Source organism: Lytechinus pictus, chromosome 2 (assembly GCF_037042905.1).
Source record: "Lytechinus pictus isolate F3 Inbred chromosome 2, Lp3.0, whole genome shotgun sequence".
Taxonomy (NCBI): domain Eukaryota; kingdom Metazoa; phylum Echinodermata; class Echinoidea; order Temnopleuroida; family Toxopneustidae; genus Lytechinus; species Lytechinus pictus.
This window is the reverse complement of record NC_087246.1, coordinates 14380753-14524931: the sequence shown is the minus strand read 5'-3', so window position 1 is coordinate 14524931 and position 144179 is coordinate 14380753. Positions and strand designations below refer to the sequence as shown.

At 35.0% G+C, this 144179-nt stretch overlaps 3 protein-coding genes and 1 long non-coding RNA gene across 5 annotated transcripts; 2 read left to right on the top strand and 2 right to left on the bottom strand.

The window, feature by feature from the left end:
- Positions 1-21132: 21132 nt before the first annotated feature.
- On the bottom strand, positions 21133-38274 carry LOC129284270 (neuronal acetylcholine receptor subunit alpha-10-like). The gene is made up of 7 exons (XM_064106319.1): positions 38268-38274; positions 34675-34808; positions 28603-28647; positions 25566-25675; positions 24866-25079; positions 24184-24502; positions 21133-23419 (listed from the first exon to the last, which is right to left on the bottom strand). The coding sequence occupies exons 1-7, from the start codon at positions 38272-38274 to the stop codon at positions 22887-22889; spliced, it is 1362 nt and encodes a 453-aa protein (XP_063962389.1). The 3' UTR covers positions 21133-22886.
- A 29008-nt stretch (positions 38275-67282) lies between these two features.
- Positions 67283-69777, top strand: LOC129284271 (uncharacterized). The gene is made up of 3 exons (XR_010292734.1): positions 67283-67562; positions 69279-69427; positions 69732-69777. It is a non-coding gene; the product is annotated as an uncharacterized LOC129284271 (long non-coding RNA).
- Positions 69778-80822: 11045 nt separating this feature from the next.
- Positions 80823-90551, top strand: LOC129284272 (neuronal acetylcholine receptor subunit alpha-6-like). The gene is made up of 4 exons (XM_064110362.1): positions 80823-80927; positions 81626-81848; positions 84666-84984; positions 86886-90551. The coding sequence occupies exons 2-4, from the start codon at positions 81648-81650 to the stop codon at positions 87383-87385; spliced, it is 1020 nt and encodes a 339-aa protein (XP_063966432.1). The 5' UTR covers positions 80823-80927; positions 81626-81647; the 3' UTR covers positions 87386-90551.
- Positions 90552-119007: 28456 nt separating this feature from the next.
- LOC129284276 (neuronal acetylcholine receptor subunit alpha-9-like) lies at positions 119008-142079 on the bottom strand. 2 transcript variants are annotated; one of them, XM_064110352.1, is made up of 8 exons: positions 141803-142079; positions 135703-135854; positions 127363-127407; positions 126633-126742; positions 125822-126041; positions 124809-125127; positions 124400-124572; positions 119008-123775 (listed from the first exon to the last, which is right to left on the bottom strand). In XM_064110352.1, the coding sequence occupies exons 1-8, from the start codon at positions 141873-141875 to the stop codon at positions 123440-123442; spliced, it is 1428 nt and encodes a 475-aa protein (XP_063966422.1). In that variant the 5' UTR covers positions 141876-142079; the 3' UTR covers positions 119008-123439. The 2 variants fall into 2 exon arrangements, with proteins under 2 accessions (XP_063966422.1, XP_063966426.1); XM_064110356.1 differs by having other exon boundaries at positions 120736-123754.
- Between the last annotated feature and the right edge of the window lie 2100 nt (positions 142080-144179).

Genomic DNA, 144179 nt, shown 5'->3' with positions numbered 1-144179 from the left:
AACGGGAGACACGGCCTGGGCGGGAGATAATTGCCACTTTTCGCAAACCCCGGGAACGCGGCATTAGGGTCCCGTGACACAAAAGCTAACGATAAATTTTTTTACGATTGATTTTACATTATATTCAATGGAATCAATCGTAGAAACTGTTCTCCAATCATTGCTAAGCTTTGTGTTACGGGCTCTAGATCTGCGTTATGGCAATTTAAGGTTTCGCTTATTTTTCACAAAACAGTGATTTATGCACAACTCAGTGACATGCAAATGAGTCAGTCGATGATGTCCATCACTCAATATTTCTTTTGTTTTTATTGTTTGAATTATACAATATTACATTTTTTACAGATTTGACAATATGGACCAACTTGACTGAACCATATAGTATCAAACACTGCTAAATCCACATGTTCAGGGGGTAACTAATTATTATTTCACTTGACAATGAGGAGAAAATAAGAATATTTCATATAAGGAAATACAAAAGAAATAGTGAGTGGATGATGTCATCAGTCTTCTCATTTGCATACCAATCAGGATGTGCAGATAACTGTTTTGTGAAATTAAGCGAAGCTTTAGAATGTCATAACTTTTTTATTTTACATCCGAATTTGATGAAAATTTCAGTGTTTTGCTTGTTGGATTTTTCTCTTTTCATTCAAATCAACTTTTTGTTGGGGTGGACTTGTCCTTTAACGAGTGGATACCACTTTAGGTTTCGAAAAGCACTCAATTACGTTGCATAGGTAACGTGCCCACTCTTAAAAAAAAGGAAGTCCCTTTTTACGCGTGGTCGCGCCTAGTATCCACTCGTCAATGGGAGTGGCACCCCCGGGCGGCTTCCTTGGGCTCTGGGAGGAACCAAAGTAGCTCTGAAAACTCGTCCTAAATCGGATATATCGCTGTTACCATAGTATTTTGCACACAAACCGCTGATGATGCGAAAGGTAAACAAATTCTCATGTCTCACAACTTGCATTTGCATTGCAGGACAGTCTTTTACAGTCAGTCTGCAAGCCCCTGTGTTAATGAGAAAATGAGCAAGATTTATCCAAGTCCTCTCGTGGCTGAATTCATATCCCTGCAAAATCTCGTGAATTGTGAGACTTTTTTCTCAAAGAGTTTATCCATTTTTTCTTTGAGTAGAATTGATTATTCTTGTACCATGGGAAAGAGTAAACGTTACTCGTTTGTATAGCTTATATCTTTTGAATAGAATATTATGATAAATAAGTGAATTTTGGCCTGAAAAGATGCCTCTGTTTTCTCTTGCAAATTGTGCAAAATTTTGTTTTTAAGGCACAAACATTATTTATATCATCAGAAAGCTCAAACTCTACTTTCCTACTATGTGACTCTTGATATGCGACACCTTTTAGATGGGTCAGCAGCCAGCATTTTACATCAAGATGCAAGACGAGATTTCTGAGCAGCATAAAATCTAGAGTTCTGATTGGCTGAATAAGGTCTTCAAAACAACAGGTGCAGGTGAAGTGTGACCTTGCTGTGGCCCAGTGTGGGGAAAATTGGAATTTGCGTGGGTGTGTGGTCTCTATGGCCAATCAGATCGCAGTTTTTTTTTTTTTTGAGCTGCTAAATGTACTTATGGCCTATGCAAAGCTGGCTGCTGACCCACCTAAAATATCTCTTGTTATAAAAATTATATCATATTAAAGCTTAGATCTTCAGCTTTATCATGATATAAAAATAATTTGTGCTTAAACAGAAATTAAGTACAAAAACAACAAGTTTTGTTGCATGAAAATATTGATTTTGTTTCATGTTTTAGATCAAAAGTTTTCCCTATATTACAACATTTAAAAAAAAAATCAAAACACATGACCTTAGAGTGATTTTTCTTTTTTATAAAGATACCAAAAACATGAAATTTGGTCAGTATTTATAGCAGCAATGGCAGAATAAAAAGAGGTGTTTTGGTCCGCACCAAGCTCATTAACAATGTAAAAACACTCTTTGTCATGAATATCACTTGGATAAAAGAAGCTACTTTTTCAGGGCATGCCGACTGACTGTTTACGACGGGCCCAAAAGTTTCTTCCAAAATCAACCACCGTCGTAAATATGCTATCGCGTTCTCCAGCGAAAAGTCCGGATTAAATCTCAAGCGGGAAAACGGGAGATTTTGCGAAAATGGGCTTTCGCCGGGAGAGAGTTGGAGTCTCTGTGTGCATGAGATTGGGAATTATGAAAACATACTTACTGGCACCTTTTGTAAACTGAAATTCATCATCAATACACGAAGCATAGTGGATGTCGATGACTACTATCACGAGAAGGGTGAGGAATAGTGTGCTCTTCATATTGTTTGAAATGATATGACACGACTTCAACAACTAAACGAAGACTGAGGGTTGAATGATGCTGATACTCGTCTATTGAAAAAAACTGACTTCACAGAATGGTGTGTGATTGAAATACATGACTGATATGTCTCTCTATTTATTAGGTTTTGTCCCGAGAGTCTGATTGAATTTTGCTCATGGATGGCAACTGAGATACCAGTACATTTTCCCCTTCAATTATGAAATATAATTTTTTCCATATAAAAGATATTGAAAACAATTCGTTGAAAGTGTGATGAAATATGCCATATGTGATCTAACCTTCAGTGAGATCGGGGTTAGGTGATACAATTGGTAAACAACTTTTCAATTTCCGGAGCTAAGAAAAATGCTGGATCAATGGCAATCAGAAATATTAAGTGAATTGAATATAGTAGAATACTCAGATTGGGTAGAATGGGAAAAAAATAATTTTGATCATTTTGAAAAATCGTTACGAACTTAAACAAAAAGACTTCACATTTTTATAGGCCTACTTAGGCCCTATAGCTAGGCCTACCCAAATATTGAGTATATCCACATCAATGTTATCATCTTCACCAGCACCACCATCACCACAACCACTACCACCGTCATCATCATCATCAACGTCATCACAATCATCATATTTATCATCATCATCATCATCGAGAAAGAGAGAAAGTAAGTAAGGGAGAAAATAAAGAAAGAAAGATTGAAAGAAGGAAAGAAAGAAAGAAAGAAAGAACGAAAGAAAGATAAAAAGAAAGAAAAAAAGAAAGAAATAAATAAAGAAAGGAAAGAAAGGAAGGAAGAATACAAGAAAGGGAAAGAAAAAAAGGAGAAAAATAACTGAAAGAGAAGAAAGGAGAGCGGAAGGAAAGAGGGGAAGGGAAGAAAAGAAGAACATAGCCACCACCCGTGTAAACCCCTGTCATCATCGTCATCATCACCAACATTATATTCATAACATCACCTTGATCACTATCGCTCACATTATATTAATATCATCACCATGATCACTATCGCTAACATTATATTCATATCATCACCACGATCACTATCGCTAACATTATATTCATATCATCACCACGATCACTATCGCTAACATTATATTCATATCATCACCGCGATCACTATCGTTAACATTATATTCATATAATCACCACGATCACTATCGTTAACATTATATTCATATAATCACCACGATCACTATCGCTCACATTATATTAATATCATCACCATGATCACTATCGCTAACATTATATTCATATCATCACCACGATCACTATCGCTAACATTATATTCATATCATCACCATGATCACTATCGCTAACATTATATTCATATCATCACCACGATCACTATCGCTAACATTATATTCATATCATCACCGCGATCTCTATCGCTAACATTATATTCATAACATCACCACGATCACTATCGCTAACATATTAGTGCAGGTGCCGTGACCGAGTGGTCTAAGGCACCTGGCTACACGTGGAAAGTTCGGGATTCGATCCCCGGCCGCGGCACCTGTGCCCTTAAGCAAGGCATTTACTCTACAATGCTCTTTTATCCTGCTTTGAAATAAATGGAAATGCTATATGCATTATTGGTAACTAGGTGTACACTTGTTAAAAAAAAAAATTATAAAATAAAATAAATAAATATCATCACCTCGATCACTATCGCTAACATTATGATCATCACAGAATCAAATTCACCCTAACGGTAATCGTCCCCATTTCCACTTGCATCCATCTTGTTATGGTGCTTTTTCAAATCTAAAACATATCTACCCTCTACCTATCTATTTATTTATGGTCATTGCTATTTGTTTAATGGAAACAAGAATAACATATCTAAAACGATGTCACAATTATAATTGTTTACCATGAAAGCAACATTTTTATCAAAAGAGAAGACATATATTCTACGATGATTTACAATTGATATTTCATTGATTATTCCTGAGTTGTTCTCAGCAATCTATCATTCATGTATGTCCATATAAAGTAAAAAACAATATATTTCATGTAGACCCAGTCTTCCACTTCACGTCATGATCTGAACAAGCTTTATTAATATCAGAATACCTAAAAGAAAATGCAATTAGTAGTCAGTGACATGTCTCGTTATCAACACTCTAAATTACAGGGATTTAAAATAAGTCCAGATGGACTGTAGCTAGGGACCAATCGATTTCTGAATTTAGTTTTAATCCTAACGACTTAAATTTAAATCTCAAATGATTTAAATTTAAATCTTTCGAGATTTAAAAATGAATCTTAAGGATTCAAACTAAATCCGGAATTCGATTGGTCCCTAACTACAGTCCATGTGGACTTGTTTTAAATCCCTGTAATTTAGAGTGAAGAATGAAATTGCAAACTTCAGAAAGTGCCCAAAGTGAAGGTGATGTACTTTTGGTTCATATATCTGTTGACCATTACAAACCTGTAAGCTCACTCTTAGTTTTATGAACTTTATTGGTAGGTCTAACTCTAAATATACTGGAACTGTGATGCGATGAGTTAGAAAAAAGCAAGGTTACTAGTTATTATATAAGCATAATTATATTACTTACCATCAGTGCTCAAAGTGCATGTAGTTACCACCTGAATTTTGAGGGATTTGAGGTGATTCTGAAAATGTAATAAGATTTATCAGCACAAGCTGAAATGGTCAATTTTACAAAGAGGCTATGCCTCTTTTCTCCAAATACCAGTGAAACTATCGAAAAATCATTTGAATGGAAGGCCAGTGTAGGTGCATGTGAATGAACTCTTAAGAGTGGCCATACTTTTGACGTTTTTAAACCATTTTAACTCCCAGAGGAACAAATCCTGATTTCAAGATATTTAAATATCTGTTTGATTCCTTTTCCCTTTTGTTTTAGATGCTCCTCTGCAGATTAAACGAGAGGTTGTTCTGTTGACGGATGACCGGAATCTGAGGGTGAAGGCAATCCAGCAGAACGTCCCAGTCAGAGACATCATCATGTTCATCAGATGGGCCAAGGTATGAAAGAAGTCATCCTGGAGGATGTCTTGCAGAATGTAACAGTTGAGTTGTTCAGCAGTGTTCATCTAAATCTTGATGATAGACAGGTTGTTTAAACTGGCACCAAAGATGAATGATTGCAAGTAGTTTAGAGTGATGCCACTGTACAAGCTGAAGCATGACTTCAGGCCCTTTCATTTATTGTCAGGCAATGCAAAAGTGGGCTTTAAAGATTCATTCTAAAATGTGCCATTTGCATGACTACTTAATAGGCTCATGCAATTTAGAATACATCCAGCGTGATACGCAAACTCTTTGGGTATTTTCATTTTGATCAAGTAGGAAGAAAGTTTTAAGCAAGGATAAAATCATATATTTGTGAGAACAAATTTACAAGGAAACACTGGGCATACATGCATACCATGTGTGCATGTACAAAAAAGACCAATGTGATGAAATTTCTTTCCTTGAGCGACTCCTATGCTTGCATTTGAAAGCCAAAGTCTTATTTCCCCTGTGCATCTACCTGGTTCATCAGCAGGCAGAGAGATTCAGCGCCCATATTAAAATGAATTGTTATTACAGGCAATTTGGAAAATACATTGCTGTAAGCATGTAATCTTGCCTCTTTATTTTCTTAAAATTGTTCTTAAAGTGATCATTTCACTTTGTTCTGATTTAAAAAATTCTCCTTTTGGTTCCTGAAAATGGGCTAAATATTAGGCTTATAGTGTAAAAATACCATCCCAAAAGTTTCAAAGTATTATATTAACAGGATCAATTTTAAAACATTGGAGATGTAAACCAAAGTTTGAAAATAATTGGGAGTTGGTTTCAGTGACTACATGTATGTGTATACAGGGAAGCTGTGCACCACAACACATTAATTCTAGATGAACACAGCATGACCTACATACAGCGTGTACAAGGTATACACTGAATGTACAGTGCAGCTAATAGTGTGTATAGGAGATACGCACAACAGAAGGCAGTCAAAATAGCCAACGGACTTTTTAAATTGGAGAAAACTGGTCATAAGCTGAACCCGTCTACTAGACGGTTCTAAAAATCAGGCTAATAAATTGCTACTTGTATCTAAATTAGAGTTTTTCATCCTATATTGTGGTCTGTTTCAGGGTTTTTAAGGACAAATACAGGCACTCATACGCACGTTTCAACTCAGTTTGAGAATTTCTTAAATCATCTGCTCACAAAGTTAAACGATCCCTTTAATCCTTATCGAAGAGAGTTTTCAGTTCATTATACTCAAAAGAATTTTTACACATTTTGTTGACCTAAATTAACCCTCTGGATAGCCTTCTATTTGGGGCTGAGTGTCATTTTGACTGAAATTTATTATGCTGTTCCATTATCATTGATTTGATTCCAAGCGTTTTAAATCAGCACCACTTCCAGATCTTTCACTCTTTTATAACAGTGAATGAGAATGCCCAACCAATCAGCTTCTGTTTCCCCCTTTCCATCCCTTGATAGAAGAAATCTTACATAACACTGAGTCAATTCAATAACAATAAAGTCAATTATAAATATACCTTGTTTGAATGTATGTTGTAAAAGTAAGAAAAGCAAACAGTGCATAAGCATTAGCCAGTTATCAGCTGGTTGAAGGGTCTTTTCCAACTTTCACATCATAAACCTACTGTGTTCATAATATTCCTAGTATTTTGCGTTCGCTTTTATCAAGGAATAAAAAGTTGCTGCCACCCATATACTACTGCTGGGGTGATGAAACCTCATATACCATTAAAGGTCTTAGTTAAAATACACAGCTGAGTTAACATGGTATCTGACTGGAAAGTTATTTGTTTTTGTTTTTTTGGCATCCTGTTTTTTCTTTTTCAATTTTCCAAAATTGGAGACAGAAGTCTTGTCACCCTTGTGCCAATGTTTATTTAATGGAGTGTTTAAGTAAGTAAGGTTTTTGTGCCAAAGATCTTTCATTCTTATGAATAATATGTATCCACATCGTGAAGGTCTGTCATAATTAAGTTGGTATTGATTCTCATGATGTTGTAGTGTGTCACAATGAATGTAAACAAGCATTGTGAATCAGATTTTATTGGGCATAGACATTGGGGGAAATCCAGTTTATCTCCATGGAAGAGTTGTGACATATTTAAATCAAACTCAAACTGAGATCGATCTCAAAATTACTAACTAGATTTTCAATTCAATTTGTGTTTGATGTGAATAAATTGCAACTCTTTCCAAGACAGAGCAGGTCTCTTTTTCATGTAAAAATGTATTCTTTGTACACAGTAAAAAAAAATTATACAACGCTGTTTACTATATGAACCTTACAGTAATTGTTTAAACAGTGTAATTAACTGTGTAAATCTTAAGCAACAAAGTTTAATTTTCAATATCTAATTTTCAATAAAGTGAACAAGATTGTTTAAATGGTTAAACAAATACTGTAAGGTTCATATAGTAAACAGCGTTGTATAAAATCTTAAACAGCGTTTCTACTGTATGAATCTTTGCATTATTGGTTGTTTGAAATGATTCTTAGGTGGTAAAAATACATTTTTGCCTTTGTCTGACACCGTCACTATTAGAGTGCCAATAGTCATAATATTCTTTGGATTTATTTATGAATTGAATTTTAGTCAGACAAAAATAAATGAATTTATCATGTTTTCAGGGACAATTGACAGGCCTTAGGTTAGATAATATGCTCTGATTTGTAGGGAAATAGTTCATTTGCTTTCTTAGTGGAACAAAAGTCATAATGTTCATGTCAAGTACTGATAATCCACTCAAAACCTTGTTGAATATCTTGAAACACTTTTATAAAAAGAAAAGAGTTAATCCTTATTTACCATGGACAATCATTTATTATGTACATGTTCTTGTTGCAACATTTTCACAAGAAAATAAATGTGAATGTTTTTCAAACTATGAGAGGCTAAAAACTCTTCTTTCTGTGCTACTGTAACTTTGATGTAAGTTCTAAGAAACAGAGGGCAAACTACATCCTGATATTGATTTTGTCGTATAGAAGTAGAAAATGAGAGGAGCGTAAGGGAAAATGCAATTCCCATAAAAATAGGAAATTCAGAACTATTACTGAACTGTGCATTTTTGTCATTAAAAAAAAAACAAGCTGTTGGATATTGATATTTATGAAGAATCTTGGGTACATTACCGTTCAATATTTCAGTTTATGATAAAGTCTTTAGATACCTACAGATTTAATGCCCCAGTGGAAATATGGTGGGGTCTTTGAGGAGAATAGGGCAGAAAATATAGACAGGGCAAAAGAGAGAATCAAGAACAGAGAAAATCTATTGTCAAATGCCTGTTATGACAGAGAACAACAAGGTAGTCTCTGTCGAAAAATTGGTGAATCAAAACAGCCATTTGTTCCTAGATTCTGGACAAAGAACATAATTGCATTTTTTTGTCAGCTCTGAAACTGTGTACGAACTGCTGTTCAGGTTCACCAAGTTTTAACAGAGACCTCTCAGATGCTCTCTCATTTGACAGGCATTTTCAATACGTTTACTATGTTCCTGAATCCTCTGTACGTCGCTGAGCGAAAACTCTCTATTAATGGTGCTAAAACACTGAAAAATGGGTATGCTTTTACTTGTTATTCCTTTTCTAGGACTGTTTGGGAAAGTCTTTTAGAAATACAAGTAAAGTTTCTTCCTCTAAGACTGACCAAGAAATGTGAATAAAAACACAGACAAAATCAAATTGTCATTCCATTTTTATTGTTTTAATCATGAATGCATAAAACACAGTTAAATGCATTTCATCTAAGGCCATTTTGTAATACAGTATGCTAACTATTTTCGACATCAAGATGCTTGCTATATATCTGTTGACATATTCATATTTCTGTGTGTGTGTGTTTTATTATTAAAGAGACGTCTTATCTGGTGCTAGTATGTGTGTGAGAGGGAGGGAGAGGGTGGGGTGGTTATAGGCCTATGTGGGGGTGGGGATAGGCGGACTTGTGCTGGAGATAGTTGTATCATCCTATCTACATTTATACATTGTTAAAATAATGCATTTGTAGACCTAACGTGAAGCAATATTATGCATGCTGTTGATTATTCTAGCTTTTAAAAAATAGCGATAGGCCTATGGATCCTAATACAATCGACTTGAGTCTTATCACGTGCACTGACCAGTCATTTTTTTAGCTAGAAGGTAAATTTTCTAATGATTGGTACGAATCGAGATGGAGATTCTTTTTCAAATAACAAAGATCCACAATCAATATCATTTTAAACACATTATAAACATAATTTTACTTGGGTATTAGAATAATTACACACACTTGTTGCTTTTTGGTACAGCCTAACCAGGGAATGTTCGTAACAATTCCCAACACTTTCCGCTATATACAGTGCGTCCCACAAAAAAGGAAACCGGTTTTACTATGAATTTGTTGCTTATGGTAAGAGTGGAATCTCATTTTAATTTGAGACCAACAGCTTAGTTAATCATTCATGCATGGCTGATTACAAACAATAAATATTGGGGCCTATCATAAATGATTTGCGCAGAAACTCACATGTTAATCTAACATCTCATTTTGTGGATCGCAGAGAAAAACTTAACTAAGAATGCAAAAGAAATGCTAATGAGTCAATCGTCGAATAAGCACGTCGGTTGTCGTATCATGAACCGATTTTGCTCCATTTTTCTGCGCAACCTGATTTTGACACAAAAATTTCAAACTCGTCTTGCTCATTAATGCGTGAAGTGTTTGTCACATATTAGGTATCAAAATGTATATGAATGAGATAATTGTATGGTGATGTGAATGAAATATCACAATTAATTTGCCTTTGAATAAAAAAAAAAACATGTGGGAATCCCGGTTTCTTTTTTTTTCTGGGACGCACTGTATATTAGGATTATTCCAAATGTGTCTCTCGTGTGCAAATCTTACTAATGCATTTGATGAAATGTATTATTTGTATATCATCATACTCTTTTTTCTAGGGCCCAGTAACACAAAGATTAGCGATTGATTGCTAATTTGAAAGAAAAGTTCTGATTGGTTTTTAGTCCAGTCTACTGAGCATAATAATGCGCATGCAACGATGATCTTGATAGGCCATTTCATTTAGCGAATAATCGCAAACGGTTGTGTTACCGGCCCCACATCTCCAAATAGTAATGAAATAGCTTGTCATGGTTGTAGATAATATGAGATTTCACAAAGAGAATTGAAGGTACATTGATACGATAAATCAAATTGTTGTGTTCCTGGCGGTATGGTTACGATTTAGGAATGTCCTGATCGAGTATTAAGGTTGGCGGAGTAGGGAATTGCTGCATTATGAAGAAACCACGATACAGCGAAAGATGACGTCAAAATGGCCAAAGAATCCAGATGATCCTATGACAGAAAATAAAGACGGTAATAAGAATAACATACTTATTGAAATGAATGATAATGATTATAGCTATTGATAATGGCGATAGGGGCCTTATGAAGAGTCTTTATTGTTGATATGAGGAAATTTAGTGACTCTGTGAAGTACAAAAAGTTACATTCTAAGCCTTCCCAGGAAGTACTGGTAAATAAAATTAGCAAATTATTATCGTTGATGAAGGTGATGGGCAAATTATAACTTGTGAGGCGAGCTGCATGTCGCTATCTCTTCTCATATTTGCTTCGGATAGGTAGTGTACATCCAGCTCACAGGGGGATATGATAGTTTTTTCTATTTATAGATGATGAACGAAGAAAATAGCATTTATATTTACGACTCCCTGATAGAAAGAATTTGGTGTTCGATTGAAAAAGTAATAATGCACTTGAGTCATAATCCAAACTGCCTTGTAAAACTACCACCTTGGAAAATTACTACCTTGTACATTATATTTTCATCACAATGTAATTGCAATTTTTATTACTATGATAATCATTATGATTCCCCTTTCTTACTCCTTTTATATGTTAAGCTTTTATGTATCTTTTATTTCTTATGTTCTCCACCATGTAGTCAGCAATGATAAACCTTGAATAATGTTTGGTGCAAATGATTGTCGTATTATCATTTGTAATGTATTTTCTTATTTACATGTATGTAACTTTAACATCTCGAAAGCATATCCATTAATTACTCTTATTTTACTTTGACTTCTTATGCTAGTTCCAGACATTCACTCACCTAGCGCGGGCGGGCGATCCTACAGTGAGGAAACCGAATCTACAAACGACAATAAGCAAACAAAAGGGAGGTCAACATTCCACCCCAACACCCTATTTAAGATGGTTGAATTTAGGGTATGTACATTATTTTTGAAAATGATAGCGAACAAAATAAATGGTAATATTCATGTATTTCAATGGACTTGACAGAAAAAGGAAGACAAAATGGGTCACAGATATAATTTGTTATATTTTCGTCCCCCAGCAATTACATTTATGTTTATATTGTTTGTCTTTTTATCGCTCTAACTTTGTATGAATTATATTTTTTTTGCAAACATGAATGGAATAATGGGGGTAATGATAACAAACAAAATCGACCTGTCATAGACTCGGCATGCACAAAATAAAATCAGTTAAATATTAATGGAAATTTTATGCATTTATTATATGAAAATACTATTATTAGGAAAACAAGAATTGTTGGGCTATTAAAGAACACAAAAAAATTTAACCATTGTGCTAGTAGACTTAAGGATAGAAATACAATTCAAACTTACTTTGGCATCTTAACTGTTATTATGTTAGAACACAATTTGAATCATTTTAAGTTTAATTTACTACAGTCAGAAGTCTTACAGAACTTTTAGGTCTACCTGTGTAGGATCACGGTCTTGAAAGGGGATATGCCTTTCACTTCCGGTGTAAAAGCGAGGAATTCTATTTACTTTTAGACTTCAGGGGTTGCTTTTTTAATTTGGTTAAGAAAACAAAAACAAACAAAAAATGAAATAACATGCCTTCTTCCTGGACTCTGCGCACCTCGTCAAATACTGTAAAAGCAGGAAATGTATATATAATTTCTTGTTATTGAAGATTGAAAAAGGGTTAAGACATTGAAATAGAAACCCCTCTCCCACACTAAATCAACAATTGTGATAGATATAAATGACCAGTTTCTAAGTATTCCTACTACATCTTTTTATATTCATACTCAAGATTGGTTTACCATTAAACCTTAATTTATAATAATAATAATACGAGAGCAAAGCGTGAGCTGAAAATGTTTGTTATACTGACTTAGATGGACACATTTTAAGGACTGTTTGGAGGAATTAATGAACATGATACGTATAGGCCTATATGAAATAATGTACATACTTTGATCATGGAATGCCGGACTGCCCCTTGGAGTCGAAGTTGTATTGCGGAAATATTCATATTTATATATATATATATATATATATATATATATATATATATATATATATATATATATATATATGAAGAAGAGTGAATCAATTTATGTATAATATCAATGCTAGAATGGGACTGGTACATTGCTCCTAATAACCAATCTAGTCTCGTATTTCTTCCATAACAGGGACATTGGAGATTGATAATTCAACAGAATCCAGTGGCCTATATCTGGATGGATCGGGGGGGGGGGGGGGGAGCGGATGTGAAAATGGAGGTATTGATTTTGTTCCCAGCCTGTAAGGTGGAGTACATACAATTTATCAATAAAAGTGAAGAAGAATATTAAAAAAATGAGATGAAATCCCACATTTCAAACTTTGATCTGCTCCTTTGAAACATCACTTTCACATAAGATACAAAAAATGAATCTCTTTTAAACTAAAACAAAGAAAATATAATGATATACCTTCTTCCTGGACTTCCGCTGTGCGCCGTAATTCGTCTACTTCTGTAAAGGGCGAAAAATGTAATTTTTTGATCAAAAGTAGGATCATGATCAGATCAAAGAGGATTGAAGAAATTATGATCCTCAAGGGTTTAACTAAATTATGCCGGTATGATCCGGAAGGTCTGTTACCGCACATTTTGGTAATTTACCAAAAGGTAACTTCTGGAATCTCTTGTTCAGTTGTCTGTACTCATTCATTGCTTAACAAAAAAATATAATATACCACAAGGAGGTCAAATGAGTTGGTCTCTATTTTCTAAACCCACATCGGCTAAATCCATTTGATTTACCGTTAATTTGGTCTAATTGTCAGTAATTCTAAGATATTCATGGTCTAATACCCACTTGGTCGGTTTATGTCCACTACGTCCAATGACCATGTCGTCCAATGCCGTTTGGTCCAATATCATTTCATTCAATAGCCATATCTTTCAATAGCCATTTAAAATATGAGCCACCTTGTCTAAATGCCACTAAGTCCAATGAACACTTTGTCAATAGACATTTTGTCCAATAGCCAGCTGGGCCCAAAAGACACTTCCTCTGATATCAATTTGGTCTAATATTGTTTGTTCCAATATCCATTTGGTCCAATTGGTCCTATACCCACTTGGTCCAATACCACCTTGGTACAACTGACAGTTGGTCCAATATACACTTGGTCTAATTCCCAGTTTGTCCAATGCTCATTTGGTCTTACGTGTATAAATCTCATACAATCGGGTGGTAATAACAGGTGTGCACGCCCTCCAGCTCTTGCCTCTCATGCCACCCCCTACACACACACACACCCTCACACACTTTTTTGTTTTGAATAAACACACTTTTTTTTTTTTAATACTGTTTTTATTCTGATTTCATGAACAAATAGTTACATAACATTTCAATTTAACATTTCAAATCGCATATAATACTCATTTCATATTTTCACTTTTTTCACTAACTTAATATAATCATGAATCATATATATCTTAAAAGAAAACAATGAAATCAGTTATTATAAAAATGCTTAAATTAAACACCAATCTTCCCCCTCCCCCCGCCCCGCCCCAACACACACACACAACACACCTCTGTCCAGAAGATCTGCTCACACTCATAAATAAATCATGTTTATAAGTACAAAACAATTCGATGAACAATTTTGAATATAACAAGCTCACGGGAGAAGCATTACATATATTGAAAGTAAATAAACCCTTTTACTGTTTCTCATTTTTGAAAGTGCCACCCTAATTTCTCCATTTCAATAGCTATTTTCTTTTCTTGATCCTTATATTCTAAAATACGTTTATGTATATCGTCAATGGTTGGTAACACACACCCACCCTTACGCGCACACACACGTACACACACACCACCACCACCACCACTCACAAACTCACCCCTTTTGTGAACACTTTTTGACTCTCCCAATATAAGATATGCAAAGTACAATAATTTTCTCTTCAGATCTCAAATTTGAAAATGAAACTGTTTTCACAAAATTATTTATTTCTTTCCATTTTATTCAAATGCCCACCCCCCAAAAACACACACACACGTGTTCCTTGCAAAATATATACTCTTTTTCAGTATTTTATTGTTTTTTTACACCGTACGTAACGTGCCAAATATCCACTCGTCAATGGAAGTGGCCCCCGGGGCTATGAACATTGTCATAATTTAATGAACAATCATTTTTATCTAATTTTGATTATTTTCTCGTTCAGTTTACAAACTAGAACTGTATTGTCGACAATAAGAATTGAAATAAATACAATATCTACAGCCTAGCATCTCGAAACGCCCAATTATAAAAGACTATAAAAATAGAATTAATGTCATCATTTGATAAACAATAATCATTTTATCTAATTTTGATAAATAAGTTAAATTTCTAAGCCATGTAATCTTACTTGCGCACAGAGACTCCAATCCCAAGCACCTTCTGATCTGGAGATTCTCCCGCCTGGATCCCCAAGCAAACTGGAGACTCCAACTTGATGCGCAAAGCGCACATCATGAGCGCGAAGTCCCTTGCGGCCGGGGTCCAGGGTCCGCTAAAAGGGCCCAGAAAGCTCTAGGGTTCTAGATGCTCTCTCCTGCTCTCTCAAACAACTTTTTCAATTTCCCCAGTGGCGTAATGAGCCAAAAAATTTGAAGGGGGCTAGAAATGGTGTAGATTTTATCGCGTAAAATCAAGTAAAAATGAATTGCGAGCGAGCAAAAATTCAACATTTTTATTTTTTTTATTTCAGAAATCAAATTTTCTGATAGAATTTGACATAATATTAAAAATCATTTTATATTTCACCCTTCTCTCTTTCCTTTTCTCTTTTTTTTTCTTGGTCGTGATTTTTTTTGGCCTGATGATGGCACTCTCTGCGTTTTATTACCAAAGTAGCATGCGGCGCGCTGCCCGATATGCAACGTAGGCCTATAGGAGCATGGTCCTACTAGTAGGTCCATGATAGGAGTGATGATGCTAGCTAGCAGTAGTGTAGACACTCTAGGCTACTTAACTTGAATGTCGGCTTAATATGAAAATTTGAATCCAGTTTTTGAAAAGGTGTTTTGGCGGGAGGAAGACAATTTTAAGCGGGAGAAAATACATCTTAAACGGGAGACACGGCCTGGGCGAGAGATAATTGCCACTTTTCGCAAACCCCGGGAACGCGGCATTAGGGTCCCGTGACACAAAAGCTAACGATTGATTGTACATTATATTCAATGGAATCAATCGTAGAAACTGTTCTCCAATCATTGCTAAGCTTTGTGTTACGGGCTCTAGATCTGCGTTATGGCATTTTAAAGTTTCGCTTATTTTTCACAAAACAGTGATTTATGCACAACTCAGTGACATGCAAATGAGTCAGTCGATGATGTCCATCACTCACTATTTCTTTTGTTTTTATTGTTTGAATTATACAATATTATTTTTTTTACAGATTTGACAATATGGACCAACTTGACTGAACCATATAGTATCAAACACTGCTAAATCCACATGTTCAGGGGGGAATGAGGAGAAAATAAGAATATTTCATATAAGGAAATACAAAAGAAATAGTGAGTGGATGATGTCATCAGTCTTCTCATTTGCATACCAACCAGGATGTGCAGATAACTGTTTTGTGAAATTAAGCGAAGCTTTAGAATGTCATAACTTTCTTATTTTACATCCGAATTTGATGAAATTTTCAGTGTTTTGCTTGTTGGATTTTTCTCTTTTTATTCAAATCAACTTTTTGTTGGGGTGGACTTGTCCTTTAACGAGTGGATACCACTTTAGGTTTCGAAAAGCACTCAATTACGTTGCATAGGTAACGTGCCCACTCTTTAAAAAAAGGAAATCCCTTTTTACGCGTGGTCGCGCCTGGTATCCACTCGTCAAGTGGCACCCCCGGGCGGCTTCCTCGGGCTCTGGGAGGAACCAAAGTAGCTCTGAAAACTCGTCCTAAATCGGATATGTCGCTGTTACCATCGTATTTTGCACACAAACCGCTGTGGATGCGAAAGGTAAACAAATTCTCATGTCTCACAACTTGCAATTGCATAGCAGGACAGTCTTTTACAGTCAGTCTGCAAGCCCCTGTGTTAATGAGCAAATGAGCAAGATTTATCCAAGTCCTCTCGTGGCTGAATTCATATCCCTGCAAAATCTCGTGAATTATGAGACTTTTTTATCAAAGAATTTAACCATTTTTTCTTTGAGTAGAATTGATTATTCTTGTACCATGGGAAAGAGTAAACGTTACTCGTTTGTATAGCTTATATCTTTTGAATAAAATATTATGATAAATAAGTGAATTTTAGGCCTGAAAAGATGTCTCTGTTTTCTCTTGCAAATTGTGCAAAATTTTGTTTTTAAGGCACAAACATTATTTATATCATCAGAAAGCTCAAACTCTACTTTCCTATACTATGTGACTCTTGATATGCGACCTTTTAGATGGGTCAGTAGCCAGCATTTTCCATCAAGATGCAAGACGATATTTCTGAGTAGCATAAAATCTAGAGTTCTGATTGGCTGAATAAGGTCTTCAAAACAATAGGCGCAGGTGAAGTGTGACCTTGCTGAGGCCCAGTGTGGGGAACATTGGAATTTGCGTGAGTGTGTGGTCTCTATGGCCAATCAGAGCGCAGTATTTTTGTTTTTGAGCTGCTAAATGTACTTATGGCCTATGCAAAGCTGGCCGCTGACCTACCTAAAATATCTCTTGTTATACAAATTATATCATATTAAAGCTTAGATCTTCAGCTTTATCATGATATAAAAATCATTTGTGCTTACACAGAAATTAAGTATAAAAACAACAACTTTTGTTGCATAAAAATATTGATTTTGTTTCATGTTTTAGATCAAAAGTTTTCCCTATATTACAACATTAAAACAAATCCAAGCACATGACCTTAGAGTGATTTTTCTACTTTATAAAGATACCAAAAACATGAAATTTGGTCAGTATTTATAGCAGCAATGGCAGAATAAAAAGAGGTGTGTTGGTCCGCACCAAGCTCATTAACAATGTAAAAACACTCTTTGTCATTAATATCACTTGGATAAAAGAAGCTACTTTTTTAGGGCATGCCGACTGACTGTTTACGACGGGCCCAAAAGTTTCTTCCAAAATCAACCACCGTCGTAAATATGCTATCGCGTTCTCCAGCGAAAAGTCCGGATTAAATCTCAAGCGGGAGAACGGGAGATTTTGCGAAAATGGGCTTTCGCCGGGAGAGAGTTGGAGTCTCTGTGTGCATGAGATTGGGAATTATGAAAACATACTTACTGGCACCTTTTGTAAACTGAAATTCATCATCAATACACGAAGCATAGTGGATGTCGATGACTACTATCACGAGAAGGGTGAGGAATAGTGTGCTCTTCATATTGTTTGAAATGATATGACACGACTTCAACAACTAAACGAAGACTGAGGGTTGAATGATGCTGATACTCGTCTATTGAAAAAAACTGACTTCACAGAATGGTGTGTGATTGAAATACATGACTGATATGTCTCTCTATTTATTAGGTTTTGTCCCGAGAGTCTGATTGAATTTTGATCATGAATGGCAACTGAAATACCAGTACATTTTCCCCTTCAATTACGAATATAAGTTTTTTCCATATAAAAGATATTGAAAACAATTCGTTGAAAGTGTGATGAAATATGCCATATGTGATCTAACCTTCAGTGAGATCGTGGTTAGGTGATACAATTGGTAAACAACTTTTCAATTTCCGGAGCTAAGAAAAATGCTGGATCAATGGCAATCAGAAATATTAAGTGAATTGAATATAGTAGAATACTAAGATTGGGTAGAATGGGACAAAATAATTTTGATCATTTTGAAAAATCGTTACGAACTTAAACAAAAAGACTTCACATTTTGATAGGCCTACTTAGGCCCTATAGCTAGGCCTAACCAAATATTGAGTATATCCACATCAACGTTCTCATCTTCACCAGCACCACCATCACCACAACCACTACCATCATCATCATCACCGTCATCATCATCATCATCAACGTCATCACAATCATCATAATCATCATCATCATCATCGAGAAAGAGAGAAAGTAAGTAAGGGAGAAAATAAAGAAAGAAAGATTGAAAGAAGGAAAGAAAGAAAGAAAGAACGAAAGAAAGATAGAAAGAAAGAAAAAAAGAAAGAAATAAATAAAGAAAGGAAAGAAAGGAAGGAAGAATACAAGAAAGGGAAAGAAAAAAAGAAAAAAAGGAGAAAAATAACTGAAAGAGAAGAAAGGAGAGCGGAAGGAAAGAGGGGAAGGGAAGAAAAGAAAAACCTAGCCACCACCCGTGTAAACCCCTGTCATCATCGTCATCATCACCAACATTATATTCATAACATCACCATGATCACTATCGTTAACATTATATTAATATCATCACCATGATCACTATCGCTAACATTATATTCATATCATCACCACGATCATTATCGCTCACATTATATTCATATCATCACCGCGATCTCTATCGCTAACATAATATTCATAACATCACCACGATCACTATCGCTAACATATTAGTGCAGGTGCCGCGGCCGAGTGGTCTAAGGCACCTGCATGGCTACACGTGGAAAGTTTGGGATTTGATCCCCGGCCGCGGCACCTATGCCCTTAAGCAAGGCATTTACTCTACAATGCTCTTTTATCCTGCTTTGAAATGAATGGAAATGCTATATGCATTATTGGTAACTAGGTGTACACTTGTAAAAAAAAAAGAAATTATAAAATAAAATAAATAAATATCATCACCACGGTCACTATCGCTAACATTATGATCATCACAGAATCAAATTCACCCTAACGGTAATCGTCCCCATTTCCACTTGCATCCATCTTGTTATGGTGCTTTTTTAAATCTAAAACATATCTACCCTCTACCTTTCTATGTCTTTATGGTCATTGCTATTTGTTTAACGGAAACAAGAATAACATATCTAAAACGATGTCACAATTATAATTGTTTACCATGAAAGCAACATTTTTATCAAAAGAGAAGACATATATTCTACGATGATTTACAATTGATATTTCATTGATTATTCCTGAGTTGTTCTCAGCAATCTATCATTCATGTATGTACATATAAAGTCAAACAATATATTTCATGTAGACCCAGTCTTCCACTTCACGTCATGATCTGAACAAGCTTTATTAATATCAGAATACCTGAAAGAAAATGCAATTAGTAGTCAGTGACATGTCTCGTTATCAAGAATGAAATTGCAAACTTCAGAAAGTATATAAGAATAAAACCGAGAACTGAATTTATAATAAATTATCTATAAATTTGTGAAAGTAAGGCAGTTTAATAAAGACAGTGATCAATATTCTAATTTATACAACATTACTGATTACGCGTTGATACGATATATAGACCGACAACATCCAGCATTAGTCATACTCTTAAATGATATTTAGAATGCAATTGATACAATGCTACTTACATATGCTACTTACATACCATATTTAGAGGATATATGAAATCATTGGTTCTGGAATAAGGATTGAATAATGATTAAAAACAAGGAAATTAATTACCACCCTCGCTGTTCAAGAGAGAAAATAACATGGTTAACTATATAATACATACAAAAATGATTTATATACAAGGTCACAGCTTTCGGAAATGTGCAGAAGCACTGTAGGCCTGTCTAAAATACTCTGGTGTTGGCTGCAGAGGGCAGTCTTGATTAATCTGAAAAATATAGTAAACATGCGTTTTCAATATTTAATGTTGTGCCACTATATGATGAATAATTGCTAGCTGATAAAGGCTACACTCAAATAAAAAAAGGGGTTTACTAGGCCTTGGGATCAACACAAACAATATTGTTGCTCCTGATGTTTTATTTCCCGATGTTATATACAAATACACAAGCTACATGAAGTACAGTGATTCATAAAGCTTAAAAGGATAACCCATAAAAGCTATTGAAACAAAGATACAAAAATTACAATCCTTGATAGGACTAATAATTAGTGTTCAATCTATAAACATGATGAAGAAGAAACTTGAAAATTGAATAGAAAATACTATAATTAATTGTTACCATTTTTTCACACACACTCGACCTACCATTGAAGCAGCAGTTACGTAATTTCAAATCTAAAGATTAGCTTGTCTTTTATAATCATTTATCTTAAAAGCATGTTAGACATCATCTGAGAATATTCTATGGAGAAATTTTGTTTTCATACTCCCCAGGGAGTAGAGAATATTCACACATTGTGTGCGGGAATGAATCCAATGACCGGGGTAATATCTATAAAGAGCTTAGACACGTCGTTCCGATGTATTATGCGCCATATAAAAGCGGATTATTATTTTTACTATTATTATTATTATTATCATTATTATTATTCATCTGAGGATATTTTTCCAAAAATATTCCCAGGAACACATATTTTATCTTTCGTTGGGTATACATTTCTGTTTTTGTGTTAGATAGCCCTGTATAAATTTCCAACTAATTTCGTTTGTATTTCATGTATTTTTCGAGTATTTTGATTTGATTTAGGAAAAATAAATTAAAGTTCCGTTTTGTCAGTCTCTTAAAATTTTAGAAACTTGTGATGTACCCCCATACTTTTATTCATCATATTCACAATTTGAACACCACGGATTATACCTATATGTTATTTTGCCTAAAAGAAGCAAAGACAGCCAGAAGTTTCCTCAGTATTTATCCACTCTTTAGGAAATCTTTGGGCAAGCTTTTATATTCAATTCAGTGAAAAAATCGATGGCAATGGAAAGCACGAAATGAGATACTTGTCATGAATATCAAATCATTTCGATATTATTATTTTGTTAATGACTCTGCTTTATGTGTTTGTACTTTTGATAAACTGTACTTACAGAACAGGAATTCTGAAGCCAACCTCATCGACTTAAAATCGACAAAGCGCATATTTTGTTTTAATGGACCACCTTCTCCATCTCTATTGATCAATTGTCGTGTTGGGATCGATAATTATAAGAAGGGAAGCGTAATGATGATACTTTGGAGAAAGTTATACAGTTCAAAATCACAAAGTATTTAATCATCAATATTCAGCTACAGTTCGAAGTACATGAAGATTCAGATATAATAGGAGACGATGAATATAAAATAATTTAGAAGTATAAGATTGAGATTCGGAGTGAAGTTAAATTAATATTCGATGGACGTCTAAGTCTTGAAGTCAGTCAGTCTCTGTGAATGAGTGTTGGTCTAGTATTCTATCGTTGTATTCCATCTATCTCCAATAATCAAGAAGTCTTATTTATATCATTAGTTTTGGGGGTGTAACAATTTAAGGTGGGAGTGATCTCTAAACTTGATCTGATTGGTCTACAGGTAACTGTCTATCAAACTTTCTCTGGTATAAGGGGTGTGGTGATTCTCTATGCAAGTGAATGGGGCTGGAAGAGTGAGTCATACTTCTTCCTTGAAGTTAGCTGACGTCACTGAGGGTTGGTCTTTTTATGGTCAAGGTTTAGGAGTTAAATGGTATTGGGGGTTTGAGAATTCTTAGATGACATTGGGGGAGTTTGTAAACAAGTGAAGGTGAATGACTGAAAGGATAACAGGAAGTTAAATACATACTACATAACACAATACTTGAAAGTGTTGTATTTAACCTCCTCCATCCTCATTGACTTTCATTTAGCCATGCTTTCCAACGAGATTTTTTTTATCAATCCCCGTAGTTTGCCATTAATGCTATACATTGTTCATGAAACTGATTTCTTTTTAGATTTACACATGATAAAGACACGATGCATTCTGTTCTGAGCAGAAGCGACAGTACTAGCGATTATTCGCACCGTGACGCAGGTCGCTTTAAAGATCAACATAGAAAATGAATCTCAAAGGCCTTCATGACAATGAGCTACCAAGAAAGCTTTATAAAAAAAATCTGGTAAATAAACACAACAGTTTTGTCCTTGACTCTAGGCCGACAACATATTTGCAAGTTATCTTCAGCTACGAAACTTAGAATGAAAATGCTGTTCCGGTTTATTGTCGACAAAGACCTCCCAGCTCTTCATTGTCATTTGATGGGCATTTTCAATACATTTACTTTGTCCTAGAATTCGTTCTGCGCGGCGGAGCATCAACTCGCTAATATCTCTGCAAGTAAAAAGCCATATGCGTCTTAAGACCGCCGATAATGTTCGTGCATATGTTAAAGAATCACATGAATGATTATCCTCTGAATAGAAAGAGGAGGAAAATAAGAATAATGACCAGTAGAGTTGAGCCAGCCACGAGAGCTCCTAGAGATTTATCAAGTTTCCTAGCCACTGTCATCCATTCTTGCCGAATTATTTCCCGTTTTAGCATCGCAGACTCGCTTTCGTAATCGTCGTTAAATCCTTGACAGTGTATGCTAAGTTTGGCCGTCGAGTTTACATCGTTCTTTGGATGCAGCGGGAAAGATGCCTCGTCTGGGTCTTTAGAGTTGACATCGTTGACGTTTTCCTTGATCACGGTCATACTAAGATTGCTGCCCCTCCTGTAGCCGTCGTCCCCATTGGAACTATGGCGGTTGCTTCTTGTCTTCTTGACGGCGACACTGGCCCGCTTAAAGGACAGCGAAACGGAATCGCGACGGAGGAACATGCGTTTGAGCCATCTCGGGACAGGTTTTTCTCCAAGGCGATGAAACATGCGCAGTATGAGGACGCTAGCTCCCAGTGCCACACAGCTCATCCCGACCATGTACAGAAAGAACATCCCTGAAAGATAGAGGATCATAGGAATAAATAGTGATATTCAAAAGATGGTTGTTCTTCACTTGCGTCATGTTCATTGCCTTCCATCATAGTCTTGCCAGCCTAGTTTGGGTAAATTGGTTGCAGCATAATAGTTGGACTGAATAGAAATATAAAATCTAAATATTTGGTGTTGTGTGGTGTACATGTAGCGCCAACCCATATAAAAGCTGTCAACAATTTTACTTGACCATAATAAATATATCAAAGGGGTTGGATATGATTGTTGTCCCCTCCCCTGGAAATATTCATCAGTACCGTTAATTCACATTGTTTCTATTCATATCTAAATGACTTTATCTAGGTATTAAGCAATAGTGGAAACAAGATAATTCTAAAATTCAAGAGAGGAATGTAAAGGTCGCATTTTACATTATGGTAAAGTTTCCATTTATATAATTAATGTTTACCTTTCAGGGTAATAATTTTTCGTTGAGACTTGTTTCCATCTTGTAATTTTGGCTTCCTCAGCCTCAGCTCTCTTGAAAACTGACTGAAATATTGCCACCGTTACTAAAATTCGTACTTCTCGTTTCATGTGTCTTTGCCCGCTGTTAACATATAAATAATTAACCTCTAAATAAAGTAAAATTCAACCTATTAAAACGATTAAAGTTAACCTATAAATAAAATAAAATAAAGTAAAGTTATAAATAAATTCAAATCAACCAATAAATAAATTCAAATTAAGTTATAAATGAATTCAAATTAAATCAAACCTTACTCACCAAGAAGTGGAATTTCATCACCTAGTGGTGGCATGAGTTCTCCAATCAGCTGCTGGAACAGGATTGAGGCCAGGAGATTTGCTACCGAAAAGGAAATCTTCTCCCCTGACTCTGGGGGAACTAAAAACACCAAGGCGTTGATGGCGGAGAGCATGACGCAGGGTACCACCATGTTGAAGACATAGAACTCGTACCGTCTCTCCAGGAACAAATCTACCTGGACAAAGCTAAACGGAAACGGGCAGCAGGCATATTTGACAACGTTTCGCTCCAAGTTGATCTTACGCAGGTCCCATACGCCGTTGTTTAGAAAAACATTCTGAATAAAGGATGAGAAAATCACGAAAACTAATATGACGATGATTATTATGATTGCAAAAGGTTGTTGATTAGACAACAGTTTAATGCAGACTTTTCATGGTTCATTTTTTTCCGGTCAAAATCTTACACGTCAAATAGGACACATGTTGCTGACACACTAACATTTTAGTTCACAGAAAATGACGAATCTTGAACAACCATAGCTTCTTTGATCTTTATTTGTATACAATGGCACAAGATACCTATCATCATGATCACGAATCACAGACGGAGTCCTGCGTCCATATGCAAATGGTCTAGCTTGAAAATTACCACAACATAGGGGCAACAGTTGAACTTAAAGAGATAAAATCAGAAATACCTGTGTTGCATCGTCAGAATAGTTAATGTTGAGCGAGTCGATGGTATAAGCCCAGGAGCCGAAGGTCAAGGTGCAAGTCTGGACATCGAAAGGGAAATAACGGACATTGATCTTGCAAGAACTGCTGATGACCATCGGGGTATACCACGTGACCATACCGTCAGAGCTCACAAGGGCATTGACCTTATCTTCACTCTGGAAGTCCTTATCAATGCTGTATGTAATTTAGGATAGAAGAAAATCACAAGTCTGTTTACTGTATTGCTAGAAAAATTATATATATGCATTATATATTTAAACCACCACTACTAATTTTCTTTCAGCTCATTGCCTGCAAGCCGACGAACGTGACGTTGTCAGATGAGCTATGATCAAGGATAAAATGTGAGGGTCCTTTTCATTGGCCCTCCCCCACCTTACAAAGGTACCTGAGTTTGTACCACCTAGCCCACATAAGACGCAATTGCTACTACCATAACTACTACTTCCACATACTCCTGCCCACGGTTGATATTGGGTAAAGTGCCTCGTTGAAAATATATTGTTAATACTCTTTTTAATCGTAGAATTTGAAAATGAACGTCTGATAATTTTTGTTATGAGTAGTGTACAAACTGTGGCATTTTATGGTTGATAAAAATCAATCACATTATGCAGTAAATTTTGATCGTTTTTACATTATAGTCACGTTGGGTCTTACTTTTCGTAAAGCTTGATATCAGGTAGCCATATCTTGTCAGGGGTTACTTCCAGCTGATTAATGCCTCCATACATATCCTTATCCCATGCAAGGAATTGATCCAACCATTGCTAAAGAAAGAAAAAAAAAGCAAAAAGGAAGATAAAATATTCTTCAAGTTTATGCAAAATTGGATTAATGTGACTGCAGTATGTAAATTATTGACGATGGGGATGATGATGGTGATGATGATGATGATGGTGATGATGATGATGATAATGACAGTAATAATAATCAATGATAATGATGATGATAGTAATAATAATGATATAAAATAATGATAAGAAATAATAAAAACAACAACAACAACAACAATAAAAATAGCGATTTTGGTTGTGACTGCTTTCACTGTGGAGAATGTCATTCTGAAAGGATATACTAAAGCAAATTACATGAATGTAATTTCTTGAAAAAGAGGAAAATGTGTTGAACAACTACATAATTTTAACGTAATAACATGGTATCGTGCCTAAGGTATCTTCTCAACAGTATGGACATATGGTTCGACGTGTGATACAGAATGTAATAAGGCAATATCAATAAATCCAATATGACAGTTGTATTCTTTTGCCGACGTTGGTCAATATTGATGCGCAATCTTTGGTAAAGCAACGATCACACATTACCGGTTTAGATGGCGGTTCGTAGTGGTTTGCCCCGAAGTTTTTTTGCAATCAGGCCAATAGAGTTTGATCAATTTACTTTCAGATGGTTACTGCGTTTCGCCATTTCTTTTGAATTGTGCTCGCCAAACAGCGCAATAACCTTCATAGCTGCAATTTAATGAAGACGAATCGACCAAACTCTGTATGAAAAATAAGCAAGTTCGGGGGAAAATCGACATCAACGGCTACCTAAACCGACGATATGTGACTGACCTTGCTATACAGATTTTAACCCGACTTCAAACCGACCGATGGCATGTAATTTCACTAATTAATTTTGAAAAATAATATGATGTCTTCTTGGGTTAGTTTGCTGGTGTAACTGTCATGTGAGCCTAGATCACATTAAGATCCAATAGTCTTACAAATATTCATGTATACACAGGGGCGGCGGGGTGCAAGTGCCCCCCCCCCGAAATTCCCCGTAAGAAAAAAATGCCCCTTTTCAAAATGCCCTTTTTTCTTAATGAAATCTTCTTTTTGAAGTAAACATAAGACATTATTTTTTAGGTTAGAAAATCACTCCAATTATAAGGTAGTCATTCTGTTCCTGGTTAAATAAAATGCCTAGAATGCCCAGTTTTCTGGTTAAAATATCAAAAATTTTGGCTCGGGCTTCGCGCTCACATTATTCGATTGGTCACTAAGTAGCCCGTATCCTATTCATGAGTCACTAAATGTAGTCTTCAAAAGGTTCCTTTTCTGGTCAGTATATTAACAATTTCAGTTTGCGCTTCGCGCTCGCGTTAATTCTTTAGTTAGATTTACATTTTTTTTCATGATTACAAAACATGCTCGGAATGTTTACTTTTCAAGTCTTATTGCATGAAATTTCCAAAAGTTCGAGCTCGTGAATCGCGCTAGCGATATCTCGCTAACGATGCTCTTTTAACAGTAATTAGGTCCATATTTTACCAAAAAAGCGAGCTATACAACTTCGGATCTGATTTTTTTTCTAAACCGCTTGCTCGCGAAGAAATGAAGCCTAAATATATATCTTATCAATTAGAAAACCTTTCCTCAACTTAATTACTACAAAACACACAGATGATAATCTCATGGGGACAATATCCGTTTGTACCAAAATGCCTTTTTGGCATTATACGTAAGTGCCCTTTTTTGGCTTTGACCCCCCAAACGAAAATACGTTCCGCCATCCCTGTGTATACATGGTATATTAAAAAAGAAAATAGTCAAAAGTCATAAAAGTTGACCTTCGCGACGAAGCCCTACCTCTTCCTCGTAAACCCTGTCCATTTAACAACCATGCAAATTGAAAAAAGGTATAATGCATGCGATTGTCGAAACGGATTGAAGATTTTCAGTCAGATGAAACTTTTAGTAGGCCTGTGTCATACTTAGAAATAACGAAATTCTACTTATCTGCAGAGTGTCTATGGATGTACCTCTCACGACTACTATCAATGCATGTCACAAAAACCTTAATTTCCATTTTTCTTAGCAGCAGGTGTCTTGGACCTATTATGTTCTTTTAACTTATACATAGATTCCTATATTCTGGCAGCTTCTGTTTTTTCAATAATGAATGAGAATATTGAGCTTTGGTACACTCCATTTTGTAATAAGGATCATGAAAGGCATAACCCTCTCACCATAAAATACTAACTATACTTTATATAAACTTTATATAAATATATACTTGTAAAAGAAACGTTTTTATATTTTGCTATATAGCATTAAATAAATTTGTATACCGTTTTAACTTTGATGTAGAACATTAAACCCATGCAATACACGTACTTTCCTTACATGGCTGCATAATCTGCATCGATACTATTATCATGATTTCAGGGGAATGGAAGGTTTTTCAGTTTGTTCTCAGATCTGGAGAGTTACAAAGGGCCCCCATTCCGAATCCCGAAATAATGCAAGCGAATATTGTAATAATTAACGATTTTTAGAATTACCTACATGGCCTTTAAATAAATATAACAACAATATTTGACTTAAGTTTTTTTTCTCCAAAATCCCGTTAGGAATATTTATTCATGTTTATCAATCAATGGCAACACTCGTAATGCAATAAATGGCTGCAGTGTAAAACAAAGAACCAAACAAATTAAAGTGAACTCTGAAAAAATTCAAACCCGCGCCCTAAAGATTAATACGGTCTTAGGCCACTTTACAATAGGATTACCCCCCCCCCACACACACACACACACACATATATATATATATATATATATATATATATATATATATATATATATATATATATATATTTATATATATTTGGAGTGGGAAGTGGCCTGACCGGATAAATAATAAATTAATCATTTGCCTTCAATTTTTTTTTCATATTTGCAACTTACCAACTTTCTCCATCCGTTGATAGTTATTCGTTGTTCTTTCTCGTTCTGAAAATGAATGTTAAAACAAATAATAAAAAAGCTGAATAACATTAGAAAATAAATTATAAGTAGCTGTGGCGCAGATATGCAGCAGTTCATGAATCATCATTATGGCTTGAATGATGTACACCGAATCACATTTTCTGCGTCAGAAATAAATCAGAAGTTATATTGACTCTCCATTAAATGTGTTGACTCATGTTGGCAATATTTACAGTTGGTCATAATTGAGATTGACTTGATAGCAATTATCTGTCCCGTGATTAGTATAGAAAGCATGGTTCCTCATCATACTCGGACAATAATTAGTCCTGCTCCTCATCACAGGCAGGGGGTGGAGTCAGTTCTGACATATCCCGGTAATAACGGTAATGTGTGGGGTCAGAGGTATCGCGTTATGATAAAGTTATACTCAGTTATACTCATCGATGGATATGTGATCTGTATTATGATGATTATCCTTCATCCAGACATTTCTAAGTTGAAATAAGAAATTATGGAATTACATATATATATGGCTACGTACGCCAGTGACTAAACATTTTTGCCAAAATGATATAACTTGATTCTATACCATAAAGCATTATTCCCGGGTATAGGAGGTCTATACATCCAGATAGGTAACATCCATATGGTTAGGGTTAGATCTGAATGTATAGGCCTATAAAGAAGGATAAAATACTTTTACATACATCCAGATAATTTTGTTATTCCAACTCTATCTCTTTCTCTCTTTCTTCCTTATTTTATGTTTCTTTCATGTATTGCATGCATTAACTTGTAAATATGCTCGCATTATCTTAAACTTTTACCTGTTTTTGTTATACTACGGATACCTGAATAAATGTGAGTTTTACCGTGATTAAATGAATAAATAAATACAATACGATTTTTGTAATCCATATACATTTAGTTTTGTAAAATTATTACGCGGTTCAGTAGTCCTAGTATTTATGAATAGTCTCTCCAGCAACATGTGTCTCCTCTCTTAAATCCTCTATCATTGTCATCACTTGGAGAGTAAAACTATTCTTTATAAAGCGCTTGGTTATGTTCATATGGAAAAAATATATAAAAATGATAAAATATATGTATGTATTCTCCAGTATATAGGCAATGTTGTAAATGCTCGACAGTGTCTGTACAAATTAGGGTAAGACAAATGAAACAGCATCTCGAATCTTGTCCATAAGTAGTCTGTACGGTCCCATTTACACGACTGGTTGATTTTAGGTATGGCCATTATTTGTTGCTGCGGCGTTCTATTCTGAATCATGATAAAGTTCGTATTAAAAAAATATTTTTAATATGCTAATGAAATGTACCTAATGAAAATATTTCAAATCATATACCATGAATTCTATATAAAAAACTCACTTATTGAAAGGTTTCTATTAATGTGCACTTCATGGTGTAAATGGGACAAAATAAATTGCAGGCTAGGATATATTACTCTTTTTAAAACCATGAAACCCTTTACCTGTATTTTGTGAATTGCCTTGGGCATGCGTCCATTAGTAAGACTGGTTTAATTAGTAGATTGGTCAGAAGAAGGAGATAATCTCGTCGTAAATGACGTCAGAATAAATTTCAGTTAAGGTCGTGTCCGTAAATTTTATTTGCAGTATCTCTCTTTCTCTTTCCCTCTCTCTCTTGTGAAAGTTCTATTTCATGCTTATTTCCACTACTACGTACCGTCTTTCTATAATACTGACCGATTTGCATGAATTTCCTAATTGAAAAAAAAAACTCAGGTAATCAGACTACAAAGAGGCAAACAAATTAATGAATTAAATATAGGCAGTTACATTTGAATATGCAATTAATAAGCACGACTAACGTATCACAGACAGAATTGTGTCCAAGAGAGAGAAACTATGTGCGTGTGTGTTTGGGTGTCGGTGGGGCATGTCGCTGGTAGAAACTATATTTTACAAGTAACCAAACTTTACTTGTGCTGTCAGTTTTGAAGTGACGGTAACTGTCTTAGTATTCTTATCTAACTTATCTTTTATATCTCACTATTGACAGTTTTTTTTATGAACAAAAGCATTTTCATAGCGAAACATCAATGGCTCGATTGGTCAACTAGGCAAGGAAATAAATTATGTTAACAGTTATATTTCACTAAATCTGTTTTCAATCAAGTTTAATGTTGATATCATTCTTATCAGCTTTCACCTGTCTTGCAAATATTAAAATGTGTTGTAGTTTAGTTAACTCTTCAAAAACTTCATTAGATATTAAACTATCATATCAATATTTAGCAACCGAGTATTTCAACCGTGTTTTTCTGCAAATTCATCTTTTCAAACAGAACAAAATACTGTCACGAATCAGTTTGATCACGAATTCGATAATACATTTTCATTATTGACTTATTTTTTTATCACTTTGATTAAGAAGGGCATTTACATGCTCATTATTATTTCTTTATCATTGCTATTATTATTATTATTGTTAGCATTAGCATTAGCATTATGATCAATACTTGATTGATTATTACAATGAAGGATAAAGTAATCCAAGTAATAGGATGGCATTTCATTCTTTCAGAATTATTGTGAGCCTACGATGAACAATCACGGGCCTGTCTGTCCGTGAAATAAGATGGAAATGACGCCCTTTCATCATTAGAAGAGATGCATTGACGGCTCTGTATATTAAGCATTAGGTTATTAGCTAAGTCTACTGAAATATTGATGAGAACGGCGCGAGAATTTGACGAGGTGCCAGACTGTTTATATAGTATCATGGTTAACTGTACGCATCACTGCTACTTGATGGCGTCGCTTTCAGCAAAATCTTTTAAAAAAAAAATCCCTTCTGTACAGCTCGCGAACTTAATGAACAAGAAGTTATATGATTCCAACATTGCAAAAGCAAAACTTTGACTGAAGAATTATCCACGAATGATTGAACCTCTAAATGTTTTTTGCTGAAATTGTTCGTGGTTTTATTCATCCAGATATTTATCTGAAAAATGAAAAAAGTGGAATAAAAGAAATGACTGCAAAGGATTCCAGATCACATGAAAAGTAATTTGAAATACTGCTTGAAAAAATGAAAGATAAACATACATATATATATATTATGTATATATATATATGTGTGTGTGTGTGTATGTGTGTGTGTGTGTGTGTGTGTGTGTGAGTGAGGGTGAGGGTATGGGTGTGTGAGAGGATGTGTATGTACATATAGAGAGAGAGTGACAGGGAGGGGAGGGAGGGAAAGAGATTTCTCATTAATTTGCGCTGAATTTTAGTGGCTAATTATCTCGTTAAGCTGTGAATTATTATCCCAAAATCATTCTTTTCTGTTCATCGACCTTGTATTAATGCAAGGAACCAGAGCATGAACTGCTCGCATAATAGTTCATAACGTATGAATATAACCATGATACCATGATAACAGATACCGCCAATAATTTTGTGAAAAGCGTGCAGGATTAACATTCCAAATGAAAGCATGTAATTAGTGAGGCATTCACGACATACATAGTGGATGTAGCACGATACAATTGTAACTAAACCGTCAACATCGGAGAGGGGTAACAGTAATTATGCACGTGCTACAAGTACATAACGAATGTTAATTTACTACAGAGAACATTGGTGGGTTTGGGTTTTGTTTATTATAGTTGGTCCTAACGTGTGATTCAAGATTGCCCGACATAGCAAGGCAACTGGCCCATTGCATAATCCATTGAAAGTGTTTTTATTCTTCGATGGACCACCCCCCGTCACACCATAAGAAAATCACAATTGTTTTTATTACATATACAGGCGTGTATTAATAGTGATGAAACAATAACTTTCGCCCTAGACAGAGGTCATATAATAAACACATTTCGAATAATTTTTAACAGGACGTGGTACGTTCCCCTTTGCTTTGATTGTCGGCGGCTTTCAAAATTCATATGAAACTTTTATTTTAGGCCTACTCTATACTGCCATTTCACTTGAGTTTCACAAAACCCCTTTTCTCAACTTCTGATTTTATTATAACAATTATTGATCAATCAGCCCTTTAAAACCTTTATGTCATTAATGTGCTCATAATGTTAAATAGGTATGCCTCTCCTCTAATTTCCGGCTGATTGCGTCCACCTCCACCCGCAGTCGAATTAAATAATGAATAGAATGAGGTCATAATCGGAAACACGGTCGTGTTAATCTCAATTTTACGAGACGATGATCTAGATCCCCACTCTATATTAAAGAATTTCCCAATACCTTGGACCTGAGATAATTTATTACTGCGAGATGCCCGAGGGACAGAGCACGTCATATCGTAGAATATAAATCCATCATTGTTAGAAAGATTCATTAAAAAGTAATGGTTATCTTAATTACAACTTTCCAAGATTGTGGTATATTTCTTGAGATTTCATTGCTTTTGTATACCTAATAATTATTTCCGAGGAGAGTGCTGAATACCCAAGTGCAAAACTAGCAAGATACACGCCGATTGAAAGCCGTCAGAAACAACAATAAGCGATGATGCATCTTGGTTTCCTCCTGCCGAAAACGATATTTCACTTCAAGTAAGGACCGAATTAGTCGCGACATAACTTCTCGCTATATTATATCTTCATGTTTCATGTAATGCATATGATTGTCAATGACTATTTGCCGCCTCCTACTTATATCCGTCCTATATGTTTCCTCTCTTCTCCTTTCTCGTCTTGCCCTTTCTTTCATTTTTAATTCGTTTCCAACTCTTTCACATCTATTGGTCCTCTACCGTCTCGTTGCCTCTTTCTCATCCCTCTTTCAGACTTCTTTCAAACATATTGTCTACCGATTCTGTCATATCTTACCTCTTTCTATATCTTTTACACAGATATCTCGTTCCCCACAATTTCAAAGTATCCCTGTCCATTAGTGCTACCCTCTCTCATTCTATTTCAAGTGCCATCTTACAGTCAGACCGCAGGTCCCTATGCTAATGAGCAAAAAGGCCAGATTCATCCAAATCATCTCGTGGCTGAATCCTCCTCTTTGCAAAATCTCGTGATTCGTGAGATTTTCTTTCTCTAAGAATTTACCTGTTTTAACCTCAACTTAAATGAAATATTATTGCATCATCAGATAGAGTAAAAGTTACTCTTTCATATTGGTCATTTATTTTGTATACAATATTTTGTTAAATAAGTAAATTTCTGGCCTGAATATGTGCCTCAAAACTGAATTTTCTTCCTCTGTTTTCTTTTGCAAATTGTGCAAAACTTTTTATTTTGAGCCTCAATGATATCTATATCACCATAAAGCTGAACTTCTGTACTTTCTCACAATGCCACTCTTGATATGCGGCACCTTTTAATCGGGTCAAGATCACACTTTTCCCACCAAGGTACAAGACGAGATTTCTGAAATTTTGTACTTGCATGAAATCCAGAGTTCTGATTGGCTGGATAAGGTTCACAGAACAACAGGCGCGGGGTATTTGAGGAGATTACCACATGGGAAGTGTGATCTTCCCACGAACCCAGGCACTGGAACCGTTGGAATTTGCCATTGTGTGGTCTTTTTGACCAATCAGAGTGCAGTATTCTTGTTTTCAAGCTGCTTTATGTACTTGGCGAATGAAAAGTGTGATCTTGACCCGATTAAACCAATTCTTATTTTAAAACCTATATCATTTTAAAGCATACATATTCAGCTTTATCATGATATAAAAATCATTTGGGCTCAAACAAAAACAAAGTGTGAAAATAGCAGCTTTTGTCAGGTGAAAATATTTGTTTTGTAGCATATTTTAGATCAAAATTTTAGCCTAGATTACAAAATCTTTGAATAAATCCAAACACATGACCTAAAAGAATGATTCTTCTTCTTTACAATGGTACCAAATTCATGAAATTCGATGCACAATTAGAGCAGCAATGACCGAATGAAAAGAGGTGTTTTGGTCCGCATCAAGCTCATTAAATATGCAAAACATCTCAAGTCATGAATATCACTTGGATGAAAGAAGCCACTTTCTTGGGACCTGCAGTCTGACTGCTTACTCCATCGTGAGTATACTTACAAAGCTAATGACTTGGGCGATGAGAATCCTGAAGTAGACCTGAATGGACTGAGAAGCATTGGTAACTGGTCTGAGAGCTACCGAGCCGTACTTGTCGAGCAGGTCTTTTGATAGTTCCTTCTGGCCTCTACGAACTAAAGAGTAAGAATAAGAAGTTTACACCAAAGATTGTTGATTAAATGATTCTATATACTCTGTAATAGTGGAAGGCCGATTACACCAAGATCTATTTCCCTGTAGTTAAAGTTTGTTCTTGTTTGAATGAAGGACGAAACTTCTTAAGAAATCTTAATCAGTTTTGACAGCCATCCCCTCGTGTTTTCATTATTGTGTGGTATCGCGATGATATAGTACAGTATAAACGCAATATCTTTTCACATATTGTAAGAAATTTATTACATGTTACAAATCAATGTATAATCACTAACTTAATATCTAAATGAGATGTAAATTCAATTAAATCACAATAAGATCTGTGTGCGTGAACATAGTAATGGATTGTTCCTGCCAATGAACTCTATCGTTAAGAAACGATGTAGCATCGTGGTGACAATAACAAACGTGCATAGGTGACCGATATTTGCCTGCCTTGAGGTCGAATATGAAATTTCAAGAAAACGTGATAAATTGATATTTGGCATATCATAATTTTAGCTCAACATTGTTGGTGTACTCTCTCAAAAAGGTTTGGTCAAAGTAACCATTCTACATGTTGATGAATATGTGTCCGAAGGATAAAAATGGTCCAAATCAACCAAAATTCTTGTTCATTTTAAATGATAAATTGGGTGATTTTGACTATTTTCGCTAGTCGGGCACATATTCACCTACGCATTTGTTATTTTGCCAAATCTGTTTGAAGAATGTAGGAAAACCCAAGGAGATCACATCACCCTGCAGAACATGAATAGTGTTCATCCAGTTACGATGAATCCCATCTATCCACGAGCCTGTACTATGCGTATCACTTCAAATGCATGGGTCATTACTATTTGATAAGTGGAAAATAGTATATATGAAAGCGTCTACTATGAATTTATGTCGCTGAAAAGCTCTTCTGCTGATTAACCTCCTCAAATTTGCACAAAATAATTCATTTGAAAGCGTTGCTATTACCTGTAAGTTGGGGCACTACATTAACCTGTGTGACTATGCGATTGGTATACCAGAAAAAGAATAGCACTATAGTGATGGTGAGTTTGGCCTAAATTTTATGGCTGATTTCTGTACTTAAACATTATTATTTTCATTTTACTCATTCATTCCTTATATGAATGTGCATAATGACGACAGTGCCATCCAACTATCATGACTATAACATAGATTTCTCCATCATGAATCTTAAAAGATTCTAAACCGTACCTTAACAGACGGCTCTGTGTAAAAATGGCAGAAGTAAAAAATGGCAGAGGTAAAAATGGCAAAGGTAAAAATTTGTCAGGGTGAATTCCTCCTTCAAAACAGGTCGATATAATGGTACCTAAGAAACACCTATGAATTTAAATCCCTGATTCGCTACACATTTCAATATTCATGCGGTAACCATTGCCATAGAAACTAGATTAGGAATATGACATCCCCTTGGACTAGCTGCAATTAGGTATTGCTCTGAAAAACTGAACACTAGTTGCTATTATCATATAATTTACATTAAACTATATACGTATCATATCAATATTTATTCGGATTCATTATGAAGTTGAAATATGAAAAATTATTTTTATTACAGAACGTTTTGTTATTTTTATGTTATCCAAGTTATGCAAGTAGTTCAAAGAAATCCCGAACTTGTCTACTTCAGTGTGTTAATGTTAGCGCACATTGGTGTTTACATTAAATTCGTTTGGTATGTATGTAATGAAATGATGTTCTACTATACTAACTGGCCAAGATAAATCCTTTCATCACTCACTAATGGAAATCATTTTATCATGAACATGTTTGAGTTTAATCATATCAACGACAAAGTATATACCTAAAATGATGAAATAAGAATCTAAATAATATCTTATCAGATCATAATACTCATTTCATCGATAGGAGTCCATTCAAGGTCAATAATTATGACTGATATTTGTGATATAGCATGTAATGATATTTACCTCTGTCATTTTTGCCTCTGCCATTTTTACCTTTGCTATTTTACCCGGCACCTAACAGGCTACCTCTTATACTGCGAATTAAACCTCGTGGTTTTCTTTTTTTATGAACTAATTGCGCCCTGCGAGAATGGCTGAATATGGAGCTTGTGCCTTTAAATAAACTGCCAAAAGTAGGGGAAAGTTATGTACCAGCATAAACTATTTGTTGTAATATAGTAAGATATTAACCACTTGAACTGGACTGTTTTACGTTAAGTAATAGGCTCTTCTACATTGGGGTGACAAATCATGTTTCCATTACCGAAAACATTCCCTTTTATAGCACAGTGGGAGAAAATGAGGAATCAATCCGACACTCTTTCACGTTGCCATTGTTTCCATGAATAATTTATTTTGCAACCTTATGATATGATGAACACCTAGAACCATGACCACTCTGAGATTCAATCAAACCAAGATTATGTTTTTTCTTCTAAATTTAGTATAGTAGTATGATATTTATTCAATCGGGGAAAACTGGCAAAACAGTCCAAAGACTGAAAAACCCAGTGCACATTATAAACAAGGGCAAAGTACAATATTTATAATAATAAATTATAAGCAAAAAATAAAAAACCAATCGATTTTTATATTACACAATTATAAAAGATATACCAGGAAAAAAAACAATTAAAAAAGACTTTAAAAAGCAAAATGTTGATCGATGAAGCATGTACAAACGTTAAAAAGTGTAAAGGTGGAATTCGAACAGAACGCAACTAGGGCATTTAGTGCTCATAACATGTATAACCATGGAATACGGAGACAGAAAGAAAGAAAGAAAGAAAAGGACAGAGAGAGAGAGAGATAGAGAGAAAGAGGAAACCAAGATTATGGGAAACAGTAAGCAAATGAGAAAAGGAAGAGAGAGAAAGACAGAGAGAATGAGATAGGATGAATGAGGAAAAGAGTGGAAAAAGCAAGAAAGTGGGAGGAAAGGGAAAGAGACAGAAAGGAAAGAAAATATAAAGGAGGGGAAGATGATGAAGGGAAAATAATTATCGAAAAGAAGACCAACAGAAAGCAGAGAATAAGAAGAAAAAAAAAAGGAAAAAAGTGGGCGTTACGTGTAACAATTTTAGAAAGCAAAACAAAACGAATGAACTGCCAAATCAATCATGTTTTTATTGTACAATATGTACCCGTAAATATAACCATTTGTTGTAACACAATAAGTCGATAATCACTTTATTTGTGATTATTCACGGATAGGCTTTTTGATTGGGCTTATTTATTTCATGGACAAGTGGATTGTGAAAAAAAATAAGGGAATATAGAACAAACACTAAGGAAGCAAGTAAAATCACATGTATTTATCATATCTCCATAATCAAAGTAATGCCAGATTAGAATATTTCGTGCGAATGAAATGGAATGATGGCAAGGAAAAAGTACAGTAACCTCATCAGGAGAAAAATCTATCCCTGATCGCTTGCTGATAATTAGAGGTACCTGCCATCGATAATTGATGCGTGATCGTATAGGCCCTAATATCATAATTATCGAACAGGTAATTTGTCGATGACCACTGAGGCATCAAACCGATTCCCATTATTGAACATTTTCAATAAATTTACCTTCGACATATTGAAACAACTTAAATTTGACAAAATATGGTTTCTGAAAAAAAAAAAATCCGCTGTCTCTATTAATTGCTTTGGCAATTTCGGTAGAAAATTAGGGGCGATGTAAAATCACGAAATAACAGAATAGGCCCTTTTAAAAACAATTGTAATTTCAAGTCCCATTTTCCTCCCATTAGTTTAGAGCAATTATGAAAGAGTGTATCATTTCATTATCATATACGCTGCTATTGGATTTCACAGAAAATTATAACCAATTGCAAAATTGATTTTATCGCGTATGTTACGGTCTCAGGTATAGAATTTACATCAGAGGACTGATTTTTGTTGCTTGACTTCTATATGCTACGACTGACTGCTTTGAGTCATTTCCCAGAGGCCCGATAGTTGGAATTGACATATTATGTTAATATATGACATCGACTCGTTCGAATATGTCACCTAAACAAAAGTATAGGCCTATATACAACTATTGCGCCTTCACAAACTATCCTCCATAATTATGTGCATGGGATGTCATTACCACGGCGACTTGGCTGAACTATTATTTTCCTCAAATCCCTTTATAAGAGAATCCAACATGTCCAAAGGTTTATCAATAGTTATTAAGAATAACATTTAGTGATGTTTCATATCTTTATTCAAACATGTTACAACTATTAAAAAAAAATCATTTTACACGCCATCTGGGAAGTGCGTCACGAATAATATAAATTAGCCAATGATTTTCATAGCCAATGATTTTCATCGAGTATTTTAGGTGCACCTATTTCAAAAGCTTATAAAAGTTGTCCGTGATAATCACGATTTGTTTCTTGAAATACTCCTCCGCTTATACCACCATCGGGTTAAAGAGTGGAAATCTAAGGCGAATACAATCAGAAATAATCTGAACAATAATCATTCATTTACAAATCTAGGTTTATAGAGGATTGCAATCTTCAAGTCCAGCTTTTCAGCATTCACCCTTTCCCAACCTTTTATGTGTGTTTATTATGTTGGACATAATTTATCTAACTAGTGTTTTCATTGCACTATCGTGTACCTTGGATGACATTTATGTTGGATATGTTGGAAAAAATAAAATGAAATATAATATACAACGCGCCCTAGCAAGATATGAACGAGATAATACGAATTACCATATCCATGATCAATAATCCCTATTTACTTGAAAGGATGAAATATTAATAAAATGCAGATGTTGATAAAGTATGATATAGTGCATGTGTTTTGAAGTCTGTATATTCCGATGATAAAAAAGACACTGCCCCGCGGAAAAATAACATACATTATGAAGTACAATGAGGGGCATCATGTGCACCTGATGGTGCATTGCTTACCGCTTAAGAAACATTGTTTATGAACTATCATTGTTTCAATTAAATCTATTATTTCTTCTTACTCCATGTAATCTTCACCCTTTGGGTGCGATAGCATACAATATATTCCCATTCCTGATACAAATATACAGATCTATTCGATCATTACTCCAATCACGACGGATGCATCGACAAGATGCATGAATTATTGATATGATTTATGTACGTTATGCTTGATCTATTTGAAATTGCATTGACCTATAAACTTGAGCATCAACTCTAATAGAATCTGAAATCATCAAATGTATCATATTAATCCGTAAAAAGTAATTCAGGGAACTGCCGAGGATTTACAGGAGCAGATATATATTTTTCTTTTTGTTTTATACTTAAATTGAGCCTGATGGAAACAATCTAATTGAATTTTCCACTTATCTTAGATGCATCAATCATAGCCGGGACACAGAATATAATCCGATTGATACTGACTATGTTCTCTGAGCTATCTTTAAGATCACAATTCAATAGTAACAAAAAATCAACTACATATTCTACTGAATATGCTGAAGAGACATCGAGAATGTCTAAAGTTGATATGATATGTATTTTTTTTTCAGTTTATCTGTTTTGAAAACAGTATGATTTGGTCGGGGGGGGGGCACTTCCATTTACGTGTGGATACCAGGCGCGACCAAAGAAACGCATAAAAATTGTCTATGTATCAAGATTGGGTACGTTACGTACGTAACGTAATAAGGGTGTCAAAACAGTAAAATACTGAAAAAGGGTACGCTAGGAAAGCTACGTGTTTACGGTCAAATTTGCGAGGGTATAAAAATGACTAAAATGCTTTATAAAGATTGTACTTTTTGCCCCCAACACTACCGTGTTTAGAGTCCGATTTGAGCGAGGTGGGAGGTGGGACGGTACTAAACCCAATGTAATTAAAGGTAAAGTCAATGTCCGTGATCACGTCCGTGACATAACAATTAAAATATCCCTGTACTTGTTTAGGGGAGTCAATTCAGGGATTTTGTCAAGGGTCGGGTTTCACAAGCCAATACTTGTTAAGGGGTGCATTTTCAAAATATGGAAAATACTTGTTTAGGGTGCTTTTCGAAACCCCATGGTCGCGCTTGGTATCCACTCGTCAATGGAAGTGCCCCCCGGGATTGATTTGGTAATGTCATAGTTTTCTGAAAACAGTAATTAAAAAAAAAGAGAGAGCTTTAGAGCATTTTACGTCATGAATTCTTCACACAAGCAATGACAAGCAGATTGTTCTTCATGCGACACCTATCAGATAAATCTGAAATACAGTATTGATTCACTAATACCGATGTGTCTTAAAAAGTAACCAAAATATCTTTTAGAAAGAAAAGTACATTGACAAGAGTGTCTTAGAAGCAGTGGCGTACCTAGGATTTTTCACAGGGGGGGGGGGGCAAAACCGTCCGCCAAAAACTTTGACAAGCAAAAAAAAAAAAAAAAAAGGTCTTCAATCACAAATGAAGGATTTCGTACCAGAAAAAAATTTGACAAGCAAAAAACAAAGAAAAAAAAAAGAGCTTCAAGCTCGTCAGGGGGGCAGGGATACGTCCTTTGCATGGGTTGTGGCTCGTCAGGGGGGGGGGGCAGACTGCCCCCTCTGCCCCCCCCCCCGTAGGTACGCTAGTGCTTAGAAGGGGATGTCATATTGTGGGTCGAACATGATTGGTGTATGACATTTTCATTACAAAATATTATTGTAAAATAATTTATTTCCACAAAGTAATAATTCATTCAATTCATTTATGATTTTTTCGTGTAATATTTTATTCAATACTTTTCTCACTTTCTGGTTCATCCGATTGTCGTCTGATTATTGTGTGTTTGGTGCATATTTTAGGCATACCATACAGTGTCCGTTTGCCGATAACTTCAAAAAAATAATGGGCTAAACCTTGTTGAGTCATTACTTCATATTTTGTTCTCGGTTTGATGAAACGTACGAAGAAAGACACTCCCCAACCATACGAACGCAAAGTTACAAAAACTAATGTTTCGATCTGTTGCTTTGTCGGCATCCGTCGTCGTAGAGCCTTCGTGTGTTAAAAATGGAATCTCGGAGCACTCCTAAGACGTTCAGGTTTGAAAAATTAATTTCACCTTTCAGTCAGGGTATATTTTCACAATCCTAGCTAAAAGATAATAGCAATGACCGTAGGTCACAAATGGCGCCCAATGACAGTTTTTTACAATTCAACGTAAATGCTATTCTCCTTCAAGCGAAAAGACAAATCAATATCTGCGTTTTTACGAGAAAAATATAAGATAAACCAGGACACGAGGTAACTTGGCCAAGCTAAAAGCAAAGCAACCTGCAGTCTCCCACTTCAATTCTAAAATTACAAGTAGGCAACGAAATAGCCACGGCAAGCTTTTAACAAGGCAAATCCCACTGCTCATTTACATCTGACCAAATCAATATCAAGCCCTCTCTCTCTACTAAGGCTAGCTTGTCCATTTTGCAATAAAGAATTCGGTCTGTATTCAGTTCGAGTAGAACCATAATTTGGCCATAATGACACTTTGCTCTGATAGAAAAAAATTACATTTAGTGAAAATTTGAACATAATTGTACTTAATTGGATAAGAAAACTGTGAAAAAATGAACCATATGCTTTTCGTCCTTATGAACCATGCAAACGTATATATTATACATGCACTTTACCAACCTGGATATGGCTTTACCCTATTGAATTTTGACAATCTCTTGGTTAGTTAGTAATGACGGTTAATTATACTTCAACTAACCTGTCAACTACCCTTGAGGTTTCCACCTGACTAGAAAAAAGTACTTCATCTATTTTCGTCCAAACAATGACCTCTGAGATGAAAATGCATAAATCTCTTGGCAAAGTTAAATGCAGCAGAGAGACTTGTAATTTGCCATGGAAAGCTCTGCACAGACTGTACTTAACATCCATGACATCCCAATGCTCTACTTTAAACAATATTTCAAAATCAAGTCGCCGTCATATTTTGAACAAGTGGTTCGCCCCGTGACGGGATGAAGATATAAATTATCCCGAATATTTTGAGTAACTATGGAAGAATACACTTGACATATAGATGTGAACTTCCTATTGCTTGTCGATGTGATATCTGAAGCATTTGTCGACCCGTGCCGCTCTACTTGTCAAATAACATTGAAATTATCAGCTAGCTTGGGAGAAATTCTTCCTTTAACAATTGAAATGAAGAGTATGTACATATAACTTAATATACCTTCTTTACAAGATATTTATAATTAAGTCATTGTGAACAAACTCAACAAATAAACACTAAAGTATCGAAACAGAGGAAAATAGAGAGAGAGAAAAAAAAGCATGATTGATTTTTTTTCTGATTGTTTTTTGGCTGTATAATGATATATGAGAGTAAAATTGACCGACTCCATGGACTTGAAGGCCGATAAAATAATTTGATTTATTTGAGCTTTTGCATAATTCTTATTCCCAGAGCTGACTCGTCAATATACACAATCCAACATGTTATTATATTGTTTTAAAAGCTCTTCTTTCCGTGTTATCCTTCTGATTCTAAAATTATTACGGCGCATTTCTTCCTCCATCCAAGTCAATACCCCCCATTTTTTGAATAGTTGCAACAAACAGCTTTAATAATGATCAAGTTAAACAGAACCAACAATGATGACCTCTGGCTCAATTAAAGTCTTGAAGCTATATATTCGTATTACTTTCGACAGCACAAAACTATTTGAATGATATATTTCCCATATAGCAAATTTCATCATTTAAATTGTTCTCAGTGTCATTATAACATAAACTATTATCATTAATGCTTATCATTTCCATTATGACCATGATGTATTATTATGATTATTCCTATTATGATCCTCTTGGGTATTGGCACACAACAATGTTGTGCAAAATGTCGATATAATAATGATGATATTGACGTGAAAATGAAAAAGATATATATATAACCTTCTATTTCCTTTCCATTTTCCTTATGGCAATTATTTACTGATTTCGGTGAGAGCTAAAATGTGAGTCATTTGGTTAAAATTTTCTTTGAGCACCAAACTTTGCTTTGATGCCGACTTTTTTTTGGTATACAAATTCTTATTCACATACGGAAATGTAAAAGTTATACAAGGGTAAAGTGAAAAAAAATAATTGAAATAATTAAACAACATATTAAACGCTTCTTAATTCATAATCTATATTCTGTCTCTACTCAGAGGATTTTTGGGTTGGAACCCCAGTCATTGCAATAACTTTCTATTTCAAGAAATCCATGGAGGCTCAACTCAAGGTACACTCTAAAAACAGTTTACCTAATATCGAGTAAAATGGGAACATGACATGCTTGATGGTAAAATGATAACAAATACTTTGTAAATTTTACGCAATGTTGCGTTGAAATTTACCCTTTAAACTTGCATTTTGCCCAATATGGGGGAAAATATTACACATCAAACATGCTTGTTCCTTTTTCTACCCAATATTGGGAAAAATTTTACTCAATCTTTTTTTAGAGTGTAGGAACATATTTTAGTATTTTGGCTAAATAAAGCTGTTATCATAAACTTGGAATTCACGCACTGGATAATAATGTTATACAGCTTAAGTATCTTCAGATAAATACTTCTGTTATAATAATGTAAACATCTACACATCAGGATTCATAAACACCTTTCCACCTGTCACAACTGACAAGGCGAACACTTAAGTTCATAATTCTGATTAGGAGACATATCCAAGTGATAATGAATTCATGTCGCACTCAAGATCAAAGCGTATCCTAATGCTCTGGGGTAATGAAAAGTGAGTACAGAATTTCTCTCGAGAACAGACCTTCAATAAGAATGACATTTGCAATGGCAATGTGACAAGTATTGCGTTCTAAGGTTTATATTATTTTGACCTTTTGTTTTAGCCAAGGCCTGAAGACAAGAAATTTGCTAATAAAATTCTGGCCCCTCTATTGTCAAAACGACAATTTCTTTATACTACTTGTACATGAATTAATAATATTTTGAATAAAATAGAAACTCATCCACATTTTTCAATCTCTTTCTCTCTAAAAAAAAATCCCGGGCAATCATAATCTTAAATGTCTTAAGAGTACGTGTTTCCAAAAAAAAAATTCGATATTCCAACTCAAAACTTGGATATTTGGCAGACATATCGCTCGCGCGTGAAGAGGAAGACTCTCTTTGTGGTTTGTAAAGAAATGGCGGTCAAAAGAGAGACGCTAACTGACGAGGGGGTAGTCTCAACCAGCATCGGATATGGGGGAATGGGGCTATGTCAGTGAGATTATGTTTCACATCAAGGAAGTCCAGAACAAGTTCTGGCCAGAAGAAAACATCGAATTTAAACGTAATCAATATTGTAACCACACCCAGACTAAGTGCTTTCGGAATACTAGTATATCTGCGGCATAAGATCGAATTGGTCTTGTTTGCTAGTAGGCAGGTGTATCAGCCACGTTTTAGAGAATCTTGGTTAAACACCAATTGTTTCTTTTTATCTCATAAGTTTTTTTTTTTAAACAAAATATGTATTCGCATCCCAGAGATTTTAATGATAACCTTGCGATCCACGCCTATACTGGTTGCCTGACGCACAGATACACTCTAAAAACAGAAAGTAAAACATTACCCAATATTTGGTAGAAATGAAACATGCATGTATCATGGGTAATATTTCCCCCCAAAATTGGGCAAAAGGATTGTTTGAAGAGGAAATTTCAACACAACATTGCGTAAAATTTACAACATATTTGGTATCTTTTAATACCCAACAAACATGAATGTTACCCTTTTACCCAATATTGGGTAAACTTTTTTTTAGCGTGTACGTCAACGGGACTACTGGACATGTTGCGTCAATTTGATTGATCTTATAGCACAGGCTAGTCGTGAACAATTAAGTTAATAACTAAACTGGCACTTCTAATACTACTACCCTAGTCATAACTGGTCCGTGGTCTGACCAATGTATTAACGTAAACAATATGTGGCCATAATCGGGGACCCTGGGAGGTTTGACGAAAATAAACTACCGATGCACGGTGTGAGTTATCACGTGTCAAATACACAGGCTTATATATCCCAGAGGTGTTTCATCTTGTACATTAGCACTTAAGCTATATCTACCTGTTAGAAATTGGTAGGGGGTGATAATTGATCAAAGTCAAATGAAAGGAGGCAGGTCTGTGTTCGAACACCATTGTCTAGACACACTAACAAACCCATGCCGAACCAACGGATGATTTGTCATTGAAAATAACGTATTACCTTAGATCGGTCTGGAGTCAATCCGTATATAGGTGTGACTATAGGACATGCATGATGCAATGCTAATTCCTAGTTGATAATGTCAACACTTAAGTGCAACAAGGTACAATGCCGCTAATGGGTAACAAGTTTGTCCTGAGGGGGAGGAGATGATGCACTCCAAGGGGGTGTTTCTCTTACCATTTCACTCACTCATTCTCCCATGTTTATAATTTGGCATACCGATAACGACTATGTTTGCAACTCTTAATGTTTATTTTAGAAGTCCAACCACTTCAAGTAATGTGAATAACCATTGCGAAAAAAGCATTTCCTATAAAAAAAAATATGAGGCAGCATGTACACGTGGACATTTTGATAATATTCCTGAAGGATCGAACTTGACGTTAGCTTAGAAGAAACATAGCTTATAATGATTTTTCCCCAAAAAACATAGTTTATAATGATTTTTCCCCCAAAAAAAGAACAGATGTCGGGATATTTTCACCATCTTAACTCCCATTTGACAAAAGACACCGGATCGACCACATGCCCACACCTCTGTGTTCAAGTAATCAGCCAGTGACCGAAAGTTTCCTGCAGCAATTCAGCCATATTTGGGCTGATGAGGTACTTCAACTTTAATCGCAGGAAATTATGGACCGGATATGTAAAATAACTCCAATATTCGGCAGGTGCTCTCGAAAATAACAAATCAGTTCTTGATGTATTTGAAACAAACTCGATACAATGATTCGTGCGATCATGTATAAATGCTAAATACTACCAGAGGCTACGCTTCAGATAAAATTCTCCATTTATTCACCCCTCCTTCTGTCATATTTTCTGTCGGCAAAATTTGTCGGAAGGATGAAAAATTAGTAAAGTGATTATTCTTGGCATGCTGTCGATCTGTTGATCTGTTGCTTACTTTGGCGTGAAACCGATAATAATATAAAAGAACAATATTGTTCGCCAACTTCATGACACCTAACACTTCCCTCTTTGTCTTCTCTGCCAAGGGAATTTTCCCGAATGACCAGACTCCACAGTCTATATTTTTAAAGTCTACTTCATGATGAGTAAAAATCTCTTCGTTAATACAACAAAGACAATAACAAATATGTCTAACATGAATGCACTCGATCATACAATCTCTTTATAGCCTCGTTCAGACGCGGGATCCTAGTCGGGGTAAATCTATTATGCATATAGATTAAAATCATAAAGATATTTATCTTATCATGACCCAGACGTATATGCTGTTTTGGTCGGAGGAAGGGTCGGTGGAAGCCCAGTCGGAGGAAAGGTCGGAGTAGTGCCTCAGATCAAGAAACTGCAACTGGTTTCCAGGAGGCTTACATCAGCCATTCGCAATAGGTAGTACCTCGTTCAGTACCTTTAAATAACTCCATTTTTTTAATTAACAAATGCGCAATAGAAAAGAGGGTCCTGAATGCCCTGGAGGCAAAGGAGTATGCGCTTAAGAATAGTGGACAGCCATAATTGCTCAATGTCAAGCCGCGTGTTCAAAATGTCGCAACAAACATAACCAAAGTAATCTTTGAATTGATATTTGGCATTGAAAGGGTAACTCCAGGCAAAGATATTTGAATGAATAGAGTAATTATAAATGAGTAAAACGCTGAATATCTCACTAAAAAATCTGATATCGGAGTTATTTAATTTTTAAGGTTTAGCAAATTTTTTGTTAAGCAGATGTATGCATGCCACCATGAGAATGTGAAAACTGTGCTGGCGGTTTCATGTTCCCACTTCCCCATTTTCATTTTCCTTCATGGTCTAGGTGGACCAGACTAAAACAACAAGAGTTTACTGGAATTGCAAAATAATTAATGAAGAGATATTGCAATCTTCCTAGATCTTTATAGAAGATAGATAGGTAGCACGGTATTGGAGGAGATGTGCACAAATTACGTGATTATATTTCCCAGATTTTTCCAGGTGAGATGTTTTTGGAATAATGCGTCATAAAGAAAAGATAATCGATCGTTAAGCGAGATGTAGATAAAAAAATTGCTATCGCGAACATTCCGATAAGAAAAAAGCAATTCATTCGCTCTGACGGTTTCCCGCCAAACTTCGCCTTACATTTTGATCACATCACATTCGATTATCGGATTTTTTGTAATGGATTTTAACTTGCGGGATGTTATGATTACGCGTAAAGAGATGTTACAAACTGCGAATACAACATGTCTGGTTCTAAAGTGGGATGTTTCAGACAGATATTGGGGGATTGGTAATTGACTTTAGTCAGAGATGACCTTCAAGAGCTTGCCTGCAAGGAAAACAGCATTCTTTCCAAATTGACATAAGAAATTGAAATTATGGTTCAACTCTTGCCGAACAACATATTAGGATTCATAAGATGTATACAAATTGATTAACACCACTTTGCTTCATACGATTAATAATAAATCTAACACTAAACAGAATATGTTCATTTCATTTGGAAAACCATAAGGATCATTAATCCATCACTGGTACGATAAAGGTGTACTTGGTCATTTAAAGGACAAGTCTACCCCAACAAAAAGTTTATTTGAATAAAAAAAAGAAAAATCCAACAAGCATAATGCTGAAAATTTCATCAAAATCGGATGTAAGATAAGAAAGTTATGACATTTTAAAGTTTCTCTTAATTTCACAAAACAGTTATATGCACATTCTGGTCGGTATGCAAATGAGGAGACTGATGACGTCATCCACTCTCTATTTATTTTGTATTTTATTATATTGAAATTTTCAGTGTTATGCTAGTTTGATTTTTCTCTATTTATTCAAATCAACATTTTTTTGGGGTGGACTTGACCTTTAAATATAACTTATTTCCCTTTCTTCTATTTTAAAATGTAATTCAACTTCAATTCCGAGGTTCATGTGGCACTGAGTAACGATACTACATGATCTGTTTAAATATATAAGAATTATGAAAAAATAAAAACAGGAAATTGTACACATGGGCCGATGGTCGTTTTATTTCCCAATGTTTCATAATGGTATTTCATAACCCCTGTCATCTATCGTGTATAAATGCTCTTGGGATACAACCGAGTACCTCCCTGGCAGAGCTTTCGTCGAATCCAATTGAAACCTGATAATGATTTTGTAGGATTGCTTTCGGATAGAGAAAAGACAAGTTATGCCCTGAAGTTGGCGCCGCCTTTATGACAAATGCCATCTTGTCTTGATACAAATGATTACCATTGCGTTGGAGAAAGCACATCAATTTCAAGCTCTACTAAATTTGCTACTTCGTCCACTGACCAATGCGGTGAGGCATCTTACAAAGCTTTTCCATTCTTCTTCAAATCTACTCAAACTCTATACTCAGATTAACATCAGTCTACTTTATGGCGTCATTACCTATAATCATGATAATGCATCTGACTTTCGTGATAATAACCGTGATGAGGAATAAAAGGGCACGTTACCAGAGAGAACTAATTGTTCAATTTAATGCTAAACTGGCGTTCGTCAGTATTAAAGCATGGTATACGTGCAATGATTGTGTTTCCATGCAGCAGAGAGTTCGTGTTAAGTCAATGTAATATACAATAATTGTTAAAATGAACTGCACGTTTAAGAAGCCTTTTATTCCGTCCGAATTATGAATTTGCAGTTTGCTTCCTTGAATGGATTGATAATGACTCATTTGTGTCAAATATTATGTTCTCACTGGAGTCATTATGACACACGTTAGTTTGAGTTTCCATCTGGTTTCCCCTTTATCGTGTTTATATAGTCTATATATACACGTATCGTGTATATATAGTTTGAAATATCTATCGCTTTTATTATTTCTTTTGTTGCATAGAAGGTTTGCAAATGACATACTTATCTGGAAATTTCCAACACTCCTCATTGCAAATAATCACTCATAATCACTGATTCGGTACAGGTAATGTATCCTTTTGACAAGGTTGCGAAATAAAAGCAGCAGTAGCTGCAGAACAAGATGGAAAGGAAGAAAATGAAGAAGAAAAAAAAAGAGGAGGAGAAGGAAAGGAGATGAAGAGGAAGGAGTAGGAGGTGGAGGAGAAGCAAGAAAAGAATAATGATGACGATGATGATGATAACAATATTATTAATAATAATAATAATGATAACAATAATAATAATAGAAGAAGAAGAAGAAGAAGAAAGAGGAGAAGAAGAAGAAAAAGGAGAAGAGGAAAGAGAAAAAGAAGAAGAATAAGAAGAAGAAGAGGGAGAAGAAGGAGGAGGAGGAGAAGGAGGAGGATAAGAAGATAAGAACAGAAGAAAAGAAGATGAAGAAGAAGAAGAAGGACGACGAGGAGGAGAATAATAGCAGAAATGAAGAAGAAGCAGAAGGAGAAGAAAAAGAAGAAGAAGAAGAAGAGGGAGATAAAGGAGGAGGATAAGAAGAGAAGAACAGAAGAAAAGAAGATGAAGAAGAAGGAGGATGAGGAGAATAATAGACGAAAAGAAGAAGGAAGAGAAGAAGAAGAAGAAGAAGAAGGAGAAGAAGAAGAAGGAGAAGGAGCAAGGGGTGATGTGGCTTTGAAAGGTAAATGACTCGAAGTGTAATATTGAGATTTTCTGCTCGTCTGAAAGAAATTGAGCGTCTAGACCATGATGAGATATTAATGAGATATGAAAACATGATTGCATCTGCTCAGCTTTGCAGCCACATTATCACTGCGGTATTTGCCAAACACCAGCAGATCAGCGCGCCTTGAAGATAGTCGTTCATCTTGAAGCAATTAAACATGAAAAACGGTGACAAAACCTTGAACGCATACTAAATAAGGGGCTGTATTTGCCAAAAGGGGGCAAACACAAATTTTATTTTGATAAATTTGATTTTAATTGGTAGAACCCACACATTATATGCACTCGATGATAATAAAAATGAAAACAAAGTCTGTGCATCCCGTGAAGAATAAAGGGTTATTCATGTCCCCTTTAGCTTGTTCAAAACATTTAGGTCTGCATCTTGAAAATTGCGACGCAGATTTCTGTGACGCACTTACTGGCAGAACTATCGTTATACGCTTTCGCATAGATAACTCTGTTTTGGCCATGACCAAAATCAACAATTCCTGGCAAACAAGCGAGTAACAGTAGGTGATTGCAAATCTTTTATTGGATGAAAACGCCAAATGAGGTGCATATGATATAAATTTAGTTATTAAGCACGTATTCATAACATCAGCAGTCTCCAGAGCCTGCATGTAATTCAAATTTCAATACCTTTAAAGTTACATTATATCAGCTAGATTACCACCCCCAAAAGAATAAATATATATATGGAGGGGGAGGGGTCATGGAACGGTTTCATCACGAAGTCGGCTACTGACCATGTTTTTTTTTTAGCCAAATATTGTTAAAAATTAAAACGTAATCGAAACAAAACAAAAATCACCTATATCCATTGTATTATATACATTCATGCATTTAAGAAAGAAAGGTAAATCGAAAAGTTGATATTCTCTTTATGGTTCAGAAAAGAAACTTATGGTGTAAACAATCTCCAAATCACATTTTCTGATACCGAAACATTGGCTAGCTAATCTTCTTAAGAGAATGATCATGGCTTAGGGCCAATGTCTTGTTATTGCTTATATTTACTTTTTAGATCTGTTTTCATGTTAGACATGCTAAAAAAAAACCCAGAATAATTTGATGAAATACGCCACAGGAGGCATATTTTCATTGTCTAACATGCAAGGCTTTGCGTCTTACATCTTTTGCAATGAGCTGAGGCAAATTGAAAAGGACGACAAGAAACGAAATAACTCCGGAGTTATCCATCGACCGAATGGTTATCTCTTCTGTTTTAATTTACAAATATTACATTTCCTTTGGGTATAAAGGCCGACAGATGAGAGAGGAAGATGAAATGATAGATGTATGCAATCACGTCTAGTGATATACCCCCTTTGTTGAGTACTCTGTAAATACAGGTCATGCTTCAATCTCAGAGAGTGTAATACCCAGACGCCATTGGAATTATGGACTCTGACATAGTTCCATAAATCATTAATCATCATGACATCTTATTATAATAAAGTAAATCATTTCAATAAAATGGTTATCACACATTTATCATGACAATGTCATATAAAAATACAAAAACACATTTTTCAGTGCTTGAGATCTATCCTAAAACTTGGTATACTAAAGATGCTAATTCTGCCAGATAAAATATTAGTGAAAATTCGTTGGAAATTATGATCCTGCAAAAAAAAACTAACTCAATACGCTGATTAAAGTGCAATAGATTTCTAAAATTAAAATGTCTTCAGCAAGAACCATTTTACCACGGACCATAACCACTATCACCACCACCACCACCACTACCACCATCACCACCACATCTACTACCACAATCACCACCACCACCACTACCACCATCACCACCACCAGCACCACCACCATCACCATCACCACCACCACCATCACCACTATCACCAGTATCACCACCACCACTATCACCACCACCACCATCACCACCACCACCACCACCACTATCACCGCTATCACCACTATCACCACCACCACCACTACCACCATCACCACCACCAGCACCACCACCATCACCATCACCACCACCACCATCACCACTATCACCAGTATCACCACCACCACTATCACCACCACCACCATCACCACCACCACCACCACCACTATCACCGCTATCACCGCTATCACCACTATCACCACCACCACCACTACCACCACCACCACCACTATCACCACTATCACCACCACCACCACCACCACCACTATCACCACTATCACCACCACCACCACCACCACCACCATCACCACCACCACCATCACCACCACTATCACCACCACCACCACCACCACCACCACCACTACCACCACCATTATCACCACTACCACCACTATCACCACCACCACCATCAGTCCCATCATTTGCATACAGACCAGGATGTGAATGTAACTGTCCTTTGAAATGTTCATAGCTTTCTTAGTTCAAATCCGATTTAAAAAAACATTTCCAGAGTTATTCTTGTTTGATTTTTCTCTTTTTATTGGAGTGGACTTGTTATTCATTCAACGCAAATCTCCGATAGATATGAACGTATTACCACTAGCCTACCTCATCCCCTTTCCCATTTCTCCTACTTGTTGTATTATTACCATTATGACAATCAATGTTGTTGATACATAATAATTAACAATAACAACACTACAAGCAATTTAAAATTAAATATAGCAGTTAAAATTTGTAGTAAATATTATGATGATTATTATGTAAATAAGATTAATAATAAAATCATAGCATCAATTGTTAAATGAAATAATATCAATACTTATGACAATGATGATAATAATATTATCAATTAAAAAGTAATAATATTTCATTTATTGAATATTTCTGCTATAGTATAGAGTTACAGGACCAAGATCACTCTTCTTGATACCTTTGTTTCTTTCTTCACTTCTTTTGCCTTCCCCCTCTTTGTTTCACTACTTGAGACATTATGCAGGAGAATGGGCGCCCCCAGGACTCCCTAAATGAACGTTCATCATTACCTGATTGATAAACATTATTTTTTGTATAGTAATTGTATTTCATAATTACTAAACACGAAAACATTTATAACCTGCAATTCACAGGAACTCGTTAAAGTTGGATTACTGTACGCATGGTTTGGTTTCCATAAATATTTACCTGTAGTTAATATCATTTCAATAGACATAAAGTTTGCATAGTCATGCGGGTACTAACTATTTCAAAGTCATCTAAAAACAATGGAACAGGTAAGGTGTGGATATTTCCATAATTATCCATGAAGAGGGATTTGTCAAAATATCAGAACCATGAAAGAAGCTTGTCAGTGACTGTTTAATTGACCGATTGATCACAATTGCAATCCATTGAATTCATACACCTGTACACGTATTTGAACTACTTTAAGATATCAAAGATAATACTACTACCAGTGGTAATACTGTGACATAAACACCACGACTTCTACTACTACTACTACTACTACTACTACTACTACTACTACTACTACTACTACTACTACTACTACTACTACCACAACTACTAATGATACTTAAACTACATTTCACTGTACTATTACTGCTATTACTTACAATTTTATTTCTTATTTTCCTATCATACTTACACTATCAACATTTATTACGACAAGTACTACGACTACTACTTCAAAGTTAAACCTAAATGCTTTCATCCTATTTTAATATTTTTGAATGATTTTATTCTTTCGAATTCCCCTCAAGATATTTCATTTAAATTGTATTTGATATATATTCGGCCTTTAAAAGCATTAATATGTTTTATTTTTCGCAGGCTTTTAGCATCAAACGGGCTTATTCTTTATCGCATAGCAAGGTCACTTGACGAAGAAGATGGTAGTATAGATTTCAAGTCAGGTTAATAATCTGGTAATTGATAATTAATGTACATTTATAGCTGCATAGCGCTCATAAACTTAGTGTACCAATAGTAGGCTCCTATCGATATCCGATTTTGTCATAGCTTCAGATTATATTCAAATATTTCAATTACATTTTTTTCGGATTGAGATTTCTGGAACACAATCTTGATTACAATGCTTATTTTAGGATTAAAACCACATCTAATGAACAAACTAAGCGAAATAAGTACCTTAAGAGACATAAATCCGTAATTATTACGTTATTATGCCATTCACGCTGAAACAGGTGTGTGTAATTGCGAGTTAGGAAGGACATGTGTCAATGAAAAAAAAAGTGGTATATGATATGCCAAATGCAAATATGAATATAAAATGGCACATCAAAAAGGTCTAATTAGCCTGCGATGATTCAGTCTGTATGTTGATAGATCACCCAACCCTCACTATATGTTTCGTTAATATTCATCCATCATTCGTCCATTCATTAAGACTATATCGCTTTCATATGAATAGGAGGCAAATTGGTCAATTTAGGTAAATGTTGCTGCATGAGCAGCGATGATTACCGGTATATAGCTATTCCTAGATAATACCCAAATCATGCGCTTACCCACTTAACATATGGGGATTCTGCCGTGTCGTTCAAGGGTGTTGAGAAATCGGCTAATATCGGCTCTGAAATTGAAGATCATAGTACGGTTTCGATATGTGGATGTGACTTGGTAAAAATGCCTTATTGTTAGCCACTGATGAAAAGGATGAATCTATCGCGACGGTCGAAAGATAAATAAAAAATAAATATAAGCATTATTATATACAGAAGCAATTTAAAAGAAGACCAAATTGCGGACCGTGATTTATCAGTTGGTGCATGAGAGTAGGCATGGAAACGTTCTTGCTTGGTCTAAAATGTACTTCGTATTTTTGCCAGATGTGGCATATTCATTCATGCACGACCCTTTGAAAGATTTTTTCTCTAGCTGGATATTGGTATGGTGACTTAAACATGATAAAATGTCATTATAATTAGGACACAAATTTCAAATCAGGAGATAGGACTGCCTCTTACATTACCTGTTTTTTTTACTGAGTGATAGGATATCATACTTTAATCCAGTTTATCAGTAAATTGAAATTCGTAATGTATTCAAATATACATTTATTCTTTGATTACCAATTGTATAAACATGTGTCGACGGGAATGACATGAATGATACAATTTAAATATTTTCGCTTTAACATGGAAACAATAATCTAATGAAACGTAGATTCGTGGTAATAAATCTATATTATGCTTTGTAATACATGACACACTTGTAAACGCTTTATCTGGATATCGATGTACTTTTTCACCGTGGTTATAGTACAGCCAACGTGTCATAAAATCTTTGTAGATAAATTAATTATGTAGGGCCTATATAACTGGATGCGGATGTACAACGCAGTAAAATTTTATGAGCATATACATTACATTCATGTCGATGCAAAAACACTGACCGTTAAGATAGTAAGAAGATCATTATACAGATGGTATTTCTTTAAATTTAATATGAAGGTTTATCAAGATAGATGTATAGTCGCAGCTTTTTAGACATATCGATGTGAGGGGCGACTCCGACTAATGCTTTAATGAATAAATAAGTATTATAAATATTAAATATTTCATCAAGTAGGGACGATAAATGACAATCCAGACAATCATAATTAAAACATTGAATATTTAGTCCAGAGACCACAGGCGTCAAACGTGGATGGGTTGCGATTTTAAAGCTACACTTAAAATGATAGATTTTTTATATTTTTTTCTCTACGGTGTAGCGAATAATATTGATGGATTAATTTCTTACAACCACTGTAAAGAATGTCCACGGAGCCTCAAAATTCAAACACAAAGATTAAAGAAACAATAAAATGGAAAATAATGAGGCAAATTTGGTCTAAGGAATAGAAAATAGGCCATCAATTGACTAACAATCATTTCATAAGAACTCGATGATGATTGCTGATGCGTTTTGCAGGATTTACAATTAGTGGCACTTTTCATGTTGACATGAGCTGATCGGATACTGAAAGAATTACCTTATGTTTTTCAAATTGAATCATCCCTGACATTGCTTCACAAACCATTGCCATGATGAAAAATCTGAATATTAAAATAAATCTAAATCACCAAAATAAATCTACAAACCCAGTCATAACTCTACCCCAACCCTACATCATCAGGGATGAGCTTTTATACTGATTCCGATAAAGTATTACAATATACTGAGGGACAATACGACCCTCATGCACCCATAGGCTACTGTACAAAATGTAAAAATTAAGGTGCGAACTAATACCCTTTTTATTTCCATTGAGTGCAAAATAAGCCAACTTTAAGTCGGCCATCTCGCCCCTTATACAAACGCCTTGGTCCTTGTTAGTGAACATTTCTTTATGATGAAGGCCTATTTGAGAAACAATTTCTATTCAGAAGCTTGTGATTGGTATCTCATTCTACGTCTGAGACTGTCATGGCTCCGCCTTTAGATTAAAATCACCATTGATTCCTTCATTTGGCGTTCTCCATGACCATTTGCCTAAAGTGACAGAGGCGACAGGTGATTTGGAAGAACTCAATCTTGACTGAGTTTCCTATTATAAAAGCTAATAAGTGCGGAAATTAGTCATACGATAGAAGATAAACAAAGCTGGTTGCTTTCGTTTGCATATGTTACGTATCACCGTGATATATGTTTGCAAAGGGCTGAAGAGCTGTCAGTCGAATTCGTTGCCTACAGGGTTACCTCAAACATATTTAGCAAGACAACATTCGATCCCCTTAGATTTGAATTTAAAATATGAACTCACTCACACAAGGAGAGTGAAAATAATCCACGTATAAAATTATCCTTTTCCCCATTTTCCATAATCCATTAGCTTCTCTGGACATTCTATAGGAGTCACAGAGTTGAAAATATTATAAAAATCACTATAGGCTATGATTTATTAATGTGTTTTGCAAGTTTATAAGTGCCGACCCATTGGACTCACTGGCCAAATATAATTTACAATAATAGTGGAAGGAGAGAAAGAAAATTAATGTCTAAGGGAACATCAAATTTAATGCTCTTCCATAAAAAAAACTAAACATTAATGTAATTTCGTAAAACCATCGGCGAGCTAATAAAAAGAAATGCATCTTAAAGAGATAAAAGGATAGGGAAGAACCTTCGGTCTGTAACTCTGCCCGCTTGAAGCATGATAAAATGGAAAGTTTACATATACACTTGTCGCACAACGTGTTCTGGGATAGTGTGTTGGTCATAAAACTGTCATTTCAAATCGATTCAATGAGGAAATGACATTTCGAGCTCAAATTTCGTCTTATTGCTTGTCTCATGAGTTATTTGCGAATACATTGAATGTAATGACATGTAAACCATTGTGATTTTGAACTACAGTCACTGAGCTATTACGGAATCGTACCGGGCGCTCTTGTTACAACCGAAGATAGCGAGTTTTAGCAAACCTCTGGGACGCGACATTAGGGTCCGGTAACACAAAAGTTAACGATTAATCATAGACTCGATTTTTAAGATTGATTGTACATTATAGTCAGTAGAATCGAACGTAGAAAACTGTTCTACAATCATTGCTAAGCTTTGTGTTACAGACCCTATATAGATCTGCTTTTCGTGTGCAAAATTATTTCATGCGACATCAGCATGCCATTCCAAATTGTTAAAATCCCGCTTTCATGCATGTACGAGAACGCAATGATAAGACAGGCTCATATAAATTGCGATGATGAAGAACCTCTGGACTGGGTTAGCGATGAGGATGCTTCTGGAGCTTGGAATAAAAAAAATATATGTGAGATGTTGATTAGATAATTGATGTCCATGGGTCACATTCCAATAAAGAAAGTGTAGAAAATCTTGCACCGACAGAGAAATATGAGTGAAGGATGAGAAGGATATTTGTTATGGAAAGTCTTAAGCAACACGTGAAACAAAGAGGGTGGGCATATTGGGAGCAATGCTCATAGAGAATGCTGCTAGTCTTGGTTTGTTTAACAGCGTGAGCGACAAAATATAGCACTTACATCGAAATTGCAAAAAGAGCAGCTTCCAAATTGAAGTGTATTGGTTAGCTTGTAGGCAATTCATGTAGATTAGAAAACTGTTTACTTCAATTCCCCATCTGTCAAATTTGCATATCATGGAAGGCTTGAAACGATCAATATTCTGTGGAACAAATTGGTGAATTACGGTCACGCCCTTAAATATACATGCAGTTTCACAAGGTTCCATGACATTTGCTCCGGCGACAATTGCTCCGCTGCAAATTCTACACATATGAATGGAATGACCAACTTCAACCCTGCATTTGACACTATACCATACCCTAAACCTAACACAAAATTCTACTGCATACCTAACCCTACATCTTAGACTAAATAAAGCCCGGAGCAATTGTCGCCGCCGGAGCAAATGCCGTGTCACCTTTCAGAAAGATGTTCGTAAAGCTACGAACAACCGAAAAAAATATATAGGCCTACAGAATGTTGGAAACCAAACTGATGCATTGCTGACTGATTTTCGACTTTAAAAAAAAATGCGACAGTCAGACCAACGAAACCGACTCCAAACCGATAGATGGTATGCAATTGGATATAACGTAATGGCTTTGATCGACCTAGGGTCGGTTTATTCGATGTGATTGTTGATGAAGCTAAACTATGTAGATGTTGATCAACATTCTTGGCATACTCAATGTTTCAGAACTTTTCAGAACAAACTTCATGTTTTCAACAATTTTGAATTCAATCGTTTGAAATACTGCCATACTTTCTATAAATGTCTGAAAAAATTTAGAACTCACATTTTTGCACTTCATATTCCATTTGTGCACAAACACATACCCAAATTAAAGGACGTCCTCATGAAACACCCGACTTGGGTATAATTCAATTACATTCGCCTACTCAAGTGCTAAATAGATTCTTTACATTTGGTGTCAATGTTAATTGCTTATATGTCCATAAATCAAATATATTGTCATGTAGTGATTGTATGAACCAGTACATATTCTAGAAATCATGAAGTACATATCCCCCAATAAGAGAACCATCACTTTGATGTCCATATCGCCCTTCTAAGAACCCTTAATATACTGTACATTGATTGAATTTTTTTTTTCTGATAGTTTCATGGAGATTAAAGAGCATAAGTCTGCACAAGTTAATGTAAATAGTATCCTTACTGTTTGATTAGTTAATTAATCTGTATGTGTATTTTTTTGTTTCCCAATAATAAAACACCCCTTTTGTCCTATACCCACCACCCTTGGACTAGAATTTATGTTGAATATAATTATACTTTGAGCTTGATTACATAATGAGTGCGAACAAAAGAGCAGGTGGGTGTTTCATAAAGCTGTTCGTAAGTTAAGAGCGACTTTAAGAACGACTGGTGAACCTTTCTTACGCTCTTAACCATCGCCAAATAATATACCAATTATCACAAGAAAGGATCACCAGTCGTTCTTAAAGTCGCTCTTAACTTACGAACAGCTTTATGAATCACCTACCTGGGGGTTAGAAAAATCCAGGAGAATGTTTCATCAACATTTTAGTCCGACAAGTTGTCAGATCTGATAACTTTCCTTGATTCTGATTGGCTGAGAGGCACTATTACTATGGTAACTGTCGGATAAAATGGGACTTGTCGGATAAAACGTCCGACGAGTCCTTTCATGAAACGCTCCCCTGATCATCATAGAGCAGAGATCTACACCTACTCTCCTAATACTTCGCCTAATACTTTACAACTAGATGCTATACTGCTGAAGATTGACATTTAATAAATTATCTTGATTGAATTCTATATGGAACTCTCTCCTGCCTCATCATTGATACTCCCAATCTAAAATAAATGATTCCAACAAAATTACACTATGAAAATGAGATACTAAATTTGTATTTCATAATCACTTGGTAGACATAATAAACAACAACAATATAATACATTAAGACATGACACTGACAACATTTTTCAGTCGTAATTGATTACATTTATGGAATTCTCCATGTATTTTTAGTGGTAAGAAAATTGATTTTGTGATTATATTACATAAAGATCTAGTAATATGGGTAAACTGAGGAGATAATTAAATGAATACTATATTCATGACATTAAGCGAACGTCAACAATGTCACAACTTTCTTATTTACACCCGATTTTGATGAAATTTTTAGTATTATGCTTGTTGGATTTTTCTCTGTTTTATTCAAATCATCTTTTTCTTGGGTTTGACTTGTAACTCCTTATGCCATTGAAACACTCTTTTGTTTTGATTTATCTTCTTTTAAAAATGGTCAAATCTTTCGCGCTTAAAGAGACAGAATTTGGCTTCGTCTCGCATCGTTTGTAATCGTATGTTCAACAGAGAATAATATACTAGTATGACAATAATTATACCTACAAATAACATACATGACATAATCATATGCTAATCACCATGTGTAAAATTCAGATACATACCTTGACTCGTCCCATTAACTGAACCGGAGGCTCCGACTGTCGCCCGGCAAGCACCAAAGACAAGAGCTCCCAAAATTGCAAATTTAAACATTGCTATGGCCAATTCTTGCTGTAGATAACGAAGAATGCAATGAAAACGACGCTAATTGTCTGGACTACACTGGTTTGTTGGATGATGGCTTTTCACACAAAACTGATGTGATAATCCTTATAAATCATGCACAGGAGAATTTTTTTTTTTTCAAATAGACGCGCGTCGACGAGATTGAGAGCGCCGGAGATCATCAGTTTCTGTCGTGGTAAAGAGAGACGCATAGGCACGTTTGAAACACGTTCACTGCTTGGGATGCGATGTTAATAATGACGAGTTTCATGGAGGAGTATAAGAGGTGACCTTCTCGGGTTTGATTTTATTTCATAAAGATAATACCGTCAAGGGGAAAGGGGGGTGTGTCCCTTAATCCTTGAATTATGGCTTAAAGATTGTGCTCGCGTTGACAGAAAATCAATACAAACCTTTTTTTAGCATTACCCGTTTATTTTTTAAAATACTAGTCATTTTTGTCTGGAGACTTATGGAGCAGAAACTTTAAGAGAGCACTTTTTACGATGATGACGACGACGATGATTATGATGATTGAGATGATGAATCTATTGATTTATCAAATTCCTGTCTATATTCCTCATTTCATTCATCTTTATCCACTTCGCCTGTTTATTCATGAAATGAATTGCTTGATGATTTTTCCATTAAATATCTTCTTGCATATATTTCTATTATTACATGTATTAGTGATTTTTGTAACATCCACTCATTTTATCTTTTTGCATTGGTTCATAATTTCTCTGAATTTCTCTTTTCTCATTTTTTATGTGAAATAATTGTAGATTGCTCTTATAAACTAATAAAGGAAAATGTATTTCTAATACTCTGTAGTCATAAATGCATGAAAGATACCAAAATGAGAAACTGATCTGATTTGGAGAAGTATTTGTTTCATTTAAATTTTGTCATCCCCCCCTTCATTCCAGTAGCTGCATTTGAAATTTCCGGATATCGGTCATCATTTACGAATATTTCAGAACAATATATATATTGAAAAACCATAAAATGGGTCACAACTAAATACAACAAAAAATCATTGTACACTAACAACATACTTAGGTTTTTACTAATATTGTAAAGCCCGATTTTACGAAAAGCTTTATGCAGCACCTCTTACCATGCATATTTCAATACTAATTATCTTGAAAAAAGTTTTCAAATCTTATTTTGATTTTTTTAAGTGGGCTTTTAGCCGGTATTAATTTTTAACTACATATCAATAAACTGTATACCCATAACAACCTTAAATACGATCCACAAATGGTGGATATTACTTCCACCAATTCCTCAGATTGCTAAGAATCGATTTTTCTCAATCAAAAATTTTAGCACGGAGATACCTCCCATCTCATATTTAACTTAAAAGGATATGACATGCAAACAATCCTTGCTAAAAGGCTCTTTTCATGGTTGCGTGCTTTGAGTCTGTATGGGAAGGCATCGTGCTTTAATTGACAGTAAGTTTGTTTTCTTAATGATTCAGCAATCATCTTTGTTTTCGATGATTGTTAATATAGTTTCGTTGTCAGTTCTTGTCATCGTCAACTACTTTGTGCAACATAAGTTACCATATTTTCGGCTTTGCCATTAGCGTCAAATACTGTTTATTTTCTCACAGGGCAGCCCCTTCCTGTAATTACGCCACTGCCAAGGTGTAGACAAAGTCGAGTACAAATCGTGGTAATGAAAACAAAAGAAATTAACTACCCAAATAGAAAACACGAGCACTTTTATTACGTAATATTTTTAAACGGATTTTAACGAGAAAACTGTATTATAATTGTCAGCTTGACACAATTCATTTAATTTTAATTTCACTTTTCGAAATTTCCAAAGTTAGGAGCCTTGTTTAACATATATAGATAAATTGTATATCTAGAACAGCGCGTTAATATATGATAATAAATTGGCTTTAGGTGAAGTAAATGACACTCACCGTTTTCCTTGTGAGAAGATTGCCGTTAGTTTGCTGGCGGAATTTGGTAATATCTACTCATTTGCATCTTATGAGAACATTATCTCTTGCAGTAGATGCTGAACCGATTTCACAAATTACAAATGATTCTCCAGGTGCCTATTTATATAAAGACTTGCAACCACAACACTCAAACATGTCAAAGGGGGTCCTCCAGGATGAAATCAGATTAAACAAATCAGACAAACATAAAGCTGAAAATTTGATCAAACTCGGACAAGAATAAGAAATTTTATAGATTGCATTATTACGATGCATTATTTCGATAAAACATTTCCATGCATTTCTTAATGAATATTGAATGATCAATTAGATGATGTCACACCAAATTATTCTTTTATATTTTCGTTTTATGAAATTAATTTTATTCAAATTTTGTATCCCAAGAAAAAAAAATCGATTGAAAACTGATCAAATACATTAGATGTTAATTGCTACAAATTATTTATTTATATTAGGGAGACATACCATACACATATGAACAAAATATTTGTAATAATATAAGAAACAGGAAAGTTAGGGCATGGCATTATCAGCTAACCTAATGAATATTCATGACGATGTGTATATACATTATGTAACTGTTTACGAAAAATATTGCTTAAGTTGAAATTCAATAACTTCGTTATTTGTTATAAGATTTCGATGACATTTTTAGCATTTTTCTCTGTGGATTTTTACATCAATTATTTAGATTTAACCATTTTCAGCTTGGAGTGCCCCTTTAAATATACATGCAATATAATTGCAATCAATCTGAAACATGTATATGGAACTTGCGGTGCGGTTGGTATTAGTAGCTATTAAAGTCTAAACAACACTTTTAGGGACGGACCGTATTATAGGGTTGACCTTAATGGCTATATCACACTGGCACCATTCATTAATTAAGAGTGCGTTACCTGATAGCACACATTGGCCTACTGTTCTTTCTCTCTTACTCTATTCTCATTATTTTTTCTTACTTCCATTTATTATCTGTATTAGTTAATTCTGTCTTGCCTCTTTCACTTCTCTTTCGCCATTTAACTTTCATCACTTTGCTTTCTTATTCCATTAAGCATGTTAAGACATTTTGTCTCTTTTATTTAATGAAGAAGAGACGAGAAAATTTTCTCTTGAATGTTGACGAAAATCTCATTATCAATGTATATAAATCAATATAAAAAAAACTGACCACTAAAAATCAGGGGCGGATCCAGAATTTTCTAAAAAATGGGGGGGGGGGGGGGCGCAATTTCCCAAGGAAAAATTTGACAAGCAAAAACAAAACAAAAAAAGGTTTTCAACCAAAAATTAGGACATTTCGTCGACGAAAAAAAATAGACAAGCAAAAAAATAAAATAAAAATAAAAATAAAAAATAAAAGGTCTTCACTTAAAAAAAAAGGGGGGGCACACTTCTGTTTTAACGACATTTTTTCAAATTTTAATTGTGCATCTCAGAGGGGAGGGGGGCACGGACCGGCTTTGCCACCCCCTAGATCAGCCAGTGACTCAACATCAAATTTGATTCACCATGTCAGTAGTTTTGTTTTTATAATAGAACGTACACTCGGATGCTTAACCTTACGTATCAGCATCCAAGTAATAGGCAATTTTGAAAATAAATTGGATTTGAACAAATCACACAAGGGAGGTTGGTTTAGTTCGAGTTCGTGGGTTCTTCGAGGTACATGGCCCTACAACAATGAACGATATGGATCGCTTTACACCAGCTAATATATGCCTACATTTTGAGCACAACAAACTAGGTGCACCTCGGAAAACATTCTTTTTCTGACACAGAGTCAGTGCAATCATCCACTGGACCACTGATTGCGCCTTCTCTAAAAAGTCCAGATTATTGTTTTGAAATTTTTTTTTCTTGGGGCACGACGCATAAAAATGTACGAAGAAACTCGAAAGCGAGAGAGTGAAACGACAAAAATTGTCATGGGGTTTTTTGAAATTTCGGGGGGGGGGGTCGCAAAACAGGAGGCATGGTTTGGTTATTTTACAATCAAAATTTGAAATATTTCCTAATGCATCATAGGAGATGTAAATCGCGAGTGGTTTCAAATTTATGAAATATTTTTTAAAGTTGCCAGTCCAATGATATCAAAACATATCAAGATCGATAAAAAATAAGAAAATGTTGCCTGATAACATGGACCTATGCCATGCTGATAATAATCGAGGTCCTGCAATAGCTAATGGGAGAGTCTCATAAAAAATTTTTCTCAGTAATTCATTATCGTTCGTTAATGGGAACGGTTTATAAATCTCTAAAGATTAGATATTTTTAGATCATAATTGAAATCAAAACGAGGTAACGAGGTAAGGAAATTATTTACTTTACATTTTATACGTCATATCAGATTTAGATGCACATAAATATTCATGACGGATTTGTTTTCCATGAATAAGGGATACATATTGCTCTCACTTTGTGGCAATACGTCAGCCATGTCGATTAACTTTAACAAGAAGGAAATAAGTTTGGTCTCATTTTCTGGCGATATGTCAGCCATGCCGATTTACTTGAACAACAAGGAAATGCATTTGCTCTCACTTTCTGGCAGTAGTTCAGCCATGTCGATTTGGCAATAAGGAAATACCTATCTATTACGGATCTCGAAATATGTCTTTTAGATTCAGTCGATCAATCGTTTCCACAATGCGCTCCAGAAATGAAATATGGAAAGTATAACGGGGACAAGTAGAAAATCGTTTGATTATAATTACATGTATTAAAGTAATGAGAATTTATGATTAATGATTTATGGTTAGCTAGGTCATTAAAGGTCACAGTAATCTCCTTGTCCCATTTTTTTGTTCACGGGTGAATGATTGTAGTCTCACACTCTTAAAGGTCAAGTCCAACCCATAAAATGTTGATTTGAATAAATAGATAAAAATCAAACTAGCATAATGCTGAAAATTTGATCAAAATCGGATGTAAAATAAGAAAGTTATGACATCCTAAAGTTTTGCTTACTTTTCACAAAACAGTTAAATGCACAACTCAGTGACATGCAAATGAGTTAGTCGATGATGTCCATCACTCACTATTTCTTTTGTATTTTATTGTTTGAATTATACAATATTTCATTTTTTACAGATTTGACAATTAGGTTCAACTTGACTGAACCAAATAGTATTACACAACCCTAATTCCACATGTTCAGGGAGGAATAAATCGCTGTTTCACTTGACAATGTGGAGAAAATTAGAATATTTCATATTTCATATAATAAAATTCGAAAGAAATAGTGAGTGGATGACGTCATCAGTCTCCTCATTTGCATACCGACCAGGATGTGCATACCTGTTTTGTGAAATTAAGTGAAACTTTAAAATGTCGTAACTTTCTTTATTTTACATCCGATTTTGATGAAATTTTCGGTGTTATGCTTGTTCAATTTTTGTCTTTTTATTCAAATCAACTTTTTGATGGGGTGGACTTGTCCTTTAAATTAGTTGGGCCAAAAATGCCCAGCCTTTAACAAACACTGGGCAACATACTGCCCACACAACGATTGGTTAAAATCTGCCCAAATTGGGTAATAAAACTAATAAATGGATAATAAATTTGCCCAATTGGATAATAATTGCCCAGAATATATATATATATATATATATATATATATTTACCAACATACATTACCAAACACAGTGGACAGTATCTACAGTAGCTACAACTCTTTGACAGTATGTTGCCCAACATTTTAAGTGTGCAAAGAATGGATTGATTCATTTACTTACCATGCTTGGGTTATAGATTAATATAAATTATAATTTCTTTTTTAAAATATAATTTGAGAACAAGATAACGAATTGAATGTTCATAATAACTATAGTTTCTTCCGATCTCTTTGATTTTGTATGACTTTTTTGGTTGATTGTTTGATAGCTCAGCAGCAACAGTAGTGAAAGAAATTAAAATGAAATGAATTGCGTCAAGCTGACAAGTCAGGCAAATCTGAGATAGATAAACTGGTAAGTCACTGCTGTACCCTTGACACTGTTGGTTCATGTTCTTGATTAATAGAAGAATCCTTTCCAAGGCTATTCTCTGGCGGACAGGTAACATCTGTAGATCACTTCATCGATCACTGATCAACTCAACATCTTACCGGTACTTTATACCAATAGCGCCCCCTAATCCCACTCTGATCCATCACCCTCTTCTCATCAGATACTCTTTCAATTGTGCATACTTATTACAGGTCATTGTTGTGAATAATAAATGTAACCACACAGAGGCTCTTCGAATTGTGCTCAGTATCTGAAAAAAAAACAACAACATACTTTCCATTAAGTCATGATATTTAACGACTCGAGTATTATTTCAACACATTGACACATTGCTGAACAGAAGAATTTAATTTGCAATCGGGTATGTGTTTTTATCCTGGCTTGTGACGGAAAGCATCTGAACGGAATGGAACGATTCCCATGTCGACTCCCTATTATAGCTATCGCCTGTGTCTTGTGGACGTTTCTTAACCTAACTCCATTATGCAGAGGTAAGACATATTTCTCGCATTCAATAAAATTTTATCAAGCCTACTATGAATTGCTTTCTGCCGTTTTTTGATGGATCATTAACAATGAAATTTATTAGGCTCAAATCAATAATTAAATGTATTCGAAGTAATTTGATTCTGATCTATTCAGAACAGTGTTGATTAATAATTGAACTGCATTCCATACATAACAGGAGAATACCGTTCATTCTTTGAGTAGGGTTCATGACACATAAATCTAATATACAGGTGGTCGATGGCAGGGGGCGGGGAGGCGTAACGACCATGTTGTTCAGTTCATATATGTGTCAAGTAAAGAGTCAATGTATAATTTTTAATCGAATATTGTTTTTTATACAGTGTCACGAGTAATGTACCCATCCTGATTCAAGTATTGTGTAGTATTTCAACAATAATGAAAATAATAGATGCCTTTCGAGTGCATTCCAAATATATCACACCTGCGTTTTACATTATCATTGCCCACATTCAAAACACTACATATGAATGTTTAACCACGTAGTAGTCCTATATAAAGGTGACCCGAAGTCAGATGGTGGTTAAATGACCACTGTGTTATTTGATACCATTACCTGAACTGGGTCGAATGTTGCAAAACTATATTGATAAATGTTGTTTTAAGTAAAATATGAGTCATGGTTAGTAATTATGATTGTTAATACTATCTTATTGATTTTTGATTTGGCAATTCAACACGTAACAGAGTTCACCAAAATAAATTCTCTCATGTTACAGCCATTACAGGAATGTAACGCATGATAAAGAATGAAAACGAGCCTGACATATTTGAATATAGGTTGCCTGAGTATTATCTTATTTGCTGGTAGCACTTAATCACCGCTGTGAATATGATCTGATTGGCTCAATTTCTCATTGAATTTCTTGCCCTATATTTGAGGCCCAGGTGTTTTTGACACACTAAATTCAATATTAAAAAAAAACATAAAAAATAATGATACAGTTACTTCAACCAAGGGCTGACATGAGTTTACAAATTGCATGGGTATACAGAAAAAAGACAAATAGAAGAAGTTACAAAACATGACAGCATGAGAAGAAGACTGGCCGGCAAGGTAGTAAAATACTAAAGAGAATATGAATTACAGAATTTATTGACGCCAACGATGCTTTGTTAAATACAAAACAATTAATTCCTTGAGCTGATAAGGTTGTTTAAGTAAATCGGAAATATGAATTATTTGAAATTGAATGGACTGAAGGTAATTCAATGATGATGCAATAATTCAATTTGAAACACCTAGTGAAAATGGATTTTATAAAGGTAACTAAGCATTTGTCCCCCCCCAAAAAAAAAAAATAGAAAAAATCAATGAAATATGGATAGATAGATACAAATCTGTAAGAATTAATGAAAATTAAAATCCTTTCTCCTAAAATGAAAATACGTATGTTTAGCCAGAAAATCATTAACAAGAATTGGAAAAATGAGCGATTTGAAATTTAAATGGATTAAAGATAACTATTCAATTCATTATGAAACGATTCAGTTGTAATGAATATTCGTAATCAAATTTTGAATAAATCAATTAGTATTTGCGACAAATTTTGTATTAGATATATATATTAATTCAGTTTAATCCATACAAACATATACGCGCGCAAATCCTCCTCCCTACAGAAACTAAAATACAATTGATATAAATTCGGATCTTCTTTTCCCCACCCACCCACCAGCCTTTGAAGACGTAATGAGAAATCCGTCGAAGAATCTTTACCAGGAGCTTTTGGATACATACGGTTCGCCTGCCCTTCGACCTGTCGTTAACCTTTCACAACCGATCGTCGTCTATCACAGACTACTTGTCTCACAAATAATAGATTTTGTAAGTAACATTCATTTTCTACTTCCCCCATTCCTACACATTTTCATTTTCATTTGTTTTATCTGTTTTCATTTTTTCTCTTTCATTTTCTCTTCAATTTGCTACTTGACTTTCTTTTTAAATTTTGTTCCTTCCCCTTCTCCTTCTTTTCCACCTCCTCTTCCTTCTTCTTACGAGTTTTTTCATCTTTTTTTTCTCATTTAAATTCTGCTCTATTATAGCATATCCAAATCTCTCATGTGTTCTCCGTTTACCAATTTTTCCATTCATCATCTTCATAATTTTCTTTCTTACCATTGCCTAGGATGAACCACAGCAAACATTGACTTTGAGTTCTTGGCAACGTATGGTAAGTTATGACCATCTTTTATCGATCATGTCGATGAAATGTGAATTTTAGTAACACAATGCCTCAAGATTCGATATTGAGATATATTTTCTTTTTGAGATGCAACTGATTTATTCATTCTAGTAGAATTTATATATGAAGAACGCTTTACATAAATATCCTTCTATTTGAATATTGGAAAAACCTTAAGATACACGTCTCTCATACTCTCTCATATTGTTTCATTGAAAATCAAAGAAAAGATGATTCTTGTTCGTAGTTATAAAATTTGGATACGGAATCTTTTCCTTGTTTTCTATGCCATCAACATAAATTCATTAAAATAATCATTTATAAGAATGCATTTACCCTTAATCTTTCTTGACAGAAAAATACATTTCGGTTAGTTAATTGGGGTGTGGTATCATTGTAGGGAAATGGGGGGGGGGGTCAATTGAATCTCATACATATTGCTGAGATACCATTCCCCTTTTTATAGTTATATCAGAACACATGCACACGCACACACGCACACCCCCTCACACACATACCCCCTCACACACACACACACACCCCAACACATTGCCCCCGCCCTTTATTGATTTTCGCAAACTTTCACTGCTATACGTTATTTTATCTTTTCTGTTTTCATTAATTTGTTTGGATTTCTGCAAATAATCATGACGTTGATGGATTTCTTTACGAAACTTTCTATTTGCTCCTTGATGCCATTCCTATCCTCAGTATTTTAAATATTTGATGGGAAGATCTCGAGAAAGCTACGAACCTAAGGACAAGAGGAATTTATTTCCCAGGTCGATACGAACTGAGGAAACCTTGGTTATTGCTCGTATAAGCGAATCAGAGCAGAAAATTCGAATGCTTCTCCGAAGGGGCTGTCTCTGAACATGAAACATAAATCATTCTGTCAGATTTAAACATGGAGTGGGAACGTCCTGTCAACTTCAGGGCCCCGTCTTATGAAGAGTTGCGATTGATCCGATCAATCGCAACTATGGAAAGCCAGCAACGTCAACATTTAAAATGCATGTTTGTCCAAAATATTTTCTAGAAATGACTTATATGCATACATTCACTGTTTTCTTGACCATTCAGTTGGGCAAATTTTCTAGAGAAAGGAATATGACATTGATGGATTTCCATATACTTGAGGTTGATCAAATCAATCGTAACTCTTTGTAAGACAGGGCCCAGGTCTACCCCGCCACCACCGGCAAATGGTTAAATATTTACTGCGCTCCTCAACCCATCCAACTTTAATAAGTTATCGATTGTGAAATTTAAATCCCTTTCAGCTTAATGAAATTTTCGCAAGGGCATGCTGGCAGGAACAGACGAACAATTTTTACATGGATCTATTTCATAATCAAAATACTAATTTAATGAAAATAATGTAACCAAAGAATGGATTGACTGTTTAAGAAACTGCACAGACATCGATTCAGTAACAAGCCTTATCATTTATAACAAAACGTAAATAGACATGTAGATATAAATAGATATACATTTCTACCTGACTCATTTATCGACATGGGCAATCAATTTCTGACGGCCATGAAACATGTTGTGTACATTTACAAAGTCTGATATTCATTTGAGGATACCATATCAATGTATCATAGAAACAATTAAGAGAGGTGGGAGTCAGTGTTTCGGGGTTCCAGATTATTTTTCTTCTCAACTTATAAAAGAAAAAGATGTCAGGTCTCGTGCTTTTTAAGAGCCTGCTTTCACATTTCATTTTTTTCGACTTGAATCGTCACCGAAAAACGGTGAATGCCGATTGCATGTACTTACTCTAAATTCCGCCTGTCGATCTAATTCAATCGAATATACGCAGGACTGGTCATGCATTACTTTCGTAGGAAAATTAATTATCCCTCAATGCCATGTGAACTCATCTAAATCAAACAAGGTACTCTTTTATACTTATTGGATACAGTAGTGTGTAAAGACAATACAATGGATTTATAAAGCGTAATTTGATACATTTATCCATATTGTATACAAAAATATAGAAATGGCGTGCAGTATTTGGAATATACAGGGAAAGTGACATCTCTAATCGTTAATATTCAATTTTAAGAAAATGTGCAAAGTTTATCAAGCAAATAATGAGCACAGCTAATAAATGTTGATGACGATGCTATGCATGATGTTAGTGATTAACGCACGCCCTCGTTATATGTATTAAAACTCGGGTGACTAACATTTAGATAGGTATCTTTGGTAGATATGAACATGTTTGACCCTGTTACAAATAAATGAAGAATTCAAGATTTAGTGAGCGGTCTTTATACCTTTACCTTGTCATCGAGTGATCAAAATTCACATTGATTAAAATCTAACTAGGAGCTGACGATTCTAGAAACCTACTTCTCATTTGATAATGAATTTAGGATTCCACAAGTTTATTTGAAAGCCTTGCATACGAATTTTCGAAAGGATACTTCCTTACTTTTATATTTCGTGCAAATTTTGCTTTATTCTGTTGTTCCAAACTGCTATCATTTTTTGTGTGTTCAGTTCATGCTTAAAGAAGTCAAGGCCTGCGGGGGAGGGGGGGGGGGGTGGGTTGAGTTTGTTATGTTCGTTTATCGAGAAACGCTAAGCGAATGTATTCATGGCATGGTAGAATTAAGTATTTCCTTTATTTTTATGTTACACATATACATGTATGTGCTGTTTTGCTTTTCCATAAAAATTATTTCTTGTGGGAGAGCAAAATTACGGTTTAACATCAAGCAGTAGAGGTCTATTCTAGTCGAACGAAGAAATTCTTTACATTATATGGTATATTCAATAAAACAACTAGTTCAACAAAAATATTCATTGATTCATATGCTGAATGACCGTTTGTCTGTTGCTACCCAAAACTACATCAAACGTCTTCTTTATGTTACCAAGTGTTTGTCTCCGCTCAAATTTAAAGTGTTTCTCAAACACGAGTTTGATTCGAGGTAGTCATGTTTGTAAATGAACTTAACAATATTCTATTGGCGAGTGTACTATAAATAGAGATCTATTCAAGATAATGCTTTCTTGATAAAAAGGTGTTGAATGTTGTTTGGTTCGTTTGGTGAAACATTTCGCAGCCTATTTAGATCTAAATTGTATAGACTGAAGGGTCACTATCATCTCTACCCTCCATCCTGCAACAACAAAAAGAACATGTGGTGTTTAATAAGACTACTCGGAAGTTATGAGCGACTTTATCAACGACTGGTGACCTTTTCGATTGTGAGTTAAATCAACACCAATGAAAATGTGGTATTAGTCGCGCGTAACTTACGAAAAGCTTTATGAAACACCTACCAGTTCCTATAACTTACACCCGCCCTCGAATGTTTGGACGTTTTTTCGTTGTTTTAAAGGATGTTTTCTATCTTACTGATTCATACAATGTTTATATACAGGCTAAAAAAAGCAAGACTCTTTGTATACCTATCTACCTATTCGTTCAAGCTGATGACCTATGACGTACGATATTCCCGATTGTTTAGGCCTATATTTTGAAAACGCTTGAGAACCTTAAGAATTTGGCTTACATTATAATATTAAAGAGTGTGCCTCTTTTCGCAATTGCTTCCTCGCAAACCATTCGCGTGAACTGTATATCCCCATACGTTAAGGATGATATACTTCATCAATAATTAACACTGAAGGGAGCCTGACGAAAATAACCTCCCTTCCATTCGGGAAGAAGTAGATACCTTGCAGGCGTGGTACCTTTCCATATTGCTCTTGAGGAAAAGGTAATGAAGTGCCCTGTCGCTGATTTTTTAATTGACAGTTGTTATAAGCTTCTGAAATCCTTGTATCTGAATGGCTTGGAGCACGACAAAAGGAAACATGACACACTATCATGAAAAAGTGAGATTTCGGTTTGACAACTAATGGGTAAAAACTTATTTTTGGTGTACAACCCAAGCCAAAATCTTGTACCAATAATTATGATAATTGTCAGTTGGAATCATACAACAATGCAACTCCAGATGTGAGGATTTAACTGATATTTGTATGGAGAGAAGGGTTTATGCTTTCCTATGTTTGTTAAGATTTAACACTTCTTGAAATTATAAAGGTAGTCATATTGAATTATGAGGGGCCAAACATGGCGAATGATGCAAAATTTATAAAAAGCTGCGAGAAAGCCAACATTTTACCTTTTTATTACAAAAATCTAATTTTGTGTTAGATTTTGACATGGCATTTTCGAAAATTGGGAAAGCCAGTCTTCTAATCCCAACGTCCGATTTCTTGATAAAAGTCGTTCGTAATTATATAGGTCAGATCGACAAGGGTCAGCTAACTTGTTACTAGATTCACATTTTTTTTTATTACCTCATCCCATCAATGTCATCTCTACTGATATTCGTTAATAATTCCTTAATAACTGTTGTGTTGAGTCCTGAGGCTGACATGCGTTACAACCAAGGTAATAAGCTAATTCCCAAACGGTCAGTCGGGGCAAATTTAGGTGATTATTGCCCAAAATTTGATCTGAATGATTGGTAGATTACGCCACATAAAGGCATATAGGCAACAATTTGTGCTGCTAGAAAGCAACTGGGCGTACCTCCTAAAATAATGTCCCATTTGTATTAAGAAATAATAAATGGGCAATGGATTAAATTGGACGTGCACGATAGAAGAAGAGAGAGAGAGAGAGAGAGGGAGAGAGACAGAGAGGGGGGGGGGGAGTTTTGTCTCATATTGGCTCATCTGATCCAACATATTTCCTTGAGGAACAAAACTTTATTCATCTAAAATCATCAGTTGAGTAAGCCATTGCCCGGTTCAAAACCGAAATACTTGCTATGAAACAAGGGAGATAGACACTCAAACAAAGGAATTTCGGACTAATAAACGCATTACTTTATTCTGATTATAATGTAAAAAAAGAATCAATTCATAATCTATTAAACAATACAGTTTGCTTCATTATAGAAAATTGTTAGTTTCGACAACAGTTTATTATTCAAGCAATTTAATCAGATTAGAAAAAAAATCCTGGTTGAGTTTAAAAAAACTCAATATTTCGTGCAAATGAAACAAGGAAATAAGATAGGTAGTGTATTTTTGTAATATGGAGGAGAAGACCTAAATATCGCCAGTTTCATTGTAAGACCAAACGTTTTCTAAACAGTCCATTACCTTTATAAATTTACTAAACGTTAACTTGAAATAAGCTTGTATTGTTCCTTAGTCGGGATCTGAATGGTTGCTGGGCGTTGGGGAGACCCAAGGTCACCGGTCCCATGTGTATGTCAGGGGCCGCAGAACGGTTTTCAAAGTGGGGGGGGGGGCTGACCATGCAAAAAATCACAATCCTATGGTCAATTTTACGTTTTTGTACACGGTTTTGGGAAAAAGTGTGGGGGGGGGGGTGGGGCTGAAGCCCCCCTAGCCCCCCGCTTCCGCGGCCCCTGTATGTTCACGGGAGCCTAGCCCTCCTACTTTTTGCTCTTGTGACAGAGAGCGAGGGGTGGGAGGATTGGGCGGGTTTGGTGCACTCACCGTATATGTGACGGGTGGCTGTGGCGTTCCGCCGAAGTACGGCTACCGGCGTTCAGATATTGACTAGTTATTTAGTTACCCGGTTGATATATATACAAACCTCTGCTGCGCAAGTTGAGTTATGCTAATACATCGCGCCTGATACCAATTTGTTTATTATTAATATAATTAGCTCATAAGCTTGTGGTGAAAATTTTACAATTTTACAATTTTCAGAACTTTTTAAACTCAAACATAATTGAATGGGTTTACAGGTGTTTTTGTAATGCTTTTAATGCATGTATTTCACATTGTAACAAGAAAAAGGAAACTATGTTTTTATTTTTATACCAATATTTCACTCATTTTTATCAAAATTTATGTATGTGGTGGAAGACATTTATATCATTTTACAAACAACGTCAACCTTTATATTTTAAGTAAATGTTTTTAGGTTTGAGCAGGACGGATTCTTGGGACGAGCGATAACTCACCCCCGCATACTTTTTAAAAAATCCGTATGCTTAATGAGTGCAAGGTGCGAGGGGTGACTGCTGGGTGGGTTAAGTTGTTTGACTTAGTGTCTTTATGGTTGTTGGGTGAATGAGGAGCGTGGTATGAATGTGAGTGTGTTTTGTTTTGAAAGTGACTGTTTGTCGGCCCTATTAACGCATAGCTCCGGTGAAGTTAGCTGACCCTACAAAGTCCCGCCTGAGCGATGGATTTGAATAAGCAATTCCATTGCTCAGGTTGAATGGTGTTAGCAATCCCTGGCTGGAGCTGTGCATTGAACTTGACTGCTCGCTCGTCCACAGACACCCTCCTGTCTTTCGTTTTTGTTCCTGCTTAAAATTAAGTTTTTATTGTTTGAATTAAGATGTTTATCAATAAGCATCCTTCCACCAACACCACCTTTCAGTGTTTGTATTTTTTTTACTTCATCTTTTCCTTTTAGTATACATAATATATTAAGTTGCATTATATTTTCGTCATCATTTCAAGTTTGATGTTTTTAAATCTGTACACTATGTATATATACCTGTAAATTGTACGCAATTTAGCCTTTTGGCTGCAAAGTGCAATAATTTTAATAAAACCTTTTCAATTTCAATTTCAATTTCAATAAACGATATAACTAATAAAAATATCGACGAAATGTACATGAGCTTCAACGTGGATGGATGGGGGGGGGGGGCGCTGGGTTTAAGTAAGAGAGAGAGAGAGAGAGAGAGAGTGTTTGGGGGGCAGTTTTGTTTTTTTAAACCAACAAAACCAAAACGGGTAGAACATTACTAATATATTTAAGGATGTACCATAGGTCTGTTTTGTTGGTGATTGTAATAGAGAGATGGCATAGATGTATAGGGCAAGGGTGTGCTACTTTCAGCCCTCTTCTTTTGGCACAGAAAATCCAAAGATAATCTAATTTCATACTTTACATCTTGGCAACTAACATGTCTCTGTTTAAAGGCATATTCATTCAACTCCAACAACCAGTTGATTTGAACAAGAAGAGAAAATCAGACAAGCCTTTCACTAAAAAGTTTCATCATTAGTGATAATAATTTACTACTATTTTTGCAATACTATATGCATATTGTTATGATGGCAAAGAGTGCCTTAAAAAGTGCAACTTTCAGGTAAAAAAAATCAGCTCTCGCTTTGCGCTCGAATGAACAGTTTATACGCAACTTGTTCATGATTACCAAAACTGCTCAGAATATTCAATTTCAAGTCTAAATATATAGAAATATTCCAAAATTTGAGTTCGCGTTTCGCACTAGCATGATATCTTTAAACCCTATCTTTGTTTGTAAGAATGTAGCTTAAATGTACTTAAAGGTCAAGTCCACCCCAGCAAAATGTTGATTTAAATAAATAGAGAAAAATCAAACCAGCATAACACCGAAAATTTCATCAAAATCGGATGTAAAATAAGAAAGTTATGGCATTTTAAAGTATCGCTTATTTTTCACAAAACAGTGATATGCACAACTCACTGACATGCAAATGAGTCAGTCGATGATGTCCATCACTCACTATTTCTTTTGTTTTTTATTATTTGAATTATACAATATATCATTTTTTACAGATTTGACAATAGGGACCGACTTGACTGAACCATATAGTATTAAACAATGCTGATTCAATATATATAGGGAGGAATTAATCACTGTTTCACTTGACAATGAGGAGAAAATTAGAATATTTCATATTTCATATAATAAAATACAAACGAAATAGTGAGTGGATGACGTCATCAGTCTCCTCATTTGCATACCGACCAGGATGTGCATATCACTGTTATGTGAAAATTAAGTGAAACTTTAAAATGTCATAACTTTTTTATTTTACATCCGATTTTGATGAAATTTTCAGTGATATGCTTGTTGGATTTTTCTCTTTTTATTCAAATAATGTTTTTGTTGGGGTGGACTTGTCCTTTAAAACTTCATCCTTTAGTTAGAACTGACCCCTAAAGTGAGAGAGAGAGAAAGAAAGAAAGAGAAAAAGGAACAACGAAATCATATTTTGGCTGCTAATTGGGGAAAATGTGAATTACAATATCTTATCCACCCCTCCTATTGATGAAAGCTGGATGATGAAAGACAACGTGGCAGAGGAGAATGAGGAACACTACCATGACTCATGATTGTCGGATGTTGGGCCTCCCAAGCCCCCCCCCCCCCTTGGAAAAAGCCCAGCGATGGCCCTAATGATAAGGTTTTCTATCAATGATGAATGCACTGCCAATTTGGTCTTCACGACCTACCGATTACGTGCATATTGCATTGAATATTTGTGCATTATTAATGCATATTTCATCACATTCGTATTCTTGTGTAGCAAGTACTGTGGTACGAACAAACGGTAAAAAGATCACTTTTGATATGATCAATGAGATTTCGGTACGTTCTACATGTTATGTATCAAAATTAGCAGCCAGTATAGTAGGCCAACGAAGGTACGTCCTCTACCTAATTGATCTATCGGTTAACGATTTACCGAATGACAGTAGCAGACACAATTTTTTTTTTAATGAACTAAATTATATATATATATATATATATACAAATAAAATGAATAGACACAAAATAAATTACAAAAAAATACAATACAATAAAATAATAATGAAAACAAATAAAAAAGAATGACAGACTTAAAAGATAGCTGAAAATACCACCGAGGTTATAATTATTTTACCCGACTTTTTCTAACATCACTAGAATTTCTTAGTGCCTTGAAATGAAATTCTGCGGGTGAAGAGCTATTGTCTGGCACTAATGACATAATCAGGAATAGCAAACACCATGCCATTCGAGCAATCAGATTTCTGATGAAAGATGGGGTGGGAATAGATCATAGACATGGCTCTTGATCGAATACTAATATCACAAGTGCTCATGTCTAATGGAAGGCGAACGCTGATTACTTAAAATTGATGTGCAACATGATTGAGGCTAAAAACTATCTTGTGCCATTTCCCCTTTTGTCTCGCCGTTTAAAGGGTCTCTCCCGAAATAGGTATGACAAAGCAAACATGCATGGGAGAAAGGTGTTGATCGTTGAAGAATTCTAACTAAAAGCATCAAATGTCTTGATTTTGGTCTAGATATACAAATAATAATTGCTATCAGACTGACAAAAATCATAAAAAGCACATCCTACAGACATTGTATGGACTATAGGCTAGCACAATTTTCCCAGATTTGTGGAATAGCGAAGAGGATTTTAGGGCAAACACATGTCTTTACCTCTACCAAATAGAACTTGCTACTTGTTCAATATATCAGTAGTTTAAATGATTATCAGATAATATAACGATAAGAGGCTGCACCTATATTTTTAAACTTTTTCGTTTTATTCTGTTTGATGACGATAAAACCACTAGGTATAGACATTTTTGCACGTTAGCCTAGCATTTATAAAGTTCAACTATATAGTTCACCTGATCAGAAGTAGCATAAGTTTGACTGGAAACTCAGTAATAATAATTAAAACAAGTAAATATATAAACAATTAAAAATAATGATAATAAGTAGTATATAACAAGTAATAATAATTAATAAAATTAATAAATGAAATATGGGTAGTTGTGTGTGATTTTCGTTTTCTTTAGATTAATTTGGGAGCTCTTGTTAATTGTCACTTTCAAGGTCCTGGTTGCCTTACCTCCTCTGTCCCTTTTCTCTTTGGGTCTCATTTTCATTCTTGTATTTTTTGGGCTTATGATACACTTTCTAAGTGTCTGTATAAATTCATATTGTATTTGAATATTTATTTATAATGTTTACTTTACATTTTTGTTATGATTCTATTTGTACATGTAAACAGTTGCATATTTAAGTCTTTGGACTGCTTAAGATTGTATTTTGACAATTTTATTACAATAAAATCCAATATATATCAATTAAAATTGAAAATAAAATGCCGATTAGGAGTTAGAATACATGTAATGATGAAAAATCACCATAGTCCAATGGTGGTAATATTGTTCATATAGTAACACAACTACTGCAAAACCTTAGTTATACAATTTAACGAAATTCCAGGATCCTATGAAAAAAAATACCCAACATGTTAGTCATTAATCATGAATTTGTACTGGCACGGATGGAATCTAATTTCGGATTGCTTTGTAATTGATACCACAGACATGGCAGACGGAGGTAAATTGAGTGCTTTACAGTGAGAAAATAAAAGGTTATACTCTTCACACTTCCATTCCGTATCTATTTTAGATGCCCCGTGTATTTGTAGGTGGCATCGTCATCGATGGTGGCTATAATGTCAGCTACATTCTGCAGAACAGACAAATATCGAATCGGTGAAAATAGTATAAGGCCAAAATTTGAATATCGAAGGTAAAACTATACACCTAGAGATTATGTAATAGTATACAAATAGCGAATAGGCATGAGTGCGATGGTGCGAGATTTCGCATGAGGTGAAAGAAAGATGCTCTATTCAACGAGGCGTGAGCCGAGTTGAATAGAGCGTTTCTTTCTTTCACCGAATGCGAAATCTCGCACCATTGCACGAATAAGAATATTCGCTATTTGTGTTGTACAACGCCTCGGAATTTTGCGAAAATATGAAAAAACAAAGAGTTTATCCCTATAGTAATCTATGAAAAGGAAGCAAATATACAGAAAGCAGAAAGCAAAATCCCACAAGCGCACATGACCTTGGGCAGCCTTGCGCATTTAGCCAGCTGGTTTATACGCGTATTGTTCATTTTTACCGAGCGCAATGAATTGTGACGTCACCTCCTAAAGCCGTGCAACGGTACATTTTGGACGGTACATTTTGGATGGTACGTCTTTTGTGCAACGGTACGAATGTTTGACATTCAGCCTCCCATTTGCTCGCGTACAACAAGCTAAGTAGGCGTTGTACAATATGTTTTCATTTATGCTGTTGATTTCAAGTTCATTCTCAACGATTTAATGCAAAAATGTATGTATTATTCTATAAACTGTAATCATACAAATCTAAATTCAAAGTATTAAAATCATAATATATTATTTCCACTATACAGGATTGGAAAGATGAGTTTTTGGCATGGGACCCAAGCAATTATTCTGGTGTGGAGTCTCTGGAAATAGATCCAGGTCTTGTTTGGAAACCTGATATCCAACTTTATGAAAAGTAAGTATTCCTCTTCACAAGCTTATTTTGTTTCTCGAAACATCTTTCTTTGCACCAATGACCTAAATTAAGGTCAATACGCCAATTTCAAAGACTTTATAAGTTTGTCACAAATAACTAAATAGAAAGCAATTAAGCCTTTGTAAAGAAGTCTTGATATAGAAAACGTCACAAGTGGCATTCCCAGCGACTGATTCTATACCCTCGGACAACTGCTCATAGACAAACGGGTATCCACGTAAAGGGCGTAGGCTGGGACTGCACTGGGTCTGGGTGCATGTGAACCCTCCCGCTGAGGCACAGGAGATCCGACATTTGCGAGCAAAACGAAATGTGTACCCCTTCTTCTGCTTTCAACAACTGATTTTCCAAACTTTTGTTCCATCTCCCCAAGATATGCACCTCTATACCACTTAAATCCCACCACCCCATGCTCAACCCAGCCTACGCCCTTGCACGTCTACGGTCAACCTTTCATCATAATATTGATATTTTGTAGCACTGCATGGTGACATGCGTGAAGGATGTTTGTGAAGTGAAGAGAGCTACCATTCGTCCAATGTAATGTAAAAATGGTAAACAATAATTGTACTTAAATAATCCCATTTAAGGGTATAGATTCAAAACGATAAATCGCAATCTGATAAGAGGGTAGAAAATTTTGACTTCTTTAATCTCTTCTTCCAACATGTATACAGCGTCGACAAAGATTTTCTTCGTATGTCGGAAACGAAACTACTGGTGAATTACACGGGGCACGTGACATGGTACACACCGGTGATTTCAACCAGTTCATGTCATATTGAAGTTAAGTTATTTCCTTTCGATACCCAGAGATGCAACCTTTCCTTTAGTTCATGGATATATACTATGAACCAACTGCAGCTTCACATGTCGAATAAATCAGAAGCTACTAATCAGGTGAGTTTTCTGGAGCCATCGGGTTGACAATGGAGGGAATCGATTAGGTGTGTGCGAGCGTGCGTGTGCACCCCTCTCTATACAGCCCACTCAGGTATCACAGGCCTAAAACAATTCCCATAGACTCGTGTGTAAAGTGGCACTTTAAAAAATCATTAAAAAAGGATGAAATTCGAGGGTTGAATGTTTACTACCAGTGAATAGGATGTCTGACATTCCATATCTGACCAGAAAAGGGTATACCTCGACCGGCTTATTTTAAAAATGATTCGGCATCTATAAAGACTACATCTGACAGGATCAAATAACACAATCCAAATATTCACTACTGAATGACACGCGCCGTATAAGCTAAAAGAACAACAACAACAAATTCATCAATTGAGACAGTAAAAATGGCCCTACTTCTTCCGCCAGTAAAAAAATAGTCCCAAAGTGGTGATATATCTTCCCAATTTGGGAAAAGGAAGTTCAGTTGGTACCCTCCCTAGAATCAGTGTTAGATTGTCAATCATATTCATTTACATGTATTTTTGTAGTGCTGGATTGTGTAAGCGCATTAATGTGGCGCAGTGAAATTTAGATGAATTAAGTAGCAGTAGTAGTAGTAATATTTATTTTTCCGATCCAGAATACATAAAAAAAAGACAAATACATACATATATAAGAGTGAGAGAAACAACAAAATGGAATCGGCTGGATAACCCATATTCAGCGGTGCCAGGCACGACACTGCTGGTCTTCCATGGGGTCCAGAAAAGAAGCTAATTAGAACTGTTATATTTACAAGCAAAAAAAAAGGATATGAGAGTACACGAGTAATCTATATAATCTAAGCGATAAACGACATGATCATAACTATGCTAGCAATATAATAAAAAGGTGATTGTTTACTATATATGATTACACATAATTAATATAAATAAACAAAAATCAGATGAGAGAGAAAGAAAGAAAAAAAAGGGGGACAACCCCGACACCCCCCGGGACAGAATGGGCCTATAGTTTTATAAATCCCAAAGTTGAAAATTATGTAAGGTGAGACGTTGCGTCTAATGTCATAAGGTGATTTTTGAAAGCATGTGAATTTGTTGCAGATCGGGCACAAGCAGGAAGATTATTATATAAGCTGGCGCCTCTATATTCAAAAGTTCTTTTCAAGAATTCAGTATTAGGTTTAAGAGTACATAACTTGTCTCCAAAGCGTAAGTTATACTCGTGATTAGATGTTTTAAAACAGTCTGAAATGTAAATCGGGGTCATTTCATTTAGTGATTTAAACATATGAATTAGCAAGTGTTTGTTTCTTCTGGTATTAATGGTGTTCCAATCAAGGGCATTGTGGATTTTAGAATTGGATGTGCGAGATGAACGATTTATATATAAAATTAAACGACCAGCACGGTTTTGGAGTTTTTGGAGTCTTCCCGTTAGGTATTTACTGGCCGATCCATAAATAATATCTCCATAATCAAAGTGGGGAAGAATAATAGTTTTATAAATGAGTTTGAGAATAGTTTCGTTTAGAAAGCTTCTTAACCTACCAAGAAATCCAACCATTTGACCTATCTTTTTGATCATTTTATCAATGTGAGTATTCCATTTGATTTGGTCGTCACAAATTACACCTAAGTATTTAACATCATTAACCTGTTTGATTTTGTTCGTGCCTAGATTAATATTCAGGCATTTGTCTTTTGACAACATATGACGACTGCCAATTAACATGCAGGCTGTTTTTTCGTAGTTAACACTTAATCTATTTTCAGTCATCCATTGATTTAAAATAAGTAGATCGCTGTTTAAAGTAGATTCAATATCACGGACTGAGGCATTACAATAATATAGTACTGTATCGTCAGCGTACAATTTTAGTTTACTTGACTTTATTTTGATACTAAGATCGTTAACATATATGATAAATAAAAGCGGCCCTAATAATGATCCTTGTGGGACCCCACATGAAGTGACTTTGGTAGATGAAAGAGAGAGATTAACGAGTGTTTGACATGTTCTGCCGGTTAAATAGCTATAGAACCATTAAGAATGTATCAATCTCACGTATTCTTATTATCATATTGATATGCAAAGTCATAATATTTTACGTAAAATACAGGGATAAATTTGTCATATTTATAAGCATGGTATTTGATGGAAAAACTTTTCAAGCAAAAAAAAAATGAAAAAGAGGAAATGACAATAAATCAACTCTACAATCTATTAACAAAGTGCTTTCAGAGGATTTCGGTGGTCTCAAAATGAGCTTGGCTAAATCCGGGTGAAATTAGCAGACTGGTTTATTTATGACAGAGTTTAATCCTGATTTACTGAAGATTTACAAAAAATAAGACAATAATTTAGTGACAATTTTATTTTCAAAATGTGGTACATTATCATTCCATTTTTTATATATTTTTTGTTTCTATTATTTGAATCTGGTATGTCATAATCTATTAGTTTACCTCTATTTTGCTATTACTCCGTGAGTGTATCGTATTGGTTTATGGTTTCGTTGGCATGAACACCAATGAGCATTTGATGGTGAATATCATATCACAGAAGGGTTCACCAGTCGTTCTTAAAGTCGATATTAACATTACGAACAGCTTTATTAAACGGCCCCTGGTATTATGGAGAATGTTGCAGCCTGTTTATGATATGGTTTAACTTAATTCATTCATGAGATGTTTTATACATTCCTCTGTTACTCCAACAGTGTAATGAATTAGTCTGATCACCGTTTGATTTGTTTCAATGGTCCTCATTCGATCCGCAATTCTATTTGAAATAATATATTCTCATTTTCCTCCCTCACAGAATATCTTCATGGGTAATGGTGTTTGGAACCTTGCGAACATAATCCGGTCGGAGGAACTTTACAAATACGACTGCTGTCCAGGTGAATACAGGAAAGTCATTTACACCATTTCGCTCAGTCGAACATACGCCTTCTACCTCACCAACATGATCATCCCAAGTATTACCCTCTGTTTAACCAATACCTTGGTCTACCTTATTCCTCCGGAGTCGGGAGAGAAAGTCCAGTTTGCCGTCAGCAACCTACTGGCATCTATCTTGTTCCAACAGCTTATAGCCACCACCATGCCACCTCTTGGAGACGAACTCCCGTTACTTGGTAAGGCTTCCCGTTGTCGTGTGAATCTTGCACTAGGCCACGTCCAAGTGGGACGTCACTTCACTTGAAAATATAATAAACCAGTAGCATATTTTTGAATGATTCCTTGAAAATTAGAATGAAACTGTCAACCATTCTGATCATTAAAAGTAATGTTCGAGCAAATTTGTAAAGGATCCCGATCCATTTTGATCGCTTTGGAATAACAAAAAAAAAATCCCTGGACCTGTCTGATTATTTTCCCTCGGAAAATTATTATTTTCCCTCGGCTTAAGGTCCCTCGGAGAGGACCTTAAGCCGTCGCACAGTGGGCCAGAAGTGATTGGAAGTGCGCCAAAATTATATTCCGAATTATATTTTTACTTTAACATGTTGATTAAGGGTAATTTTAGGCGTATAATCGACTGAACATAATTTAAAGCCGATGTGACGTCACCTTGATACCAAATTTTGATTGACTACTTAAAACCTATCTGTGAAAAGACAAATTACGCTAAACAACATGTAGTATACAAACTTTGTGTTATGTGCTACTTTCAGATTGACCAGAGTGAATGTTGGTTCATGCTTCTCACATGCCTAAAAAGTGTGTATGAGATGCCGAAAATAATTTTATGGCATCAAAATGATCATTAATTATATTTATTAAAAAAAACTTTAAAATCTGAAAAATATTAACCGTGCTTTATCTAGCTGTGTTGACTTGTGTAAAACGCAGGGTATATAACACCACGAATGTATCACTATGAGGAGGGTTTTTGGCTGAAATTATTCTACAAGTAAGTTTTCTATCTGGAAGAGTTGTGGGTATAGCCCTTATTTGCGTTAGCAACCTTTATTTTGTTTACATTATGCCCGGAATTCATGTCATTTTCATGGAATGGGAGGGGAATCGTCCTCGCTGTGCAAAACCGAACGGCAATGTACACCAATACGGTGCGCTATGACGACTGCGCGGTATAAAAATGACCGTTCTTAAACAGGTTTTTGGGGTGTTGTGTCAAGTAAAATCGGCTCTAATATGAAAACGGGCAAAAACGGGCAGCTAAATTTGGTATCGACTTAAAGCTTAGACATCGGGAAAAATTATGCCAATAGAATTTAGACGGAAATCCACGGAAATCTAAACTTTTTTAATGTAAATGCAAAAAACATGGATTTTCAGCCTATTTCGAGGAATAATCATCCTATAAACCTCCTGAAAGGTGTCTATTATCTACTTTGAACACTTTCATACGAAAAAACAATATATCAGGATTATGTTGGAGCCATTCCAGATTCCTACATGAAAAACCTCCTGTGAAATGGCCTGTTTTTCAACTAGGTTGTCATCCACGCGACATTTCGCAAAATGTCACATTTTACGATTTGAGGTAGGAAATTAACAACCTTTATGCAAATTTCTGAATGAAATATTTTACTGAAATATTCTTCAAAGTGTTGTCTTTCAGCTGGGCATGACAAAAATTAAAAATCTGAAATTGCCCAAAATGACTTTTGGCGCACTTTTGTTTCGCCCCGGCCCACTGTGCGTCGGTCCTCTGGTTGCTTGCTTACAAGCAATCATGCAATCAGGTAAAAAAAAAAATCACCGCCAATTTTCTTTGGAGAGGGTGGTAAGTTTTTCCTTTTCTGGGATGAGTTTCACCAGTATGTGTCATCTTAATTGAACATTCCAATGAGTAATAATTGTACTTTTTGTCTAATGATCTAGGTTATGTCGGTCCATGGAGGTCTTATGAATGATGTAAAGTATAAAAGAGTGGATAATGCAGATTATCTAACCCCTCTCTCATCCCTCTCTACCTGTCTGTCTCTCCCTTTGATTTCCCATTTCTCTCCATGTTTGCTTTCTCCCACTTACCTACCATCTAATTCACTTTTCCTTTATTTATAAACAGGAATCTTCTTTCTCTTCATGGTCATGTGCAGTTGTTTTTCAATCGCTTGCAGCATACTTAGCTTACGGCTCTACAATACGAAGGGCGATGAACCAGTACCAAACCACCTCCGAAAGCTCATACTCCTCACGCATCCAGTCGCTCATCGCCGGCTCTTACACCGCGTCACAACCTTACGGGTCAAGTCCTCCTCTCAGAACGGCCACTCAGAACACAAGAGCGATATGACGTCATTGGAACCGAAAGAAGCCAGGGATGAGATCCAACTACAGCAGCTCACCGACGAAGAAAATCATCATGGAACGATAAGCCCAGAGAAGACAGAAGACAAAAGTCCGGTCCATAGTGATGCGAGAAGACGGGAGAGTGCCAGTTTGAAACGAGACGTAATCATAGAGGAATGGAGGTTGTTGGCGAGGGTGCTTGACAAACTTTTATTTGCACTGGTCCTTGTACTAACCTGTTTTGTTTTGTTTGGCCTTCTCATCGAATTTGTTTAGTCGGGCTAAAAGTAATTCTGAAATCACGTAATGAGACAATTTGGTTCAGGTGCGACCGTTCAGCTGATCATGGTCATGCTTATGATGCTGCAAGCCATTTTATTCTGACGCCAGCGACATACTGTTCACCAAACAGAGTATATACATCTTCTACATATATGTTGCAGATGGATTTCTGTCTTAGGCCTATATTGACATCATGCGTTTCAAATGTAAACGTATACGAGGACATGTGGTCATTTTGACTAGATATAGAGACCTCGAAGCATATACAGCCTACGCCCTCGTGGTTCATCACCTTAGATATACAACATGTACCAAAAAATTAACGGCAGTTACAATATGCGACCGTTAACGATATAAACGCTACGTCCCAGACTAAAACGAAACCGAGCACTGACGACGTTTTATCATACAGTAATCACGATTAATTTAATAGAAGGCATTTGTTTGAAAAGCTTAGATATCCCTCTTTTTTCTGATGCAACCAATAATACAAATACTATTCATGTGACTGAAAATACAATTTAAAGAGAGGACACTAGAATGTCACTCGCAGACGATATCTGACTTTCAAATATGAATTTACAATCTGAATTTCAGGAATGAAAAAATAGATCCAGATCGGCTGTAAATAGTGACCAGCTGAAAATTGCATTTGAATTCAAACATTGCGGATATGAATTTCAAGCTCAACGATAATTTAATCCTTCGAATTAATAAAAAAAATATCCAATGGGCGGCTGGTCATATCGGTTCTGGTTTTATTTCAAATCTTCGAAATTTAGATTGTACAAAAAAGTTCATTCGTCGTAATTAATGCGCATGGAATTATATTGTTCTGATTGTTCATAGTAATGACTGTATTGCCACCTCTACTTCATAGAACGAATAAAATTTCACAAGATACCTGCTCTAACATCAAACAAGGTTGACAAAATGCCATTATTCACGGCCAATTGTCAACCAAGCGGTGTTGGGAGTGGTCATTGAAATGCAGAGAAACCTCTTTTCTTTGAGAGGTAAAAATGCAAGCATTACTTTGAGCAAAGGGTGATTTATAATTCTACACCATACGTTATCGAAGTGTCATCAAATTTTATAAGCTTAAAGACGAGCTTTATGGAAATTTGCTAATCTCTTTGAAATTCAGATACCGCCCTATGAACAATTTTGATTTACAGATGGGGCCCGTTGCAGAAAGAGTTGCGTTTAAACGCAAGTCAAAAAATCAATCGCAAGTCGAAAATGCGCGCTGTTGATTGGTTGAAAATCAAGTTGCGCGTGATTTTTAGAGTTGCGTTTGATTGCAACTCTTTCTGCAACAGGCCTCAGTAGTATCAAGTCGCTGTTAATCGTGTATGCGTGAAGTATGTGTATCAAAAGTTCCATTAATAGGTCCATGGTAAAACCGAGGGAATTGCGCAAACCAATAACTTCAAAGCTAGATGGCAGCTCCATGGATGGGATGACATTAATACGTGAACGGGATTTGCTTCCGGTTTCTTTCATTTCGGTTCACCGAGGATGTTCCATTTACATGTCTTTTCTTTAATTCCATTTACACGTTTTGGGGAACACATCATAGTTAAAACTCTGATAACTGTATCCTAATTTGAACTACCGTTTGTGAATGGCTGCTAAGTTCTGTTACCACGGTTGTTCCAATAATGATAAAGATACCAGAGTTGTAAGTCTGAATGAAACAGACCCCTGGTGGGTGTTTCAAAAAGCTGTTCGTAAGTTTAGAGCGAGTTTAAGATCGACTGGTGATCCTTTCTTGTGATAAATGGTATATTCATTGGCGATGGTTCAACTGGTAAGAAAGGTTCAACAGCCAATCTTAAAGTTGTTCTTAGCTTACGAACAGCTTTATGAACCGCCCCTGGACCTCCTCAGACACCATATACCCCTTAAGATAATTAGTTCATGAGTACATCGGTGAATCTAGGTAGTAGACTTGTATGCAACATACCCATATACCATTTTTTCTCGCTAGTAGTGTCAAAATATATCGAGAAGTGTTATGGATGTAAAACATACATGTAAACGTGGTTAAGTCATTCTGTATACATTTTCGTATGTCTGGATTCCGTATTTTCCACAGAATCCTAACCCTAACCCTATGATTATTATCATTGTACATCACAAGTTAATTATAATAAATTCTAATACGATAATTTTTGCTCTTAATCAAATTTACTTCTGAATAGCTTTTCACTAAGTATAAAGCATAAGAACAAATAAAACGCACAAATAGTCATGCACGATTTCTAACATCAACTAGCACATTTTTTGAAAACCATTATATTAATAAAATCGAATAATATTTTGTGTTTTTGCATAAATGTCATTAAAGTTTCTAAGCAATCTTTGTAATAAGAGTAATACTTGCACAAGTTTTATGCACATCAAAATACTATTTTTTTTAAATATCTCGACTCGTCCCGAATTCCGAATTCAAAACTTCTAATAATTATGTCTAATACCTTCTTCGCGGCAGGTAAAGCCTAGGTTACACCGGAACCGAATCAGGTAAAAACCCATCCGAATGTCGAATTCGAGAGTATTCTGTTCTCCCTCCGCGAATGCGAGAAAATTCGGGAGGAATTCGGCTCGTTTTGAAATGTAAAAAACCAGCCGAATACCTTTCGCTTGGATTAGAGGGGAATTCTGTGTATTATTGGCAGATTTGGACGTATTCTATTCGGGGAGGAACGGTCTGACCTCGGTGCAGTCGGGCATATTCGTTCCGATTCGGGTCAACATTCGGGCCTTCTTTCGGTTTTAATCGAAGTAATCGGACCAAATTCGTTCCTATTTTGGCCACTTTTGGCTCGACTCTTTCCACTACTCGGGTGGCATTCGGCTTTGTTTGGCTTTGTTCTGCAATGAATCGGGACTCGTTCGTCTCTTTTCATGGAGCTCTCCGAATCAGAGACGAATAGGTTCCGAATCGACTACCGAATGCATCCGAATCAGACCGTATTCGGGCAGCATTGGTCCGAATTTATTCGAGAGAAATCGGATCTGGTGTAACCCTGGCTTTAGATATAGTAGAATTTCTGTTGTTTGAAAAAATGTTCTTCTAACCTAGATAAGTTCATCAATGTTTCAGTTTTCAGCTAATTTTCTCTTACATGAAATTAAAGGGAAAAAAGACAAAGGAACCTTCTCCAAACCTCGTAATAATGATAGCAGGAATGATTGTAGGCCTATACATGAGAGAAGCATTGATAAGGAACGCCGCTAAAAAAAAAATTCTTGTTGTTCAGCTTTGTGTTCCAAATGGAAAGAATTTTTTTTTTTTTCATAACTTGAGTCAACCTCCATTTACACAGGCAGTTGTCGCTGCATGGTTTCAAACGGCAGTTTATAATCACTCGCGTCGCGTTCTGGTTCGTAATCACTCGCGTTTTGAATTTTTGGCGATTTTTTTTATTTCGGTGCGATTTGTTTTTAACGGTGTCTTCAATGGGACAGACATGCAGGGAAATTTGAGTTTCGTTTTAAGCCGGCAAAATTAAAGAATAGAAAACAAGCTTGATCCGCCCCAGACAGCTGGCAGCAGTCTGTTTCGAGGAGTTTTTTTCAAACATTTTTAATTTTTTTTTAAATTTCTCTGTATTTGGTGAGTGGAGCCAACGGAGTTCAGCGGAACAACCAACATAATAATTAATAGACACAAAGACCGAAGCTTTTGGTCAAGATCCGCCCCTGTGGCTGTGCGCGCTCTCACGGTAAAAATTCGCGCGACGATCAAAGCCAAGGTACCGTACCGTCCCGGTGCCTTCCTGAAAACAGAAGTTGTCGGCTACGTCATTTATCCAGGCCCCTTAAACAACTCCAAGCACGAGGTAACTCAGATTGAGTCAGAAATAATGGATTGGAAAACAGAAGACATGGCTTCAGGGAGTCACAGTAGGCTGGATACATAAACATAAATAAAACATTGTGATCAACAACAAATATACACTTGTAAATACATTACAATACAAATTACAATACAGTGTAGATTTCTTGTCCTTGATAACCCCCAAATTTTTTCATATTTTTCACGCTGCAACGTCCTGCAAGATTAATGAAAATCCATTTTACCATTTTTAAATTTTGTTCAGTGCACCATCATTATATAAAAAAAACTTATATCACACACACACACAATTATTTGTATAAAGGAACAATTTTGTTGGTCCCTCGGACTTCTTTATAACCAGAGTGCACTTTACTCCCCCTCCTACTTCTATTTCTTCTCAGTCTTCTTTTTATTCCCATTATTATGTCATCTTATTCTTCTCCCTGTTCTTCTACTTCTCAATTTCTTCCCTTTCTCCTTAGTGTTCATCTCCCTTCTCACTTCTTCCTTTTCTCTTCTCAGTCTTCCCCTTATTTTATCTTCTCTTTCTCTTCTTCTACATCCTCCCCTCAATTTTCTCTTTTTAGTTTAATTTTTACCCCCTTATGTCCTCCATCTTCTTTTTTCTTCTTCTACTTCTCCTCCTCCTTCCTTCTTGCTTTTCTTCTTCAGCACTTTTTTCCTCCCTGATTTTTACGTTAGTGTAAAATAATTCACAAAGAAAGGGAGAAGCAAATAAAAAGTGATATTATGAAATTGTAGCACCTCGCTATGCTTTATAAAGAATACCACAGACTTCAGGAAAATCCTCCAAAGGCAAAGCTAAATCGAGAGTAGCCTTTCCTCCTTTTTCTTCTTTATTCCTTTTCTCCTTTCTTTCTCCTTTTTTCCTTGCTTCTTTCTTTCTGTCTGTCTTTTTTTTTTCTTTCTCTTTTCTCCCTCTTTCCCTTCCTTTCTCCCCCCTCTCTCTTTTTTTTAGGGGGAGCCCCCCCCCCGCTTCCGCCGCCTATGGCTCTAAGATTTAAGATGTGGAATGTGATTATGTTAAAACAGTAGTCAAAATTTGCTTGTTATCTTAAAACAGTGGTCGAGAACGTTTTATTTAAGGCACTTACCAGCTTAAAATAAAACGAAACTCGAATTTCAATTTCATTTTATTTTTCCAGTACGTTTGTCCCATTGAAGACACCGTTAGAAAAAAAAATCGCACCGAAAAAAAAAAATTCGCCAAAAATAAAAAACGCGTGTGATTACCAACCCGACGCGAGTGATTACGAACGCGAGTGAATATAATAAGCCTTTCAAACAAATTTAGAATTTGACTGACATCTTTTTCTCGTTATACCAAAACATGTACCCGCATTTAAAGTTGATCGCCATTGTAAAGTTATTTGTTAACGGATACAGTTACATAGCTTTATCCGATAAAATCATATGTCAGCTGCAATTTAGAACAAACATGTCTAATACAATGTTATGACAAGATAGCTCAAGAAAACATCATGATACGCATGAAGTAGTTAACTGTTTCATTCTTCACTTTTTTTGCAGCGTCCTAAATATATTTTAGTGCTGAGATAATACTTTGCAGTTGGTATAGCCCATTTCCTAATTCCCAAATGGTTCAGGTAACTACATGTATAAACCGTCACATCCCAAATCGACCTTGTTCTTTTTATTTCGTTTATCAAGCTGTGTCAATTAAGGCATCCATCTTAATCTAACATAGCTGTAAAGAAAAGCCGGAAGATTAATCTATCTCCCCCTGCACCACCAAAATTATAGTCAAACTTTCCTAAAATTAATATTCCTTAATAATCCAGTGCATATGTAGAAAGTTATTCTAACAAAACTAATTTGTCAGCACATATTTTTCTAAATTGCCTCTTTAAGAATAATCATGACAAAGCTAGTTGTCGCTTCTAAAATATTTCCTGGATGGTTACTCATCACTTAAACCTTATTACGGCTTATAGTTTACCTCAATTCAATTCTTTATTTCATTTCCATTCAAAAAACATAATACAAAGTAATATAAAGTAATACAAATCAAGTACAATTTTACAGAAGGGCATTCTTACTTCGTAAAAAAAACAAAAAAAAAAAACAGTATAATATAGAGCATAAATGGAAATGAGGGGGATCCACTAAAAAGCAAAGCTTGTAAAGTGTGGATCCCCCTTGGAAATGAAAAAAAGTATAGTAGACTTATTCTGATATGCGTACATAATTATATGTATTACAGGAAAGAAAAAGAGAACAAAAGAAATCATACGGATGCAAATATAATAATAATATAATTTCTAAATTGCCTCTTTAAGAATAATCATGACAAAGCTAGTTGTCGCTTCTAAAATATTTCCTGGATGGTTACTCATCACTTAAACCTTACAAGACCAATTACGGCTTATAGTTTACCTCAATTCAATTCTTTATTTCATTTCCATTCAAAAAACATAATACAAAGTAATATAAAGTAATACAAATCAAGTACAATTTTACAGAAGGGCATTCTTACTTCGTAAAAAAAACAAAACAAAAAAACAGTATAATATAGAGCATAAATGGAAATGAGGGGGATCCACTAAAAAGCAAAGCTTGTAAAGTGTGGATCCCCCTTGGAAATGAAAAAAAGTATAGTAGACTTATTCTGATATGCGTACATAATTATATGTATTACAGGAAAGAAAAAGAGAACAAAAGAAATCATACGGATGCAAATATAATTACTGAACTGATGCAAAGCTTTTCACACAACCTCATATCCATCCTCAAAATGGTGACATGACATTTGCTCCTGCGACCTTTGGTCCGGTCTCAATATCTCAGGGGGCGTAGGAATAGACGGGGAGTAGGATTGTATTCGAGTCCAGAATAATGTAAAGATAATGATTAGTGTTTATTACTTTTGGATATTGGGATTTATGTTTGGCTTTAAAACGTGCAGATTTCCCATCGGAGCAACTGTCGCCAGAGCAATTGTCATGGAACCTGAAGTGGCGCAAGAATATATAACTAGGGAATGTGACCTCATGTTTTCTTCACTTAATAATAGGGATGCAGCCCAGAACTTTTTAATGCTCTTCTTGTTTTTTCCTCTTTTTTCTTTTATATTATTCTTCTTCCCCTTTTCACTTTTTTTTTTAAATAGTCGAAAGACTATACTTGGAATATAGGTAAATTCTTCATTGGTCAATATCCGGTTATTATGATGGAATAAGATTGCTTGAGGAATCGTATTCATTACCGCTTTTAAAGTACCACTTAAAACGGGAAGGGCGGTTTTAAACACGGAAATTGATCATGCTGCCCTCAGGCAACCAAGGTAGGTTTAAGATGAGGAGAAAATTCATCCGCCCTCTCCCTCTCTCTTTTTCTCTCTCTCTTCCTCCTTTTCTCTTTCTTTCTTACCCCAACCCCACTCTCTCTCTCTCTCTCTAACTTTTAGCATTTTTTCCATTATTTTCCCTTTCCCTTTTTCTTGAGCTTCCATCACACACCCTTCTATTCTGATGACCTCCTTCATTTACATGTAAATTCATATCCCTCGGCCTGAACCCACAGAATTGCATGGCGCGAGGGAGGGGCAGTTCAGGTGGGTGTTTCATAAAGCTGTTCGTAAGTTAAGAGCGTCTTTAAGAACGGCTGGTGATCATTTCTTATGGTAAATGGTACATACCAAAATGTTCATTAGGGATGGTTTAGCGCGTAAGAAAGGATCAACAGTCGTTCTTAAAGTCGCTCTTAACTTACGAACAGCTTTATAAAACGGCCCCCAGGCATTGCAGCGACAATTTTTTTTTATCCATTTTGCATGTTATTACAAGAAATTGCAAATATTCCAATTTCCTGGTCCATTTAGAACTTTATTTGGCTCTAGCGGAATGTGTTGAATCATCCATATATGCCTGTGTCACCGTAGAACTATACATTTTCTTTTTACACGGGTGGCAGATCCTTCTATTCACATACATTATGACAATAATATGTCATGTTAATGAAAACAGAAGATAAGTTCCTAAAATTACCAACTCACCAATTTCCATTTATGTATTGAAATATAGTCCAATCTTGAAAATTCCAAAAGATTTGAATTATTAATTCAATTTGATAAATGAGAGTGCGGTTTCTGGCATTCAAGGATTTCGACAAATAATGTCGTGTCTACGTAATACAGAATGCCAATAGAATCGCAGAAAAATTACTCTTTCCATCAACTGTCTTTCTAAAAAGCACAAAGGAAGGAACATCAAAAGACGAAGGTATTACCTCTCTCATAAAATGTTGGCAAGTTTTTTTAATACATGGTAACAATGATTATTATAAGACGATTGTTATTTTGGCATTTATTGATGTTGCTTTTAATGTTGTTGATGTTCTTCTTGTTCTACTTGCTTCTAATTCTTTTTTCTTCTTTTTCTTGTTCTTCTTTTTTTCTCCTTCTTCTTTTTCTTCTTCTTCTTTTTCTCCTTCTTCTCCCCCTCCCTCTTTTTCTACTTCTTCTTCTTCTTCTTTTTTAAATTCTCCTTCTTTTTTTCTTCTTCTCTTCCTCATTCCTTTTCTTCTTTTTCTTCTTCTTCTTCTCCTCCTTCTTTTGCCTTTTCTTTTTTTCTTATCCTTCTTCCTCTTCTTCTTGTTCTTCTTCTTCCTCCCCCCACTTCTCCTTTTTTAGTAATGATAATTGATATGCAGAGGCGTCGATCGTGGGGGGGGGGGGGGGCAGGGGGGGGGGGCGATCGCCCCACTAATGAAAATATTGGGGGGGGGGCAAACATATCGTTTTGCCCCCCAATAATTCCGGATGTGCAAAAATAAATTAAGATTGTAATCTTCAGCAAGCGAGATGAGATACACAAATCGTTCTTTATTTCAAATCGTGCTAAAAATGTCCGCTTTTCATATTGGAATGTAAAACTTTTCAGCTCGCGCTTCACGCTCGCATCATTTCTCTAGCAAAAACCCATACTTTTCATGATTAAATAGGTGAATAGAATATCCCGTTTTCAGTTCTAAACCTCAAAAGAACTCCCGCTTCGATTTGCAATAATCTTTTGTTGGATATATATATATATATTTTTTTTTATCAAAAACGTCCATTAAACTGTCATTTTTTTCAGATCGAAATATAAAAAATTTCAGCTCGCACTTCGCTCTCGCATCTATTGTTCTTTTAGATACCAATCTTAATCATTGGTACCAAAAATGCTTAGAATATCAAGCTTTCAGGTCAGAATATAAAGACATTTCAGCTCTCGGCACTTGCATTATCTGTTTTATTTAGTGAGATATGTATCTTCCTCATGAGTTACTACAAACAGTCCTAAACAGGTACGCTTTTCCTGTTTTAAGGTCAGTATACTAAAAAAATTCAGCTCGCGCTTCGCGCTCGCATTAATTTGTTGGTGAGATACGTGTCTGTATCTCATGAGTCATATATATATATATATATATATATATATATGCCTATGTGTGTGTGTGTGGGTGGGTGTTTTGTACGATCGAGCACCTTTGGAACGTTGATTCATGTTTTTGCCCCCCCCCCAACCTAAAAAATGGATCGACGCCCCTGTCGATATGATATCTAAAAAAAAAACTAAAAAAAAAACACGGCCAATGTCAGTTTGCAAGGTTAAACCACTATAATGCATGTTTAACTATCATCATACTCATTAGAGGGTAATGGAAATCTGCATGTCCCGAAACTCAATAAACTTCCCCATACACTAACGCAAGGCAGATATCGTAACATAATCAAACAATTCGAACTTCATTTCTCTACCATATCTGAAGTTGAGTTTATTACTCTCTAAATAATTTATAGTTAATCAATTAGCTTGCCAGCCGACAGAATGGGTGATACATTTTCGTGGCCTTTAATGGCCAATATTCATAATGAATGATATTTTATTTTTTTTCTCGAAGACCCTTGAAAATAATAATGTAGACACTGAAACTGATGTGAGTATTATATTTCACGTAACCATTCTGTTATCCAACATTATCGCAAATAGAGGTAACCTTCATCGGCTGCTGCCTTTAATATTAGTTAATTTTATAAATTACTTCGATCAATTCGGACATGCTTTGTGCTCCTGATAATCAACAATGAATTTGTACAGAATGTTGCTCGCGAATATCGTACATTGTATTCATTCACAAGAGGTTACAGATTCGTGGCAGTTTTGACAGGCGACATAAATTTACGTTGAACGTTAATTTAGTGTGGGGGTGTCAAACATGTTACATTTCGGCCCCTAAATAATGAATCAAAATCACAAAATTTTACCATTTACGTAAAACGCGATAAAATAAATTTTCTCCGAGATTATTCTGAAATTATCTTAACAATTCATACTATTTGTATCAAACTGCACATTGTAACAATTACCCTTTTTTAAGCTCCATGCAATTACCATCCTCTTTTGCCACTTACACTCTTAAACAAACGGTCTGTTTTTACTTTGGTTCTTTTTTTGGAGTTCATTACTGATTTTGTTAAACTAATTCAAACTGATTCATCCTTTCATACTTAGCTTTCACCTCCTCCTTCTTCCCCCCCCCCCTCTGCCACACACACACACAAACACACACACACACACACTCTCTCTCCAAGTTGGATATTACTTTTGATTATATCATGTTCGTCTTGTTATCGTTTTCGTGCAAATTATTCTGTTGATTTGATTTTATGACAATGCCAATTTATACAATGCTTCTTTTATACCCCTTCACATGTAATTTTAATGTCAAAGATTTTGATTTTTAACACTCTTAACACCATTACACATTCACACACCCACACATTTTTAAATAAACAGGCACTTTCACACCATTTCCTATAATATATATTTGTGAAAAGAACATATATTTTTTAAAACAAAACAAGGATAGGGAAAAGTTGGTATTGTGGTATTTTCGGTTTATTTTTTCCACGTACTTCTTTGAAAAAAAAAAAACTTCCTTAAAAATCTATAACAGGAAAATTATGATATATCGCTATTGCTACAATACTGATATATTTTTGTATGTGTATTCATAATAATAATAATAATGATAATAATAATAATAGTAATAATGATAATAATAACAAATTCACAAAATGATCTAATTACAAACGTGACATTTACATAGTAACATCAATGGATAAGACATAATTTATAGTAGACAAGTATGATACGCATAAAAAACACACATATTCAAATATAAGTAATTTTGAATTACATTTCTCGAAAAATTTATGTTGAGTCATTTACATTTGCATGAAGGGAATTGTATGGCCATTAAATGAAATGAACTGCCAATAAAATGCAGCAGTCGCGCTAACATACATACATCAGTTCGGAGTATTGAAAATTTATTCCAGTGTTCGTTAATTTTTTTCTCTTGATGGCATCAATGTATCGGCTATCACCTGCTTCTGGAATACATAATACTGGGATACATAATACATAATCTACAGCTGTATCTTTATCTTATCAACATCGTGATTTCAATTAAAAATGGGGCGAGTTTATGTCCCCAAAAGTTACAGGACCAGGAAAATTAAACAATTAGTAAAAAAGTGGATAACACTAGAAAAAAAATATATCATGGTTCCCTAAACGTTTGTAATCAATAACGCTAAGAAATATTTTGACTCATATTTTTTTTAGAGAAAGAAGAGGATCGAGGGTATTTGAATTCCAGTTCATCGTGGCTTAGCCGTGAACCAGAATAGCCTGGTGGCTGAGTCGCTGCCCGGAAAGCAGTAGATGGCAGGTTCGAATCCCACTGGTTCCAATTTTTTCTGACTTATGATCTTATGATTTTCATTACAGATCGAGCATACTGATCTTATGATTTTCATTACAGATCGATCATACTGATCTTAAACAAATAGGAGTAATGCCGAAAATTTGTTAACAAACACAATTATGATAAACTAAATAAAAGACGATGTCTTTCTTGAACCCTTAATCCTTAGAAAAGTGGCGCTTCCAACCCTTGCTGGTGACTGTTTACTTGTATGAAAGAGGTGACGCCATGCATTTTTTTCTCGATAGGGGACAATAAGAGCTACGACGTGAAGGCAATATCGTGTTTTGAATAAAAATTGCACTACTCAATCTGCCCATATACTTCACTTATAAAACATTGTTACTTAAAAATCCTTGTCCCTCTTGGCGCCGCTTATATAGGACCCATTTGTACTCTGTACACCGCTAACGTAATTAATTATACTAAATCTCTTCTCCGACGTTTACAAATTGATGGAGAAGTTAATGGTTTGAGCAGACCATTCGGAACTTATTCGACCATACCTCGTGGTGACAGGCCAGAGATAGGGTCAATATAAACCTTTTTTTAGCTGTTTCGGAATGAAATGTTGAGTGCGTGTATAACATTATGGTTCGTTGATGACACTGTGAGAACTATTTGCAATATTTCAAGATTTCACATTGGAATGATAAACTTAATTGTGATTGTGAGGTAATTGAGAACTGATAGATTGGGATTGGGGACATGAGGAAATTGAAGAGAATAATTATTAGAATAAGAAATCGAAGGAGGCAAAGAAGAGGTTGGGGCAGAATAAAAGGAGCAGAAAGTTCAGAAGAAAAATGGAGAAAGAATAATGTAATAATGGGAAATTGTTAAAACGATCAATGAGGAAATACAAATAGAAGGGGAACACGAGACGAAACAAAATGGAATATCTGCTGTTCGCAAAATACTTTCTTGAAAGGGAATCCAACTCGTATCTTAGAAACAATTTAAAAAAAGATAATCTTGATAGGCATGCATACTGAAAGTGTGAACAAAATCGAAAATCAATATTACAGGATTAAAAAAAAAAGGATATTTAATGTTTGGTATTAAAATCTCCATGTCATAATTCAAATCTATGATAAGATTGTGTGTATACCCAAATAGAGTTATGGTTGAAGGGATTGAGAGAAACAATAAATAAATTACACTAATGAGATTGCGATCTAGAAAGAAACTGTGAAATAGGAAAGAGACTAAAGAGGTGGGATTCATCTATTCAATTCAATTCAATTATTTTATTGTCATGTTCAATGATTAAAAACACAAAAAATTGTCCTCAGACTCTTATTAACAAAAAGTGCATTGAAACAAAAAATAATCAATCACAAACTATAAATACATCAAAATAATACATACATGTAATATAAATATATCAATGAAATAAATATACACTGTTTGCATGCTTGAGCGCCCATAACACGACACCAACCACTGACCCACTGTATGAAAAAAGTGTCACCCGCAGGGGAACAATGCAGTCTAAGGTACTCAAGCATGCAGACAGGTACCGGGAGCTATTACGTGGATACATGAATAAATTAAATGAATAAATTAAATTGACTCCATCTATTCACGATTGTGCATGCTTGGGTGAGAGGCAGATTCAGATACCAGGTGGGTGTTTCATAAAGCTATTCGTAAGTTAAGAGCGACTTAAATAACGACTGGTGAACCTTTCTTACGCGCTAAACCATGGCCAATGAAAATATAATTTACCTGAAGAAAGGATCACCAGTCGTTCTTAAAGTCGCTCTTAAAATGCAAATATCCAATTAACATTCTTACTGTATTCGAAAGGAGAGGATCAGCCTTCATTTCGGGCATAGTTTACGATTCAAGTGAACTGAGCTCTAGCCACATGTTTAAGGCATGTTAGAATAGTAGATTGACCCCTTTCACGAAACAATCAGGTTTGTTTTTTATTTTGAATTTAAATGCGATGACCATTTAGTATTAAACGAATGAAAACACCCAGAAATGCTTGGGATGTTTTTTTATATTATCAAGATGATTAATATTTCATTCTGAAAAATATTAAATTTAAAATTTACAAAATAAACAGGACATACATGTTTTAATCTAAAATTTTCTTACAAGCTTGAATGATTTCTTTAAAAGATCCTTTTCAATTGCATTGTCAGGGGTACAAGGACCACTATTTACTCAAAAGAGAGCAGTTAGGCATAAAAAAAGAGCCAGTGCATGTTTCATTCCCGATGTATATCGAATTTTAGCAACCCGACAGGACCAATCATTGTCATGACCATCATGGAATTAAATTGTTGCAACATGACAAAACTAGGAGAGATCTGGGTTAGTTGGAACGCGGGGTAAGTTGAAACATTGTAATTTTCTTTAACGCCTGTGAAATAAATTTATGCAATACTGCCCTCAATTTATTGCTATTAATGATTCAACAATGTTGTATTATTAATAGCAGTACATTGAGGGAAGTATTGAAATAAATTTATGCAATACTGCGCTCAATCTATTGCTATTAATAATACAACAGTGTTGTATTATTAATATCAATACATTGAGAGCAGTATTGCATAAATTTATTTTACAGGCGTTGAAGAAAATTACAATGTTTCAACTTACCCCGCGTTCCAACTAACCCCGATCTCCCCTACCTCTATATAGCATATATGCCGAAACTCTAACTCTTACTATTTTATGTATCAATGCAATAACTATATATACGATTGTAATGAGTTCTAAAGTGTTAGTGTCTTTTTAAAAAATGTATTCTCATGGAGGGGAAAAGACAAAGAACAAAATGAAAGCAATTCATTCCTAATTAGATGATTATTAAAGCTGCACAACGCAATATGGAAACGAGGTTGTCGAAGACCTATCAAACTTTCCATACGTTTAAGATTAAAATGCACACACAAACTATAAATAAATTTAAATAAATGTACACGTGTCACCTATCACATTTAATTGCTACCTGTACCTATAAACAAAGGCCAAATATTTCATTACTTGAATACCCTTTTGTTGATCAAGATGTAAATACATGACATAAAGTATCGGCATGACGCTAAACATAAAATTACTTTACCATTTTTATGGAGATCGTCATTAAACATCATTGTACTTTGGGTGAAAATAGAGTTATGGGTACAAGATCATGAAGTCCAATATGTACCTTTGAATATTTTCTTTTTAACCAAAGTTCATATTCTCACGAACTCTGTATATTAACTGGAGGATAAGAATTCTCCTCACATCGAACAAACAAGTGCCCATTACCTCTCCTAATATTTGAGTTTGCTTCTCCCCTGTAAATGGAATGCACACTACATTCCACACTATTCCAAGGATGTTTTTAATAAATTCATTATAGGCAATCATGATGGAGACACATTTATTGGTTTGTGTTTGGTATTTGATGAACGCGCTAAGCCCTTTCTATTTGTATTAAAGGTATCACATTCAAATCCTGTATTTTCATTTTTAATACCGTGGAATGGCATCCTGAAATTGTTAAAATACTTTTTTTTGTCGTCGTATAATACATCATCATTATACACCTGTTTATCTAATTAAACTGTATCTTCTGAAATATATAGTTGCTAACTAATTACTATTCAAGAGGTTTGGAATGCGTGATACGTATATTTAAACTCCAAACCTGGAAAAAAATGCCAAATATTGAAATATAATATTGGAAATGTATTATTAAAAATCGGTATTATTGATTAGGGCTGCATGGACAATGCTTGCTGAACACGTTACAACTTGAAGGTTTCTCCTTCATGCCGATGCAGTTTGTATTATCACTTGTGCTTTTCTATCATCGCTGCTATTGACAACCATAATATATGTAACATCTACAGAAGATTTTTGCCTGTTAATTCTGGGAAGCCAGTAATTTTAACCTGAGGACCCACGTGTGGTAAAATATATGGCACATACACTACTACTATACTATAGTATACTATACTACTATACCTTTACAATATAAAACGCTCACAGTGTTTCTGTTTGCTGAGATGAGAAGTTTAACTAAAAGTTCTGTTTGCCAATAGAATTGATGTAGAGTGGAGGGAGATTATAATTACCTTTAAGGAAGTTGAGGTTTTTTTCCTTTGATAAAGTATTATCATCATCTACATGGGCCTTCATTTCCAAATGAATCATTTGCTTATGCACGCTAAAAATGACTGCACTTTGAGTGCTGATTTTCTAGTTCAAATTTGAATCACAAAATCAACACTCAAAGTGCAATCACTATACAAGGACATTAAGTGCTAGATTAGCACTTCATTTTTTAGAGTGCATAATTTTCGAGGTTTCCAAGAAAAGCCAGTCGGATTCCTTAAACATTGGTTTTCATGACGCTTCAAAACAGACAATCAATATTTCATTTCTCCGAACCTACAAACTTCATATCCATATAGATAAGCTTCCGGGCCTGGCCTTCAGCCTTCTGGTGATGATTGAATTCGACGTTGATTATATTATGGATCCAGTGTTTGCCAAAGTTGTCTCAACGTACACATGCAGATTTGCTTTATAGACTAGACCCATTCTGGAAAAAGAGGCCTATATAAACTTTAAGAAGCATTTTGGGGTAAAAGTTGGAAACCGGACTATTTCACACAATTCAAATATGCTGAATCTGATAAGATCGGTTCCCAAGCTAATTTATCATGTTTTGACCACCTAATTTGCATAAACAAAATGGCTGTCAAATTGACAATTCAGAATATTATTTCGACAATGTTCTTTAATTATATTCGCTTTCACAGACATGAATACTGCAAAATCCTGCATATATACGTGTACCTTTCGGGAAAACTTGTTATTTTTTGTTTGCGGCTAATTAATTATGCAAATTTATGCATATTTTTCGATTACGCTTTAATTTGATAATTTCAGCTCAAATGTTTATATTTTTGGTACAAATAGCATTTACATCATTATAAATAATTGTACAGCCCTTATAATAAAATATCACAGTGAATAATAATGTATTTTATTGTTTTTGAATTTCTTTTGTATTTCTTTGTATTTTGTACCTTTTGTTTTGTACATGTTTTGTTATGGGATCTGTCAAAATATTGATTATCAATGGCAGAATCTAATTAGCTTCAATGATTTAAATATGTAATCACTTTTTATTCGCATATATCCATGGGCATAAACAGATGCACCCACTCCCACACCCACATCTGCATACAAAGGTAAACTCCTGCACGGAGGGCCTTCCCATTTAAAAGCACACTGGTGGAGATCCAACGAATTTCATGAACTGTATTCAAGCGAATGTCACTATTAATTGCTTATATTTTTATTATAAAATGGTATATTGAATTATGATATCAATCAATTCATTCATATTTACAATTTTAGATGATGAATTATTAAATTTGAATCATAACAGTACTGTAATTCTCAACTCCTAATAGTCAATCAGTTGCATTTAATATATTTTGGAGTAGTTATATTCCCGACCAACAGAATCTGATCACACATACATGTATATATATTTAGTGTGTTTTTCTTCAGTAAAATGAAGAGAAAACCGTCTGCTGAAAATGAGATGTCCTGTGTTTTTCACCATTACGCTCGTCAAATTGTCCCAACTGAACCAATATAATCCATCTAATTTCTCATTTTGCCTATCAATTAGACCGTTTTCCGTGTTTTAAAAGCCAGACTGTGATGTTCTATAAAGTTCCACAACGAATAAGTCACTGCATATCCTTTTAATAACATTTTTTTATCATTGGACTTCATTAACGGATTACATGTGCATCTCCATAATATATCTCTTCAAATGAAGTATTGCACCTGTCCTATCAAGGATTGCCGCTTCATCCAACTTAGAGGCATCCAGCTTCCCCCAGCTTGATATACACCTTTACCGTCGGGGTGTTGAATGATCAATGTCAGTTATCATCGATGTGGTGTTCCATTAGATGGCTTGATTGATAGGGCAGCCTCATATTATACAAGACATCGCTAATTGTTGAAATCAAACCAATTTAGTACAAGTATTCTGCGGAGGCAGTTCGTATCGAAGTTGTCTTGTTTGTGTTCTTGAGATATGTCCGATTCTCATGTCACAGATCCATAGAGAAAACCTAAACTTTTGTCTTGAGAGAGAATGTGCTGTCTAACCAGATCTTGTTTCAGGTGTTAAAATGCTCGGAGTGCACCTTTTCAATACCGCAGTGAATAATGTCTTCTAGGCCATTTATCGAACTTCTAATACTCACACATCTTCATATCGTCATAAGATAGACTATTTCAAATTGATAACGAAGATATCTTTCAGAGGATGGTGGGTTCCTGACATGTTTGGTGTTCCTGTATGTGATTATTAATCCACTTCTTTTGATCGGTATTAAACCCAACAGCATCCAATAGCTTACCCAGCTCTGATAGCTAGGCTGCATGCGAGTCTGGGATATCACCATCAAAGTCTAGGTCGAGAATTTCTTCGATTGTAGAGCCAGGATTTCTCTTTCTATGAGGAAAGCAGTTGCCTAAGTTATGTTTGACTTGTCAACCGGTTTTGATACCAGTGATCATGTGATTCTTCTTGGGAGACTGTTTTGGAATTGATGATTCTGCACGCCAATGGCAGGTTTCCTCTTACCTTGCCAACAGAGCTGTATGAAGCTGTATTCATCACTAGCATGCAGTCTCATGTGACTACCCTTTGATATGGAGTTCCTTGGGAGTCTGTCCTTGTCCCTTGTTCTTCAAACTGTACATCACTCCTATTGGCTCTGTAATGTGGCAACATGGTCTTGGTATACACTTCTATGCTGATGACATCCAGCTGTATACCTCACTTTTGATCCAAAAGTTAAAGATACAGAGGTTCGTGCAGCTGCTGTTGTTGGTGAAGCCATTGAGTTTTCGATGTTGGATGAAGGTCAACTTCCCCGAGCTTAACAATAAAAAGCGAAGTAACTTGTTCTGTCATCTCCATATATGCGTAATTATTATGACTACAACTCCAGTCTTAATAGGCGAGGAAGCTATATCTCTTGGCGTAGTCTTTGATAGAACAATGAGCATGAAGAAACACACATCTGCCAATCTGCATTTTACCTGCTCCACAGATATTATTGCTGAGATCAGACATTGTCTTACATGAGGTGGTGCAGAAAATATCATCCATGACCGGATAACCTCTAGACTGGACTTCTGCAACTGTCTCCATGCTGGTTTACCTTCAACAGGCATCAATAGCACTTTTTAACCATAGGACACACTTTTGTTCTGCATTGGGCAGTGACTGGGCTGGAAACCTTGTTTTGCCCATGTTTTAACCATGGAGCTAATATGTGTTTAGTCCCATGTTTTTATCATTTCCTCTTCTGTATTCAATATCGTTCGTCAAAGAATCTTCCAAGGCAAGGATTTGATAAAAGCTGTGGTTTTCAGTTATCACTTTGATGGTTGACTTGGGGAAAATGTATCGTTGCCAAATAAATAAATAAATCGGTAATGAAAAAACAACAACTAGGAAGTGATCCAGTAATACAGACCCTTTGCATTTATTACAAGTTGTTCTTTGGTTAACTGCCATGATTGCAGTTCTGATGGAGCTGAATCAAAGATATAATTTTGCTACAAGGATAATAACAATGTACTGATACTTATATCCGATTGATTAACTACACTGCGTAAATCATACGTTTAATTGATTATTTGATCTGTTATAAACATTTCAATATATCTATTTCAAGAAATTTAAGTTCAGCATGATTACAGGTTTTCCAACTTCTAAACTCTTCTTTTCTTACGGGTTCATTGAATTTGGTAATTGTCATGATTATAGGATAAGCATCAATGTTTTTATATTGGGCATGTCTACTATACCTTGCAAGTATATTACTTTCTATAAACAGGTGTGGGTGTGGGAGCATGTGTGTATTTGTTCCTGAGTACAATTAACAGTTGTGGCAAAAGAAGTTTATCAAAATGATTCAATCATTGAAGCTTAATATTTGTCTACCATTGACATTAGTTTTTTAAAGATCTCATATCAAACATATACAAAGCAAATGGCAGAAAATACAAGAACACAAAAGAAATATCAAAGAACAATAAAATACATATAAAAATTGACTTGAGTATTATATTTAAGGGCCAAACAATTATCATAATGATACAAATGCTATTTGTACCCAAAATAATAAACATTTTAGGTGTAATTATCAAATTATAGCATAATGTTGCAAAATATGCATAAATTTGCATAATTAATTAGCCGCAAACAGAAATAACAAATTTTCCCAAATGGTACATATTAAGTATGCAGGATTTTGCAGTATCCATATCGGTGAAAGCGAATATTATAAAAGAATATTGTAGAAATAAGATTATAAATTGTCAATTTGGCAGCCATTTTGCTTATACAAATTAGGTGGTCAAAACATGAAAAATTGGCTTGGGAACCGGTCTTATCAGATTCAGCACATTCAAATTAGGTGAAATAGACCGGTTCCCAACTTTTACCCCAAAATGCTCCTTGAACTCAAGTTCTCCCCATATTGGTCTTGTCTATTACTAGTCTCAAAGCCACATACACGCCTGTGAGACCGACTCAAGACCGACCAAGGCTATCATCTCAACGGTCAGTTTAGAGTGGGTTTGGGTAATGGCATTGTATCATCGCATTCGATAATGGCTGGATGAGAGGGTAAACATTAGGGTCAAGGAACCTTTTTTTGTAAATGGAAATTTCATCAACATCACAATACAGAGTGACATGTTCTTGTAGGCCTACATAATTTATATTAGATGGAGCTTTGTATTCATAAAGAGATTAATTTTTGATCAACCAAGTTCTTCTGTAATAAAGGCGAAGTTAATTGAAATGAAAGGTTGTTGTTTGTTGCAAAGACTACTGAATTTGTTTTTCTAGTGTGTTTTTCACTTGGCGGTACGACGTAAGAGGATAAAAAGTCGATGAACGAACTTGATTCAACACTTGCTTGACGTTATCAGATATGACTCAATTGTTGCAATACTATATCAATTGATTTATACTTGCGTGGTGTCTTCTTAACCCAAACTCACAATTTTACACACTTATCGTTATCAAAAGTATATTTTGATTTTTTTAGTGTTTACATTTCAGTGACATGTCTGAAATAAAACAAAAGAGTATTGATAAGTAATAATCAAATGAGTTCCTAAATGATATCCACTTCAAATACATTCCATTTTGTCTCATATCACTTCATCTAATCATTCGTGTACAACCAGATTTATTCGTCCGTTTACCATTTGGTCTATCAGGGACGTCGCTACAGTGGGGAAAGAGAGCTGCCCCCTATGATTAAGTGGCAGTGAGAAAAAAGAAAGAAAAAAGTAGAGGGACAAGGGAAGGAAAGAAAGAGAGGACATATAACAAGAGGCATGAGTCTCTATCTCTATTACCCCTGATTTTTAATCAAGAAAAAAAAATATATGACGTCACATGTTGGTCAAAACATAGTTGGTGCCACCACCATTGCATTCCGTCTAATATCACCTTGGTCTTACCATTCGTATATGGTTATAGATGATATGTTTATGAACTAAATTTTCATTAGACAAATCGTACGAGTCATAATGAGTAGACGAAGTGGTTATTAGATCATATTATGCACTATAAAAAATATTGGGTAAAATGTTTACCTCCACGAGGTTAATTATGTGTCCAACCAATTTTTGGCAGTATTTTACCCAATGCAGGAAGCATATTGTCCAGTGAGGTTGAAAAATAAGCAGCAATTTCTACTTTAGGATGGGCAAAATTTTCATCACTCTGGATAAATAAAAATGCCCAAAAGAAATGCCCAATTTTGGTTGGACACATAATTACCCTCACGAGCACCTTTACCCAATATATTTTTAGAGTGTGGGCATTAGACTAATTAGAGTTGATATTTGTTGAGAAGAATGCCAATAAGATAGATTTATCCCATGTGGTTTGAGGCTATCTGAGAAGTATACCAACTAATTGTAAATGAAGTGAAATATAAACATTTATTTCCAACGTGGTTTGTTCATATCTACGTTAGATTAAGCTAGATTCTAATACATATTCTATATATTCTAAGTTCCGAAAAAGAAAATCATATTGTTAGAAACACGGTCTTTCCTTAAAGATAATCAAAACATATCAACTACTTTATAATACTACAGAAAGAATAAAAAATCCCGTATTTTTCAATAACATGTTCACATCATCATTAGATGATCATACCCCCAAACTTACAGCAATATCTTGTATACATATTTGTATAATTTAAAAATCGAATAGAAAAAAAGGTTTTATCATGATGTGTAGCGTAAGGCCAGTGCTTGCATCATCCCAACTGGAAAACTACAATTGAAATTATCAAGTTTATTATCATAATCATTATCATTATGAGTACTATTGTTATTATATCAATATTATAAGTAGTCTTATCGCAATCATCATCATTACTACTACAACTAATACTTTTTCTGCTTCTACCATTGTTGTCGATTTTTTTCATTATTGGTATTTTCAATATGATTGCAATGATTACTATCTGTTTGCTATCTTTATAATTATCTCAATTAGTTGAGGTTCCCTACATTTGAGTGCGCTTTTGCCAAAAAATATTTTACTTTTTAATCAACTCATCGTCGTTAATGATCCCAATAAGCAGCCGGTGGGAGAAATCCAATCAGGTAAAATATTCTTTCACATCACGCACTGAATATGAAATAATCCCGACATGCTTCATTGCTTGTGAACGTCCTTATAATTTTCATAAATTAAGCCATCCTTCACGGTGTATTCACAAAAGATGAGAACACGATGTTTAGTTGTATAATAATTTTCTTATATGTTTTATTGCCTGCCTTCACATTTTATACCCGTGATCTTATATCTTTGTTATATTTTGCCTGGTGAGTATTTCAAATATTTGTTCATGAAGTTAATGGCCCGTATTCTGATCTCAGGTTTAACTTAGCCCATGATCTAACTCTGTACTAAAATTATGGGAAGCCAAAAGTGTCAATTTTTTTCTTAAGTTGTATGTTTCTTGTGTTTACTGTGCTCTTTCCTTATTCATCGATGGTGAAGACAATCATCTATTTATACTTCCTAGACAATTATGAATGATTTGAGAGCCAAATGGGCTGAATTATGATATCTGTATATATACCGTTAGTGATTTATGTAACAATTGGCTATCCATACTTAAACCACAACTTTAAACCTGAGTTTAAGTTAAACCCGACTTCAGAATACGGGCACAAAACTCAACATAAATTGTCCTTGATTCTGGCAAAGGGAGCACTTTCGATAGAATCACAGAACTCTTAAAGGAAAATGAATTTGGATACATATTAAGAGAGTTTCATGTTAACTAGTTCTACAATAAAATCATTTTAGACATGGTATAGATCTCATTCCTCATTCTTTCCTTCCTTTTAGCTTTTCTTTAATTTATTTTCCCATTGATCTTACTAGTGCCATGATATAGATGTCCTGCATGAGGTTTCACGCCAATATATAACTTTTCTTTAGCGAGCTCCCTGTCGCGGAACTTCGCTTTAAATGTCTTCTTCTTTTTTTTGCTTTCAGCAAGCACAATTTGAAGGCTCCAAATTATTCCCTCGTTGATCGTTGTGTTTGGAAGTAATTGTGATTACTTTCATTTCTAATATATGTAAGACAGAATCAGCAGTGACTTCGAAATATGATCGTTTGCAGTAATTCCTGGGATAAGGGTACTCAGTGCGAGACCAGCATTTTAAAATGAGGGACTAATGGATCTCGAAGTGATAGAGTGAAATTTGGCGAAGAAGAAAAGAACACGAAATCATGGAGAGAAAACAGGAGGAAAGAAAAGAGAGAGAGAGAGAGAGAGGAAGGGAGAGAGAGAGAGAGAGAGAGAGAAGGGGACTCGAATTAAGGGGGATTGGATAAAGTCATTCTCATTTTCATATGCGAGTGGATCCTATCAGGAATATAAATTAGTATTTTAGAAAATGAAATAATACAATTGATTTTGCAGTATTATAATGATTTATGTCTGCAAACGTTTATAGGAGCTATACCAAAACCTTCAACAATCTTTCATTTTTAATATTCATTGATGGTTTTGTTTTCTGTATTCGTACATATGATCTAAATGTAATTTCTTTTTCAATTCTTTTATTCATTTATTCTTTCACTATTTTTTCATTATTCTTATTGCATGAGTGTTCGTGAATTGATTCGATCATCTATTTGTTAATTCACATATCATTTATTTGATTATATCTGGTCTTTACTATCTATTTCGAAATAAATGTTTGTATTTCATATCAAAATCTGCATATCTTAAGCTGATGAATGTTTTTAATTGAAATGATATATTGTAAAATGTACTTAAGTGATTAGTGAAATGTGAATATGATTTGATTATTCTTACATCCAATAACACGTACATTTCCATGTTTATGTCTTCTGTGTTAATGATCATTTGGAAAGTAAGAGTTCCCTAAAGATTTTCTAAGGCCACATCAATATGACCAATGAATGATATTCTTTTTATATCGAGAGAGGCCCTTGAGAAGCGTCCACTAGCAGTATCTGATCACACACTCCATTCAGCCTCAAGCGGCATAGAAGGAGATATTTTTCACCTGTATTTATTTTCCATGCCCCAGGGGTGTAATATCCTTTAGTCTAATTAGATGGATACAATTCAAGGTTTTACATGAGCTTGCCAATTGAGATTATGTCAGTCATCAAACCCTGACAAAAACAGCGACGGAAAGTGCGATGAATGATCTGTGTATCTATTTGATCTAGACAAGTTTACATGTCAATTTTCATGGACCGACAACGATGCCTGAAATCAAATTGAAACGGAAAATGAGAGAGCGAAATTGTGATGATGAAACATGGCCCTGGGAAGCGTGGGTGCTGGGGGTCCAATGTTTTTCTGGGGATGTTGCGTATGTTACAGGGGCGGCGGAACGTATATTCATTAGGGGTGGGCAAAGCCAAAAAGGGCCTTCCCTTTCATTCTTTCTTTTTTTTTTCTTTCTTTCTTTATTCCTTCCTTCCTTCCCTTTCATTCTTTCTTTCTTTATTCCTTCCTTCCTTTCTTTCTTTCCTTATTTTTTTTTATTTTTATTTTTTTTGCTTGTCAATTTTTATGACATCTTTATTTGGGAATAAATCCCCCATTTCTTTTTGTTTGCTGGTCAGTTCGTTTTCCAAACCAACATCCCCCCTTCAAAAAGCATTCCTAGGCCCCTATGATGAAAATGGGTTTTACTTTTTTTTATGTTTATAATATACAAATCTATTCCAAATCAATGAATGGGCTAAAAATGTTATGGTATGATTTCTGTCTGCCGCTTTCTGATATTCTTATATCCCAATGTGTGATAAGTGTGCCACTTATTTTTTATAAGGGCGCTAGATATCGAAGATTTGAATAATCAAATTTCACAGAGCATCCGCGGTCGAAATACGAAGTAATGGGTTATACACTTCTGTAAAATTAGCATGTTAGATGATGTACGATTCACGTTATTAACCATTTACCAAAGCTAAAGACAAGTTCTAATGTCATGGTTTTGATGATTATCAGAGATGAGCAAACACCTTGGACAAGGTGGAGTCTACAATTTTCACACAATCATAACGTTAAACTTTTCTGATAAAAATCGTTCCGGCTCCTTCAGTTTCAAAATATTAAAGGAAAGTCTGCCAAAGATAAACAAAACCCCTCGCCTCTCACTGCTTTCAGGGTTACAGAAAATAAAATCAGAAATTCAAATAAAATCGATTAAAATCCTTGACATTTTAAAAAGTGATGGCAAGCGTCAGGAGCTTGTTGTTTCTAGTCGATGGGCCCCTTGAAAGTGTATGTATTCTTATAGTTTCGATTATTTCACCCTGGTTTTTATTCATCTCTCTCAAGTAGATGGAAAGAAGGAATTTATCCGACCTTTCCTTATTCCTTTAGATTATACAATTGTAGGTTCTTAGCTAGACAGACAACATTAATTCCGCATAAGGCTTGAATTGGTTCGTGTTTTATTGCTCGCGCATATGAGGCGCCGATTGTACCAATATTATATAGAACAATTATTTGTTATATAATCATTATTTACTAAATAATAACTATTATTTATATATAATTTACATTTTATTTGTAAATAATTACTATTACAGTCCGACCTCTCTTATCCGGACACGTTGGGACCAGCACCAATCCGGATAAGGGATTTATCCGGATCTGGGAGACCCAATATTAAATACATGCAGCTGCTGCCTGCCCAACATTAACGGCGGTGGCTACACGTTATTTATTGTAGTGGGCGTACAGACAGTATTCACTGCAGTGTCAGTGCAAATTATAGGCGGTATTTTTACGGAAATGAAATCGATCGATGGCCAAAACTGTTGGATAGTTTACCTGCTAACATGATTGAGCATACCTCGAAAGAGAATGAAAGTTTTACAATTAGATCATCGCGGTGGGTATCGCAGCTTCCCAATGTCAGCCATTGTTATACTGACTGTAGGCTCAAACATGATAGATGGCGCTGTCCGTATTGAAGCCTAGCGTTAGCTAGCGAGACACGCATTGTTTTTCCCGGGAAACGAAAAGAGAACGTGATGAAATGTTTGCGCTGCGCCCTGATTTACTGGAAAATTATCCTGCCTAAATTCTTTCAGTGATTTTCATGAAAAATAATGTTGTAGGTAGACTATATTGGAAAATAATTAATATATGTAATCAAAGTGAGTTTGCGCATAGGATTGGGTTTAGATTGAAATCTCATTTCCTCACATACTAGATTGAATTGAAAAAAAAAAAAAAATCTCGGCAATTGTGCGTCCGGATAATAGAGAGATCCGGATAAGGGGAGGCCGGATAAGAGAGGTCGGACTGTATATAAAATAACATTTCTAATTATCTATATATAATTCCAAGTAATACTTCATTATTTGTAAATAATAATAGTTCGACATTCCAATATTTATAAATAATGATTATTTGTTTTTCATTATTTATAAATAATGATTATTTGATTTTCATTATTTATAAATAATGATTATTTGTTTTCATTATTTATAAATAATGATTATTTGTTTTTCATTATTTATAAATAATTTTTATTTGTTTTTCATTATTTATAAATAATGATTATTTGTTTTTCATTATTTATAAATAATGATTATTTGTTTTTCATTATTTATAAATAATGATTATTTGTTTTTCATTATTTATAAATAATGATTATTTGTTTTTCATTATTTATAAATAATGATTATTTGTCTTTTATTATTTATAAATAATGATTTTCGTTTTTCATTATTTATAAATAATGACACTACATACTTCATTATTTATAAATAATTGCAATTCGTTTTTCCATTATTTATAAATAAGTTTTCTATTATTTATAAATAATAATTATTTATTAACAATGCCAGTGCACATTTCTTTATTTATAAATAATTTGTTGAGTTTCCCATTATTTATAAATAATGATTATTTGTTAAATAATCGTCTACTTCATTATTTATAAATAATTTTTTCGAATGCGCCATTATTTTCATTATTTAATGTTCGAGTTTTCCATTATTTATAAATAAAGATTATTTGTTAAATAATGAAATATCTACTTCATTATTCATAAATAATAATTTTGTTTCAATATCCCATTATTTATAAATAATCATTATTTATATATAAATAATCATTATTTATAAACAATTTTTACAGTTTGCCATTATATACAAATAATCATTATTTATAAATAATGAAAAACTGTCAGGATAGAAATTTAATTACAGATTTTAAACATGTGTTTAAAATAGTTATTTGGTCCAAGCATGTTGATATGTTTTGAATACTTTGAAAGCAAGCATTGGAAACGCTTGATACCCCCCCCCCCCCTTTAGAGTACAAGTGTACCAGGTTTATGTCATATTTTATACAGGTGTTCGAAATATTTCTTATTAGAAGTATTTTCATACAGGTGGCGTAAATAACCTAAAGTGATCTAGCATTGATGAGTGTAGATGTATAGATACACAGGAAGTGTCTTTTATTAATAAGAATGTGTTTTATGCACTCATCTGTTATCGAAATTCTTTGGATTACTTTTTAGAAATCTTACAGTTAGTCCTAGTAACGGTAGGGTATATTAGGAGGTTAATTTCGGTAATTCAGGGAGAACAACCTAAGCTAGAATAGACTACAGATGTTCGTATAGGCAGTCTAAGTTATAACTGAGGGACTACGCCGGTGACGAGATAACGACCCCAGCTGCCGCCGGTTCTCCACCGACATGATTGGTCAAAATTCATGTCATCATTGGGGGCTCGATCTCGTCCAATAATTCGTTGAAGCCACATCTCTGATCTGAGGGCTACTCATCAGGGGGCAACTGTCTGCGGAGGCCGAGGCCGAGTGGAAGAGACATCGCAAGCTGCGGAGGCCAGGAACTGGACCGACCACCAGGGCCGAGTGGGGCATGTCAAGCCAGAACAGATGACTGGGGCTCTATTCAACTATTGTTTAAGTTAAGTTATATTTTGTTATAACCATGTATATTTCATGTACAATCATTACAAAATAATCAAAAGAAAACCACAGAATGACAAGAGAGATTTGATTAAATCTTTTTAATAACTGTATTTATCAGTTTTACGTATTCTTTATTTGGTGTCAAGCAGCAGTAAGTAAATAATTTAAAAAAAGTCACTTCCCACGTGACAAAAACAAATAATCATTATTTATAAATAATGAAAATCAAATAATCATTATTTATGAATAATGAAAATCAAATAATCATTTTTTATAAATAATGAAAAACAAATAATCATTATTTATAAATAATGGAATGTCGAACTATTATTATTTACAAATAATGAAGTATTACTTGGAATTATATATAAATAATTAGAAATGTTGTTTTATATAATAGTAATTATTTACAAATAAAATGTAAATTATATATAAATGATAGTTATTATTTAATAAATAATGATTATATAACAAATAATTGTTCTATATAATATTGGTACAATCGGCGCCTCATACGCGCATGCATTAAATCATATTGGTGAGGCGCGCCTTTATTTCAACATCACGTACAGTGGGCTTATACACACAATGTGTATTCCAGAGAGTTTTATTCTAAAAGGAGCTAAATCCACTTTAGATATTTTTCTGTAAATCAAGGTTTTTTAATTAACCACTTTCCCTTAGTCATTGCTGTTTTATCTTGGTATATATGATAGTACTATCATCTTAGATTATTTAAATCATGCTTTCAAATATGTATTATTCATTATCAATTTTTAAAGAATTTCTTTAATCTTGTTTTTTTTATGGATTTAGCTCCTTTTGGAACAAAACCTTAATAAAATGTAATTTTTTGCCAATTTAAACATGTTTGATATTGGAAATTGAACACGAAAATAAGAAAGTTATGAAATTTTAAAATTTCTTTATTTTTCACTAAACAGTTATATGCACAATTCAGTGACATGCAAATGAGATAGTCGATAATGTCCATCACTCACTATCTTTTTTTTGTTATTATTGTTTGAATATTAAAATACATTATTTCCTTTTTTCAGATTTGATGTTAAGGACCAACATTAATGATTCATAAAATGTTAAAACAATAATAATACTACATGTTAATGGAGGAATAAAACTTTGTTTCATAGGACAGTAAGGAGAAAATTTGAATATTTCGTATTGAATATAATAAAATACAAAATAAACAGTGAGTGGATGACGTCATCACTCTCTTCATTTGCATACAGACCAGGATATGCATATAACTGTTTTGTGAAATTAAGCGAAACTTTGGAATGCCATAACTTTCTTATTTTACAACCAATTTTGATGAAGTTTTCAATGTTATGGTTGTTGGATTTTTATCTGTTTATTTAAATCCACTTTTTGTTGGAGTGGACTTGTCCTTAATGGCGATTATACATTCTCGGTTTAGATGGCAAACCGCCTTGATCTGCCAAAGACCGTGTTATCATCGTACATCTAGTCTGGCCATGCTTTATTATCCGCAATATGTCCCAAGAACCGTTGGTTACCGATTCAAAATGAACCATGTTTAATTTTACGTGACGCTTTGGGGGGTTTGAGAGTGAAGGTCACGAAAACGATTCAACACGGCTCAACACGGTTCAACACGAACCGCCATCTAGACCTAGTCTGCTATGCAGACTCTGAATGGCTCGTGAGGTGGGATCTGCTGGTTTACTTCCAAACCAGCCTGAAAGGGCGAGCGAAGCGAGCCATTTCACTCAGTAGACCTAGCCTGCTATGCAGACTCGTTGAATCAGCTGAGGTACACACACTGCAGATGTGGGTCTACATTTGTAGACTAATCTAGACCGGCGATGTGTAATCGCCCATCAAGGAACCATGCCAGGAACTACTATCCGATGTGGCATACCATTTGTTCCCTGGTCATGACAGACTAAATGCTATACAATAACACAAACGAAACCGACTGATGGTCTGATACCGGTTATTTGTAATACATTTTGTCGGGTCTAGAGTTGGATTCGCCGGTTTGACTATAGCATAAAAAAAAACTTGAATGGGACGAACTATCTGGATCTATACTAAACTGGGCGTTCTGGCATGCGCATGTACATGTAATCTAAACTACGTGAAGAGGGGGGGGGGGGGTTGTTGTTGAAATTTATGCAGATGTTTCAGGTACAAGCACTGTACGTCTGTCGGATGGTGACGTTAAACGTAAATTATGATTTCATTTTGGGAAAAGGGAAGGTGTAATTGAACAACACCCGACTTCTAGCACTCTCAAAACTTTACTGATACGTGACGCACTTTTCTAATTTCCTTTTCGGAACTATAGACCTATTTCAACTTTTTTTTTTGCAATGATAAATTTTGCGATAGAACCTAATGCATCAATTATAAGTTCTAAACAATAATACCATAGATTCATCAATTAATATTTTATCCTTTTCGCATGTGTATTGCGGTGAGGTTGAATAATTACTACCTTGTCTGCATTGTATTTGCAGAATCGACTGCTTAATATGAATCAAGAATCAGCTGAATTTCCCTGTGTTTCCCAAATATCCCTTTATCTCATAATCATCATTCAATCATGACATATTATATCCTCCGAGGCTCTCAAAATGCACACAATAAGTGGTAATCCCCCATTTAAATGATTATTAACTCGATATCACGGAAAACGAAAGATGATATAGCATTTACTTAATTGCATGGTAGTTTAACAATTCATAACGTCGATCATGTCGATTTTTTTATTTATTTATATTTTAATGAACATTACTTAAATATGTATAATTTTTACTGCCTTTATATTTATCATTTGGCACAATTAATAGTAAAAAAATGCATTGAATTTTAACTGAAACGCGTTCATTTCCTTCTTTCATCGATTCAACAACTAGCATCTTTCTCATTGTTTATGAATGTTTGAAAAGATTGACAATATTGCAGTTTTATTTAATGGGTGCAGTTTTCTGTAAAAGGTGTTGAGTTATATATAAATTAAAAAAAAAATCTCTATTCACTACATTTATAAATATCTAATAATCTTGGCTTTATAAGAGTTTCACCATGAATGGAAGAAAAAATTGTTGAACGTACTATGGAAATAAAGCTGCACATTTTAAAAAATCAATTCCACTCTCTTGTTTCCTACCCATCCCCTATCCTACTTGCCCATTCCAAAACTTCACTCCCTCACACTGTTATGTCCACTATATATTAATTAAATCATTCATGTTTTTCAAGTTAAGAATTTTCTCTATCAACTAATTCATCTAAATTTTGTATTTTGCATTTTCTATTGGTCTAGCCGAAAAGAGATCCCGGTGTAAAAAAAAATATATATTCGCGAAGTTTTAACATTCCAGATTACATAATGGAAATAAAGCTATAGGGAATCATGCGAGTGAGTTTATATCAGTATTCATTAAGTTTATATTTTCACAAAATCCGAGACCTTAACAAACTTTAATATAGTAACATAATTATGCTGTAGAGCATTCACATGCTTCACATATAAATATGATTAACAAATAATCTCAAGTGCGTAACACGATAATGAGGAAGCCTTAGGAGCAGAATGCTCAGATATATATTTCCAAACCAACAACAAAATACCGAATAATCAATATTCCGTGTCAATTTGTAAAGAGTGACCCACATTTTTTTTATATTTTATAGGTACTTATCCGTTATGAATAGCAGTCGTAATGTCAAGAGATCCTTATATGTCTTACAGGCTTGACCTATGAGGCCTTCGAATATTATAACCAGTGACAAGCACACATGCAATATTTCACTATTTTGTATTGTATTTCGCTGGATACTGGTAGGTATACAGTATTGCGTAGATTCACAGTGAATATTTAACGAATGCAAGAAACTCCTGAGCATAGGCCATGTAAGGGGAAATTGATCAAGCATGAATAATCAAATATACAATATTCGTTAAGAAGATAACATGAAATGAAGCAAATAAATATTTCGATTTTGATTCCTTTTCTGGTGGGTTAGATGGGAGATATTTGTGTAGCTGAATGCTAAACGGATGTCAAAGATAAAGAATATACTTTAAAATAACCAGCACATTTTGTAACGTTTCACAAGGAGTATGTGTTAAGAAGAAGAAGTAGAGAAGAAATATCGAAGACCAGTTTCTGTCAGATTTATAAATAAGTTTGCCAATTTAAAATATGTTGAATGATAGTATCCGTAAAAAATAGAGATTATTACACTCACATATTTTATTTCAACTGTTGATTGCGACGTTACAGATATATCAAGAATTTTGCATTCTGTCTCCTCGATACTGAAATTACATTTGAATGTAACCATTCGTATCCAGGCAGCTTACATACCTTATTTCTTCATACTTATATTCGTAAAGATCATTTTATACAAAAGTATGGATTTTATTACATGCTTTCTAGCACACTTAATCTTTGTCATCCTATAATAATCATGAAGATGGGGAAAACATATTCGGAAAAATGAACAAACGAATCTAACGAAAAAGAACGACGCGGCGATAAAATCGCTAAGAATACTAGTATATCAAATGGACTTCAAGTTACAGGGCATTGTGGGGCGCGCCTGTAACACAAGCTTTGTGGTTCGATCCCCTTTGTTCTATATCCACTGAATCTACAACTAGAACCGTTTCCCTGTCAACCTTTTCAACTACCCCCTCGCATTTTAGTAAACCACCGAACCTCAACTAGTTTTCCTTCAGACCTTCTACACACTCTTATCCGAATCAGGGATTTCCCCCGTCTTCGTTTCGTCGGAATCAACGTAGATCGTCCGCTTCGGTAGTTGCTGCCACGCCCACTTAGTATAATCACGCAACTGCGAGCTGCAATACTGTGGCGAACCCAACCATCGTGAACATAAGTGTAGGAACAGTTTCCAACTTCAAGTTTCCAACTCCAATGTCGACAATGCTCTCAGCTTGGACATAAAGAAAAAAATGTGTCACTATTATTAAGAAGCAGGCCATGGAGAACGTGCCTTTCAACCTAATGATATTGAAAAACGAAATGACCAACCTTCGGTGCGAAATGAGTATGATAAATGTGCTTACAAGCTCCCCACTCTTAACGGACTAAAAATAGACCATCTAAACTAATGTTCTTAGTTTGTTAGGGAAAATTGATGAAATTCTTTTTTTAATTTCAAAGACCAATCTTGTTATTCTACCCGCCCTTTCACACGGTAAAAAAAAAAATCGTAAGTTGAATGATTCCAGTGAAAAATAAGGCTTATGACGAATATTTAGCACATGTGAAACCAAACTAGAACATGAGAAGAATCACGAACGCTAATCACAGGGCCTTTTCACACGTGAATCTTGAATCATCATTGTAATCATGACCGTGATTAGCGTTCGTGAATCATCGTTTAGTTTGGTTTCACACGTGCTAAATATTCGTCATTAGCCTTATTTTTACTGGAATCATCATTCATATTACGATTTTTTTTACCGTGTGAAAGGGCGGTTGGTCGAATGATATAACTGACGGTGATATTAACATTTGTAATTATCTTTTAATAAGAAAGGATAGAGATACAAGAGGTGGTGGTGTCTGCATATATGTACATGTACACCATTCTATACATTATTTTTTATGAGACTGTTGTGGCTACTAAAGTCAAATAAAGTTGTAATGGGATATTTATACCGACCACCAAACTCTGACTCACTTTATTTTGACAGTTAAATTAGTGGAAAAGGAAGTTCAATCCCATTTCTTATTTTATTGACAGACAAACGATCTCATTAATATTGACCAATATGCCTTATTGCCAAATAACTAAACTTATACTTGTTTACATATAATTATTGATGATTGTACGAATCTTTTAAGGAAAAAGATAAAGTTTTCTTGATAATTCTAAATGTCTTGATTGTAACGACCTATTACTGTTTAAAATGAACAATTCTGGCATTTTGACACTGAGCTCCTATGGTTTAAAAGCTTTCTTTCAGACAGAAAACAAGCAGTTTTCTCAAGGTAAACAATCTAAAACAAAATAAATATCTATAGGAATTCGTCGAGGTAGTATGTTAGGTCCCTCGTTTTTTTCTATTTTTTATATAAATGATATTACAGATTGTTTAAAGAATTGTACATGTAATATATATGTGTCTGATCAATGTCATAACATCCAAGCTTCAAGCAGATTTGAATTCTATATATGAATGGTATTACTGTAACAGATTAAGGAATTATGCGAAAAAAAGTAATGTTACGATGTTGACCAATAAAAGTAAGAAATAATGATCTGAAATTGAAGGTGCATATTAATAATGAAATCATTAACATATACAAAGTATAAGATACCTAGGCACCATGATTATAATCTATACTGTGATGTTTATATCAAATATTAAATTAAACCTTATATTAAACCTTAAAAGTTATAAGATATATACACTAATGAAAATTGTTTTGAATAAAATATACTACACAACCAAGTTTTGATTATTCTTTTTTTTACATCATAGGAATACACTTTTACGATTGCAGAAAAGGGCTGCACGCAAAGTAACAGGCAATTTGTATTATTATGTAAAAGGCCTTAGTATGGCCTTTCTACCTCTTTTTTATCATCTCCTTCATATTTTTGATAGGGCCGGTCGCCTCCTGTAGCACTACCTATGATTGTAATACCAATTAATAGCGTTTTATAATGTGTTCAAATCGGCCTTATTCATCGCAAAAAATGATAAATCAATCCACATCTCCCATTTTTATGTATATAAATAACATTGAGCGAGGTGAATCATGCTTGGCGACAGCATGCTATAAGTGAAGCCAAAGCATTTTACGTGCGTTTCTGTCACACTCTCTCAAGCATGCCTAGTATAATTTCCCGTCAATTAGACAAATACCACACTGTACATCGATTTAAAAAAAACATGCATACATTGTTTTATGAACAATTCGTTCCATCGCTGATGAAAAACTTATGAAACACGGACCTTTAGGATGACATCAGTTCAGTATTAGAGACTAACGTCACAATCTCGGAAACAGTTTGTATGTATAATATAAATACACATATAGATATAGATACATATTCTATGCAGCCATTTCATCGATATAAAAAAACACCCTGTGATGACATAAATAACACAACATTGAATGCAGCAAGCCTAAAGTACTTGTAGCAGAGTAAATATATTCATCTGTAATAATGATAATATTCTTCTTTCATATAGTACTTTTTACATCGGAAGGACGTCTCAAAGCGCTTTATATAATTATCATTACCCCTGTACTCGGATCCTGGCGTGACCGTACACAATGTATTCACTCAGTCCACTCTTGGGGAGCATTCCAACAAGAGGTCCAAGACTCAGTTGCTAGGCGTACTGCATAAGCTTTTGCATCGTACTAGGTAATCATTTAACACCTGGGTGGAAAATGGCAAAGTGTGGACTAACGCCTTGCCAAAGGACGCTTGGCTGCGTTGGGATACGACAATCACGCGACATATTGATAACTATAGTCGAGAGTCAGAACCGCCATACCAAGATGCTTTTAAGATTCCAAGTCGAATGTCATATCATGCATACCTTCCAAAATCTACTTCTGGTGAAACATAATCAAATTTAGCAACATTAAAGTTCAGACTTTCTACGGAGGTAATTCTTTCTATAAAGTAAGATTATGTGTTGACACAAGTATCCTGCTACAACGGCAATTTTTCCCTTGCAGACAGGCTTGAAACTATTCATAATTATTTTACACAATAACGACCCTCGTAGGTTAATGACATCATAATAGGCATGTAGGCTGGATAACCACATTAAATAAACAAATTTGTGTTTCATCATTGGATACAAAACAATATGACGATGACGACGACAACAGTAGTTGTGATGAAGACGATGAACAAAAATAAATAATAGTCTAAGATACGAGCAACCTGCTGCCAATCGTTTTTGTTCCGTTCCAACATCGAACACGTGCTGATTGAGGTTCTCCTCTGCCAAGCAGATGCCTGGTTGGTTGGCTCACAGTGCACGTCGTTGACGTCGGCAATGCGGGAATCGGAATGCAGCCGGAGCGACTCGCCGTTCTTCGATGACGACGATGTTTGTTGAGAGTCCATCCTGATCTCGCCCAAAAAGTCAGGGTGGGGTTCCTGAACGGAAAAGACACTATTCTGGATGGGTAAAGCAAATTCATGAGATGTATTAACCGTTGCAATGTATTCAAATGCCGACACTTTTCGACGCTAATTGGTATTCAAGGCAGCCAATGAGTACGTTTATCTTTATTCTTTACACTAAAGGGGATTCTTGGCTATTTTCACCTATATCATTTGTAACAAAACCATCACTGTGCTACATATAAAGGCTTTCAGACTCACTCCGGGACTCACTTAAACATGCCTGAATGTAACTGTGGTCTTAAACTCATACTTCGGAAGGTCGGGTCAGTTACACACTCTTCTTGATACAGGCATACATGTACTATTTAGAAATGCAGTCCTTTCCTTCCTCACTCCTAATATTTGTCACCATTAGGATTACCTCTTCCACAATGACCTGTATGAATTGGTGTTTCATATTTGCCCTTGGCCTTTCTTATGGTGCTTACAGTGCTATAGATGAAAATAAAACTTTTTCCCAGTTTATCATCCTTGTTAGTTGGTAGTTATGGTAGTCAAGAGTCAACCCTTTGCATATTGATAACAACGCATAACACAGCCCCCTCCCCCTCGCCATAGTTGGCATAACCTAGTATCTAAAACCTTCGTCATGTTAGTGCCCGTATTTATGAATACCTTTAAATTAGAATGGCGCTTCAATAGCTTCTCTTTTGCCCTCTTCAGGAAGCAAATTTTGCGCAGAAACCCGGGGACGACCTTATCCCCCTTCTGGTGGTAGAACCGAAGAATCAAAATGCTCGTGGCAAGAACGAAGCAGTTTGTCAGGATCATGTAAACAAAGAACATTCCTGGGTCAAAGATTGAAAAAATAGAAATAACAAGAGTTTATATTTATTTTATGAGATTATCATGACTGTGATAAAAAGTTGATGAAAGAAATAATTATCAATATGGAAAAAAAAAACAGTTTTAGTAACCTTAATCATCCAAATGCGAGTGTTCGCGTATTTTGATACATTGAAATGGAAATAAAAAGCAAGAAGATAGCATTTTAGGGCCTCTAATGTATTGATATATCATTTACCTAGAAGAGGTAGTTCATCGCCAAGAGGCGGCATGATACCACCAATGAGTTGCTGAAACAAAATGGCGGCCAGAAGGTTGGCAACGGCAAACTGGAGACGTTCCCCTGACTCCGGGGGCAGTAGAAAAACAAGGCAGTTAACGAAGGCGAGCAAGCCACTGGGGAGGACGATGTTAAGGACATAGAATCCATAAGCTCTCTCAAGAGTTAGACTGTAGATGATCTGAGAATAAGGAATCTCGCAGCAAGCGAATGTTACATTTCTTTCCTCGCCACTCACGCCACGCAGCGACCAGACGCCATTTTGAAGGAATATGTCCTGTGATGAAGGGAATGGACAAATTTTAAAAGGGTTCGATTTCTCTGTTATCAAATGCTGTTGAAGCTGGAATGTTGTGGTTAATTACAAAAATATTATGTTGTTTGTAATCACTTTTGTTATTAATTATAATGTCATTTCATCATAACTATAATTCTACGTGGACGTCTCAGTATGAGAGTATCTCCATTGCTGCAGGGATATCTGCTACTCATGGGAACATAATTATAAATTATACTTCACTTGAAACAAAATATGAAACCCATTATCGATTGCAGCTGTTTCCACAACTTTGTAGATAGTCATCTATTTTTTATGAATTGTTGTGTGTAAACATCTCTCTCTCTTTGGGGAGGGGTCTTCGTGTCTCTTTTCTTCGAAACTATCATGTTAATCATTATTTTCTCAGTAATTCTAGTCGGGTTCCTTGCATGTAATTATCATCTATGATAAATAAAATGCTTCGAATTGACAGAGCTCACATGCACTGTAAAAAAGTGAAGTAATTTATCACTTACAGTCCTTGTATAGTGACTGCACTACGAGTGCTGATTTTTTAGTTCAAATTCAAACTAGAAAATCAGCACTCGTAGTGCAGTCACTATACAAGCACTTTAAGTGTTAAAATGGCACTTCATTTTTTACAGTGTGATCAGAACGTGATTAATACCACAACTATTATCAATTTCAATACCTGATTAGCATCTTCGTTGGTTGGAAGGGTAAGCTCAATGCCACTCGAATCATAAGCCCATGACATGTAGGTCATCTGGCAATTCTGGAAATCGAAAGGAAAGTATCGCACCCCAACCATGCAAGCACTGGTGGTGATGATGGGAGTGAACCACGTGATATTGCCGTCATAACTCAGGATGACGTCAGCGTCGAATTCGCTGATGTAGTCCGTGTTAACACTGCAATCATAGAGAGGAGTGTGTTTTAAAAGGGATAATGTAATACATTAGGATAGGGTATCTATGGATTATAAGTTGTAAATAAATGTAATCAGTTCCGCTGTGGCTTTCAGTCGATCTTCTATCCCTATCATCATTCTCTCTGGCACTCAATCTCTCCTTGAAATTGAAGGTTTTATCAATATTGCACATCACAGCCAATACCATGAAAACTAATTAAAGGTCTACACGGGACTATTCAACATTTTCGAAAACAACTAAGTTGGCGCAACGTCCTGTAGGCATTTCCCCCCTGAATTTCAACGACATGGCGGGAACTTCCTCCGGTATAAAATGGGGGGGGGGGGGAGATGTGCAAGGATGAGCGTTAGAATTCAATGTACTGCTCCAACAGGGACTAGAACAACCAGAGCAATGGAATCAGTGAACCAAATCAAGGTTCGTAGTCAAGGACAATGAGGGAATTAAAAAAAAGCTAAATCATGCTGTCATTTTCTCTGAAAATAACCAACAAGTAGGCCTTCTTTTTATTTAGCTCACAGGTAGTTATTATTCAATGCATAATTAATATCAAACATTCCAAAGTCTTACTTTTCTATGAGAGCGATATCAGGTTTCCAGATTGCATCTTTATTGTACGTGATCGTTTCCAGACCATCATAATCATCAGGGACCCATTGTAGAAACTCATCACGCCAATCCTCCAGTCATAAATAAAAATTGAATGAAAGTAAAAGTAATTAAAATTATGAAAAATTGAAATTAAATCTACGCTGTGAGCATGCCAGGGATTAATTGGCTGCTCAGCCTTGGTTTGACATCCGGTTACTATAACAGTGTTAGTGAACCATAATTGTATGTTCTTTAAACATTTTAAAGTTGAAACGGGCACCAGATGAAATATTATTTTTTTTATTCATTATTTCATGCATTACGGTATTTTCTTTGATTTAATTTGAGAAATAGAACTATTAGCACTGAAGTATAGCTAATACTAAAATACTAATCGAAACTTGTGTGTCAACTGTAAGTGAAAAATAAAAGGGGAAAAATACAAAGGTGAATTAGAATATAGACAAGCAATGCAAAGTGAATGTAAAAAATGGTAAGGACTGCTCTGCCATTTGACATAGTGGGTGTGTACTAAATTATTAGGAATTTGTGTTTTGCGAGGGAATAGTGTATCTGAAAATCGCTTAGAGTTAGACATGGTGGATATATCGCTCCGAAGGATTTAGCCCTCTAAATTTTACCCAGTATGTACCTATCCATGTATTGCCATTGTTTTGGTTTTATTTTTTTTCTCTCAAGGTATACTCACCTCTCTTCTCCATCCGTTAATCTGAACATGCTGTTTTCTTTCATCCTTAGAAAACAAACAAACAAAAAAATAAACAAAATAAAAAAAGTCTAATACGAATTTCTGAAAGGAAATACAGTATGTCTTCTTAAACATGTTTTGGATAGTAGATAAGAGCAAAGATTTCCCCAAGTAAGTTCACACCAACAGACTTGTAATCAGTTTAAAATCTCAAATCAAACAAAAAAACGGCATATTGGGTACCCTTTTAAAATCTATATATACAAGAAGATACGCTGATAGATTATAAATTTAAGTTTTCCGATTTTTGAGGGGTCGAGAGTAATATATGACATTGTAATCTATTTTGTCCCTCTAGGGGGGGGACCCACTCTCATAGACTGCTGTACAAAACTCGAATTGGGGGGGGGGGATGGGAGACAGGGCCCCTATCCCTCCCATGCCAGCCGACATTCCTGAAAATAACGAGACAAAAGGAAAGAAATAAAACCACATTTCGGCTTTCTTGTAGACACTAGGGAATAGACGTAAAAGAAGGAATCACAAAAAAAATATTGTATACTCTCGTTGATTGCTTATTTAACCTACAAAATAAGGGTTGGATTATGTATCATCTCTGTTACACTGATGATATAGAGAGCTTGTATAAAAATTACGAAAAAGGTTTAGTGGATGGTCTGCCAGGTTTCATTTACAAAATACGATGGATGATATGCGGTCATGGATGTTAAATAATAAGTAAAACAGAGTTATTGAATATTAGTTCTAAATCACAAAGTCATATAATTTAGGACATCACTATACAGATTGGGGACTCCTTGATTAAAGCTTTGTCATCGGTTCGAAATCTCGGTGTTGTATTTGATGAAAATACGTCCATGGATGCACATGTAAAGAAAATATGTCCATCAGTATACTTCAATATTAATAATGTTAACAGCATTAGGAAAGCTATTGACCATAAGTCTGCTGCTATGCTTATACACTCATTTGTATTATCTCGATTAGATGTTGGAAACGCTCTACTTTTAAATGTAACCTCACGCAATGTCAATAAACTTCAGTATGCTCAGAATACAACTGCCAGGGTTTTAACTGGTACGTCAACATCACATTTCACCAATTCTCCGAAAGTTACATTCATGTTGCCAATCCGGAAGCGAATAGAATTTAAAATACTTCTTCTCAGTTGGAAAGTGTTAAATTGTATGGCACCAAAATATCTACAAGACCTTGTCATGCCTTATACACCAGCTCGTAGCCTAAGATCATCACACCAGCAACTTCTTAAGACTCCAAAGACATGTGTAGCATATGGTGCGCGAGCTTTCTCTGCCTCAGAACCTTCTCTCTGGAATGATTTGCCGTTGAATTTAAGAATTATATCATCACTGGAGACCTTGAAATCTAAACTGAAGTCTTATCTTTTTTAACACTTTGACACTCATTCGAACTCTCTCATTTTTTTCTTTTCTTGTGCGCCTCGGAATAGAATACTTCTAGATATATGGCGCTATTATTATCATTATTATTTATTATTATTACCGTTCTTATGTAATGTTCTTGCAAGTATTTTTACTTATTTATTTATTTATTTATTTATCTATTTATTTATTTATTCATTCATTTATTTATTTATTCATTTCCAGGTATTGAGATAATAACAATCATGACAGCAAGAGAAACATTACAAGAGAAATGTAAAATTTAGCACTAACCAATGCCCGGGGATCACCAGATAGAATTGAAAATTCTGTCGAGAGGTTCTCCACATTGACTGGTGCATACATAGAAATAAATTTTAACATGTAATTATAATATTTCTAAATAAATAAATAGATTAACCTTTATTGTAATATGAAGAGAGAAATAAAAAACATGGTTATCGAATTAAAACAGGAAAGACTACAGAATGGGTCAAATCAGCAATTAATCAAAACAAAAATGGTTGGTTTATTGGTTGAATTTTGAGAGTTGAAAAGAATTGTTGTTTATGACATTTTCTCATGTCTGTGTGTGGGTTTAACAAAAACAAAAACTGAAAAGTAAGTATAGAACAAATAATGAGAAAATCAATCAATGAGGATTCATACCAAAAAGTATATTCAAGGGAAAGACTTCTTAGACATCAACTGAATTTAAGCTACCGTACAAGGAATTGAGAAGGGTAATTAAATCATTTAATTTAAATGTATATGTGTAACAGAAAGATTAAGTAAATATAAAGAATGGGAACGTATGGCAAAACAATAGAAATCAAATAATTAATCAAGAATCAAACACACATTCAGAGAAAAGGTCTGTGACATGAACTATATTAAGAGTTATACACGGAATGGGGAATGGTAATTAACTCTATGAAGGTGTAACAGAGAAATTCAGTAGATTGGAATATACTTACGCCAAATTATGAGAAAACCAGATAATCAATTAATCAAGATACATACCAACAAGTGTGAAATATCAAATGTAAAAAAAAAGGAAAGAAAAACCTAAGACATTATGGGAAGATATTCAGATACTATATGAAAGCACAAACTAAATATGGTACAAGCGTTATTAGGGTAGGGGTTATTCAAGGGGGACAAATTTGGTGCGAGTTAGAAAAGGAAGGAATTGGTGCTAAGAAATTAGTATGCTTCTTCGAGGGGAGGTAATTCAAAGAGGACATTTCGCAATACATTAAACGAAAAATTCATTTAAATTCATTAAATAATGGTCTTCACGCGTACCAATGTAAATATAATTACTTGCAGATCATATTCCCGCTATTCAAATATATATATTTTTTAATCTGGAGAGTAGATATCCTACGTTTACGAGAGCTAAATTAATGCCCTTCGAAGAATCGGCTTTGAATAGGTCGCTTAAACGTGTGGATTTTCGTGGCGTCATGAAGTGGGATAGGGCAGAGCTAGAGCTAGAGTTGCTATTCACTCGTGTGTATGCTGGACATTATGCGAAGACTGGTATTCATGACAACAAAAGAAAACCAAGAAAGTTTTCTCCACTTAGATTTACAAATTTTGTTTACCAGTGGAACCTTTTTGTTTATAACTTGTTGATAATGCTTGTTTTTTTATGAGAGCTTTAGGAATTTAGGATAATAATAGTGGGCTTTCCCCAGACGGTCAGACGCAGTCAAGCTCTCACTCTTACTCTCAGTCTCAGTCCTGGCGACGAGTGAGTTCGATCTGCCTATACGTCTGGGCCACTAGCGTACCTACGGGGGGGGGGGGGGGGGGCAGAGGGGGCAGACTGCCCCCCCTGACGAGTCTTGAAGACCTTTTTTTTGTTTTGCTTGTCAAATTTGTTTCTGGTTCGAAATCCTTTATTTGTGGTTGATGACCTTTTTTTTTTTTTTTTGCTCGTCAAATTTTTTGGCGGACGAATTTGCCCCCCCCCCCCTTGTGGAAAATCCAAGGTACGCCACTGGTCTGGGCCTCTGATGATTGATAATATCTTTACTATTTCATTAAAATGAAGTGAAATATGAATAATCGGGTAATCTACCTGAGATATCGAAATGACAGAAGATTAAAAATAAATAAATGAAATGGATAGAATAGTCATATCTACCGTACGCCTCCGCAGGAATTAGCCTAATAACTGCCTACCAAATGGGCACTTGAAATGCTAATTTCAGCGGAGGCGTACGGTAGATAAATATATTAAATGAATTAAAAATATCGTAGCAAAAAAGTTAAACTACGAATACAATTATAGAAATAATCATAATAATCATAAATCATTTTATACAATATTAAAAATGACTATTTTGTGAGATAAAAAAGTGCTCCGAGCTGCTGGCAAGCTGCCCTGTCATGACATTCAAGGGCTCGATCTACAACGTGACGACGATCCCGGGTGGTTGTTTCATTTACGATCAACTTTAAGAACAAATGGCGATCCTTTCTTAGGAACATCATTATGGAGTGCTTGGGAAGGCCTTGGAGTGGTTCAGGAGCTACCTCGTGAATAGGAAGCAATATGTCTTTTTAAACGGTTGCAATTCTCAAATGAAAAAAAAAATAATTGTGGAGTTCCCCAGGTTAGTCTTTTAGGCCCGATTTTGTTTATAGTTTACATTAATGATTTTTGTAGATCATCAGATGTTCTTTCTTTCATTCTCTTTGCGGACGACTCCAACTTGGTTTTTTCACATAAAAATCCTCTTCACCTTGCTAATATAATCAACTCTGAACTAGAAAATGTCACCGAATGGATAAGAGCAAATAAATTGTCACTAAATCTTCAAAAAACAAAATATATGTTGTTTAGCAACTCTATAAATACACTTCCTGTTGATATTATTTTTGATGGAACTCCCTTGGAAAATGTATCCCATATTAAGTTTCTTGGAATAGCTCTCATTGGAAATTTACATAGATAACATATGTAAAACTATTTCACGCAACATTGGTATAATTAACAAGCTTAAATTTTGTTTGCCATTATCGTCTCTGCTGACATTATATTCATCCCTTATATTGCCTTATTTAAATTATGGAATTTTAGCGTGGGGTAATACACAACAAACACTCTTAGACAAATTACTCCTATTACAAAAGAAATCTCTACGTATTATATGTCACACGGCATATTTGTCTCATACTGACCCATTATTTTTTGAAAATAAAATATTGAAAATTAAAGACTTATATTTGTTTAATCTCGGTCAGTTTATGTAAAACTATAACAACAACAACCTCCCAAATGTATTTAATTCAATATTTCCAAAAAATCAATCCATTCACAACTATCCAACAAGGCGATTGGGTGAATTTCATTTACCACTTTTAAGAACTTTGCGGGCTCAGAACACATTTATATATGATGGACCGAATTTATGGAACTCACTTCATAATGATATAACAAATGCAACATCTTTGAACTCTTTTAAGACTAAATTCAAATTATCTCTATTAAAACCTTATAATATACTCCCAAACTAAGTTTAATTCATCATCTCTGTCAAGTCATCATTATTACTTTAAAGACTACAATTAAAACATAAAAGAATTATTATCCTTTTTTTATTAAAAAAAAAATCTGACACAAGTCCTTCTCCGATGTGCTCATTATTGAACCTCATACATTATTGTGTCTATCCTCTCCTCTATTTTCTCCTCTCCTGTCCGCTTATCCGCCTTCCTACCGGTTATTTGTTTACGGCATCAATCACATTTTTCGTGCATTATATTCTTTCCAGGTTATTTTATATACTTTTTCTCCTTTTATACACATCATTGAATCCAGTTTGCTCGAGTCCACGACGACATGTGTTCTATCTACATACAGCAACACCCATCCATCTTCTCAGGGCATTCTCCCCCTTTTTTTTTTCCTTTTTTTTTTTTCTTTTTTTCCCCTTCTCTTTTTCTGGGGGGGGGGGGTGGGGTGGGGTGGGGAAGGGTGGATATTTTTAGGACGGGTTGTTTTGTCCTTTATCTAACTGTATATTTTTGATAACTTTGTATTTATTTTGTGAGTATTTCCCTCTCAGTTATTTATTTTTTTCTCATTTGATTATCTGTATTTATACTTTGCTATTTTGTTATTTGTTGTGTTATCTATTTTTTGAGGGGCCCACATTGTACAAGCATTGCTTTTTAGTGGGTCCCTCCATTTCCATCTTAATTTAATTTCTATTGAAAAATAGTATACTTATTTAAAACCTACAATGTGTTGCTCAAATTGTCTAAGTGTTTTTTTTTTTTCACAACATATGTATCATTATTTTCTTTTTTTTGCAACCTATACAAATATTTATGTTTATATATGGTATACAATTCATGTATGTACAATTGATGGAAGTGAAATAAATAGATTTGAATTTGAATTTGAAACCGAATCCATCCCAATGGAAATCTGGTGTGTATCACTTCAGGATCACCAGTCATTCTAGAGGCTCTTACGAACAGCTTTATGACACTGGTTCCGGGGCTACCGGCTTCCCAGCTGGGATACGTGCATGCAGGTGCATGAAAGCTGCGCAGTGAGCTGACCACCGGCTGACCAGAAAAATCCCAGCTATCGTCAAATTTTGTTGGTAAAAAAAAACAAACTTAACGTTGTATATTTAATGTAATTGTGATGCTTCTTTCTTCACTTTGGCCGGAATGACTGATGATGGTGAGATATTTTGCCCTTTTTAGAACAAACAAAAAAAATCATTTTTGGATAGAATTCGATAGATAACATCGCCACAGTCCGTGTTCTTACAGAGTTGGTAGGCCTCTCTGAAACTCACTTTGAATAAATCAAATTCATTAAATTGTATTAACATGTAGTTTTATCTTAATAATATTTCATCATGTCTGCTCTTGTTCAGCAATTTTTTGTGTTTATCATTGTGAGGATTTGTGGGAGTTGTTGAATGTCTCGCCTGGATGTGTAACCAGCACGTAGCATTTGTATGACATGAGATTTATGCTCTCCCAGGTTAGACGTCATTCTCAAACCCTCGAAAACGACCCGTAGCTTTCGGCTTCATTTCAATCTGAGAGGCGTTTATAAAACCATTTTTAAAATTGATTTTCATATATCTTTATGATCACTAAAGTATAGCATTGCCCTCTTCATACCTTAAGCTTTAATTTGATATATAATTTGTGATTGGCAATTAATGTCAGTTTTAAGGACGGGGAAAACGTTGGTCCCTACACACAAGTCTATGTCTGCCTCTGAGAGATGCTCAAAAATCTTGAAAATACATGGAAACAAGTAAATCTTAGATAATTTAATCTTGAAAGTTGATGATTGATGACGAGTATAATGAAATGGTTGAAAATGATTATTCATGGATTATAGTAGCTGTTTCGTGTAAAATGCATGCGAAATGCACTTTAAAAAAAATCTTAGTATATATCTATTCTACAGTGCGTATCAAAAAATGTTTACACTTTGAAAAAATCCTGTAAAATTATACATTTGTAATATCCTGAAGATTTTTCCACATTTCAACATTGGTACAGATCCATTTGAGCAAATGACGATATAACTGTCGAAAAATATTTCCGCTTGAGTGAGCACCACTTACTTTTGAAAAGTTAGTGAAAAATGATTTGCGCAGAACTTTGAAATAGTTATGCGAATAAAAGTAGACCTTAATCATGAAGAACACGTGGAATTTAGCTAGAAAAATTGATTTGAAGATATCTTTTATCTTTTTTGACTTGTTTCCTTGCCCAAAACACTTCGAAGAGTGCATTTTGCCCCATCCCACTCCCCCACACAACGAGGCCATCGTGACGATATTTGCTTTACACTGAGCTGTGATTTACATAGACTGGCTTAAGCTTGATTTTCATTTTGTTAATCATTACCAAGCTTGGGAAAAGTGTGGAGAAACAAGTATTAAATGAAAAATGAAATATAAACCCACTTTCATGATAAAAACTTAGTGAAAAAATGCTGGAGATGTCTGATATAAACTTTTGTTCAGATTTAGTTATGTCCTCAGATCCAGCTGGCACAAAAAGGGTACACGTTGTGCTTACTAAGTGTTGAAATTTCAATTTGGGTGGCAAAATTGTTACAAAATGCTTGAATGTATCCATTTTATTTCAATTGACTAAAAGTGCATTGGAAGTGTATGAGAAATGTTTCGCAGGGTGAGTTTGATTTCGCCCTTTCCCATTACCACAGCGTGAAAACAAGCATTTCTGCGCAAACAGATTTCTGCGAGCTTTACAAAAATGGACAGTGCTCACTCAAGTGTAACATACTGACAAAACTTTTACTTTCATTGGATAGATGAGACCCAAACCCAAGATTATATGTGGAAAAATTACCCACATGTTGTATATTTTTTAATTCCCAGGGCTTTTTCAAAGTGTAAACTTTTTTTTGATACGCACTGTAGAAATCCTTTTGTGTGTGTCGGGTGTGGGTGTGTGTGTGTTTGTGTCCCTCTCTTTCAATTGTTCTTTCAGTCTCTTTCTGCCCCTCCAACATTCAACATTTCTCTCTGCCTTTCCCCACCACACTGTCTGGTATTCATACTCTTCCCCGTTTCCTCTACCTTCTCTCTCTCTCTCCCTACCCCTCTCTCTTTTTTCTCTCTCCTATAGCCCTATCTTCCTTTACCAACACCTCTTCTTTCGTCCTTTCTCCCAAGCAATTCCTTTATCTCTCTTACACCCCTTATCTTCTACATCTTCATCCTCTCTTACCCTGGTCCTTTCCACAAATCTCCACTCTCCCATTTGGTCATTCTATCATGGACCCTTTCTTTCTCATATCCATCTCATTTACCTATAACTCTTCCCGTATCTGTTAAAGTCAAGTTATCTTTGTCATATTTTATTTGATAAAAGAAATCCCGAGAATACTTACGAATGCAATAACCTGAGAGATTAGAACTCGGAATGAAACAGCCACAGTATCTGCGTTATTCTTGACTGGCCTGATTGAAGGTGACCCGTAATTCCTCATGAGCTGATCAGAAAGCATCTTGGCTGCACTTTCGTTTTTGCTCACGCAGTTCACTGAAATGGACCGATGGAAATTAATATAAAAAACAACGATTATCGTAATGATAAAATACAAGAAAACTAAAAAAGTTTGTTTAATCACTTGTACAGGAATTATAGATATGTGGATTTGGGCCCATCAAAAGCTCAACGACCAAAGAAAGTAGAGGGTTAAGAAAAGAAAAGGAAATGAAATAGTTTTTTTTTTCTATTTAAATAAAGAATACTATAATAAAATCTGCCAAAAATGATATGCTCGTTCTAAAAGATCAGTAAAAAAAGGGTCCTAGAGTAACGAAGCTTGTACAGCAGCTTATGTAAGAGCTCGGTCTTGTACCCCCAAGAAACAAAAATCGCATAACATTGCCGCCCATGCATACAATGAATAAACCATCATTACAGTATATTCCCTTTAACTGCTTGCAGAATTTAACGACGGATAGATAATGGATCTCAAATAATTTCTCTTTAATCCTAACGCGAGATTGGTTACATTTCAAATTTCAATTTCCACTTTGAGCAAAATAATAGTCTTGACTCACTAGCACCCCCATTTCGTTCACAATGCCCCAGAGCCTTCATGGAAATTAAATGAATTATTAATTGTCATGCATTATAAATTTTAGGACAATCAGCTCCGCTCAATATTCGAAAATTTGTATTTGTATACACCTACAACATTTAAAGCGGTCGATAAAATATATTTTCCCCTTTCCGTTACCGTTACCATGACAACAAAAATGGTTGCGTGCCTGCATGTATAGACAAATTCCTAGTAGTACTGTAACTATTGATAGACTATTATCATGATTATCATCAATTATTTCATCAGTTTAAAGTATTTTTAAACATTACCCATACATGGCTATATATGAATCTCCGTCAATTTAATAGGTTACTGCTGAGCGAACGTCTATTGATACACGTCATGAATGTCTAATAAGTAAGCTTGTGTTTTTCCATTAGGCTGGGTTCACATAGAAGTATACGGTATACGGTATTCGCTATTCGCTATTCGCTATAAGCTATACGGGCATGGCGGGTCACATAAAGGTAGCACGCGTGTCCTACTTTTTTTGGCCACAGAAAAACTCTGGCGAAATAAAATACAGAGTTTCTAATCGAGTCCAAAGTAATTCCCTGATTTTTGCTATTAAAAAAATCTGGCAAAAGTTTTATGCAACGGGGTCCAGGACTTATAAGTATGACAAAACACATTTTTTCCTAACTGAAGTTAATTTCTGAAAAAAAAAAGAAAAGAAATCATATTTTTTCTACATAACTTACTAAGATTCGAAAATAAGCTTGTTTTGGACTAACTTCAAGCAGAGAAGTGACCTCTGCAAATTATTAAACTTCTATTTAATACAACTTTTAATGATTTTTTTTACGGGGATAGTTCAGCCAGTCCGTCGAGATGGGCTTTATTTGAGCCATATGATTTTACACACTAAAAACTAAAATTTTATTTTGGGGGGAGGGGGGGGGGGGGTTGAGGAATGTTATTGAAAATACTGTAGTTATGTTTCCAAATTTATATTTTAAGATTTCAAACCTGTATCAGCCTAATTGATTTTATCAATCATTCCTATTTTTGCTTTGATGACGTCATTTCTAGGGGGGGGAGCTTGATTCTACTCCCCCATCCCAGATCTGTGAAATCATAGCAAAAGTGAAATAATAAATAAATCATTTTATAAACAATATTTTCTTGAATGAAATCTATTTCCACATTATTATCGACTTATTATAAGAATAATTAAGTAATTAATTAAACATGACTCAGCGATACACAACAACATAGCTCAAGTAGCCTTCGCTGCGGACCTTTTTGACCTTGTATCTTCAGTCATTTCAAGGTAAAAAAAGACAGAACGAAAAATGCAGAGCCCACATAAATCATACAGCATGTGCATGAGATAAACTCTGAAGTGCTGGATAACTTAAATATGACGGCATGTGCTAAGAAATTCCAATGAAATGAGTACCAAGAAATCTTTTCATTTGAACTTACCTCATTTAACAGTAAATATAGGGAAATTCAGAACACAACCTGCCACGTCTGTAGACGCTGCACGAAAATCGAACAAGTACGATTCCCACTACACTATACTATACGCAGCTATACGGCATTTTCGTATAGTGCCCTCTCATGTGACCCGGTATTAGGAAATCCTATTGTTCGATTCAAGCTATTCGCGTGCCCTCGAAAACGTGCACCGTATACCCGAATAGTATACTTCTATGTGAACCCAGCCTTACAGACACAACTTTCACGCATTTATGACTACCATCATGCTTGCTGCGTTGCAGAACGTCAGCATCTCAATCTCAAAATAACGATATTATTGAATTTTAAAGTTTATCAATCTTTTGTGAAAACAGTTATATGCACATCGTCATGAATATTCATTAGGTGAACTGATGATGTCACATCCCCATTTTCCTTTTTCTTATGTTATTACATGAAATCATATTTGTTTCATTTTTTTCATACAAAGTCATGTGTAATTGATGTGTCTCCACAACGATGAAATAAGTTGCAGCAATGAATAACTAATGCACTTAATCAGTTGTCAATCTAATTGTTTAGTTCTTGGTAGACAAAATTTGAATAAACTTAATTTCATATGATAATATACAAAATAACAAATGGGGATATGACATTATCAGCCCACCTAATGAATATTCATAAATACATGCCTAGAACTGTGTCAGTGGAATAGCGCAAATCTTTAAAATTCAATAACTTCGTTATTTGTAATTTTTTGCTGTGAATTTTACTATTAACTATTTATTGAGATATAAAGATTCCCAGCCTGGACCATCTCTTTAACAACATGCATCAACACACTGTTCCTTTGCTTTGTTGTGACACCATATCCTACTGGTTTTCCTAATTAATTCATGAGGGATAGGGAATGAGATTGCTTGAGAATAGGTAGCCTACGCATTTGCAATGGGAAAACTCTCTACAATGCATCGATTCCTATGAAAATGCGATCAAAATCACAATGGAGAGCTGCTGAGAGGCTTTTGTCGAAAGTTGGTGGACTGGGACAGCAGATCATCCGAAGATTTTCACCAGAAGAACAATTGCAATTATGTCGTTGTCCAGAGTCAAGAGATTCCGATGCTGTCCCGGTCCACCAACTTTTGACCAAATCCTCTCAACTCTCCATTGTCAATGATTGTGATTTGACTTGCATATTCAAAGGAATTGGACATTAATAGCATTATTCTTGAATTATATCGAGTTACCATTTTCTCGGATTGTGAATATCGTCCTTCTCCTCTGATTATTACGAGCGACACTCCATTATTCCATATGATGATTGGCGGCCTTAAGGATTAGAGTGTCTCCTTATGTTTCATGATTAGCCAACCTTCTTGGGTTTCATGAATATTTGTTGAGATTTCGGATTAATGACGAGTTAGAAATAGCGACACTTATGTCATTCAGTGAAATTGACCTTAAGAATAATGTTATTATTATTATTATCAGCAGCAGCAGCTAGCAGCAGTTTAATAGTAGTTGTTGCGGTGGTGGTAGGAGTAGTAGTAGTACTAAAGGTAGCAGCTGCCAATTAGTAGTCTTAGCAGTAGTATAGTAGTAGCAGTAGTGCTAAAAGTATTAGTATTAGTATTAGTAGTCGAAGTAGTAGTAGTAGTAGTAGTAGTAGTAGTAGTAGTAGTAGTAGTAGTAGTAGTAGTAGTAGTAGTAGAAGAAGAAGAAGAAGAAGAAGTAGTAGTAGTAGTAGAAGTAGTAGTAGAAGGAGTAATATTAGTCGTCGTCGTCGTCGTAGAAGTAGTAGGAGGAGAAGGAGACGTGTATTGGTAGTAGTAGTCAGAAGCAGAAGTAGTAGTAGAAGAGTAGTAGAAGTAGTAGTAGTAGTATAGTAGTAGTAGTAGTAGTAGTAGTAGTAGTAGTAGTAGTAGTAGTAGTAGTAGTAGTAGTAGTAGTAGTAGTAGTAGTAGAAGAAGTAGTATTGGTAGTATAGTAGTCTTAGTAGTTTAGGAAAAAGACGAAGAAAACGAAATCGAAAACAAAATCACTATGTTATTGTAAGTGTGTGTTAATGTTACGTGAGTTGAACAAAAATATCAATCTTGGTCATCATAGGTCATGGATTACCTTGAAGTTAAGATTTGAAAATGCTGTTTTGGCACCATGGTCCTATTACAATAGGTCCGTGGGCGCATCAACGAAACCAACTTGAAACCGATCGACAACATGATGCCCTCATTCCATTTAATTACTATGGTAATACCTTAATGGTACCTTTCTCTGTTGCTCCCATTGGCTGCTGAGCCATTTTTACCATCTATAATTAAGTGAAATGAGGGCATTCACATCATAATAAGATTTTAATGGAGGCAATAATACCTTGTCGATCCGTTTAAAGTAGGTTTCGTTGGTGCGATTGTAGCATGGTCAAGTCTTGATTTCAACATGTTCAAGGTAATCCGATCAACATGATCGATTTTTTTGGTTTACTGTATTAACTCATGCAACAAACACGCACAACAACATTTTTGTATTAAGAACTGAAGTTTTTATTTGTCAACAACTTCAATTCATACATGCCATATACAAAAATAAAATACATACATCAAATACAATATATCTTTACAAATTGATATATGAATACATTGTAAACTCATACAATTAACACTTTACATTTTCTCTTTTTTCCTTTAGTGTTACAATAAAACCTAATAAAACTCAACGTACTCAATTTGTTTTTCTAGTGTCAAAATATTCACAACATAACAGATTTTCCAAATACACAAAACCAATCATTAATACAACCTAGTCGAATTGAAGCCAGTAACAAGGATTTTCCATACCCCTTCCCCTCCCCACACCTTGGCCTCATTCCTCAAATATTTCATATCCTATAACATCAGCCTCAGGCCCTGAACCCTACCTACCACCCCCCTCCCGACCCTTTGTTGTTTATATAAAGGAGTTTGAAAATAGCCAAGAAGCAAGAAAAAAAAACAAAAAAAACACAACAATACAAACCCCTTTCCAACCCAAGGCATGTGTCCCCCCTACCCTCTACCCCTCCCCATAACCCCCCTCCTATGCCCTTCGTCGTCACAACCTTCCCCTTCTACTCGTGTGGGGCGGAAAGAACGTTTTCCTTCCTTCTCTGAATGGTAAGAATGAAAAATAAATATATATATATGTACGTATATATATATATATATATATATGTACGTATATATATATATATATATATATATATATATATATATATATATATGTACGTATATACATTTATGAAAAATACTATCATACCTGAGCATTCATTAAAACAATACTTTATTCATTATCGTTATTATACACACATGTTATTTATTTCATTTATTCTTTTCTTATTTTATTTATTTATTCATTTCTATTTTTTTGCACATTGATTTTGTTATCGATTTCGTTTCCTTCGTCTTTTTCCTCTACAAGAGACATGTCATGTAGTGAACAGAAAAGAAGAGAAGGGTAAGTGGACAGGAAGAAAATTATTTAGGCCGTCCTCCCGTATCAAAATACCCTTGCCATTGCCCCTATATACTGCTGCTAGCCATCACCCATACTGTAGATTACTCAAGACGTCCAAAGTTGAATCATACTAACCGCTGCTAATGGAAGAAATTATTGCATAGAACTACAACTTCTTCCATAACTATTGAAACTAATAGAATTATACTTCTTCAACTAGAATGATACCAATCTTTATAAGTTTTGGCATATGTCTGCGTTCAAAGAAAAACAAATATAATGTCTATTAATAAATTTTGAATGTGCCCTTTAATCATTTACTAGGGCATCACCATACGCCATTGGGGACAAATCGAATAAAAATGATCAATGTTTAGGCAACAAAATACAATTCTAATTTAACAACAAAGAAATTTTACTTCCAATGTTATATAATTATACGATTACAAATACATACCGTGAATGACTCCTGTTAATACAATGACTAATATCACGATAAAGAGATGGTATTCCTTTGTAAAATTCCACATAGTTATTCCACAAATTGAGAATTTCCGATTACGAGATATCAACTAGATATCAAACTAATATGTTGGTGGTTGAACCTTTATTTGCCTTATGTATAGTAATTATCGACACAATCGAATTGATCCTATAATCAGCGATATGGAGGTATAGACATGGTCAGTATAGATGCGTTCAGTTTATTATATACGACCACATTGTGAGTGTGTGCTTATCTTAGATCGCAAGCTCATAGATCTCGGCCTTTATAGGGATTCGACTACAGAGGGCGGAATGGGAAAAGTAATGTCAATATTCTATACTCATCTAGGATTGAATTATAACTTCGCCATATACATTTTTTTTGCAGGAGTTTCTGCATTTTATTAATAAATCTATAAACAAATGAAGAAAAACTTTATACAATATCAATGACATACATGAGTACATTTGTGCGTGACAATCGAAAAGATAATGCATAAGACTGAAAACTGCATAAAGCATGTAAAATAGTAAGTTGAGTAAAAATGCAGGGGCCAGTTATAACAAGCAGGTAAATGAAACAAAAGCAACCAAGAGGGAGGGCTACATGGGAACCGTAATAGGATATAAATATATTTTGATAAAATGAGGTTACGAAATAGAAAGTAGGTTTAGAGATTTAGTGGGGAGAGATAAGATAAAGTGTAAAAAAAAAAAACGCGCGAGTGAGTGCAAGTGGGTGAGTGCAGGTGACACATTTTGGTATACTTAGAAATAAGAAACTTTTTTAATGAAGCCTTAAAAAAAATTAGAGACGCGGACTGTTTAATGTTATGTGGCAAGGTATTCCAAATATCTGGACCATGGTGGCGTATTGTCTTATGAGTGAGCAATATTCTGGGGTTGGTTAAGTGGATTTCTGTTGTATGACGAGTTGGATACGTATGTATGTCTTTTATTTTAATTCAAAACATTGCGAACTGGAATTGGAATAGTATTTGTAGAAAATTAAAAAATAAATATGGCTATTTCGTATGTGTTAATATCCTCAATATTCAATGTCTTTAAGTTGTGAAATATTGGATTAATGTGTGCAATGAAATGGGAATGCATAACAGATGCGAAGTGTTTTTTTTTAAGACGGAGTATTGTTTCTATTCTCGACCTACTACTATACCCCCAAACAATGTTGCAGTAAGATAAGATGAACGAATTATAAAGCATAAACAATGACTTTTTTGAGATATAATATTTTGATCTATATAAGATCCCCATCCCTCTGGATGTCAACATACAAATAATACGAATGTGTAATGATTTTTATTTATTTATTTTTTATTTATTATTTATTCGGCACTTCAAACATATTTAAGATAATTTACAAAGTAATATCAAACATTACATAAATTTGAATTATGTAATTATGTAATGAATTATGATGATGCATACATGACGTTTGCAATGTATATAATTCTGAACAATAGGCAACGTTGAACGCTTTAATCATCAGATCATACATTTTTTTATATATGTCTATTCCATTAATGATATCACACTACACGACTTGATTTAAAAAAACCTAACCCCCTCATCAACAATGATATTTTCGTTTCAAATCACTCGTGGCTACATAATTCAAATGGGATTGTCTCATCCATTAGGACCCCCCCCCCCGAAACATCCATATCTTTATACGAATGAATGAAACAAAAGGTAGAATATTAAACAACAATATAATAACATGTATAATTCGACAGTCCTCTCCTAGATTAAATGTAAAGTAATCATGATAATCTGGCGTAATTAATCTGCAAAAATATACGACTCATACACATAGTAGACTCTAAAGAAAATGACACAAGAAACAATAAAGATCGTGTACTGAGATGCTTTAATGAAATAATAGTTGTAATATATTTCCATGTTCTTTTTTTATTTTTACATTAGAAACAGTGATGAATGGCATGGAGGGATGAAGGGATCAATAATCACGGTTGAATTATTGAGCGACAGAGAAATATATAATAATATTTGCGGGCATGCATGTAAGAATTTACAACTAATGCACAGTATGCCGTTATTCAGTGGGAGAACAATATGAATTAAAGAGCTCTCGTTGCTAAATACAATTGGTAGAATGTACCTGCAGAATTATCAAACCGATTTCTTTTTTAATATAACTGGTCAAAAAAACACCTCATCTCTGCATTTTGAGATTAGTGGCATAATACGTTTTCGTTCTGAAAATAAAATGTAACACATGTATCTAATCAAACAATGAAAAAGAAAATCATCGACACTAGTCAGGGGCAGATACAGGAATGTTTGGAAGGGGAGCGAAGGCCCTG

Coding starts and splice junctions, on each gene's coding strand:
- LOC129284272 (XM_064110362.1), top strand. CDS start 81,648: ATGTCGGAAACGAAACTACTGGTGAATTACACGGGGCACGTGACATGG. Junction 81,849..84,665: donor AATCAGAAGCTACTAATCAG/GTGAGTTTTCTG, acceptor CCTCCCTCACAG/AATATCTTCATGGGTAATGG. Junction 84,985..86,885: donor AGACGAACTCCCGTTACTTG/GTAAGGCTTCCC, acceptor ATTTATAAACAG/GAATCTTCTTTCTCTTCATG.
- LOC129284270 (XM_064106319.1), bottom strand. Junction 25,080..25,565: donor GATATCAAGCTTTACGAAAA/GTAAGACCCAAC, acceptor AATTACATACAG/CATTGATAAGGACTTCCAGA. Junction 23,420..24,183: donor TGATGAAATTCCACTTCTTG/GTGAGTAAGGTT, acceptor TCTATCTTTCAG/GGATGTTCTTTCTGTACATG.
- LOC129284276 (XM_064110352.1), bottom strand. CDS start 141,875: ATGTGGAATTTTACAAAGGAATACCATCTCTTTATCGTGATATTAGTC. Junction 127,408..135,702: donor TCTCTCAGGTTATTGCATTC/GTAAGTATTCTC, acceptor TTGTTTTCTAAG/GATGAAAGAAAACAGCATGT. Junction 126,743..127,362: donor TTAACGGATGGAGAAGAGAG/GTGAGTATACCT, acceptor TTATGACTGGAG/GATTGGCGTGATGAGTTTCT.